Source organism: Anolis carolinensis, chromosome 4, assembly GCF_035594765.1.
Source record: "Anolis carolinensis isolate JA03-04 chromosome 4, rAnoCar3.1.pri, whole genome shotgun sequence".
NCBI classification, from domain to species: domain Eukaryota; kingdom Metazoa; phylum Chordata; class Lepidosauria; order Squamata; family Dactyloidae; genus Anolis; species Anolis carolinensis.
This window is the reverse complement of record NC_085844.1, coordinates 45967331-46111509: the sequence shown is the minus strand read 5'-3', so window position 1 is coordinate 46111509 and position 144179 is coordinate 45967331.

Genomic DNA, 144179 nt, shown 5'->3' with positions numbered 1-144179 from the left:
ACCTCCCAAGGAACGGGCGCAGCTGGCGCACAAGTCTTAGTTGTGCAAAGGCTCCCCTGGCCACCGCCGAGACCTGGGGCTCCAGGCTCAGCCTGAGTCCAGGAGAACCAGGAGAGTCCAGGAGAACCCCCAGACTGCGAACCTGTGTCTTCAGGGGGAGTGCGACCCCGTCCAACACAGGCTGTAACCCTATTCCCTGTTCAGCCTTGCGACTGACCAGGAGGACCTCTGTCTTGTCTGGATTCAGTTTCAATTTGTTCCCCCTCATCCAGTCCGACACAGCGGCGAGACACCGGTTCAGGACCTGAACAGCCTCCTTAGTGACAGGTGGAAAGGAGTGACAGAGCTGGACATCATCTGCGTACAGATGACACCGAACCCCAAAACTCCGGATGATCTCTCCCAGCGGCTTCATTTATATGTTGAACAACATGGGGGACAGTACTGAACCCTGCGGGACCCCACAAGTCAATGGTTGTGGGGCTGAGCAGGCGTCCCCCAATGACACCATCTGGGAACGCCCCTCCAGGAAGGACCGGAGCCACTGCAAAACAGTACCTCCGATTCCCAACCCGGCAAGGCGCCCCAGAAGGATACCGTGATCGACGGTATCGAAGGCCGCTGAGAGGTCCAGCAGAACCAGCAGGGACACACTCCCCCTGTCCAGTAGATCATCGACTAAGGCGACCAAGGCTGTCTCGGTACCATGCCCCGGCCTGAAACCAGATTGCGCCGGATCTAGAAAATCAGTGTCAACCAAGAATGCCTGGAGTTGTGCGGCCACCACACGTTCCACGACCTTGCCCAAAAAGGGGAGATTGGAAATAGGCCGATAGCTATCCAATTGAGTGGGGTCCAGTGATGGCTTCTTCAACAGCGGTTTGATCACAGCCAATTTAAGGCTCGCTGGAAATATGCCTTCCTGAAGGGAAGCATTCACCACCACCTTCACCCACTCGGCCAATCCCCCTCTGGCTTCTCTCACTAGCCAGGATGGGCAGGGGTCCAGGATGCATGTGGTAGCCCTCGCCTCTCCAAGCACCTTGTCCACGTCCTCAGGCTGAACCAATTGAAACGAATCCATCAAAATTGGACAAGCAGGTGCTCTTGCTACATCCTTGGAGACTGCCGTTAATATGGTGTCAAAGCCAGAATGGATCAAAGCGACTTTGTCCGCAAAGAACCAAGCAAATGCTTCACAGCAGGCTGCCGAGTTGTCAGGGATCCCATCTTGAGGGACGGGATATAACAAACCTCTGACAACTCGGAACAGCTCTGCCGGACGGTTCTTTGCAGACGCAATATTAGCTGCAAAGAAAATGTTCTTTGCAGCATCTATTGCCGCGGCATATGCCCTAAGATAGGAACACAGCCGTGTTCGGTTTGGCTCGCACGCCACACACCCTCTAGTCCCCTCTTCTTTCGCTTCATCGCTGCCAACTCCTCGGTGAACCAAGGAGATGGTTTAGCTCGGGTACTTGAGAGGGGACGTTCCGGAGCGACCGTGTCTATTGCCCTAGCCGCCTCCTTGTTCCAGAGGGCGACCAGAGCATCGACAGGGTCACCAGCCGAGGTGGCGGGAAATTCCCCAAGAGCCGTCAGGAATCTATCCGGATCCATAAGCCTCCTGGGGTGGACCATTTTGGGTCCTCCACCCCTGCGGAGGTTGGGGGGTGCAGTGATTCTAAACCTGATCAGGTGATGGTCGGTCCATGGCAAAGGAGCGATGGTGAGCTCCTCCACACCGCCACCTTCCTCCCATCCCTGGCAGAAAACCAAGTCAAGTGTGTGCCCTGCTCTGTGGGTAGGGCCAGATACTAATTGGGACAGCCCCATGGTTGCCATGGCGGCCATGAAGTCCTGAGCCGCACCGGAGGGAGTGGCCTCAGCATGGACATTGAAGTCCCCCAGCACAATGAGTCGTTGGGACTCCAAAGCTAGGCCCGAGACCACCCCAGCTAGCTCAGGCAGGGAGACTGTAGTGCAGCGGGGTGGTCGGTACACTAACAGAATCCCTAAACTGTCCCGGCTCCCTACCCTCAGATGAGCACACTCAAACAAGGTAGACTGCGGGATGGGGCACCTGGTCAGGGGGATGGACTCCTTATAGACCACTGCAACTCCTCCTCCTCCCCTCCCTCCAGATCTTGGTTGGTGCTGCACGGTATATCCTGGTGGACAAAGCTGGGTGAGGTTAACTCCCCTAGCCTCGTCCAACCAGGTCTCCGTTATGAACGCCAGGTCTGCCCGCTCATCCAGGATGAGGTCCTGGATGATTGCAGCTTTACCATTGACAGACCTGGTGTTCAGCAGCACCACCTTCAGATCGGAGGGTCCGCCAACCTGGGCACCCAACTTTACTATGTCAGGAGGCCGTTTTAGATCTACAAGCACTCTATTTCTCACCCTAGGCCGAATTAAGTTATGCCTCCCTTTCCCATATCTCCCCCTCCCCTGGATAACTTCGATGGGGGCCCCCCAGCTGCTAAATGCACACCCTCTCCCTACATGGTCTACCATAGTTGTAGACTCACTTTCACACGTGAGGATCATATTACCGCTGCTTCCTACTCCTACCTCCTTTGAAGGTTATACTGATGTTCTGATTGGAAGCAGTAGTATACTCAGCATAGGAGTTAAGATGTTAATTTCTTTACCCCAACCCTATAAGAGTGCTCCAGTGCTTCAGTGTTGTTTATATTGTTATCTATGGATGGTAATTGCACTGGCCCAATGGCCTCTAACCACTGCCCTCCCTTCCCACCCTCCTATTTGCGTCCCTGACCCTAAATTAATACTCTAGCTACTAACACACCTTGATCACTACAGATGTTGACTGTGGTTGTAACGACCTCAGTGCCAAAGTGTTATAGTGCTTAATTCAAGTCCAAAGAAGGGTCCAGCAATAGGTATTTGATGTTATCATAATAAATATTGGTGTAATATAGGTGGTAAGCGGTTTAGTTCATAAAGTGCAGTGCAGCAGTTCAGTTCTACTGGAAAGTGCTTATTGGTGCCCCTTCTATACTTAAAAGTGCATTAATGACGACAACACTGTCCCCACAAAGTGTTTGATGAACATCTGGTTTTTAAAGTGCTCAGCAGGCAGCAGCTCAATAGGACAGAAGCTATACAAAGTTCTTTCCCCTGTAGCCGAAGGTTGGATGGTCCCTTAAGTAAGCTCCACTGCCCTCTTCCTCCAAGGTGTTTCTGGAGTTTGGCAAGTTCTTTCCCCTCTGCTCTTATCCACACACTGGCGTGGAGTGGGGGAGGGAGGCTGCAGAGCTGTAGCCAAAGGCTGGATAGTCCCTTAAGTAAGCTCCACTGCCCTCTTCCTCCAAGGTGTTTCTGGAGTTTGGCAAGTTCTTTCCCCTCCGTTCTTATCCACTCACCGTTGTGGCGTGGGGGAGGGAGGCTGCAGAGCTGTAGCCAAAGGCTGGATAGTCCCTTAAGTAAGCTCCACTGCCCTCTTCCTCCAAGGTGTTTCTGGAGTTTGGCAAGTTCTTTCCCCTCCGCTCTTATCCACACACTGGCGTGGAGTAGGGGAGGGAGGCTGCAGAGCTGTAGCCAAAGGCTGGATGGTCCCTTAAGTAAGCTCCACTGCCCTCTTTCTCCAAGGTGTTTCTGGAGTTTGGCAAGTTCTTTCCCCTCCGCTCTTATCCACTCACCGTTGTGGCGTGGGGGAGGGAGGCTGTAGAGCTGTAGCCAAAGGCTGGATGGTCCCTTAAGTAAGCTCCACTGCCCTCTTCCTCCAAGGTGTTTCTGGAGTTTGGCAAGTTTTTTCCCCCCCGTTCTTATCCACTCACCGTTGTGGCGTGGGGGAGGGAGGAAACATGAGAGAATTATGGAAACAAAACTTTCTGAGAAGTGTGGGTGAGAACCTCACTTTGTTCATTATTTTGACAAAAACACATAGAAATCCAGAGATTTCTTCCAAAATAAAGCAGAAAGAACAATATTTTAAAATAAATGAATCCAGGACAAATCAAGATTGATGGCTTGCTGATGGATCCAGACAGTTAGTTCATATCTCTACAATAGTGTGGGAGTAAGGAGGGGAAAGAAGACAAATATGAAGACTCATACTGGTAAATAAGACCACACCTTTATTGAAGCAAGTTTTAGTGCTGCATATAGCATGAATCTCTACATTATTTGTCCCACCTTCCAACTCAGACCATCTCACAGTCCTTTCTACAAGTGTCTATGCCCCTTCAACCCCTGCATCTCCCAAAAAACTTTGAGATGAAAGAAATCACCCTAGAAATAGCCACAGTACATTCTTGGTAGTAGATAACATCAATGCTCCAGCAAAGGATCTAACAGAACTATCGATTCCTGGTCCGTCACTAGAAAAGCATACTCTCTGACTGTCTTGATTTGACATGGACAATCCCAAATCAATGTCATTCACTGTTTTAGCTGCTTTTAAAGTGGCATAGTTTCCTATCACTGCCCCTCCCCCTTTCAATTCCATCTACCTGACTTCAAGGTGCCATAGTAATTTACACTTACCAGTAAGATTCGGGTGCACCTACACCACAGACTGAATGCAGTTTGACACCATTTTAACTTCCATGGCTCAATGCTATGGGATCCTAGGAGCTGTAGTTTTGTGAGGCACCAGCTCCCTTTGGTAGAGAAAGCTAAAGACCTTGTAAACTCACAGCTCCTATAATTCCATAGCATGAAATCAAGGCTGTTTAAATGGTGTCAAACTGCATTTCTTCTACAGTGTAGATGCAACTTAGACAAAATCAAACTACTGTAGCCCCTCTTAGCATTTGTGTTTTCCTCATTAATAACTTTTACCATCATGACCACAGTGATGTCACTTGGCCTATGTGTCCTAGTTTTGCTCTGTGAAACATTGGAGAGTATTGAAATGCCCCGTTGCTGCTGCCACCACCAACCAGCAACTTATCTGTCCAAACGTGTCTCCCGCTATGACCCACCTCGAAGCTTAAGATCGTCAGGTGAGGCCCTGCTCGCGGTCCCATCAGCCTCACAGATGCGGCTGGTGGGGACGAGAGACAGGGCCTTTTCAGTAGTGGCTCCCCGCCTATGGAACACCCTCCCCAGTGAAGTCAGGCAAGCTCCCTCCATCCTGTCTTTCCAAAAGAGAACAAAAACGTGGTTATGGGACCAGGCATTTGAGCATGAGTAGCAGCAAAAATGAGATATGAATATATGACCTATTGGCAGACCCCACCTGGACATGGAAAGCACCTTATATGTATATTTAATGTATAATTATGTATATTTTTAATGTATATTCCTAATTTTATTGTAATTTTTAATCTTGATGGATTTTTAAATTTGATGAAAACTGTTATTTGATGTGTATGTTTATATTGTAAGCCGCCCTGAGTCCCCTGATGGGTGAGAAGGGCGGGTTAGAAGTGATATAATAAATAAATAAACCCTTGTAAGCCTTTGCTTTCCAATTTGAGGTTGAAAGTGGAAGTATCTGGATACCAATTCACTGCTGGAACTAATGGCCTATGTTCATGTTTCCATGTATACCACAGGTTGAAAACAGATCTCTGGTAAGTGGGACTCTGGGCTTTGAGTGTTTTAAAAAAATTGGTTTAGAATTTTTGTCACATCTCACAATTTAATCTAATTAGGACCCTCATTTGGATCCCTGTGCCTTCTGTGAATTGAAAGAGCCACTTGGAATGTTCAAATTGGACCCAATCTATTGGCAACTAAATTTGTCAGTTGCAATAGTAACAACAAAATATGATTTTTCATTTTCTTTGAGGTAAAGGATGCAACAACAACAACAACAACAACAACAACAACAACAACAACAACATTTTTTTATTGTAGTCCAAAGACCCTTATTGCACCATAGGTGTACTCGGTATGCAGAATAATGAGATTAACAGCACACAAATGGGTAAAAATTTCAACAGTTAAAAACTGCTTAAAAACATGTTGGCTAAAAACATAGGTAAAAGACTACAAGAAATGTCAGTGTGTCTTAGTCTGTGTCTAAAATTGGGAATTTTCTAATCCCGGTTGCCTCAGAAAGAAACTTGGCAACTGCCAAGCTCACAAGGGGAAGGTCGTCACCAAGTACTAGCTAAGTTTCTTAGTAGGAGGTTGATTATGTGTGCTTGGGCCTGATCATAGAAAGTGGATGACAGTAAAATGTGATAGATGCATTCTACTTCCTGTGTATTTTATGAGCAGATTCTTTCATTATTTGGGGTACCCAGTTCAGACGGGAGCACATTACACCTTGCTTTGGAAAAAAGGCAATGGTATTTGTCCACCATCAAGTTTGCTGCATGGAAAGGCCCAACATAGTGTATGGACAGGGCACTAGGGGAGCAGGATACATAAGAACAAGAGCACAGCTCACAAAAGGCAATGTCCCAGAGTCTCTGGTTGATTGATTTGAGAGCCATGTCAAAACTCAGATGATTTAGGAGGAATGCGGAGAGGTCGATGAATGAGTCTATCTTAGAATTGATCTTTAACCAACTGCAAATGTACTAAGCTGAGCTAAGTGATGGAGGTAAAGGATTCATTGCTGGGACCAAAAGAGCTATCATTCCTTTTTTTTTCTTCCTGTGGTGGAAGCTCCAAAAATCCATGATGGCAGTGAAAGAAGGAGTTGCTTAAGGCATGTGTTAAGGCAAATCATTTCTTGGAATTATATTGTAACTTTAGCTAAAGGTCACACACATATCAAATATTTTGATGAAGTGCTTCCTTCCCTGAGATTTCTAATTTCCAAGATTGAAATTTAGTTAGTTTCCTAACCCAGAATGGCCATGTAATGTCTAATCAGTCTTTTGAACCTTGAAGACTCCTAAAAGGGTTTGGAATGAGAATGCATTCCATTACATGAAGCTTGAAATTAGTTAGTTCACCCCACTGGCAATGAACCATGATAAATACATTAAATAAAGAGCTGGTATTATCAAGCTTATATATCTATGAGAAAACCGCTGTTAAATTTACTGATGGGAGATTGCGTGACCTGACATATTAGAACAGATGCTATTAACCTCGCCACTGGGAAGCTGTCCTGCTTTGTAGTCAAGTAGCTTATAGATCATTGCATGAAAAGTACTGATGGTGTGTTTGAAAATGGTATGACTGGCAAACTGCTGCTTTAACAGAACATTTCTTCCTTTGAATAGAAGAGCTCTCACTGTGGTCTATCAATGGAATAAATGTTTTCATTATTGCAAAAACTAATTCTACAACAAAACACAAAAATGCAGATTGCAGCTTTTCTCGATGCAGTGACAGTCTTCTTTTTCTTATGGGGCTTGAGTGGAAGCTTATAATCAGTGAAAACTAAGGGGAATTGTTTGCAAGATACATAGGACCTATCTACATTGGACAGTTTACCCTGGTGCAAATCTAATCCAGAGTAGCCTCAAATACGTGACCATTGTCCAGACAGCCCAGGACCATATCCACTCTGCTGGGACAACCTGAATCTCATATCTGTGTTGCTGCTGCCACTTTTCCTAGCCAGTCAATGAGCGAGCTCTATCCAAGCTCCTGGCAGTTGCAAGCACTATTGATGTTAGAATGGGATGCCTGTGTGAACAGCAAGAAGGAAAGTGGCAATCTCACAGGCTCTCCACAAAGAACCTTCTATTATAATCTTGTTTGCCATGAAACCATGCCTCGTAGGTATGGACACCATGCCCAGTGAGGAGTGTCTTAAAGAGCTTATCATCCCAATCTTTCTCTCTTTCTTGCATTCCACACATGTCAGGGTGACCAATGTGGCCTTTATCAACACAACTAGAGTTGGCAACCTGATACTTTAAAGCAGTGGTTCTCAACCTGGGATCCCCAGATGTTTTTGGCCTTCAACTCTCAGAAATCCTAACAACTGGTAAACTGGCTGGGATTTCTGGGAGTTGTAGACCAAAGGTATCTGGGGATCCCAGGTTGAGAACCACTGCTTTAGAGGTTCTCATGTGATCAGCAAGCTGGACTAAATTAGTCTGATCCAACTAAAATATCATCTTAAAAAATTAGTTTTTTTCTTATATTATTATGATACTTCTGTGTGAATTCAGGTGCAAATCTGCTCCACTTGAGTAATGATAACACTGCGCACAAAGCTCTCAAACTTCCGTACAAAAGCAAGACTAGTCAACTTTTTTGTTCTTTTTTCTCACACTCTAAAATGTAAGTGATGTTAATTGTTATTTCTTCCATAAAGTAGTGTCACATTTCTCATATGGGGACACAAAGGACAGCAGAAGTATAAGGATTTTTTAAGGCAGCCAACTCGTTTTGCCTTCTTCATTCAGTACGTTAAGTGTTTTCTGATCCTTTCGAATGGTATCAAAAAAGGACTGACAACAGATGTGAACGTTAAGATAAACATACCTCCTTTGTTAGTGAAATAAAACAGCAGAAAGTCCTTCCAATTTTAAAAAAATATATCTTTGCTTTACATTGATAGCATTTCAATATATTATGAGGTCACTCGCTAAGAACACTGCAAAGATAAGACAGAAAAGAAGAGCTGATCCATGTAGCAATTGGTTTTCCTTGCAGATTGAGTGATTTTATTGGTGATAACTTATTTTCCTATATGTTTGCTTCAGTGTATGGAAAACTGCCCCTCTGTACCATTTTACATTCCTAGCTTGCTGTGTCTGATATAGTAAGAAGTGAAATAATTTAGAATAGAAGTAGCCGTTTTGAGTCCCCTTTGGGGAGATAAAGCGGGGTATAAATAAATACTGTAGTAAATTAATACATAATACATATTTCATGGGTTGTTTGATTTCCACTCCCATCATGTTCCACCACTAGCTATGCCAGAGAAGGCTAATGGGATATGTAGTCTAACAACATTGGGGAAAGGCATTCATTCTCCACTCTTTAGCTAGCGTGACCTCTCAACCTTAGCTGTGATGATATACATATATAATATTTATTTAATAACTTTGCCTTCTCTCAATTTGGAACCCAAGGAAGTTTACAGTATAAAATGCAATGTATAATATATATGTTTTCAACAATGTAGAATATAGATGTTTTAAAACCACAATATTAAAAATTATTTTGAAAAGCATTTAAAATATGTTTAAAATAGAAAGAACAAAGATGAGCACACTACATTCGAAATCCTTCTGTGGAACTAATTAAAAGTCAAAGGCATGCTGAAACAAAAAGGTCTTCATCTGCTGGTCAAAAAGAGAGATGATGATAGCCAAACCTCTCATGGAAGGGAATTCCATAATTACTTTAGCTACACTACTGGTTTTTTAGATTTCATATCATTCTACTCAGTTGAAATTGCTTTTTGTTGCTGCTGTGAACCTTCAGGCCAGCTCAAGTTTTTTGTGAACATCATCAATGAGTCTCTTTTTTATTTTTAATTCTATGCACATAGACACTCACACTTACTGAAAGTGAAAGGAACTCATGGTAACTATATTTTCCATGTTCTGGTAAATCTATAACATTAACCCATTCCACTACTGTGATTTCCCCCAAATCCAAAGCCTGTGTGGATAGGGGAGAGGAGAGTTTATATTGCTGCAGAGTTCGAAGAGGCACGAATGTAGGGCTTAAGGGAGAAACGTGCCAAGAGGAAGGAGCGTCAAGCCAACCATGACCGGGACCGCCTTCCACCTGGAAACCGATGTCCTCACTGTGGTAGAACATGCGGGTCAAGAATAGGTCTCTTCAGCCACCTACGGAAACCCCCCCAAGACAACAGAGCTGGAAGACAATCCTCCTCGAACTACGAGGGATCACCTAATGTATTAATGTTTTGATGTCAGGCAAGCTACGCCTGACATAGAGAAGGGAGGGGTCCTGGAGTCAGCATATCTATACTTTTACAGGGGACCTGGACAATTGCCTTTTGTGATGGTTCATGGGCCATGTAGTCCTGTTCCTAGTGCTGTTGTGACAGATGAAGAGGAAAACTTGGGTTTTCCACCATTTCAGCCAGAAAAGGAACTATCTCAGCCAGAAATGGAGCCTTTGCACCTGCAGGAGGTTTGTATTCCAGAAGTCTGTCAAACAAGCCCTGAGCCAAAATCTCCCCCGTTTTCTCGCCATGATTTTTGTAAACAACAGAGGGGAGTCGAACAGGCGTCTCGCAGGAGTGCTAGGATAGCTGCTAAGCATTCAGCTGATTAAGCCTGCTTTCCATGGGAAACTTTAAGGAGTCATGCATCTGGACTCAGAGAATAGCTTTCGTTTCTGGTTCTCCAGAGAACTGCTCTTTGGCGGGAAAACGGGACCCTATTTAGGTGTTTTACCCACAAAGGGATCTTGCGGAGTCAATTCGTCAGCTACCGGAGTAGCGTGTGTGGACAGCTACTCCCGCTTCCAAGCCTTTGTTCCTGATTCCAAGCCTTCGTTTTCAGCCTTGTTTGCTCCACGGATCTTGCCTTGCTTTCCAGGACTCAGCCTTGCCTTGTTTCCCGGACCTTGCCAAGTAATTACCACGGATCTTGTTCTTGTTCCTCGTTTTCTTGTTGCCTTGAATCAAGCCTTGTTTTTCCAAGAATCAAGTTGCTTCCTAGCCTCGCTCTAGTTTCATGGACTAAAGGACCTTGTCATCTCCCCTCACTTTGCTTGGCAAAGTGAGTGTTTCGGTTATTGGATTACAACTTTGGACCTTAATATTTCATATTGGACATTGCTTCTTTGGACTAATTTTGCCCTTTCCTGAAAGGTCTACTTCTGGACTATTTTCTACACTTGTTTTTATTAACTTTATATATTCCTTCAATAAAGATATTAGATAGATTCTGGCCTCTGTGTATGGTTATTGGTGCTCTGCAGCCTGGGTCCTGACAGTTTGACTCCGCCACCCTAAGCACCAATTAACCTAGGCCAGAATGTCTACCGGAGCCGGACCGGGAGGCCAGCCACTCAGCTACACCATCGACAAGGAGGAAGTGGACCGCATCCGTGATAAGCTCAATGCGCAAGAGGGAGAAATAAAGGGTTTGAAGGAACGCGGAATCCGTCTCCCGGCCCTGGCGTTGCCAACCAAGTTTTCTGGAGAAGCTTCTAAGGTTCATGTTTTCCGTCACCAATGCCAGGCTTATCTAGAGGCCCGCAATGCCGAGTTTCCCCAAGAAGACATCAAAGTGGCGTGGATCTACAGCCTTTTAGACGGGCCAGCGGCCAACTGGGCGACGGCACTGTTCGACCAAGCTTCCCCACATCTAAGATCAGCGCAACACTTCTTGGATCACATTAAGGCGACTTGGGGGATCGAAGACAATTTGGAGGCAGCCGGCCATAAACTCCGGCGCCTCTCTCAGGGGGACAGACCATTGTCCCAGTACATAGCCGAGTTCCGAGTGCTGGCCCACAGCACCGGATGGAACGACATAGCCCTCAGAGGTCAATTTCGGGAGGGTCTCAACATCGAGATGTTGGAGGAAATTTCCAAGGTGGATCCCCCCCACTCTCTCGAAGCACTCATTGATCAATGTTTACGAGCTGAAGTCATGCTTGCCAACAGAAAACAATGGGTCCGAGGCCAGAGCGGTAGAGCTGGGGCGAAACCTCCCGCTCCCACCGGCGTCCAGCTGCGTCCAGTATGGAGACCCCCGCCACCAGCCCCATACCCCAGAGGGAGCGAGGAGGTGCCGATGCAGTTGGGCAATGTGCGTCCCAGATTAGATGCCGCCGAGAAGGCCCGCCGCCAACGCCTAAATCTCTGTTGGTACTGCGGAAACGGGGGCCACTTCGCCAGAGAGTGTCCAGCCAAGGGGAAGCCCGCCGCACGACTGGCGGCGGCGTCCTCCACGGAGACGAAGACGTCTGAGACGGCTGGCGCACAGCCGGCGGGGGAAGCCAGCGACCGGGCGTAGAGAGGCTCGCCAACCCGGTCAAAAAACCCACTCAAGAGCCGCCAACCGGGGTCCTATTTCTTCTAGTGGTCACCTTGTGGTCAGCAAAAAAAGGGCCCATCATGGTCCATGCCATGATAGACTCAGGAGCCACAAACAACTTCATTGATAGAGAGTATGCCGACTCTCTGGGATTACAATATCACGACTTCAAGAACGCCCGTGTGGTGCAAGCCATCGATGGCCGCCCCCTCAAGACGGGTCCAGTAAGCCAGTGGTCGGAACCCACCAGAATGTGGGTAAGGGAACATATGGAAGAGATTTCCTTCTTTGTTACCGAGGTTCCCCATTTCCCTGTGATTTTGGGAATTCCATGGCTGACACTCCACGACCCAAGCATCTCCTGGTCCAACAGAGAACTGCAGTTTGCTTCAAAATATTGCCAAAACCATTGCCTTGTAGCCAAGGTCTGCCATGCCACAGACACTGAACCCATTATCACCTTGCCCAAGAAGTACTCAGAATATTGGGATGTATTCAATGAAAAAGAAGCCGAGAGATTACCCCCACATAGACCTTATGACTGTGCCATTGACTTGGTGGAGGGGGCCCCGATCCCGCGAGGACATCTCTACTCCCTGACTGAACCGGAGCAAGAAGCTCTCAGGGAGTTCATAGAGTCAAACCTTCGCAAGGGATTCATCAGACCCTCTCAATCCCCAGCCGCTTCCCCAGTGATGTTTGTGAAAAAGAAGTCAGGGGACTTACGCTTGGTGGTGGACTATAGAGCATTGAACAATATCACTAAGCGGAACAGCTATCCCCTGCCCTTAATCTCGGACCTACTAGACCGACTTCGAGGAGCCAAGGTCTACACCAAGCTGGATCTTCGGGGGGCTTATAATCTAGTTCGCATCAGAGAAGGGGACGAGTGGAAGACCGCCTTCCAGACTAAATTCGGATTATTCGAGTCCCGAGTTATGAATTATGGTTTCTGTGGAGCTCCCGCAACGTTCCAGCATTTTGTCAATGACATCTTTCAGGATTATCTAGATCGGTTCTTGATCATCTACCTGGACGATTTTTTGGTGTTTTCTAGATCACAATCAGAACATGAGAACCACGTCAGAATGGTGTTACAACGATTGCGGGATCATGGACTTTATGCCAAGCTGGAAAAATGCACTTTTGATCTACAAGAGGTAGATTTCCTGGGGTACCGCGTCTCGCCACTAGGGCTCTCCATGGACCCGGCAAAGGTTTCAGCAGTATTGGAATGGCGGGCGCCAACCAACAAGAAAGAGGTGCAACGATTCTTGGGGTTCGCGAACTACTACCGCAAGTTCATTCCAGACTTTGCCCGCTGGTCTGATCCAATCACCAGCTGCATCCGTGGGAAACAGCCTTTCCGCTGGACAGATCAAGCAGAGAAAGGGTTCCAGCAACTAAAGAAATTATTCACGTCCCAGCCAATCCTTCAGCATCCAGATCCTGAAACCCCTTTTGTCGTGCAGGCGGACGCCTCCGATGTGGCAATTGGGGCTGTACTCCTACAACCAGTGGGAGATCATCTCCATCCTTGTGCCTTTTATTCCCGTCAATTGACCGCACCAGAGAGGAATTACACCATTTGGGAAAAGGAACTTTTGGCCATAAAGGCAGCCTTTGAAACTTGGAGACATTGGTTAGAAGGGGCCAAATTTCCCATTGAAGTCCATACTGATCATCGGAATCTAGAGCATCTAAGAACTGCCCGCAAGCTAAATCAGAGGCAACAACGCTGGGCTTTATTCTTTGAACGTTTTAACTTCCAAATTCATTGTGTAACCCCAGCCCAGACCAAGCAAGCAGATGCTCTGTCACGGAAACCGGAATACGCTGCAGGGCGCAAGGAGACCTTTGAGTCCCAGCTGCTACAGCCCGAGAACTTTGCCACGCTCACAGTGGGAAACACCAAATCCACTCCCATTGAATCAACTCCCTCTACTCCAGGGCCCCTTTGTGCTCAGGAAATCAGGGCTAGTCAGCAAGCAGATGCCTGGGCACAGGACCAACTTCGCCAAGGACTACATTTTCCCTTTTCGCTTAAGGATGGGTTACTTTGCTATAGAAATCATGTTTACATCCCCCCAGGACCGGGCAGGGAAAAAGCACTTCGTCTGTGTCATGACTGCAAGCCAGCAGGGCATTTCGGACTATTCAAAACCATGCATTTGATCCTAAGAGATTTCTGGTGGCCCAAGATCCGCAAAGATGTGGAAAAATATGTCAACACCTGCCCAGTATGCCAGCGCTCCAAGACAAGAAGGGAAAAGCCCTCAGGGCTTCTGCACCCCCTCCCTACCCCATCCCACCCTTGGGAAATAATCTCTGCGGATTTTATCACTGATCTACCACCTTCCTGTGGATTCACCACGATCCTAGTGGTGGTGGACCTTTTCACCAAGTTAGCCCATTTCATTCCTTGTGATGGCCTTCCCACGGCCAAAGAGACTGCAGATCTATTCCTCCAACATGTTTTCAGATTGCATGGATTGCCCAAGAGTTTGGTCACAGACCGTGGGTCCCAATTCACCTCTCGTTTCTGGCAAGCACTACAAAAACTATTGGGCATAGACTCTCGTTTATCTTCGGCTCATCATCCCCAAACAGATGGGCAAACTGAGCGCACCAATGCCACTTTGGAACAATACCTTCGCTGTTATGTGAACTACCAGCAGGACAATTGGGCTTCCCTGTTATCGCTGTCAGAGTTTGCCTACAACAATGGGGTCCAGGCTTCTACTAAAGAAACCCCGTTCTTTGCAAACTACGGCTTCCATCCACGTTTCTTTCCTCCTGTCATTGAAACCTCAGAAGTTCCCGCAGCAGAGGACTGGCTGCAGGAACTCACAGCGGTGCAACAACTTTTGCTCCAGCAACTGGACCAAGCCAAAGAGGACTATAAACGCCACGCTGACAAACATCGCCAGCCAGGGCCCGAAATCAAGGTAGGAGACCGGGTTCTTCTGTCCACTCGCTTTTTGCCCTCCCATCGCCCTTGCCGGAAATTAGATGCCCGTTTCATTGGCCCCTATCCAGTGGTGGCGCAACTTAACCCCGTGACTTTCAAACTCCAACTCCCGCGCTCTATGCGCATTCATCCAGTGTTTCATCGCTCCCTGCTCCTTCCGGTGGATGGTGTGCGCCCTGATGCAGACCGGCCGGCTCCCACTCCTGTTTTGGTGGATGGGGAGGAGGAGTTCGAGGTTCAGGACATTTTGGATTCTCGTTTTCACCGCCGCCGCCTTCAATATCTCATTGACTGGGTGGGTTTTGGCCCCGAGGAACGTTCTTGGGAAGACGCTTCCACAGTCCATGCCCCCGAATTAACCCGCCGCTTCCATCAGACCTATCCCGCCAAGCCGCGGCCTCGCGCCTCGGGGAGAGAGTCCCAGTTTGAGAGGGGGCTTGAGGAGGGGGATAGTGTGATGGTTCATGGGCCATGTAGTCCTGTTCCTAGTGCTGTTGTGACAGATGAAGAGGAAAACTTGGGTTTTCCACCATTTCAGCCAGAAAAGGAACTATCTCAGCCAGAAATGGAGCCTTTGCACCTGCAGGAGGTTTGTATTCCAGAAGTCTGTCAAACAAGCCCTGAGCCAAAATCTCCCCCGTTTTCTCGCCATGATTTTTGTAAACAACAGAGGGGAGTCGAACAGGCGTCTCGCAGGAGTGCTAGGATAGCTGCTAAGCATTCAGCTGATTAAGCCTGCTTTCCATGGGAAACTTTAAGGAGTCATGCATCTGGACTCAGAGAATAGCTTTCGTTTCTGGTTCTCCAGAGAACTGCTCTTTGGCGGGAAAACGGGACCCTATTTAGGTGTTTTACCCACAAAGGGATCTTGCGGAGTCAATTCGTCAGCTACCGGAGTAGCGTGTGTGGACAGCTACTCCCGCTTCCAAGCCTTTGTTCCTGATTCCAAGCCTTCGTTTTCAGCCTTGTTTGCTCCACGGATCTTGCCTTGCTTTCCAGGACTCAGCCTTGCCTTGTTTCCCGGACCTTGCCAAGTAATTACCACGGATCTTGTTCTTGTTCCTCGTTTTCTTGTTGCCTTGAATCAAGCCTTGTTTTTCCAAGAATCAAGTTGCTTCCTAGCCTCGCTCTAGTTTCATGGACTAAAGGACCTTGTCATCTCCCCTCACTTTGCTTGGCAAAGTGAGTGTTTCGGTTATTGGATTACAACTTTGGACCTTAATATTTCATATTGGACATTGCTTCTTTGGACTAATTTTGCCCTTTCCTGAAAGGTCTACTTCTGGACTATTTTCTACACTTGTTTTTATTAACTTTATATATTCCTTCAATAAAGATATTAGATAGATTCTGGCCTCTCTGTATGGTTATTGGTGCTCTGCAGCCTGGGTCCTGACACCTTTAGGATAGTGCTTTAAATAGGTTCCTATTTGCCTGGTTTGGTGTGTGTGTGTGTGGTATGGGGGGAATCTATTTTAGCGAATATAATTGGCACTCCTTTGGTGTAGGATGGAAATGCCATTGAGTATCATGCAATATGGGAGTGGGGAAAGTTCACTGTCCTTGGAGTCAGTCTCGTAAGCTTCACCTCGCCAAAAGACCATGCAGTCTAAAGGCCCTTCTACACAGCTATATAGGCCAGAATAACAAGGCGTTTAATCCACAATATGCGCTTTAGATTATCTGAGGCCACATTGTCATCTAATCCAGTTCAATGTGGATTTTATACAGCTGTGTGGAAGGGGCCTAAGAGGTGACACCCTCTGGTCAGCCCTCCAGTTTAAATGTCACCTGGGGGCAACCCAATTTTTCAGATGTGTTTTCTTTCAGAGACTTAGGTGATCTTACCCAGAGAAATTGAAGCGAGTTCTAGGGTGATACTGCCTCATCTGTGCCTGCACCATATTGTCTCTCACATTAGGATTTTTGCATATACTGTACCAGTAACTTTAAAATAAATAGATAACATTAATAAAGCTGCCCTTATTTCAATCTGTATGCTTTGTGTGATCTTGTTATTCTATCTGTTGGTCAGCAAATGGTCCATTAAAGTAAACCATTATGAAAGGGCTTTTTCTTGGACAGTCAACTTTTCGAATTCAAGCCAGCCTCTTAGGTCACCAGGCTTAAGATAACAAGCTTAATATAATTGGTTCTCATACTAGATTTTACTTGTTTGGTTCTGATATTTGAGAAATCTGAGTTACACACTGAATATAAAGTTTCACTTTTATTTACACTAATGAGGACTGGAAGAAGATAAAATAGGACAAAAACTACAGTACGGCAAGCAAGATCACACCATTTAAACAAACTACATTTTATAGGGGTTTGCAGCTCTTTTACCCTGTGAGTGACGTATGAATGCATACATGAAGCTCATGCACCCAAAGCGAGAGAAGTCCACTGAGTGACTTTGGGCAAGTCAATACTCACTCAGCCTCAGAGGAATGCAAAAACAACCCCCATTTGAGCAATATACTCTGGTTATGTGAATATTCCATATGAATGTCTGCAACATGGAAACCTCAGAGCTTTTTATGTGAAGACACAGCTCACGAAGGCAAATTAGTGCACATACTGTTGTGAATGAGTCTTGCCGGCATGGCTCTCGCTCTGCTTATGTATAACTACATACTAATAAATGTTTTAAGGAGTGCTAGTGTGTACTAATAACATTTTAAATATTTTCTGTGAACTTATTAAATTATTTTTATTTCTAATAGATTTATCCCACCTTTGCCAGCCATTGAGATCAGAGAAAGAAAGCCTGGGCTAGGTAAGATACATATCTTAGTAAACTAGGTCCACAATTTTACTTTTGGTTTTCAAAGAAAACATGTCAAAAGGAGTAACAGACATGAACCAACTCAAGTGTGGCATTCCACTTATCTCCACATTACATTTTTTGAAGTGCAATCAGTATATATTACTTCTGCCCAGCTGTCCCTCTTGACTCACTAACATCCAAATACCAAGGACTTCATCACATGGAGGTCCAGAGGTAGGGGACAGTGGGGAAAACAATGGGGCAGTGCCTAGCTTTGTCACCTTACTGTTGTGGATTATGAGTTGTCATCTCACAATGTTTCCATGATGTCCCTGGTTCTTTCAATTAGGAGACGGGTAGTCTCTGGACTTCTCAGGGCTCCCTCTCATTGTGTTGCCAGCATGGAGCCCAACGGAGCCCCACCTGAAGTAGCCCTGTATCACTTGATGGGCACTGGCTTTGACGACCTTATCACACCCACCAAATTCAGTGTCCTAGGAAGTTTCCAGCCTGTTTTGGGGATGAAGCCCCACACCAGTCATCACACAACATTGTATGACTTCAGGCGGAGGCCTCACCCCCAACCGGGGTGAAAACATTCTTGGACGCTTCACAACATGGGAGGCTTCCTGTGTTGTGCTGGCTCCAATGGAGCCAGCACAGATCTTCCTCAGAAGGGTGATGCTTCCCACATGTGATGGAGAAAGTGTTGCTGAGAGGGAGCTGTGCACATGGATTCATCTAGCCTTTGTGATAAGATCATACCTCAAAATTACCTAGTGGTCTTCAGAACTATAGTTCAACACTCAAAATCCTTTTCTCCCATACAATCCGCACTACATACTTCAGTCTTTTGGGGGGGGTCTGCTCCAACCAACCAGAACTCGACTGGCTGTTATCACCCAGATGACCTTTTCATCGCTGCCTGAAAACTGTGGATGACCAGCCAGGAGAGCTCCAACAACTAGATCAGTTGTTGGAATTTAAAAACCATCTTATGGAAATGGCTTTTAAATTTCCCCTTTACTAATGTTGTTTAAATATGTTTTATAGGATGTTATTATTGATTTTATAATTATTTGTTTTATACTATTAATTCCTTTTTTATTTTAATTGTAGTACTTATTTATTACAGTACAAGCCATTGAATATTTGCCTTTTTATGTCTGTGAGCTGCCCTGAGTCCCCATGGGGAGATGGGGCGGGATATAAATAAAGTGTTGTTGTTGTTAAAAACCTATCTCTTCTGGCAAGCCTACCCAGCCAGCTGGAAGCATGAATTCTAAACTCATGTTATGTGTTTTGGTCTCTGTCCTGTGTGATTAATATGTTTTTTTTTACAGAAATGCTTTGATCTGTATCTTTTATGGAATTGGATTTTAACGTGAGTTTGTCGAATTTTTATAGTATTTCTGTGCTTTTAACTGTGCTGTGACTTTGAGCCATGGGGAGAGGCGGGTAAGCAATAAAACTATTATTATTATTACATCACACTGGTTCCCCTACTAGAACGATCCAGGTCTAAAATTGTTCATCTCATGTTCATCCACATATCTTATGTATCAGGACTGGTAGTTCTGTAAACCAAATTCTATTTATTAGAAAATAAGTCCTAAAAAACAATGCATTTTTTCTTAAACCAATTAATCAGTATAAGGCGATCAGAAACAGGATTTTACAAATAACACATTGTGCCATTGTAACATTGCAACCCCCTTTGCTGTATTGATTTTTCGAGATGCTACAAGCTCTTTTGATCACTTTCATTTATAACAAGATTTCAGTCATTATGTTTGACAAAGGATAATCTACAATAGCTCACTTCCTGCTTATTTCAAAGTACCATAAAGCCCAATATCTCAACCATGTTTTTCAAGCTCTCTGTAAGGCAGTAATGAAAACAATTATATTCAGTCTTCTCTATTCAAAGTAGTGCAGATTGATGTGAAACTTTGCATGTTCTAACTTAGATGTTTAGTCATAAGTGAGAGGAGTATGAAGTCAATACATACATTTAACTAACTGCAATGACAAGTGAGTAGCAAATAAAGAAAAAGAAATGTCAATTTATTGAATTTTGAGAATTCTCTTGAAAAATTAGCAGCTGTCAGAAGTGAATTTTTCTTACAAACAGGTAATTATTCATAATGAGTTCCATAGAGAATTCTTTCATTGTTCCCCAGCAAGACGTTTGAAGACATCAATGATGACAGGCTGCAGTATACTTTTAAGGAAACAGAACATTGAAAGTCTTGGCTGTTTCAACTGGAATGAGTTTGATATGTATTATAACACTGTCTTCTTTTAAAAAACAATTTAATAGACAGAATTGAAATCCCTAAAGAACTGTAAAATGCTTTAATTTCTCCACATCAGCTGTCATTCAGGCAAAGCTTAATTCTAGGTCTGAATATTTTATTCTGTAAAATAACCTAAAGTACTACACATAAATAAATCTAAGTAAAATATTCAAAAGCTCTTCAGAATGGAGATGTGATTTGTCATTTCTTAATGATAGTTGAAGCCAGGAACTCATATTTCATGAGAGGACATAGTGATATATGTTCCTCCTAGAAAAAGTTTTTCTCCAAAAACAGACCTGTTTATGTGTCTCTGCTGTAGCAGTTTATGGGAAAGATAAGCAATCAAATTTCAGCAAGGATCTGCCATTTGGAAAAAAAAGTATTTCAAGAGACCTTGCTCAGACCTTCTCTTTCTAGAGACCTTGCTCAGACATTCTCTTTCATGTATTTTTCAATTCATGGATTGCTCAGTTGAGTTTTATTGTCTGACCCTTTGTTTAATTTATTTTAGTATTGACTTCTTTCATTGCTTTATGTGTTCGTTAACTTCCAAAGAGCAAAAAATGCACAACATTGCAATTTATATTTAAGGAATAACAATAGCTAGATAGCTGGATAAGAAAGATAGCTGAATTCAGTAGTATAGTCATGGATGATGTCTCTGGGGACCAGGACTCTAATCCAAAATGTGTCACAAAAATCCACTGGATGATCTTGGACAAGTCTCTCAGCCTCAGCGGAAGGCAAAGACAAATCTCCTCTGAACAAATCTGGCCAAGAAAAACCCGTTATATGTTTGTCTCTTAAGGGACATGTCACATGGGGCTAAATAGTCCAGTTTTCGTGCTTTTGGCCAGGGCTTGGCCAGGGCTTGACGAGCGCCATCAGATGATGCTTGGCAGGCCTCGCTCACATTCCTCCCGAAGTGGAGGTGAAGTGTCAGAAGGCGCTTCCTCCTCCACCACGGGGAGGAAAGTGTTTTTCGGGTAGCTGTATAAAATCCACATTGAAGTGAATTACTGTATACGGCAGTGTGGACTCAGATATTTCAGTTATGGATGATCTGCCTTGATATTCTGGGTTATATGGCTGTGTGGACATGCCTAAAATTATGGTTGAGGGATGATGGATTAATGGTTATTGTATGTCATCGGATCGTTGGAGAGAGAGCTGTATATACTGCTGTAAATATCTGTATTTCTGCAACTGAGAAGATAAAGTCTTTCTGGAAGAAAGAAAAAGCTGCAGTGTCTGCTGCTTTTTGTTTCCTGCAAGTATCCTCCAGACAAAAGAGCTTAAAATCTGCTTAGAGGCTGAGTAGAGTCCAGTGCTCTGCGTCAGGGTCAGAAACCCTGACAACACATACAGGTACTATGTGTTAGGCATGTGTGATCCCCCCCAAAAAAAGGGGGGGGGGGTTAAAACTGTTTTCAAAAGTAGGGGGCGCATGCACTTCATTTCTAAAGTCCTTTCTGAATTTTTGGGGCAAACATTTTGAAAATTTATGAAACTTCCGAATCTTCATGCATACTTTGTTAATGGTAATCACGCATGCTCAATAAGGAAGACATCACTGCCAGTGCGGAAAGTTCAGGGGCTTCTCTCTCCATCATTTTTTGAGATATCTTGATGAAACTTGCTACAATGGTAGAACACATTTACCACTGTTAGCACACCAAATTTCAGAATTTTTGACTTTTGGATTTTTGGTGAATTTTTAAAGTTTTTAAAAACAACTTTTTAAAAAAAACTACAAGAGCTAGCTCCTTAATTTTTCTATCCAATGACACAAGATAACAGGGGATCATTCCCCATAACTTTCAGAAATACTAATATATCTACTGATTTGATGGAATTTTTAAAAAGTTTTCAAAAAACTAACTGTTTAAGATGAGGGATAATTTTCTCTCTTCTCACCTGGTTGGCATGTTCTCCTGAGGCATTTTTGCAGTCTCTACCATTGGGGGCTTGGTCTTCCCAAACTACGGTTAAGATGGCCACACCCACAACACCTCCCTTATGGCAGTGCCAACAAACATGGGGCCAAAGAATGAGATTTTAAAAGCTTTTAAAAGCAGCTTTACCAAAGTTGCTTAATAGTTATAGTGAAAATTAAACTGAACTTGAGCAATATCTGAATGTTACAGAACATTTATGAAAAATGGGTTTCAAATTCTAACCCCCCCCCCCCCCCCCCCACACACACACACCTTTCCTACATGCCTCGGAACTCATCTTTGTATGTCCAAATTTAACTAATCAGATACGAGTTCCAATTTAATCTGAAATTTTGTGCAAACCTACTATGTGGCAAACCACTATACTTAGCACTTGGGTGAAAGGTCTTCTGGATGAAGATGGTGGAGGAATGTAGAGAATATTATCCCTGCATTCCTCCCACAATTTACAGTGATTACGATTATTGTAAACCACTATTTCCCCTTCCAAACATCCGTGATGTGTCATTTATGGTGTGGAACAGCAAATGAGGTTAGGAGTGGTAGCCACGAGACCAAAACTACTGGTTTCTGATGCCATTCTTATCATTGGTACCCCTTCCTCAGATTCTCTTTACAATTTAAACTCTCTGCTGACATTCAATGAAATACTTCATTTTAATTGTCTATGGACTTCATCATATCGAGCTGGAGAAAATGAGAGAAAGTGGGGAAAAGGATGGAGTTTCATGGGGTTCTGTCTTTAAAGAAGATGAAGAATTTACTCACTTCCATCACACTAAGATCACTTTCTCCAGCTTCTAACTCAGCCATCAGTTTCATTCCCATCACATGGGCAGACTCCTCCCATTTCAAGGATATCAGCACACATTTTAAAGCAGGCATCCTTTAAGGCAGCCCTGCCTTCAAACCGCCTTGATTGAAACAGAAGTACTTTTCTTAAGGTGGCACTGGGGTTGTTTGCACTCAATATCCTTGACTGAGACAGAAGCACCTTTCTTAAGGCAGCACTTTCCCAGGGTTTGTTTGCACTGAGATTTCCTCCCATTGTCCCTCCAGGATTTCAATTATTCACCCTTTTAAAAAAATCACATCAGATCATAGGAAGTGGTTTATTAACCCTTTCCTCAAGCCTCTACATTGGCGATCTGGGGAAATGGGCATTCTGACTTACTGTTTCTTTTTAAATGTAGACTTCACCTCTTATTTTTAATAGTTTCACAGTGAAAGGATGCAGGCAGCAGCAGGAGTCGGGGAGCTAGCCCTCATCTATTCATCAAGTCTTTCTTTTTAGTAGAACCTATCCTTTTACTTCAATAGAATATGTTTCCAAATAAATTGATTTATGATCAAATCTTATGGAGTATATAAATAGCATTCTGAGGAAATAAAAATGATCTGGAACTTTGTTTTTATTTTAGGAAACCCAATGTCTGGTAAGGTAGAAGATGAGTTTTCAAAGAGGAAGATTGCATTACAGAAGGATGGAACCAGTCAAGGAAGTCAAAGCCCCGAATCTGCAAGAAATGATGATGATAGCATGACTTGGAGCTCTCTCATTCATAGCATCACTATAAGTCAAAGCCAAGTTGATGAGAGTTAACAACAAATGCAGAAGATATTTGATATTTAAGAAATAGTTCTAAATTAGTTTCTAAGGGTAAATTTGTTTGTCTAAGTAAAAGAAGAAAAAACTGATGTAGAAGCATAAGTGGAATAAAGGTATCTTTAAAAACCCTCATGATTTCACTCTTGTTCATATTTTGTTGGTGATAGGATTTGCTGCTAAAGTGAATGATAATTAAATGAACTATTTATTTATCATGTCAGAAGTGAACCAAGGGTACAAGTTGTAATGTACTTGAAAACACAAAGTTTTAAAAATACTTGGCACTACACTAAATGTCCTTTGACCAGTAACTGGCCATTTGAAGTGCCTCTGGTGTTGCTATAAGAAGGTCCTCCCTTGTGCATGTGGCAGGGCTCAGATTGCATTGTAGTAGGTGGTCTGTGTTTTGCTCTTCTCCACACCCACATGTCATGGACTCCACTTTGTAGCCCCATTTCTTAAGATTGGCTCTGCATCTTGTGGTGCCAGAGCACAGTCTGTTCATTGCTTTCCAAATCGCCCAGTCTTCTGTGTATCCAGGAGGAAGTCTCCCATCCGGTCTCAGCCACTGATTGAGGTTCCGGGTTTTAGCCTGTTGTCAAGACCCAGGCTGCAGAGCACCAATAACCATACACAGAGGCCAAAATCTATCTAATATCTTTATTGAAGGAGTATATAAAGTTAATAAAAACAAGTGTAGAAAATAGTCCAGAATTAGACCTTTCAGGAAAGGTCAAAATTAGTCCAAAGAAACAATGTCCAATATGAAATATTAAGGTCCAAAGTTGTAATCCAATAACCGAAACACTCACTTTGCCAGGCAAAGTGAGGGGAGATGACAAGGTCCTTAGTCCATGAAACTTGAGCGAGGCTATGGAGTAACTTGAAACAAGGCTTGGTACAAGGCAGCAAGGAACGAGAAGCAAGGACAAGATCCGTGGAATTACTTGGCAAAATCCGGAAAACAAGGCAAGGCTGAGTCCTGGAAAAACAAGGCTACGTCCTAGGAAACAAGGCAAGATCCATGGAGGTAAACAAGGCTGAAAACGGGAACGAAGGCTTGGAAACAGGAGCGCGCTGTCCACACACAACTTACTCCCGTAGCTGACGAATTGACTCCGCAAGAACCCTTTGTGGGCAAAACACCTAAATAGGGTCTAGTTTTCCCACCAAAGAGCAGTTCTCTGGGGAACCAGAAACGAAAGCTAATCTCTGAGTCCAGATGCATGACTCCTTAAAGTTTCCCATGGAAAGCAGGCTTAATCAGCTGAATACTTAGCAGCTATCCTAGCACTCCTGCGAGACGCTGCTTGAACTCCCCTCTGTTGTTTACAAAACTCGTGGCGAGAAAACACAGGAGATTTAGGCTCAGGGCTTGTTTGACAGACTTCTGGAAGACAAATCTCTTGCAGGTGCAAGGTTCCCAAATCTGGCTGGGAAAGTTCCAAATCTGACTGAGACGGTGAAAAACCCAAGTTTTCCTCTTCATCTGGCACTACAGTGCCAGGAATGGGACTACATGGCCCATGAACCATCACACTATCCCCCTCCTCAAGCCCCCTCTCAAACTGGGACTCTCTCCCCGAGGCGCGAGGCCGCGGCTTGGCGGGATAGGTCTGATGGAAGCGGCGGGTTAGATCAGGAGCATGGACTGTGGAAGCGTCTTCCCAAGAGCGTTCCTCGGGGCCAAAACCCACCCAGTCAATGAGATATTGTAGGCGGCGGCGGTGAAAGCGAGAATCCAAAATGTCCTGAACCTCAAACTCCTCCTCCCCATCCACCCAAACAGGAGGGGGGGCCGGCCGGTCTGTATCAGGGCGCACACCATCCGCCGGAAGGAGCAGGGAGCGATGGAACACTGGATGAATGCGCATAGAGCGTGGAAGTTGGAGTTTGAAAGTCACGGGGTTAAGTTGCGCCACCACTGGATAGGGACCAATGAAACGGGCATCTAACTTCCGGCAAGGGCGATGGGAGGGCAAAAAGCGAGTGGACAGAAGAACCCGGTCTCCTACCTTGATTTCGGGGCCCGGCTGGCGATGTTTGTCCGCGTGACGTTTATAGTCCTCCTTGGCTTGGTCTAGTTGCTGGAGCAAGAGTTGTTGCACCGCTGCGAGTTCCTGCAGCCAGTCCTCTGCTGCGGGAACTTCTGAGGTTTCAATGACAGGAGGAAAGAAACGTGGATGGAAGCCGTAGTTTGCAAAGAACGGGGTTTCTTTAGTAGAAGCCTGGACCCCATTGTTGTAGGCAAACTCTGACAGCGATAACAGGGAAGCCCAATTGTCCTGCTGGTAATTCACATAACAGCGAAGGTATTGTTCCAAAGTGGCATTGGTGCGCTCAGTTTGCCCATCTGTTTGGGGATGATGGGCCGAAGATAAACGAGAGTCTATGCCCAATAGTTTTTGTAGTGCTTTCCAGAAACGAGAGGTGAATTGGGACCCACGGTCTGTGACCAAACTCTTGGGCAATCCATGCAATCTGAAAACATGTTGGAGGAATAGATCTGCAGTCTCTTTGGCCGTGGGAAGGCCTTCACAGGGAATAAAATGGGCTAACTTGGTGAAAAGGTCCACCACCACTAGGATCGTGGTGAATCCACAGGAAGGTGGTAGATCAGTTATAAAATCCGCAGAGATTATTTCCCATGGGTGGGATGGAGTAGGGAGGGGATGTAGAAGCCCTGAGGGCTTTTCCCTTCTTGTCTTGGAGCGCTGGCATACTGGGCAGGTGTTGACATATTTTTCCACATCTTTGCGGATCTTGGGCCACCAGAAATCTCTTAGGATCAAATGCATAGTTTTAAATAGCCCGAAATGCCCTGCTGGCTTGCAGTCATGACACAAACGAAGTGCCTTTTCCCTGCCCGGTCCTGGGGGGATGTAAACATGATTTCTATAGCAAAGTAGCCCATCCTTAAGCGAAAAGGGAAAATGTAGTCCTTGGCGAAGTTGGTCCTGCGCCCAGGCATCTACTTGCTGACTAGCCCTGATTTCTTGAGCACAAAGGGGCCCTGGAGTAGAGGGAGTTGATTCAATGGGAGTGGATTTGGTGTTTCCCACTGTGAGCGTGGCAAAGTTCTCGGGTTGTAGCAGCTGGGACTCAAAGGTCTCCTTGCGCCCTGCAGCGTATTCCGGTTTCCGTGACAGAGCATCTGCTTGTTTGGTCTGGGCTGGGGTTACATAATGAATTTGGAAGTTAAAACGTTCAAAGAATAAAGCCCAGCGTTGTTGTCTCTGATTTAGCTTGCGGGCAGTTCTTAGATGCTCTAGATTCCGATGATCAGTATGGACTTCAATGGGAAATTTGGCCCCTTCTAACCAATGTCTCCAAGTTTCAAAGGCTGCCTTTATGGCCAATAGTTCCTTTTCCCAAATGGTGTAGTTTCTCTCTGGTGCGGTCAATTGACGGGAATAAAAGGCACAAGGATGAAGATGATCTCCCACCGGTTGTAGGAGTACAGCCCCAATTGCCACATCGGAGGCGTCCGCCTGCACGACAAAAAGGGTTTCAGGATCTGGATGCTGAAGGATTGGCTGGGACGTGAATAATTTCTTTAGTTGCTGGAACCCTTTCTCTGCTTGATCTGTCCAGCGGAAGGGCTGTTTCCCACGGATGCAGCTGGTGATTGGGTCAGACCAGCGGGCAAAGTCTGGAATGAACTTGCGGTAGTAGTTCGCGAACCCCAAGAATCGTTGCACCTCTTTCTTGTTGGTGGGCGCCCGCCATTCCAATACTGCTGAAACCTTTGCCGGGTCCATGGAGAGCCCTAGTGGCGAGACGCGGTACCCCAGGAAATCTACCTCTTGTAGATCAAAAGCACATTTTTCCAGCTTGGCATAAAGTCCATGATCCCGCAATCGTTGTAACACCATTCTGACGTGGTTCTCATGTTCTGATTGTGATCTAGAAAACACCAAAAAATCGTCCAGGTAGATGATCAAGAACCGATCTAGATAATCCTGAAAGATGTCATTGACAAAATGCTGGAACGTTGCGGGAGCTCCACATAATCCATAATTCATAACTCGGGACTCGAATAATCCGAATTTAGTCTGGAAGGCGGTCTTCCACTCGTCCCCTTCTCTGATGCGAACTAGATTATATGCCCCCCGAAGATCCAGCTTGGTGTAGACCTTGGCTCCTCGAAGTCGGTCTAGTAGGTCCGAGATTAAGGGCAGGGGATAGCTGTTCCGCTTAGTGATATTGTTCAATGCTCTATAGTCCACCACCAAGCGTAAATCCCCTGACTTCTTTTTCACAAACATCACTGGGGAAGCGGCTGGGGATTGAGAGGGTCTGATGAATCCCTTGCGAAGGTTTGACTCTATGAACTCCCTGAGAGCTTCTTGCTCCGGTTCAGTCAGGGAGTAGAGATGTCCTCGCGGGATCGGGGCCCCCTCCACCAAGTCAATGGCACAGTCATAAGGTCTATGTGGGGGTAATCTCTCGGCCTCTTTTTCATTGAATACATCCCAATATTCTGAGTACTTCTTGGGCAAGGTGATAATGGGTTCAGTGTCTGTGGCATGACAGACCTTGGCTACAAGGCAATGGTTTTGGCAATATTTTGAAGCAAACTGCAGTTCCCTGTTGGACCAGGAGATGCTTGGGTCGTGAAGTGTCAGCCATGGAATACCCAAAATCACAGGGAAATGGGGAACCTCGGTAACAAAGAAGGAAATCTCTTCCATATGTTCCCTTATCCACATTCTGGTGGGTTCCGACCACTGGCTTACGGGGCCCGTCTTGAGGGGGCGGCCATCGATGGCTTGCACCACACGGGTGTTCTTGAAGTCATGATATTGTAATCCCAGAGAGTCGGCATACTCTCTATCAATGAAATTGTTTGTGGCTCCTGAGTCTATCATGGCATGGACCATGACGGGTCCTTTTTTTGCTGACCACAAGGTGACCACTAGAAGAAACAGGACCCCGGTTGGCGGCTCTTGAGTGGGTTTTTTGACCGGGTTGGCGAGCCTCTCTACTCCCGGTCGCTGGCTTCCCCCGCCAGCTGTGCGCCAGCCGTCTCAGACGTCTTCGTCTCCGTGGAGGACGCCGCCGCCAGACGGGCGGCGGGCTTCCCTTTGGCTGGGCACTCTCTGGCGAAGTGGCCCCCGTTTCCGCAGTACCAACAGAGATTTAGGCGTTGGCGGCGGGCCTTCTCGGCGGCGTCTAACCTGGGACGCACATTGCCCAACTGCATCGGCACCTCCTCGCTCCCTCTGGGGTATGGGGCTGGTGGTGGGGGTCTCCATGCTGGACGCGGCTGGACGCTGGTGGGAGCGGGAGGTTTCACCCCAGCTCTACCGCTCTGGCCTCGGACCCATTGTTTTCTGTTGGCCAGCATGACTTCAGCTCGTAAACATTGATCAATGAGTGCTTCAAGAGAGTGGGGGGGATCCACCTTGGAAATTTCCTCCAACATCTCGATGTTGAGACCCTCCCGGAATTGTCCTCTGAGGGCTATATCATTCCATCCGGTGCTGTGGGCCAGCACTCGGAACTCGGCTATGTACTGGGACAAGGGTCTGTCCCCCTGAGAGAGGTGCCGGAGTTTATGGCCGGCTGCCTCCAATTGTCTTCGATCCCCCAAGTCGCCTTAATGTGATCCAAGAAGTGTTGCGCTGATCTTAGATGCGGGGAAACTTGGTCGAACAGTGCCGTCGCCCAGTTGGCCGCTGGCCCGTCTAAAAGGCTGTAGATCCACGCCACTTTGATGTCTTCTTGGGGGAACTCGGCATTGCGGGCCTCTAGATAAGCCTGGCATTGGCGACGGAAAACATGAACCTTAGAAGCTTCTCCAGAAAACTTGGTTGGCAATGCCAAGGCCGGGAGACGGATTCCGCGTTCCTTCAACCCCTTTATTTCTCCCTCCTGCGCATTGAGCTTATCACGGATGCGGTCCACTTCCTCCTTGTCGATGGTGTAGCTGAGTGGCTGACCTCCCGGTCCGGCTCCGGTAGACATTCTGGCCTAGGTTAATTGGTGCTTAGGGTGGCGGAGTCAAACTGTCAAGACCCAGGCTGCAGAGCACCAATAACCATACACAGAGGCCAAAATCTATCTAATATCTTTATTGAAGGAGTATATAAAGTTAATAAAAACAAGTGTAGAAAATAGTCCAGAATTAGACCTTTCAGGAAAGGTCAAAATTAGTCCAAAGAAACAATGTCCAATATGAAATATTAAGGTCCAAAGTTGTAATCCAATAACCGAAACACTCACTTTGCCAGGCAAAGTGAGGGGAGATGACAAGGTCCTTAGTCCATGAAACTTGAGCGAGGCTATGGAGTAACTTGAAACAAGGCTTGGTACAAGGCAGCAAGGAACGAGAAGCAAGGACAAGATCCGTGGAATTACTTGGCAAAATCCGGAAAACAAGGCAAGGCTGAGTCCTGGAAAAACAAGGCTACGTCCTAGGAAACAAGGCAAGATCCGTGGAGGTAAACAAGGCTGAAAACGGGAACGAAGGCTTGGAAACAGGAGCGCGCTGTCCACACACAACTTACTCCCGTAGCTGACGAATTGACTCCGCAAGAACCCTTTGTGGGCAAAACACCTAAATAGGGTCTAGTTTTCCCACCAAAGAGCAGTTCTCTGGGGAACCAGAAACGAAAGCTAATCTCTGAGTCCAGATGCATGACTCCTTAAAGTTTCCCATGGAAAGCAGGCTTAATCAGCTGAATACTTAGCAGCTATCCTAGCACTCCTGCGAGACGCTGCTTGAACTCCCCTCTGTTGTTTACAAAACTCGTGGCGAGAAAACACAGGAGATTTAGGCTCAGGGCTTGTTTGACAGACTTCTGGAAGACAAATCTCTTGCAGGTGCAAGGTTCCCAAATCTGGCTGGGAAAGTTCCAAATCTGACTGAGACGGTGAAAAACCCAAGTTTTCCTCTTCATCTGGCACTACAGTGCCAGGAATGGGACTACATGGCCCATGACTCATCACACCTGTCACTTTTGGACCCTCACTTGCTGAGGTGCTCCTGCGAGTATCTCTGTAGATCTCAGAAAACTATTTCTTGAGTTAAGGCATTGGCGTGCTGGCTGATATCTGAACAGGGGATGTGGCAGAGCTATCAATGCCTTTGTCCTTTCATTTCTGGCTGCTACTTCCCGGCAGATGTCAGGTGGTGCAATGCTGGCTAAACAGTATAATTTCTCCAGTGATGTGGGGCGTAGACATCCTATGATAATGTGGCATGTCCCATTAAGAGCCACATCCACTGTTTTAATGTGGTGAGATGTATTCCACACTGGGTATCCGTATTCAGCAGCAGAGTAGTAAAGAGCAAGGGCAGATGTCTTCACTTTGGTTGTGATCCCCAGGTTGTGCCAGTCAGCTTTCATATGATATTATTTCTTGTGCCCACTTTTTGCTTGATAGTCAAGCAGTGCTTCTTTTAAGTCAGAGCAAGGTCCAGTGTAACTCCCAGGCTTTTGGTGTGCTGCAATGCTCCAGTGGGATTCCTTCCCAGGTAATCCTCAGAGCTCGAGATGCTTGAATGTTCTTAAAGTGAAAAGCACGTTTGTGTTTTAGATGGATTATGGATCAGCTGATTTTCCCTGTAATAAGCAGTAAGAGCACCTAAAGCTTCTGAGAGCTTCTGTTCAACTATTTCAAAGCTCCCTGTTTGAGCGGTGGTGGCATGATAGTCAGCATAGATTAAACTCTCTGCCCCTTCTGGCAGTGGCTGTTTATTTATGTAAATGTTAAACATTGATGGAGCAAGCACACTTCCCTGAGGCAGGGCATTCTTCTGTTCTCACTATCTGCTTCTCTGGCCCTGGAATTCAACAAAAATCTCCTGTTTTGTAGCAATTTCCTATGAAGTGGGTGAGGTGGTAGTCCTTTGTGATATTATAAGTTTTTCTCAGGAGAAGGCGATGATTTACAGTGCCATAAGCTGCTGACAAGCCTATGAAGACAGCTCCTGTAATCTGCTGCCTTTCAAACGCATCTTCTATATGCTGAGCAACTTGCAACATTAAATGAGCTTATATCAGTTTACAGTGACAAGAAATTATGTACTCTTTGCAATATATTTCCTGTGCTTGGGATCATGGTGGAATGGGTGTGGAGTGGTTGAAGAATATTAATGCTAACACTCAGTTGTTGCCTATTTTAAGTTCAAGTCATTGCCATTATCATTCCTTGCTGTTTCATCTTTTTATTCCCTGTTTTTTAAAGTTGTCACCAAGCCTGACAAAGAGTTTTAGAGAAATCAAATGCTTGTATTTTTGCCTTTCTCAAAAAAGGATATTGCTGTCCCCAACCCTCTTCCCATGGATAGCTGGTTTGGTTTGGTTTTATTATCTTATGCAGTTTCATTTTTTTCATAATTCTGTAAAACCCAACCAAAGGACTGCAAAATCTTTTTTAAAAAGTTTAATATCATAATAGCAAGTACACCCCAGCAGCAAATAGAAATTACTAGATTTGTAAAATGTCAGCTAATTAAATTCTCTTCAAGAAGCCAGCACCAGGAATTTCTCCTTGACAGTTTATTGCAGGGGCACCAGAGAGACAGCTGGGAAACTTTCCATTTCAGAGGGTGAACAGTTGAAATTCCCCATTCTTCCCACTGAATAAGAGTGAACACCTATGAGGAAGAAAAGTAAAGCACTGGAAGTCTGTAATGCATATCTAATACTAAATTGGTTGGAGCCCACTTCATAATGATAGCTCATTTTGCAGAAATGTAAAAGTGATAGAAATGTTCTCTCTATTTATTATCCCATGCTATGGCTTTTATGTGTAAAAGGTATACGTAATGTTGTGTATTACAGAGTAGTGCTTTAGGAAAATATACAATTAGATGAATCCTGCAAGGTAGGGAAATTTGTTTCATCAACATCTAATTCTTTCAATATGTATAGGCAAGGTACTGTAAAAAGTAATCTGAGAGACATTTCAGCTTTATAGCTTTGATTTTGGATATAGTTCCTTACACATTGAGTTTAGAATTAGAAAACAAAGTGCATGAGTTCAGCATTCCTCCTCTAAAGAAGTCTGAGAGTATTAGGGGTGAACTACTGATGCACAGATGTACAATACAATGAGAAAAGCAAGGAAATTCATAGGTACTCAAGTTTTTACTTATTATAACCTAGTATCTAAATACAGGGGTCCTTTCATAGCACTATGTTTCCAATTTAATTGTCAGAGCAACATTTATAAAATGTAACTTGATGGGGTACTAGAACTCACTGGCTGATATTCTTCAATAATCCTTACAAAAACCACAAATCCCAAGATCCCTTAAGGTGGACCCGTGAAAATTATATTGGAATTATAGTGCTATAAATAGTATTTGGGTACAGGATACCTAAAGGATCTCCTTCTCCCATACAATCTGCCCCACACATTTCGGTCTTCTGGAGGGTGTCTGCTCCAACCAGCCAGAACCCGACTGGCAACTACTACCAGGGGGACCTTTCCATTGGCCGCCCCACAACTGTGGAATGACCTCCCGGAAGAACTCCCACAATTAAATGAGCTGTCAGAATTTTAAAACCATTTAAAGACCTATATCTTCCAGCAGGCCTGCCCAGGCAGTCTTTAAACATGAATGTTAAGTATCCTTTGTTTGATTTCTGTTTTGTGTGTGTTTAGTATGTATTTTGTAGAAATACATTTTGGTGTGTAACTTTTATGGAGGTATGATTTAGGGTGTGTATTTGTAGTGTTTTTTTTGCTGTGCTTATGTATTTTAATTGTTTTGTAACCCACCTCGAGCTATGAGGAGAAAGATCTGTCTTGGGTCAGAAAGGCACTCCCTGAATTGCAGTGGACATATGAGGAAGTCCTGACTGCCCAGCAGCACCAAACAAGGTTTTTGCCACCGGATCTTTACCCTTACTGTACCCTTCCATTCTCCATGTCATGGTGGTCTCCAGTTATGATACAGGCCCTACCTACCAGCCATTGCCTGAAGTGTCATTGCCCAGAGTGACAGATCAATGAGGGAAGAGGAAGAATCACCCCTTATCTCTCCCTATCTTCCCCCAGAGGTTTATGTTTCTGAGTGCAAAGTTTACAAAAATGAGGAGTAATATTAGAGAGGTAAAGGTAAAGGTAAAGGTTTTCCCTGACGTTAAGTCCAGTCATGTCTGACTCTGGGGGTTGGTGCTCATCTCCATTTCTAAGCCGAAGAGCCGGCATTGTCCCTAGACACCTCCAAGGTCATGTGGCTGGCATTACTGCATGGAGCGCCGTTACCTTCCCGCCTTCCTGTTGATCTACTTACATTGGCATGTTTTCGAACTGCTAGGTTGGCAGAAGCTGGAGCTAACAGAAATATTAGAAAGACAAACTCTCAATTTCTCATTGACATCAAGTCTCGCATGATATTTATCCTTTATAGCCATCAGAGTTGAGATGCCAGTTTTACAAAGATAGGAGGTTGCAAGTGTTATGACCACTCTCATAACCTTTTCATATAATCTTGGGTATTCTTGTCAAACACTCATTCAAAACCCCAGCAAGGAGTTTTCTTTGCATTTTATTCTAAAAGAAGCACCTAGCCTTTAGATCAATAAGAGCCTTGGCTGGTCATGTTTAATGATCTTGGCAGTGGTGCATTTTCAAATGGATTTTTCATCCAGCTCAATGTTTTGAGATTTTCATAAAAACACATTTTAATATGTTCTTGTAGCACGACTAGGTGTTAGCTGCAAGGGAATTATGTGAAGGTTTCTTTTAGCATGTGAACAAGAGTAGGAAACATTCCAAATCATTACTTTTCAAACCATTTGCCCAGAGTTGTAGGAGTTTCTTTATTTAAAAAAACTCCTAAGCTTTATACTTCCACAGAAGTCTGATTGTTTCATATTTTGGAAGGGATTTGTTCAGAATGTTTAATTTCTCAAACATAGCTTCAAGATATGCCAGTCTCTAAAGGATATTCATGTTGCTGTAAGTTCTGACACTAGATGATTTAGCTTTGGCAAAAAGCAGAAAACTTCACGTCTTAGCTCAAAAATTCTGTTCAACAGCTTCCCTGCAGACAGATAAGAAGCCTTAGGGTCCTCATACAAAGGCTCAAAAATGCAGGACCTGTTGGGCTTTTACCTGAGGAGTCAAAATGACAAAATTATTTGGAACAAAGCAGGGTTTAATTAGACTTTAAGTAAGATCCAGGTCTTACCAGGTGTGGACCCAGTGTGGATTGGTTATGGGGACCACGGCATGTGATCCCTGGGCCCAAACTACACAGCCATCTCAATTTTTAGGGCTCCTTGCCCCGTCTCCTAGCATGTCATTTCTACGCACCAGGGGGACTGCAGAACCACCTTAATGGCAGCCTGGTAAATTTTTATGGCTTATTTAGGGGGGCTGGGGTGGCTGGGGGTGTGGAGACTTAAACGTGCACTGAAACAGGTTTTTTAAACCTGCTTTGGCACATGTTTAACTGCAGTGTGGAAGCGCCCTTGGAATGAAAAAGCTAGGCAATGTGATCTAAACTCATATCTTCATACAAAACCTTTAAAATTTGAGACTTTGATAGAAATCACATTTTTTTCACAACTGTACATAACACTTTATTCAGAGGATTGCTTAGCCCACCAAGGCCTCTTTTACACTGTTATATAATCCAGACTATCAAAGCAGATAATCCACATTATCTGCTTTGAACTAGATTATATGAATCTATACTACCATATAATCCAATTCAAGCAGATAATCTGGATTTTATATAGCAGTGTAGAAGAGGATCCCATGTATCATGCAGTGCTTCCACCTGGTTTCAGGAGCAACTGATTTTTCTTTGCTTTAGAACTCATGTGAAAAACAGGCACTGCGTGAGGTCCATCCATCCATATATCAATGTATTTCTCCCATGATATAACATTTTCTGTTGAAGTGCATTTGACAGTTGTATTTGTAAGAAAAGTCGTGCACACACAAAAACCCACCTTCTCACAGCTTGTCACCATCAATTAGAAAGCCATCTCTATCGATTTCAGTTGCTTCATCAACTTGAAACAGTCTTTTAATTTGTCTTATACATACTTCTCCTATACCTTTAACAAACTATACATGTTTTATTTTAATTTATTAAGCTTCATATGTAACAAGATCAAAATTATTTATTTATTTATTTATTAGACTTGTATACCGCTACTCCCAATTTGGCTCGGTGCGGTTTACAGAAATAGATTAAAACAATACAATTAGCTTTAAAATAACACTAAGAACAGACATAGCCCCGAGTTTTTCACCCATCGAAAGCCAATGAAATATGTATATATGATATCTTGGTATGAATGGAAGAATGAATGAGAGCTAATAAATTTGAAGACACCAGTCTGTAGACTAAGGCCTGCAAACCATTAACTACCTGCTTGCTGGAATTGTAATTATAGCCTGCTAATAAGACCTGAAATAGTTGGCCTGCCTGGTAAACTGTGATAAGAACTGTGACAGTGATAAGAGAAATGTTTACCATGGTTAAGAAGGAAGTCTGCTTATGTTTGCTAACACCAATCAAAAGGAATCAACATCTGGTCCAGGAAACTGAGGATATTCCAGGATGGAAGACATCTATTGTTCATTTACAACTTTGGGACAACATCAGCAAAATGTTGCTATATAAGTGACCTCACGACAGTCCAGAACTTGTGATAGACAGTGACACTGTTCACCTGCCATGCTCAGTGGAGATGGTGTACTTGGGAGTGGCAGATCTGTTATGGGGAAGCAGGATTCTGTTCACTTTTGGGCACCTCCCTTTCTCAGGGAAAGAGGAAGGAGTGCATTTTGAAGTCATGGTCTTTTTGGAGTTTTGAAGTTTTGGCATTTTGGCATTTTGGAACTATGTGTTGGCAGGCGGCAGTGGAAGCTGGGTCTGGCCTAAGCAGGTGCTTCTCCAAGGAGGGAGAAAGAATAGGGTAATGTTTTGGTATGCATGAAGATGGATGCATGTTGTATGTGAATGCTGAGTGAAAATCTAACCCCCCCTTTGTTTGTTAGCCAATGTAATAAGTTGTTTGTGAATCCAATGTAGTTGCATATAATCTGTATGTCTGTATGTCTAATGTCATTCTTTGTTGTTCTATAAAAATTCTGCTATACCTTTCAGACTGAAACTGCAATAAAAAGAACCTATGCTTTAAAGTTATTGAAAAGTTATTCATAACACATATTATCTGTACTAAAGCGTTTAAACATATTACCCATTGTGGACATTCTGCACCATTAATGATAATAACTTTATTTATATCCCACCCCATTTCCCAAAAGGGATACTCAAAGACAAATTATTTTTCATTTGAAAAGTATGTATCGTGGTAATTATACTTCTACATTAACTGACCAAGAACAAAAAATGCAAAGAGGAGATGCCACTGGCTGCTGGAAGTTGGAAGTGACAGACGATGGTGTAATGACTCTCATTGATGGTTGAGGAACATTAAGTGAGGAATATCAAGTAACGTCACAACAGGCCCGTAGCCAGGCTTTTGATTCGGAGGGTGCTGGGATTTTGCTTCGGGGTGTGTGTGTGTGTGTGTGTGTGTGTGTGTGTGTGTGTGTGGCTGAGTCTGGGTGGGAGAGGATCTACCCTAGCAAACTTTTTGTATCGTTATTCCAATATCCTTATGCATATGGAATATATTGAGCATGGTGATCAGATCATGATATGAATAAACATAACAGTTTAAATAATAAATGTAAGGCCTTCTCGCGGACCACTCTGAGAATTTGGGGGGGGGGGGGCTGAAGTCCCTTAACACCCCCCCCCCCCTCCGCTACATGCCTGCATCACAACTAATGATGTGACAAGGCTGCCACAACAAATGAGTTCAGTACTAGGAACCTGTTTTCATGAAGTGATCATAATTTAAATTAAAAATAAGTAAATAATACTTTAATGTGTGAAAAATGTTCTGTTCCCCTGCAGTCTAAGAATTACTGCATTATAAATAATTTTTTTTGTATAAGGTATGGAAAAACTGTTGAAGTACAAACATTTCCTTCATTTAAAAGATGTATGTCTATACAATGTTGAGTATTTTCCCCAATGCACAACTTTATTACAAAATCGGAGGATTGCAAAAACTGTTTACTGTGGTAGCCAAGTAAGTGCAAATCAATTTGGCTAATTTTAATGATTTTTTGTAAGTGATGCAAATAGCTTCACCCCCTAGACATACAATTATAATCTAAATGAATGCTGAAAATCTACAGCAAAATAATTATATAAACCCATCCTGATTCATATTGGTGTCCTTTGCTGCTCTCCCTGTAGGATAAAATTTGTCCATGCATGATGCAGAGTTATGACAGAGATGCTAATAAAGCCATGATTTTCTCATGCGGTGTACACTTGTTGAGCGTTATCCATGAGGACATCAAGCCACTTATTCGTCCACTGTTGCCCTGAATCATAGTTATTAACACTTCCGGAAGCATTTGCAGCTTGGAGTCTCCAATCAACATAATGGCAATTTTTAAAGAATCTCAATCAATATAGTCAAGGTATGACTAGATCAGAACCCTGAGTGGCTTGATTTCTTTTAATGATTCTGACTCACAAGTAATGAGCCCAAGGAGAGAATCTTGTTTCAGGCAGAAATGATTATAAGTGAAAGGGGGAATTTTTGGAGCAGACATTTCCCTTAGGCATATTTTTCTTCCACTGAGTAAGTTCTCTCTAGTAATAACAATTATGCTGCCTCATTTATTTGTAGTGTGTAACCTGCAATAGGAACTGTCAGGATCAAAACATAAATAAGTTCTCATAACTCTGGCCAATACAGTGTATGTCATCCCAGCAGCAGTAGCTGATCTTTGCTCATCTCATAGTGGGACTTGGCAGACTGATCTGATTGCTGTTGGTTAAGCAGCTCTGATGTCATACAACAATGTACTAAGAACTTATGGGAGTCATTTGGAATTGGATTCTGGTAACAATTAGCAACATTATTGTAAAATATGTAAGTACTGCCTGTTATTAGTGTTGCATGCCTTCATATTGACTCTAGTATCATCGAGATTTCTTGGCAAGATGTATTAATAGGGAATTAATCAATGCCTTTTCTCTTATAAAGCAACAAAGTGTGTTCTAAAAGTCAACAATGTATGATTTCTCTGAGGTTATCCAGTGAGTTTCTGTGCAAAACAGGGATTCAGATCCTTGTTTCTTAGGACCTCATCACATAAAGAATGGGATTTGCCACACATTATGGCGAATACGGTGGGGCACGGTGGTGGACAAGGGTACCCATTGCCCTGCATCTGCAGCCTTGCCCCTCTCCCCATCCCACAGGGGGAAGCATCCATCATCCGGCTTCTCCCCTTTGTTCTCTAGGCAGCACAGAAAGCCTCCTGCATTGCCACTGTGACAGCTTACCATGCTTTCACTTCACTTGCACCATGGAGCCGCACGGGAAGTAGATCAATGCTGTGAGATGGAAGCCAGCAGGCTCCGTGCCGCGAGTGAAGTGAAAATGTTGCACAATGGGCAATTTTGCTTGTGTGATGAGGCCCTTTGAGTCCTACTCCAGCATTCAAACCATTCCACCACAATAATTCTCCAGAAATAATACAGGAGAAGTAGATTAAGTTCTATCCTGCCTATGACCAAAAGCAGATAAAAAGTCCTTCCTCCATCCCTACTGCCTCTGCCGTGGCCTCTGAGGAAGAGAAGAAGAGGCAAGCACAGACGAAGTGAGTTTTGACTTTACATCAAAGCAAATGTCATTTCATGTAACTGACAAAAGGTTTCATATCAAAAGCCTGTATGTATGTATGTATGTATGTATGACTGTATAGATAGTGATGGAATGGGTAGTGGATGAAGTGCTAAGATGGACAAATGCACTCAACAATGAAAACTATATTAAAGAATGGAGAGAGATTGGAACAAGCAAGGTTTCTGAGGGATATTGAGGTTTCCAGTTTTCTGAACTTTTCCATGATCTTTCTCAGTTATCTCAAATACCACAGAAACAATTGTGCAATCTTGTATGACAAACAAGACCGAGCAAACACCAGCCATCACTCTGAATTGCTGAAGAATAATTGCAGTGGAGTAACACACAGTAGCATTTCAGTAGCATTGAAATAAAGCATTGGGAAATAAAAAATGAAAAAAAGCCTGTATGTGATGCTCATGCTAACAGGTTTTATAGTCTCCATAAAATACTATAAATCTGCATTGTATTGTCTCATGTGAAGGCTTCAGCGGGCTCCATCCTCGCAGCATCCTGGCAACATCCTAGGATGCTGCAAATATTACATGTGATTCTGGTGGCCCATCTGATGAGATCATTGGATCATTGGAGAACTCCTACCAATCAAAATAGACAATATTGTTCTGGATGATGAGTTGTACAAAGATGATGACTTTGTGCAAAGCAGCTTCATTTTTATAACTGGCAACTCTACTTTTGCTTTTTACAACAGCTGTCAAATTGTGCATGTCCAGTACATGTTTTATGTTGTGTTGATTAGGGAATAGATGTATAAGTTACATCAAAATTGTAAATATGACTTAATAGCAGTACAAACTCAGTTGTAAGTAACAACCACCAAATAGAAACTTTTCCAAGTGATATCCTGATTCAGTCCTCATTAGAAGGATCCGTTGTTTGCATCTTAGGAACATTGAAAACTGCTTTATAGCCAATCACACCATTGGTCAATATAGATTTTTCCTTCCAGCAGAATAGTCTTAACTGAAACTCCTTGATACTTCCAGGTGGTCTCCCATTCAAATATTAACCAGGTACAAAACTGTTTATTTTTTAAAATATATGATATAATTTTGTTCAGGGTCATGTGGTGGTGTCAGTATTATCAGAATGTTTACTCTCTGTTAATATTTGGGCAAAATAGATGCTCAAATATCTTATGAATTAAGATATGTTACGAACAATGACAAAATAATGTATATGTAATTCTGGTAACACTTAGTTTTATTTAAGTATATTTACACTACTCTTCCCTATAATTTCTCTTCCCTACTGAAGGTTGGAAGCACATAGGGAATAAGGAGTCCTCATAAAAAAGCAATAAATTCTGTATGGATAAGAATGTGGGAGGAATAAAGGAATAAAATAAAACAAAAAAGGGTACTTGAAAGGGTTTTTCGAGATGTTACTCAATTAATATTTATAAAATATTATGCAATCAAATAAGCAACTTCTCAAACACGGGAGTTCATTGAAAAGTGATATAAAATGTTATGGTTACTTTTTTTTTTTTTTTTTTTACAAAATGTAAATCCTTTAGTTCCCATGAAAAATTATCCTTATTAAATTATCATGTGCCTAGAGGAGAATTAGGAGGTATTTTAATAATATATACCACATTTCATGTAATATGAGATATCTCAGCAACACACTGACTAAATGAACTTAACTGGATTTTCTGCTTTTTTGTATGGTGTTGATTTGTTGTTAGTGAAGTGATTGTAATGAAATCCCTAGAAATAGGACTCCACTCACAAATTACCTATGAATAAATGAAAAGCATTAACTGAGTGTCAAGGCTTAATGTGATTTTACTTTTCATTTAAATTTTACAGTGATTTGTGCAAAAGTTCTGTTTTTATTTCCCTTCTGATGCATTAGAGAGAGAGAACTGATACTGAAGAGGGTAAGATTACAAAAGCAGCAGGAACATTTACATTGGCAGGACACTGAATTGGGAGTGCTTTCACTCTAGGGCAACATAGGAACTGTGGCTCTCTACAGTAAATAATATATTTGTTTAATTGTTATTGAGGCTGTTGGAATAGCTTAACTATTTAGGCATTAAATCAACATGACTGTGCAGGGGGTAGAGTACACTCATAAAAGTACTAGAAAACACATAAAACCCAACTACAGTAAATCTGATGTCAAATTATGGGATTCGGGGGGTTTGAACTGGATGGTCCTTGTGATCTCTTCGCAGATAGAATCCCTGAGCCCAAGCCAATTTCCTTCTGGGCTTCAGATGAACTCATAATAGATTTCTGTAGACTAGACATGTTATCTGCCACTTTCCATCCTTCCTCCAATTCCTACAGCATCTCAAATATATCCAGTTTTTGGGAGGGAAGTAGGAGTGGGAAAAAGTGGAGACCTGCTAATCACAATGGCAAATTCTTAGCATCCTCTGACTGGATGAGGGCAAACAAATTGAAACTTGATCCAGGCAAGACAGAGGTACTCCTGGTCAGTCGGAAGGTGGAACAGGGAATAAGGATTCAGCCTATACTCAAGTTACACTCCCACTGAAGATAGAGGTCTGCAATTTGTGGGTCCTCCTGGATTTGGTGTTAAGCTTGTTTCATGTGTGAAGACCTTCCTGGCAACCGCAGAAACCTGGATCTCCAGGTTCAAAACTGAACCCAGGAGGGCCAGGTTTCTGTGGTGGCCAGGAGGGCCTATGCAAATGTAAAACTTGTGCACCAACAGCACCCATTCCTTGAGAAACCAGATCTGGCTGCGGTGGTACATGCATTAGTTACATCCTGTCTGGATTATTGTAACATGCTCTATATAGGTCTGCCTCTGAAGAGTGCTCGGAAACTTCAGCTGCTTCAAAGAGCTGCAGCTAGGTTGCTAATTGAAACTAGCTGCAGGCAGCAGACAGCCCCCATGGCAGCAACACCACTGGCTGTCAGTTTGTTCTGGGCACAATTCGAAGTGCTGGTTATGACCTTTAAAGCCATAGACAGCTCAGGTCCAGGGCATTTGGCTGACCACATCTCCTGGTATGAACTTGCCCATGCCCTGAGATCTTTAGGAAAGCCCTTCTCTTGGTCCCATCTCTATTTCAAACTCAGTTGGTGGGAATGAGAGAGTGGGACTTCTCTCGTGGTGGCTACCCCTTAACTCTGGAGCTCCTTACTCAGGGAAGCCAGAATGGCTCCCTCCTTTTTATTCAGGCAGGCTTGTAAAGAAGAAGGTTTTGAAGATCAAGTCAGGGGCTACTATGGGTTTTTTGTTTTGAATATGCTTTTATGTTTTTTAACTGAATTTTTAATACCAATGATATTTAATTCTATTTTAATATTTGTAGATTTTAAATTGTACAGCTTTTAATGTAAGCAACTTTGAGTCTCCTTGGGAAAGAAAAAAGTGGGATATAAATAAACATAATAAACATAATAAGAATAAGAATAAGAATGATTTGAGTCTCCTTTGCGGAGAGAAAAAGAGGGGGCATAAATAAACAGCCCCATCATCATCATCATCATCATTATGAAGTGTTTGCTCTGCATTCTTCTTGACCTTTTGATTGGAGCCCCATCTACACTGACCATTTAATTGACTTTGTAGCTAGCTTCAAATTATGATGGATAGACAACAAATGTCTACAAAAGCAAGCAAATAAAGTTCTCAATGTGCAGCAGTGCTTTGTGACTTGTGTAATCACCATTTGGACATCAAGGATTTCTTATGTAATCATCTGCACAATGAAACATAGAGAAGTAGTCAATGCCTACTGAAAGTCAGGATGAGTCTTCTAAGCACTCCAGAATTCTTAGGAAAAAGCCATGTTCTTCAAGAAAATAATAATAATAATAATAATAATAATAATAATAATAATAATAATAATAATACTTTATTTGTAACCCACCCTATCTCCCCGAGGAGACTCAGGTTAGTCACCATCAAAAGTGGCAAACATTCAATACCATAATAAAACAAACAAACTACTAGCCAATTCTCCAATCTATCCTATTCTAGAGTTTGTTCATAACTATTTATATCTTCCCCATCTGTAATAATTTTCTATGACTTTTATTTATAGTGTAATCCTAAAAATAAAAAGAACAAAAATATTTGGAAATACATTTTCAATTATCATGTTTGAGCCAACTCTTGTCTACAGCTATCTTTCCCTTGCCATGCTTCTATTGCATCTTTGCTCTTCATTTTACTCTGAATTTAGGTATTGCCCTTTTAAACATTATTTGAAGCTCTCTAGTATGCCCAAGACATTCTGTGTTTTAGCTATTTTGACTTTATCCCTACAAGTATTAGATATTTTCTTGTATTCCTGTTTGACGATTTCCCCATTTTTCCAATGCATATGTATGCCTCTTCTAAACATCAGCCTCACATTTTAATGTATCTATCTTGGTTTGATAAAACATTGCCCACTTTTGTTCTTCATAGGAATTGTTTGCAATTGTGCTGCTAGCAGCATATCTTTATGAAATTTCCCTTTTGTTTGAGCATTTCTGACTATAGGATCTCATCCATCTTGGTCAAATCAGTAGTTCTGCTAGGAAATTGCTCTCTTGGTAACACTCCACTTTGTTAGTACAACAAAAGAACTTTGTGCAGCACACATATCTTGAGTTAGAATTAGAGATGTAGATCTTTAGTAATTTTCTCTTGACGGAAGCAACAAGTGTAGTTAGCACCAAATAGTTTTCAAAGTCTATTTGCAATTTGAGACACACATTTTGCATTTACATAGCATGGGAAAGGGGCAATGTAGGGCACTGCCTGATGGTTTCCAGTGCTGCCCTATGGATTCCACTGCTGTTTCTTGGCTTAAGGACCTCCATCTGATGAGGTCCCTAGTCACATAGCATGAACCACTAGAAGGCAACCCACCATTTGTGTTTCTGAGCCTGTCACATTAACTTGGTTGTCTAGTGAATTTGCCATTATGTTTTAGAATGCAACAAAGCATATTCTATCTGTTTCCAAATCCCATTCACATTCCAAAGGGGGATTTTGGTTTACAGGCCTTTGACTCTTAGTTGCTTCCTTTGGGCACGTTCTAGCTTGTCAATATCTTGCACTATGGTCAGTTTTCTAGGTGAGGTATGGCTAAAAAAAGAAAGCTGTGCCATTACCTCTTTTGTTGTATTTTGTGGTGTAATTTGGGCTTGGTCCCCATGTGAGCCACCCTGAGTCCCTTCAGGGAGATGGGGTGGAATACAAGAATAAAGTTATTATATAATTATTATTTGATCTGGACATTATACTCCTGCTGATAGATCCTAGAGTTGAATTGCCTGTTTGGCCTGCAACATCACATTGCTGACTCATGCTTAGCTTTTTGCATATTATTTTTTTCCTGCCTAAATGCAGTATGTTTTATTTATCCCTGTTGAAATTAAGTTTGTTAATTTTGGCCTAGTTTTATAATCAGTTAGGTTCATTTTGAATCCTGATTCTATCCTCTAGAACAGGGGTCCCCAAACTAAGGCCCGGGGGCCGGATGCGGCCCATCGAAGCCATTTATCCGCCCCGCACGGCACAAGGGCAGAAGGGGGTTGGGCTAAATGACCCAAGAGGTCTCTTCTTCTCTTACAACCATTATTATTATTATTATTATTATTATTATTATTATTATTATTATTATTATTATTAACATTGACGCTGGGTGGCCATCTGTCAGGGGTGCTTTGCTTGTGCTTTTGATGCCCAAAGGCAGAAGGAGATTGGACTCAATGGCCCAAAGGGTCTCTTCCAACCCTCTTTTTTATTATTGTTGTTGTTGTTGTTGTTGTTGTTGTTATTTATTGCTCGGTGGCCAACTATAGTCCGGCCCTCCAACAGTCTGAAGAATTGTGAACTGGCCCCCTGTTTTAAAAGTTTGGGGACCCCTGCTCTAGAATATTGTTATTAGAAATGAGTACTGGTTTTCTCAGAGACAGTCTGGGAGAGTCTGTGAATGGGCAAACTGCCATAGAATGAAGAAGTTGTGATATGCAAGAAGAAGACAGCAAGCTCATATACTAAACCTAATCATGGAACTGTGAATGCAGACTTATAGTGACTATACTCCATATTCTTAATTAAACCACTGTTTTACAATTGGCTGCATCTGATCATAAAAGCTGATTTCAAGGCATAAAACACACAGAGAGGGAAAATGGTTTGTTACTTCTTTGGCCATATCTTGCCTAACACCCAGCACTTCAGCTGGGGACAAACAAAATGTGTCTGTCTACATGGGGAGATATTTTTGATTAACATTGTTCTGCTGGAACATCAGAAAGTCTTGCTGTGTCTCAATAGTTTATTGTCTAAAGTGCTGAAATTTCATTAGTTCAGAGTCAAACAATTTCACCTAAAGTAGTGGGGAGAAAATGAAGTAAACATTACTTCCCATCTAATGCATTTTTGTCTGAGTGTAAGCCTTGGTGTGCCACTGCTGCTTTTTAGGCATAATTAGTTCCCTATTCAGAAATAGATTAAAAGTCATAATTGATATGCTAGCTCATGCACACTAATTTTATATGAAAGGAATTCAAGTCTGCTCTCTGTTTAACAGCACAGATATCCATTCCAGCAATACATTCAGGCTGTTAATTTTTGTTGATAGAACATGAAAAAATAAGCGGCACATAAAAAAAATAAGCTGAACAATAAATTTTGCTAAATGAATCTTTTCATTTATTCATCTGTGCAAACTCAGTGGATAGAAAGCAACATTGTCTGGTCTGTCTGGCATCATTCTAGAACAGTTAATTCTTTTGATGTGCTGTTCTATTAATAATTTATTCAGCTGTTAAGAAAAGATGGACTTATATAAAATTACACTGCCAAAAGGATACCAGAGGGATGGGATGTTGCAGCTGGCTGTTTGGTAGACAAAAGGCAAATTTTTGTACTTCAGTAATCATTTGCACATTAACACATCAAACAGCTAGCCTTTTATGATAGATGAACCTAATACATGTTGAGAAATGTGAGTGATCATAATGGATTTTCAATCAAATTGGCAAGGCAAAAGCTGAGCCACGGCCAGTCCCATGCCAGCACACCTAAAGATTCTAACAGGAAAAACAAAAAATTCTGTAGTCCTGGGAATTTTTTTTAAAGCTTTACTTGCCTGTAATTAAAAACAAGGATTTTTAATACTAATTTTTATTGATAGAAAAAAGTCATAATACAACTATAATAAAAAAAATACCCCTGTTACATCAGCTCCACTGGCTGCCAGTCTGCTATCGAGCACAATTCAAAGTGTTGGCTTTAGCTTATAAAGTTCTAAATGGTTCCGGCCCAGCTTATCTGTCTGAACGTATCTCCTCCTATGAACCATCTCAGAGATGAATATTGTCTGAGGAAGCTCTGCTCTCAGTCCTGCCTCCTTTGCAGGCACAACTGGTGGTGACGAGAGACAGGGCCTTCTCAGTGGCGGCCCTTCGGTTGTGGAACTCAGTGACATTAGATCACCCCCCTCCTTCCCTCCTGGCCTTCAGAAGGAAAGTGAAAACATGGCTTTAGGATCAAGCCTTCGGAGAATAATTGTAGTTCAATAATTGATACGAATTATGTGCAATGACTACTGGAATGGCCCAGATTATGACTGTGGATGTTTTAATAATGAATATAATGTTTCAAAATGATTTAATGTGCATTAATTTTAATTCCTAATTCAAATGTTTATTTTAACTGTATGTTGCTTTAAGGCATTGAATAGTTAGGTGCCTATATGTAAAGCCAGCTTGAGTTCCCTTTGGGGTTGAGAAAGGCGGGGTATAAATAGTGTAAATAAATAAATAAAAACAAATCTACTTTCTAACTAATACAAAGAAAGCTATACATGACAACACATAAGTATAGAAACAGGAAAAATCAAATGTATCAATATAGACACACAATTAACATCTATATATATAAAAGAGTGATGGCATCAGGGCAGTGGACAAAGCAACAAAACTACAGGCCCCCCAACCTTGAAATTTGACAACACAACCCATCACACATGCCTCAGGGTTGATACAACAAAAAGAAAAGAAAAATAAAGTCCTAATTAGAGGGAGAGCAATAATTGTTTTTATCCAATTGCTGCCAGTTTAGAGGGCTAATCTCTGCCCACTTCGTTGCCTAGCAACCAAGGGACAGCCAGGTTTCAGTTAGGGGACAGGCAAATTTAGGCCTCACTTAGGCTTCTTCCACAGATTATCTAATTTGCACTGGATTATATGGCAGTGTAGACTCAAGGCCCTTCCACACAGCTATATAACCCATTTAGAATCTTATATTATCTGCTTTGCACTGGATTATCTTGACTCCACACTACCATATAATCCACTTCAGTGGGCATTTTATACAGCTGTGAAGAAGGGGCCTCATATAATCCAGTTCTGAGCAGATAATATAAGATTATCAATATACAGTAGAGTCTCACTTATCCAACGTAAACAGGCCAGCAGGATAAGTAAATATATTGGATAATAAGAAGGGATTCAGGAAAAGCTGATTAAACATCAAATTAGGTAATCATTATACAAATTAAGCACCAAAACATCATATTATACAACAAATTTGACAGAAAAGGTAGTTCCACGCGCAGTAATGCTATGTAGTAATTACAGTAGAGTCTCACTTATCCAACACTCGCTTCTCCAACGTTCTGGATTATCCAACGCATTTTTGTAGTCAATGTTTTCAATATATCGTGATATTTTGGTGCTAAATTCATAAATACAGTAATTACTACATAGCATTACTGCGTATTGAACTACTTTTTCTTCCAAATTTGTTGTCTAACATGATGTTTTGGTGTTTCATTTGTAAAATCATATCCTAATTTGATATTTAATAGGCTTTTCCTTAACGCCTCATTATCCAAATATATTCGCTTATCCAACATTTTGCCAGCCCACTTATGTTGGATAAGTAAGACTTTACTGTACTGTATTTACAAATTTACCAGTAAAATATCACAATGAATTTAAAACACTGACTACAAAAACATTGATTATGAAAAGGCAGACTGCGTTGGATAATCCAGAACATTGTATAAGCGAATGTTGGATAAGTGAGATTCTACTTTGATATGAAATAATTTCTAGGATAGAATAATGCAGAACAATATAATCTCTAAAACCAGGACAGTAATAAAGAAATAAAGAAAGTAAATAAAGCAAGAAAATTGGAAATTCCACAAAGAAACAATCAGGGCCAGCTAACACCTCCCAAGAAAGGATTCTTCCAGAAAGGAAGCTGAGAAGGCAGTGAAGCACTATGTATTACCAAAGTCATTATTATTACTATCATTACTATCCTTACTATTATTATTATTATTATTATTATTATTATTATTATTATTGTGTTGCGGTCAACCGTGAAAATGAATACAATCTGGCTCCAAGTATTCAAAAACACTAAAATCAGAATATATAAAAATTTATGTGGTATAATAAATCAGAACAATACAATCTCTAAAATCAGAACACTAAATAAAGAACAACACTCTGAAAACGGGAATTCCACACAGGAAACAATCAGGGCCAGCTAACACCTCCCAACAAAGTATTCTCATCATCAAAGTCTGGCCAATCCTCTGTTTTCTCAGGGCCACAGACAGTAGAAGCACATAAAATATTGCAAACAACACCACTCTGAAAACAAGGCAATTCCAGACAGGAAAGAATCAGGGCCAGCTAACACCTCCCAACAAAAAAATCACTCAGGGAGGAAACAGCTAGGCTTTAAATCTGCAAGGCCATTACATCCTAATCATTTTTCCTAATTGCAGCATTCATACTTGCCTCCAACAGACAAAAAAACAAAAACAAAAAAAACAACAATCAAAAATATTGTATATTCACAACCTTTAGGAAATAATATCCCCTGATGGCACAGCATGTTAAAGCGCTGAGCTGCTGAACTTCTGGACCGAAAGGCCGCAGGTTTGAATTGGGGGAGCGGAGAGAGCCCCCACTGTTAGCCCCAGTTTCTGCCAACCCAGAAGTTCAAAAACATGTAAATGTGAGTGCATCAATAGGTACTGCTCTGGCGGGAAGGTAACGCCGCTCCATGCAGTCATCCCACATGACCTTGGAGGAGTCTACGGACAACGCCGGCTCTTTGGCTTAGAAATGGAGATGAGCACCAACCCCCAGAATCAGACATGACTGGACTTAACGTCAGGGGAAAACCTTTACCCTTTACCATAACTACCACCAATTCCTCAATACTTTATTTCCCATACCACCATACTTCGCCACAGCAACGCGTGGCCGGGCACAGCTAGTATATACTAAAACAAGACTAACAGCAAACATATAGACAAATCTACAGACCTCTCATTCTCTATCTGCTGTTTTTTTTAGTTCTAAGTAGTCCACTCACTTTAATTAATATTATATAATCACACGTATACATTTAATAACACATTACAAGCTCATAAATCCTACAAACAATGAACCCTAATGGTTGGAACATATTATTCAGTAAACTCCGAACCTCTTTAAACAGACATTCCTCCTCTGTCATCCTGATCAATATGTCCATCTCAGTTCACAAATCTTCATTAGCCTTTCTCAAAAACTCTCATTTTTAGTCTTCTATATGAATCTGCATCCAGATTGTCAATCTACTGCCAATATTCTTAAGTCCCTGTAGAGAATTCAAAAAGCACATATTTTGTGGTCAGTTTCTTACATCAGATATTTTTACAGTCAGAAACTGCAATGTAACATAGGACTGTTTAACCATCTTACACAAATTCAGACTATTATCTATCTAGCTAATTTCTATCTATTCTGACAGTGGCTGTCTAGACTTCAAAGGCAAATCTCCCCCAGGCTTAACTTGAAATACTAAAAACTGAATCTAGACCTTTAAGTATTCAAAGCATGTTTTCTACCAATCAGCAACAAATTTTCAATAATGTGTAACAGTCTGTGAAAGAACTATATTTCAGGGAATAAAATAAGACAGGCTAACAGTATAGTGTGGCAAATTATGTGAACAATAAAGTACATAAACTGAACAGATGGAGAAGAAGCAGAAGACAGCTTGACTATGTACTGGCCAGGGAGTATAACTGATGAAGTTTCCAAGCTAGGGAATGTAGGCAATCTAATAAAAATGAGAAGGAAAATATAATTTCATAATATTTTTCAAAATATCTATATTAGCAAGCAGATGCTTTAAAAACAGCCACTTCTTCACACCTTTCTTATGGCTCTCTTCATCTGTTATGCACATCACTTTCACAATCTTTTACTGACTTCTGTGTGAGGTAGTGAGCCAAAATGTATAGTAGTTTGAAAGTTAAATTAGGATTTGGAATACAGGGTTGAAATCCTGTGGGTCATGAAATCCCCTGGGTGACCTTAAACAGGTCACATTCTCTTGGCATCAGAGGAAGGCAATTGGCATCCATTCTGAACACATCTGGTCAATAAGCCCCTGTAAGCTAGAAAGGATTTAAAGGCACATGGCAATAATACATACAAGTTACTAAGGGGGAGCTTATCTATTTCTTCTATTGATAAATATACATACAATGTATAAGTTATCAAGTATTAACTAAACATTGCCTGTCTTCTCATAGAGACCTGAAGTTTAATTTCATGTTTTTTTCCAACACAAGAATGCATAAAGACTAAAGAGCCATGACATAATAATAATAATAATAATAATAATAATAATAATAATAATAATAATAATAATAATAATAATACCTTTATTTTTATACCCCGCCCCATCTCCCCGAAGGGACTCGGGGTGGCTTACATGGGGCCAGGCCCGATAAAACAAACAAATAACAGTAACAAAGCAATAAAACAATTATCCCAGTAAAAAACATCAACATCAATAAAAACAATTATTAAAATCAACAAGCAGGATACAGTGTTAAAAACAGGAGACTAATTCGTAGAACCCAGGCGAATGTAGAGTGTTACGAAATGAGAAAGGAAATCTCAAGTTGAATGGACAATAAAGTGCTGTATAAAATGGCAAGACAACAACAATGGAACTATTATGGAATGGACAGATAGATCAATCCAGCAACAACTAAACATCGAAGGCCTTTTGGAACAGCCAGGTTTTTAAGCTCTTCCGGAAGGAGAGGAGGGTAGGGGCCTGCCTGATCTCTCTAGGGAGCGAGTTCCAAAGCCGGGGGGCCACGACGGAGAAGGCCCTCTCTCTCGTCCCCACCAACCGCGACTGTGAGAGTGGTGGGAGCAAGAGAAGGGCCTCCCCCGACGAGCGAAGAGAACGTGTGGGTTCATAGAGGGAGATGCGGTCTCTAAGGTAGGTGGGTCCCAAACCGTTTAGGGCTTTGTAGGTGATAACCTGCACCTTGAATTGGGCCCGGAAAGTAAATGGCAGCCAACCTGTGGGTCCCCAAGTGTTTTGGCCCACAACTCACAGAAATCCCAGCCTTTACCAGCTGTTAGGAGTTGAAGGCCAAAACATCTGGAGACCAGTCTGATGTAATGAGATGCGGTCTAGAAAGAAGTACTAAAATGGGGTCAATGAATACAAAACAAAATCATGATAGGAATGAAAAACATATAAAAAACAATGCATTGTTGAAGGCTTTCATGGCCGAAATCACTGGATTTCTGGGAGTCTTTCAGGCAATATGGCCATGTTCCAGAAGCTTTCTCTCCTGACGTTTCGCCCACATCTGTGACAGGCATCCGCAGAGGTTGTGAGGATGCCTGCCACGTCACAAGCTATGAGGATGCCTGCCACAGATGTGGGCGAAATGTCAGGAGAGAAAGCTTCTGGAATATGGCCATACAGCCCGAAAGACTCACAGCAACCCATATCAAAACCATTCCGTCTGATATTCTGTTAGTGGCATTTACAGGCTGAATTTTTGCCTGTATTTGTGTCATTCATTCTCCTCACACAAAATTCATTCTCCTCCATCCACAAAAGAGACCATCCAGAATTCATCTTCCTCCTGTGTTTCTCATATGGCCGTTTAATAATTGGTGGAGAGTGAACAGCATCAGAAAAGGATCTGGCCAAATATATGGTAACAGAAGCATTATCCAATCCCCATAATATTTTTAGACTGGAGACACTTGCAGTCACAAATTTTATAGTGTATCTAAAGAGATCCATGTGAAGAAAACAGCAAAGGGTATACGTCTCCTGGGTCCTCTAACTGTATAGCTGCACCAAATTACCCAGCTGAAGAATTTTTATTCTGTGCTGACATCAAAAAGAAAGAAAGGTTGTCTCCCAACAACACTGCCTCTGGCTTTTTAAATGCCTGGATGGGAAAATGGCCACAGCCAGGGGAGAATGGCCATCTCTAGTCTCATTGGTGTGTTCTCCCCTCTCCATGGAACGACTCTCACTTATTCACAGTTTACATCAAAATTCATAATTATGTCTTCAAAACTTATCCTCAATGTACATGACATGAGTATATATAATAGTTATAATACAGAAAGTAAACCACAGTAAGAGACCATGTGTTGGGTATATGTATATTGATCATTCGTTATTAAATTAGGAAGCTTTTCTTAACTAAAACTTCTTGAGCAAAACCTGAGTTCACTGGAATGTTACAGAATTAAATGATATTTTGAATTGTTTTACATGGTAAGCGGAGATCATGAGAATTATTGGTATCTTAGGGGTTTCAAGTAGCAGCATCCATAGAATAATAGATATCACAGTCCACAGTAAGAGCAATGGTAATAGCAGAGGTGGAAGTTATAGAAGACTCTTCCAAACTTCCTTTGATTTTCTTTGCATTTCTTTATATTTGTAGTTCTACAGCTAATATGGCACACTGGTGATTCTTCCAGCTATCCCTTCCCATACAGCCTTGGTTCTGTATACCCATTCACCAAAATGAAGCATTTGAGAAACAGACAGCATAATAAAGCTTTTTCTGCCACCACTGATTCCCTACAGAAATATGATGAGAGCTTACCCCCAAACATAATAGGCAGTGATGCTATTGTATGGCACAGTAATATTTCAGCTTACATTGGCTACTTTAGGCCAAGGGAGATGATTAAAATGCTTTAAATGAAATGAGATACATATGATGTGTGCCATGAGGGAGCGCAGTGTGATGATTTGAATGTTGATGGACAATGACTCTGGGCCCTTCCATACAGCCCTATATCCCAGAATATCAAGGCAGAAAATCTCACATTATCTGAGTGTGGACTCAGATAACCCAGTTCAAAGCAGATATCATGGGATTTGTGGAAGGGCCCTCTGATGACCTGGATTTGAATTCTCACTTATCTGTGAAAACTCACTTGGTGACACTGTGCAAGTTGCATACTCTCAGCCCCAGAAAGCCCACAAGTTCACTGTAGGACAGGAAAGGAACTGAAGGCACACAACAACAAACAGTTATGCTGTCAACTACTAATACTGTCTATCCATGAATGCCATCTCTGTAAAACATATATTATTCATGCATACAAATACTTCAGCATCTCCAAAGCATGTTGTGAAGGCAAGATCTGAACTCTAGTCAGGACAAGCAGCTATAGGTCACATGGAATTTCTCAATGAAGTAAACTAGCAGTGTCAAAGTCTTAGATTGCAATTCTGTGTACACTGATTAAATAGTAGTTCATGCTGAATTTATAGATCTTTTTTCTGCACTGACAGATACAGTATTGTCTTGTCAGTGTATGCACAGAAGCAAACATGAGGGTTTTGGATGGAAGCACATAATTCTTTACAATTTGGAGCCAATGATTTCAGGCAGCATCACCTTTAAGTCTCTTTAAATATGATAGAACTCTACTCTTGGACAGAGGTTAAAATAAACATCTAGAGCTGCATGAAAAGGCACTGTTTCTATTTGTACTTTTCAAAGTGTGGTGGGACAAATCTTTGAGATTTTTTTTAAAGATGAAAGACATATTCAATGCATTGTTCAAATTCATTTTAGTTTTAATTAATATTCTATCATTATTGTTATGACAGCTCTGTAGGGATGAAGACAGACTTCAAACCTATAACACAGCAGGCATTAAAAAGTGCATTCATATCAGAGAGGCTGTATTACTCTTTAATTTCTATCTGAGAATTGCTTGTGTATCCTTGTTTTACATTAGCTCATTATGCATTAGTGCCAATATTACAGAGCTGTTATTTAGCTCCTGTTGCTTTTCACATTAAGCTGAAGTCTGCCCTTTATTCATTATGCAAGTGATGTTAACTCATTTCTCCTGGGTTAGTAATAATTGATGCACTCCTGTGTTTCTGTGATTATATGTACATAGAAAAACTGTAAGTGAATTGAATAAAGCAGAAATACTTAAGACAGACATGATGAATGCATGTATCCCTTTAGTGCATATGCTGTATCTCTTTAATATTGGATATACTTAAGAAAGATGTGATGAATACATTTGGGTGCATGCATCTCTTCTGGGCATACAAACTGTATCAAGACATGAAGGGATATTTGATTACTAAACGAGGACTCACCTCCAGAGTCCTCATTTAGTAATCAAATATCCCTTCATGTCTGGATCTGATCCCAGATTATCTGCTTTAATTTGGGATATATGGGTTCCCATTGCCAGATAACCTGGGATAAACAGATAATCTGGAATTAGAACCTGCGATATAGGGCAGTGTGGAAGGGGCCTAAGAGAGTACAAAAAAGAACACAAGTCCTTTTCAATCAGACTAAAGACCATATAGTCCAGTCTTCTGTCAATGCGGCACCCAATCGGTTGCCTAGAACAGGGCGTCTTAAACTTTTCCACTTGCAACCACTTTTGGGTCAAGAAATCTTTATGTGAGCCTAAGTATATAGCTATACAAAATAAGTATAAAAATCAAACATTTACTGATAACAAACCAGCATTTGCAAGGCTTGCTAAACAGGCTGATTTAAAATTTTATGACGTACAGCTGAAGTGTTTCTGCAGAGTCCATTGTAAACATTGCATAACAGGTTCATGTAAATGTCTAAAACAGCCACTAGATGATATTCAGAAAACCTTTACTGGTGCCAATTTTTGAGCTAAGAGGGCCTAATTTGGGGTTGAGATCCACAGTTGAAGAAGCAGTGGCCTAGAATAGGACATGAGTACAAATACAATTGCACATTGTTTCTCATGTTCTCCAACAATTACTACTCATACATCACGTTGCCTCTAATATTGATGTGCACACTGCTCAAGATTTTTGGAGTGCCAAAGACATCATTACTTTGGTGTTAGCAATAATGATATATGTCTGTTTATTAAATTTTTTCTTTGGTTTTCCTGAAACGCTGTATGAATGTTTGCATGATCAATATCCATATTTGGAAGGCAACAACTGCTAGTTTTTCACACAGCTCAAATAAAAACTGAGATATAAATGTTGGTAAATCCATGTAAAAATGAACTGAATGGCAATTCTTTCCCATTTCTATTGATGCCTCATCTCTTCAACTGCTGCTCACCTTAGGAAAGAACATGACCTGCATTTTAACAAATAAACAACAGTGTGTTCACTGTTCATTTTTCATCTCTTCTCCAAATGCTGGTACCTTCAACATGGCCTTTGGAACAATATTTTCCCAGATAATTCATAAGATTCACAGGCAGCCATGCCACTTCATTAGCGCTCTCTGTCTAAAGCATCTGATCAATAGGTTCCTATCCAGGTTTATACATGAATGGGGAAGGGTGGGAGAGACAGACTGTGTATCTAGTGTTGATAACACTGAAGTATCTATAAGCAAAATACTTTCTATGGGTGCTGAAGGCTGCCCAAGAACTTAGGTGGTCATTGATAGCAAAAATGAATAAGTAACTCTGCAATTACAACTATGGTGTAATTGCAGAGAGGCAAACCTTTCAGCAAATTTCATTTCTAAATGAAATCTGAAGATGACATGGTTTCTTCATTGTGTCTTTGTAGAGTTCAGCTTAACTCTAAGAACTGCACTTTAGGAAAAAACATCAACAAAAAAGTCATTGATGGCATGAAGAATTACGATAGAGAGCAAATACAGAGAAAGCTGGCTCTTAGCTTGAAGAATAGGAAAAAACCAAAAAGGGAATGTATCAAACAGTCTTCAGGCTATTTTAAAAATTCCTTATGGCAAGAGGGAAAAAGATGCTTTATTTGCATATGAAAGCAAGACAGTAAACAAAGATATTCAACTGCAACCCTCCAAAAGCTTTTGTGATAAGGAAGAATTTTCAAAGGCTGACTCCCATTATGTGGAGTATGACAGGTGCCATGACAATTAGATTTGAGTAATGGCAGATGATCCATGGTCATTTCCTTTATTTTTGTTTTTTATTTTTATTAATAATTTTGTAGTTCTGTCATATTCTAAAATAACCTAGCTAGCCAATTATCAATGGTTTATTCATATTTATTCAAAATTTTGAATAAATTCATAGTCTTATCCTGAAATTATCTGCCCTTGGAGAAGACTGCCAATTCACTTTGTTAGTTCAGACTTCGGCAGCTATGTAAGAGAGTCTCTCATTAAACTGAGTTACTCATTGAAATGGATGGCAAAAAAGATTCTATGATTAAATTATGGAATCACTTGTCAGGGATCCGTGAAGACTGTTGCCTTAAATCCCTCACTTGGCTTGCAGACAATTTTATTGTCCAGAAGGTAAAAGAGGCAATAAGGCAATCCACTATTCTGGATCTGATCCTAACCAACACTGAGGATCTGGTGAGTGGGGTGGAAGCAGGGCCGTAGCCAGAATTTTGGGGGGTGGGGGGTGGGGAAGGTTGAAGATTGGGGGGGGGGTGGAGTTGAACCCCGAACACCCCCCCCCCCAGCTACAGACCTGTCAATATCTGCTTGAGATAGTGCCTGGAGGGACTCTTACTTTTTTGCGTCTCATAAACTTAGCATGGGGATTTGGTTAACCAGTTAAAATTCATGAGTAAACCAGATTTTTTTAACCTGAAAAATTTCGAGGGGAGGGGTTTGAACCCCTAAAACACCCCCCTGGCTACAGGCCTGGATGGAAGTGATGAGTTGCTTAGTGGGAGTGACTCTGTGCTCCTAAAGTTTTGTGATACAAAGGAAGGGTGAAAGTAAGAGAAGTCAAACACACATTATAGACTTTAGGATAAGCCGACTTCAGAAAATTTAAGGAAATACTGAGCATGATTTCATGGACAGGAATACTAAAAGAGAATGGAGTTAATGATGAATGGGAGTTTCTTAAAAGTGAGATACTGAAGGCACAATTGCATACAGTACCAGCAAGGAGAAAAAATAGAAGACGTGTAAAACAACCAGAACAAATGTCCAAAGAACTTTTAACTGAGCTAAGATTTGAAAGAGACATGTACAAGAAATGAAATAGAGGGAAAATCACCAAAGAGAAATTCAAACAAATAGCCAACATAGGTAACAGAAAGGCTTGAAAGGCTAACACACAAAAGAAGCTCAAGCCTGCCAGAGAGATTAAAACAAAAAAAGGAGGTTCTTTGTCACATCAGTAGAAAAAGTAGGTAGGGCCTCTGCATGGAGAAAGTGGTGAAATGCTAACAGGGGATAGGGAAAAGGCAGAGCTGCTCAACACCTTCTTTGCTTCTGTCTTCTCCCAAAAGGAGATGGGAGTTCAACATGAGCAATACGGAGCTGATGAGGTAATAGGGGAAATGCAACCAAAAATAAGTAAAATAGTCCAGGAATACCTGGATATTCTAAATGAATTCAAGTTTCCAGGGCCAGATGAACTACATCCAAGAGTATTGAAGGAACTGAGTATTGAAGGAATGCTGTGATTACTAAAAGTCAGCATGGATTTCTCAAAAACAAGTCATGCCAGACTAAATTTATCTCTTTTTTCGATAGAGTTACAAGCTTAGTAGACGCAGGAAATGCTGTGGGTGTCTTGATTTCAGAAATATCTTGATTTCAGTAAGACCTTCGACAGGGTCTCCCATGACCTTCTTGCAAGTGAATTAGTCAAATGTGGGCTGGCAATACAATTATTACATGAATCTATATTTGGTTAAGTGACCGAACCCAAAGTGTGCTCACCATTGATTCCTCTTTATCCTGGAAAGAAGTGACTAGTGAAGCACCGTAGGGTTTGGTCCTGGGCCCAGTTCTGTTCAACATCTTTATTAAGGACTTGGATAAAGGTTTAGAGGGTGTGCTTATCAAGTTTGCATATGACACCAAATTAGGAGGGATAGCTAATACTCCAAAGGACAAGATCAGAATTCAAAATGACCTTAACAGATTAGGGAGCTGGGCCAAAACTAACAAAATGAATGTCAGCAAGGACAATGTAAGATACTATACTTAGGCAGACAAAATGAAATGCAAAAATACAGGATGAGTGATGCCTGATTCGACAACAGTCCATGTGAGAATGATCTTGGAGTCTTCGTGGTCAACAAGTTGAACATGAGCCAACAGTGTAATGCAGTAGCTAAAAAAGTCAATGGGCTGCATCAAAAGGAGCATAGTGTCTAGATTGGGGAAAGTCATGGTGTCTTTGTATTCTGCTTTGGCTACATCTCGCCTGTAATACTATGTTCAATTCTGGGCACCACAGTTCAAAAGAGATATTGACAAGCTGGAAAGTGTTCAGAGGAGAGTGACTAAAATGATCAACGGTCTGGAGACTATGCCCTATGAAGAGCATCTTAAAGCCTGCAGAAGAGAAGGTTGAGAGGAGACATGATAGACATGTATAAATATGTGAAAGGGTGTCATAAGGAAGACAGAGCAGGCTTGTTTTCTGCTGCCCTTGAAACTAGGACTAGGAGCATAATAATAATAATAATAATAATAATAATAATAATAATAATAATAATAATAATAATAATCTTTATTTATATACCGTCCTATCTCCCGGATGGGACTCAGGGCGGTTTCCAATGGGTTCAAATTACAGGAAAGGAGATTCCAACTGAACATTAGAAAGAACATCCTGACTGTACTGTTCAATAGTGGAACTCTCTGCCTCAGAGTGTGGTGGAAGCTTTTTCCTTGGAAGCTTTTAAATAGAGGCTGTATGGCCATCTGTCCAGGATACTTTGATTGTGCTTTTCCCGCATGGCAGGGGGTTGGACTAGATGGCCCATGTGGTCTCTTACAACTCTATTATTCTATGATTCTATGAAATGATTGGGTGGCTCATCAATTGTTATTTTGCATTATAACTAAATCTGAGTATTTATATTTAATTGTGGTTTACCTCTGAACAGTAATGGGGAAAGTGCATCACCTACTTACCAGAGTCCTCAGGGGCCCATAGCTGGAAGAAAGATACAGAGCTATATGTGTAGTCTCAGTTTGATTTAAAAAAAAAAAACCCTCATGCATATCCTTGTGATTTCCTTTCCTAAGCTGGTAGCCCTTATATATGCAGGTTGTTTGAGGATGAACACACTTTTAGCTCAGCAAGTTCTAGAGGACACCATTTTGAGGAAAACTCTCCAGTGGAAAGCAACCAAAACAAGAACAAATCGAATGGGATTGTGGGGAAAGTGAGGGGGGAAATATTTAAATAAAATATTTTGCAGGTGTAAAATGTTCTGTTATTTAACAGTATAAACACTTGGAATGGAAGGAGACTGTGAATGCATACAAATTGTTCTATAAATAATGACAATGAGTGGTATTGGGGTAGTGATTATGAAATTTAAGAAAAATATGATTTGGTACTTCTAACCACCCATCAGCGGTACACCAGAGTACCACAATTTCATGAATTCAACTGAATAAGTCTGATTACCCGCTATGAAATAGGCAATCATTTCAGCTATGCAAAATGAAGGAAATTATATGTAATTTTAAAAACACTCTAAGAGTTACTTCAAAGAGCTACAACATTTTGAATCGTCAAGATACATTGGTTAAGTCAAACCTATGTTGAAACAGTGGATTGTAGGAAATTAAGCAATTCACTCATAATTGAATGGATTATGTCAGTAATAAACTAAAAGGTTAGCATTTTAGCCATTGCCTTCAGTTTTCAAGGTCCGTCTTCAGGGATGGCCAGCCATCTCACATTCTTTCCCTGTTTTCTTCCTGCTTACCCCATCTTTCTTAAGGTCTTCTCTCCATTTTCACACACTTGAAAGACAGATCCCCATGGCATGGGATGGCTTCTGGTGGACATCATTTTGCCAGCATGAGGAAACAGAGGGAAAGCAGAGGAAAACTTACATGGGATGGGGTCCTAATTTAGCTCAAGAGTTCACAAGATTTCTTGGGCAGAGATGTTTTCAACAACAGACAAAAGAATAGTGATATAACCACTAACCTTCTGCAATATAGATATAAAGAATATTCACATTTTCCACCATTGCTTACAGAGGGAGGTCCTAGCACACTGAGATACCTTTATTTAAAGATCATAATGGATTATATCTTTCATTCTCATGCAAGAGTGAGCAGATAAGTGCTTCACACCTGGCTCTTCCCTCCCCATTCCAGTGGGTTTGCTGGAAAACAAAACATAATGTGTAACAAAGTCGTCCTGAGCAAGTCACACTCTTTCAGCCTCAGAAGAAGGCAAGGGCAAATCTCCTCTGAAAAAATGTTTCCAAGAAAGCTTGTGATAGGGTCACCATAAGTCAGAGTCAATAATAGCAACAACCAAGAAAATTCCCAGTATAGGCCATAATGAAATATAGCAAATGCAAAAAAGAAAAAAAAAGAAAGAAAACCCAAAACCATATCCTTTGGGGTCTATGAGACTGTGTTATGATTTGGGGAGAAGTCCAAGTTTCAAGTTTGACTATGGTCAAAAAAGAGCCATAGACTATGGTTCAAGTTCTTTCCATTCTCTTGTTGTACTTGAGGATTGCATGCACACTTTCCCTCTCCAGCACACTTTTCCTCCAGTGGCAAAGAAAGTTTCATAAAATGGAAAAAAAGGGAAGTATGCTCTTTTTCTTTCTCACAGGACCAAGCCAGCAGGGCTTTGGAAGTAGCAGTAGATAAGCCTGTTCACTCATGACCCACCTTATCTGAGATTGTATTGCAAGTTCCTTAGAATTATCTTGAGAAAAATCCATTAGATTTCATTTATTTGATTTCATCACACTTGAAAAAAAATAAGCATCCTAGAACGCTTCTGCCCAGGTTCACTCACAGAGCCCCACATTGCCCATCAAATAACGTAGGCTGACTTCTAGTGAGACAAACTTGGGTGACAGTGTGGTAGAACAGTGAGCTGCCAACACAATAGTCTGCTTGTGTTCCATTAGGAACCACAGGGCTACCATGGAATTATGCCATGTGGCGACACTTCCCCAAGTGTGATGCATCTGAATTGCCCTGCTGGTGGCCTGATTCACTGTGGAAGCTGGCGAACCACAGCATTGGACCTCAGCCATGAGATGAGGTCCTTATTGTGTCATGAATTGTTTTTGTAGGCAACCACCCAGAATGCCTTTGATTAAGGAACTAGCACACAATGAGAGATTTCCAAATACACCATTTTTAAAAGAGCAAAAGCACCTTGACTTCTCTTAGCTTTACTTTTCATTTAATTGAGAAAAGCTGACCTTCTAAAGGTTTAGTTCATAATCCAAGCTTTACCAAAACAATTCCCTTTTCTCTTGTAATTTCAGATCTACATTTCAAGACAAATATGAAACAAGCTGAAAGATAAAAAGTACAAGAGATCAAAATATTCTCCTTTAAAATGTATACTAGTGTTATTTTTGGGCATCTTTCTCTCTGTCATGTTCTTATTTATTCATAAATTCATAATTGCCTGATGCTCGTTTCCTTTTCAAAAGGTGGTGCTATAAGTAATCCTTTCCAATTGCCTTTTCAAAAAGAAGGCAAAGGTTTCTGTTCATATCAATTTCTCAGACATTAATGTCTTTTCTTCTTTTCAATCTTAACCTTATTTGATTATTAGAACTGGATTCTGTTCAAGGGATTCGTAATGATATTATTAACCTAAGTAACCTCATTCATGACTCTATTACTATGTTGGATAAGAATGTAAGCATTTGGATTTATTTTCTTTTTGATTATGGTTCTACATTCTAGTAAAGGAAAAACCTCAGATGAGATTTTTGACTACAAACTGTTAAATTGTTTCCCAATCTATTTCCTCCCAAATGCCCTCTATGTCAAGTATTATTATTTATTCAGCTTTTGTCACCTTTCTTTCAGTTCAGCAAAGATACCTACTGAAGATACTCATTTTATTTTTACATATTCTAAATGTAAAATACCAATTGTCTTGCTAAAAGGATCACTCTAAGATGTTTTGATGCCAAAGATCCCCCCTTCACATTCCCAATAGAGAAGCAACTGGATTAGTATTGAAAGGAGTTTCCACCACTGCATCAGAAGACAACAGTCTGGTTTAAAGGGCACGTAGCAGACCTCAGCTCAAACAAATATGGCATCAGCATACGTTAAAATAAAAAAAGCAATTCATGCACCTGCCTCTTGGCATGTGTGAACTGTATTGGCTAATTCTCTGTCTCCTTTTCCATTAAGGAACTTTTGCATTTATACTATAAGAATTGTGTTGGAAGAAGATGATTATGCAAGCTAGAAGAAGTTGCCATTGCCTGGATATCACCAAAATGAATGAAGAGGCTCCATGGGGCTCCATGGGCTGGTGAAAGGGGGCTGACACCAGTATTGGCCTCTCCACAATTAGGAGCCACTTCACTGTGGATAATGGTAGGGACAGAATTCTTCCCTTGTACTTCTTTGAGCAAGGAAGACTTTAGACTCCATTGTGCAAGAAAGAAGATGGACTGATTGTTCAAGGACTAAGGATGAAAGATTATGCATATTTTCCTCTAAGATGTTTTCTCTCAAAGGGATTGCCTCAGAAAAATGTCCCTCAGAAATCAGATTTTGAAGTTAAAATTATATATCCTTTACAAGGAGCAATCACAAAATGCACTCTAAATGACAAAAATTATATGCCCCAAATATGATTTTCATCACTTCAGATTAAGGATATTTATAAAAACCCACAGTTTTATGCTTTTTACTTGAATTGAGCAAAAGAAAGCCAAAGCCTGCAGTCTTTCCTTTTAAGAATCTCACATTTAACTGGCGATCTAGGAGTTTTCCAGATTTATACCATTTTTGTATAGTGTATTTCCTGACATTCATCTCGAATGCTCATAAGCTGGAATAAAGATATCATAAACAGAAAGTATTAACAAAGTTAACAACCTGTAAAATAGGAAGCACAAAACTCAGATAACCATAGCCATTTCACAGTTTCAGAATAATGACTTTTAAACACTCCCGAGTTTCAGCAGAGGTGACAACATATTTTTTATTCAACTGAACTTAAAATGGTAATGGAAACAAATGAGCCTTTACTACATCCAAGGGCAAGCAAAAATGGACACCACTCTGGAGATAGTCATTCTACAATCCTAAAATCTGACAGTAATCTGCTTGCAAAGTGAGTGCTTTTCAGGAAAATAAATATGCATACACTTCAAAATAATGACGGGTGCATGTGTATGTTGTATTATGCATCTTGAAATTACATGCAACTTGAAATCTTACTTTATTTTTCCAGTTGTCGACTCCACTACAGATATAAAAAATACATGTTCATCTTACAGAAAGCATTCAGTCAGAAGGTATTTTCAAGGGAGGTCTGTTTCTGTAAGATTTATTTATTTATTTATTTGCTTTTCTTCGGGTTTGAGGTTTTAAACTCTCACCAACTCATACACCAGAAATACCAAAACCCAGGATCTCCATAAATACTTATTTAGATTTCTTAAGTATGTGCCCCAGCCAAGAGAAAAATATAACATGCATTGCCAGGAAAAAATAATAACCTCCTTGTTTTCTAATACGTTAATTTGGATTAGATCTGCATTACAGCAAAATACAATGCTTGTAACTTTTAACACATTTATACTTTCATGGACCAGAAGTCACTTCAGCAGATACATGAAACATTATCCTTAATTGTTGGTTTATATGCTTGTTAATAGAGGGGGGTGGGGATTGTGAGTAGTGAGGTTAGAAGGAAAATAAGACTGCACTTGGAGGATACTATTTCCTTCTAATCTGTCTTTGCCCACTTCCTAGTTCTTTCTCTTGCCCTCTAACACTATGTTTGTGTGATACATGTATCTCTTATCTGATATCTGATGAAGCTTATAATAAACCTGTGCATCTCTAAAGGTAACATAAGATTTTTCACTGGCTGTTAGAGGAAATGAAATAGTAAAATACATTGAAGCAATTGTGAAGCCTGCAGTAACCTCAATGCCTGGGTTGCTCTCAGTGCAGAAAACCTGAAGCAATATATTAAAAGTTTCACAATTCTCCTTCAGTTAATCAGCTGCTCTAAGTAGTTTTCCTCCTTTACTTCATAGTCTTGGGAAATTTCCCCACAATATTCTTCTCTCTGCAAATTATGACAGATCAATGACCTCATAATATGTGCCACCGGAATCACCAAGGACTTACCCATAACCCCATACTATGGGGGGGAATCGTCCACCGCCCAGCTTCCCCCCATTGATCCCAATGCAACATGCGAAGCCTTCAGTGTTTCTGCCGCAGCGGCATACAATAATTCCTCTGCAGTTTTGCAATGGAGCCCTGCCGGAAGTAGTTCTACATCGTGGGATGGGAGCTGGTGGGCTCCATCACAAAACTGCAATCACCATATGCTGCTGAAAACAGCCCCCTCTGATGAGTTCTCACATTTATTTTTTTAATCCAGTTTTCACAAGTTCTGTGAAATTATGGATAAAGGCACTTATTTCATAGAACTCTTTTAATGACCCTAAATAAAAGCAAAAGTGTTTTTCATGTAAAAGCTTGTGACTCATTTTCATATACAGCTGCTTTTCAGAATATGTTTCCAAGGGCTTAATGTGCCAGGCCATCATCAAATTCCCGTTGTGACACATTAACAATGTTTGAACTATGAGACTTTTGAATGCATTCTTGGGGCATTTTATGTATCCAAGGGGCCATGTGCGTTTGTTGTATGAAAAATAGTACAAGGAAAACAAGCTTACCACAAATATTCAGCTTTCTGTGGATAAGTTCTGCTATTATTCATACAGGAAAATGCTAAAAGTAAATGGGCAACAAGCTATTTAAATCTTTGAGGTTATAATATATGTAGTATTTAGTTATTGAATGGTGCTTGCTTGGATACCACAGTGATAATATTCTCAGTGCTGTATCAAAGGTTTTTTAATACATTTTAGAATGAAGTCATTGTTCCTTTGTGTAGGAACTAGTGCTCTATGCTAGAATTTGCTGAAATGATTGGAAACCCATTGGGTACAATTTACTCACACTTCTCATGAACCATGCAGGAAGCAGTAGGACTACTGCTGGGTCCCCACACTTAAGACCTCTCCCCATAATAGGCTTCCAGGAAAGCCTGCCAGCTATTCATAGAAACCATTGTCAGTTATAGTTATTGATAAAGCAGGGATGGCAATGTATGTGATAAGCCCCATGTACTAATTCAAATATGTAATCAGTATATAATGGCATTTTCCTTTAGGGATGAATCTGTGGATGATAAACAGCAAGACAACACACACGGCATAGGTTAGCTTTCTCAACATGTTGCTGGTTTATAAGTCTTGGTGAGCACACTCTTAGCTATATCACCACAATAGTCACATTTGGTGAGAATATGGTGTCTTCTTGATAGCTGCTCCCAGCTGGCAAAGGCTTTTTTATTTACATCTGGCTTTGATTCTCAGTCATTTATCTGATAGGCTTTTGAATGTGGTGTTATGTTTTATTCTGTTTTTAACCATTTGCCTTTTCAATAGAATGGTCTATTTAATGTGGTATAGCATAACGGGTAAACTGCATTTTGTTTTGAAAACTACTGTAAGCTGATTTAAAATTGTGGTCCTATTTTTTTCAACACGCACGCAAGCACACACACAATTAAAAGCCAAGGTTCATTTTAAAATGGAAAGCCAATAGAGAACAAGGCAGTCTTGTTTGCCTGGTAGAAATGGAAAAGGTAAAGGAGCTAGTGTGCTCTCCTGGAAAAAAGTTTACAAAGGGTTTTTTTTCTTCGTGTCAGGAACAACCTGAGTTGCTTCTGGTGTGAGAGAATTGGTCGTCTGCAAGGACATTGCCCAGGGGACGCACAGATATTTTGATGTTTTTACCATCCCTGTGGGAGGCTTCTCTCATGTCCCCACATGGAGCTGTAGCTGATAGAGGGAGCTCATCTGGGTGGGATTCGAACCTGGCAGCCTTTAGGTCAGCAACTTAACCTTTAAGTTACAAGGCTTTAATCCTCTATGCCACTGGAGGCTCCACAAAGAAGGTGCCAAGACATGTTGGGGGGGGGGTTAACGTGGGACAAGACCACATTAAGGTGGACTGGCCCACTTTATCCTGGATCAGCTTCACACAGCATTTGGCCACCACAGAGCTGATCCAGCCCCAAACTGATCTAAACTGTCAGTGTAGATGTGTCCTTGGTTTATCTCTTTCCACTTTCCTCTTTTGTCTTAAGCTTACTTCAGTTGCTGCAAAATGAGTTCAATTTTTTTTAAGTCATTTGTACTCAATTTAAAAAAAAAAAGAGGATGGGATGGAGTCTTCTTTTTTTGAGAGGTGGGAGGAGAGTCTTTTTCAGGTTCTCCTAAATGAAGTACATAAATTCAGGGTTGCTCTGCTTAAAACAGTAGGTTTGTGCAGTTTAAAATACATTCAACACTTTAGGTATAGTTAAAACTAAATAAAAATAAACCAAAGCCATTATCTGTCCAATTGCTACATGCCCATAAAGGTATTGCACAAAAGGTTCCGCCCAAAAGTTATTATGGCGCCTGTCGCTCTTTTATTGTTCTTCATCAAAGGCCTGATACCAGAGAAAAGTTTATTTATTTATTTATTTATTACAACATTTCTACCGTGCCCTTCTCACCCGGGCGAGATGGACGTGGCAAGTGATGGACAGCGATGGAAGGCCTTCCTGTAGCAACCAGATTATTTATCGGGGCAGGTTACAGGGAGCGCACCCCCCCCCCCCCCCCCCCCGGCTAAGCCAGCTCCACTAGCTGCCGATATGCTACCGAGCCCAATTCAAAGTGCTGGTCTTGACCTATAAAGCCCTAAATGATTCTGGCCCAATCTACTTGTCCGAACGTATCTCCTCCTATGAACCAATAAGATCACTAAGATCATCTGGAGAGGCCCTGCTCTCGGTCCCACCTGCCTCACAGGCGCGGCTGGTGGGAACGAGGGACAGGGCCTTCTCGGTGGTGGCTCCCCGGCTGTGGAACGCCCTCTCTGGAGATATCTGACAGGTTCCTACCCTGCTGGGATTCAGAAGGGCCGTGAAAACATGGTTATGTGCCCAAGCTTTTGATGAGTAAATGACAAAGTTGACATGGCCTGATTTAAGGATGAAGCGTGAGGATCTCGGATGAATGAAATTAATTATATATACGTTTTTAAGGTTTTTATAATGTGTTTTAACAATGTTATTAATGGATCTGTTTATATTGTTTTGTTTTTATGATTGCATTTTGGGCATTAAATTTTGCCAATTTTTGTAAGCCGCCCTTAGTCCCCTCGAGTGAGAAGGGCGGGGTATAAATGTTGTAAATAAATAAATAAAATAAATAACAGAAGGCCTTCCTGTACCAACCGGATTATTTATCTGGTGCCTGAAATGTAGTAGTGAGGGTGCCAGTCTGATATCTTTTGGAAGGGAGTTCCAGAGCCATGGAACAGCCATCGAAAAGGCCGTCTCTCCTGTTCTCACCAACCATATTTGTGACAGTGGTGGGACCGAGAGAAGGGCCTCTCCTGTTGATCTCAGGGCTCATGCTGGATCATAGAGGGAGATGCGGCCTTTTAAATAGATTGAGCCTGAGTCATCTAGAGCTTTATAGGTTAAGACCAGCACTTTGAATTGCACTTGGAAGTTGACTGGAGTCCAGTGCAGTTGTTTTAGCAGGGAGGTAGTTCATTCCCTGTAACCAATCCCTGTAAGCAATCTGGCTGCTGACCTTTGAATAGCTGGAGCTTCTGAACACTCTTCTGTGGCAGCCCCACATAGAGTGCATTGCACTAGTCTAGATGGGATGTAACCTAGGCATGTACCACCATAGCCAGATCAGGTTTTTCAAGATATGGGCACAGCTGGCACAAAAGCTTTAACTGTGCAAAGGCCTTCCCGGTCACCGTCAACACCTGAGCCTCCAGCGTCAGTGCTGAGTCCAGTGCTGAGTTGTGGACCTGAATCTTCAGAGGGAATTTTACCCCGTCTAACACAAGCTGTAGCCTTACTACTGATCAGGAATACCTCTGTCTTGTCAGTATTCAATTTCAATTTGTTCATCCTCATCCAGTTTATCACAGCTGACAGGTACTGGTTCAGGGTCAGACAGAGTTCTTGGCTTTTGGTGGAAAGGAGTAATTAAGTTCAGTGTAGTCTGTGTACATATGGCACAGAAACCAAAAGCTCAGGATGATCTCTCCCAGTGGTTTCATGTAGATGTTAAATAACTTGAGGAACAATACTGAGCCCTGAGGGACACCACAGGATAAAGACCATGAGGTCGAACAGACGTCCCTTGGCACCACCTTCTGGACTTGGTCCTCCAGGAATGAGTGGAGCCACTGCAGGACAGTGCTTCCTAATCTCATTGCCGAAAAGCAGTACCATGTTCGATGGCATCAAAAGCCATTGAGAGGTCCAAAAGAACCAACAGGGACACACTCCCTCTGTCTAGCTCCCTGCGTAGATCACCCACCAAGGTCTAAAATGTGTTTCATCCAGGAAACTCTGGAGTTGCTAAGACACTACACATTCCAGAACCTTTCTCAGAAAGGGGATGTTTGAAACTGGCCGGTAGTTGTTCATCACAGAGGGGTTTAGAGATGTCTTTTTTAGAATTGGTTTTACTATAGCCTCCTTGAGACATGTTGGTAATATGCCTTGAGTCAATGAGGTGTTAATTACCGTCATCAACAATTCTGCCAGCACCCCCCCCCCCCCGACTTGTTTGATTAGCCACAATGGGCAATGGTCCAGGGTACATGTGGTGGCTCTTACTCAGGTAAACACACTTGAACCCTGATGACTGTGGGATTGGGCACCTTATCAAGGAAATGGAATCCTAGTAGACCACTGCTACCCCTACTCCCTGCCCCCCGGGCCTTGCCTATTGCTGTACAGGGAAACCTGGTGGACATAGCCAGGTGAGATTAACCCCACCAGCCTCATTCAGCCAGGTCTCTGTAATACAGGCCAGGTCGGCATGTTCATCCAGAATCAAGTCCCAGGTGGTTGTTGTTTTCCATTTACCCAGGCTACTTGTAGGGGGAGACAAGTTGTTGTCTCATTACTATGTGGTTTTAATGGAATTTCAACTGTTTTGAAGTAATGTTTTTAATATGTTTCTTTAATTTAATTTATTTTTTGTTTTATTGCTTTAGCTGAATTAGCTTTGATATATATTGTTACATTGAGTCCCATGCTGGAGGAAAGGCATGATAAACAAATAAATAAATCTAATTTAATTTTTGTTTGGAAATGATATCATCTCACTACATCTAGATTTGAGAAGATCTATATTAAGACACATATTGCAGTACAAAATTGATTGGAATCATACAGACACACAGACACACAAATATATGATTTATTTGTTTCATATCAATAGCATTGCATAAATAAGTATAAAAGTGATAAAATAGAGGGAACACAAGCGGCTAAATAATTTTTGACCAAAAACGGGCAACAGCGACTGCATTGTCTGTAACTTTAAAGATATGTTAAACAGAATGTTCCAGTAATTCTCTCATCTCTGACAAACTTTACTTTGGGTCTCTGCTCTGCCCATATAACAGTTTCAAAATTTCTGCAAAGTAGAAATACCTCAGTTTGTTAAACAGAGAAACACATTATGGATATTCTTCAGTTTGTTAAACAGAGAAGCATATTATGGATATTCTTCAGAAAGAAATCAATAAATAAAAAACACCTCTGCTTCAAAGGTTCATCCAAGACATTTTCTGAAATCTTTACTTTCTAAATGAAAGGCCTAGTTAATACTGTGCGGCTGGAATTACAAACAATTTCAGAAGACAGCATTCTTATTTCACTGTGCTAACTTTTTGTAATATTCTCTAAGGCTTCTCAGATTGCTTATAATAACAAATATACAGACATATTTCATTCTCGCTTCCAAGCTCTGAAGTCATTTTCTTCAAGTGAAATCCCTAAAGACTTCAGAGACAACATTTTGCTGTCTGTTAGTTCAGACAGCTTTCAAAGTGTTTTATACTTTGCCATGAGCTAAATAGATGACGCTGCAACAAATGTGATATTATACTGAAAAATTAATTTGGTAATGTTGTTGAAAAGCTTAGAATAGTTTGATCTGGTTTCATTTCTTTTTAAAAAAGAAAAAATTCAAAAGCAGCAATATTTTATCTCAGAATAACTAGTTTCTTGTGAGAATGTAATCCAGTTAGCTGATAAATGATAACAATTTGCGATCACAAAACTTCAATAAGAGGTTCTGAAGATTGTGAAAATTGCTGAAAGCAAAATCATACTTTTAATAAATTTGATGAGTTTGTCTGCTCTGTGCTTTTCAAAGTATCTTCTTCCACTGTTCCATCCTACCCTCAGCCTTCTTTTTTTCACAAAAAACAATGGCAGAAGAAGTAAAATGCACAGCATCTTTCCATTTTCCTTCTTGACAGTTATGCTAAGTCAAACTGACAGTTTTAGTTAACCCTTTGGCCTTTGGGTCTTTATCATTTGAATGCCAACTTGTAGGTTGTAAAAGTACAAATTTAAAATGCCTTGACTATACCTTTTGCAGAAAATATTTTTGAAAACCTAAGCCATGGAAAAATATCTCTTTTTATATTACTTAAAGAGTATATATGTTCATGGTAAAGGAACAAGTGACAGGTAACACCAAAGTAAAGCTAATGCTAGTTTGTAAATTTGTTTTCCATCTGGACAGGAAAACTAACACAGAGCTTGCAGGGTTACAGTTTAAAATTAATTCAGTCCTGTAAGTCATTGCAGTGTTTGAACGGTAGTACTAATCTACACTGCAGTCGAAAAGGTGACTTGTCAAGTTACTTGGTTTAGCTCTTGTCATTTTCTATTATGTTCTGCTATTGTACTTTTGTGTGTGAAAAACCTAGAAGTGTCAGAATGGCATAAAACATTTTTTTAAAAAACAAAAGTCATGGTAAAGGATTTCTAAGGGTACACTGAAACTTTTGAATTGATGCAGTTTGACATCGCTTTAACTGCCATGGCTCAATGCTGCAGATTCATAGGAGTTATAGTTTCCCAAGGTTTTTAGCTTTTTCTGCCAATGAGTGTTGGTGTCTCACCAAACTACACATTCCAACAAATCAATAGTAAAATGGAGGAGGAAGAGTGAAGAGGAAATGATCTTAAGTTAGACTTATATAGGAAGAGAGTAAGTGTGGGGAGAAATCATAATAAATACATGCTGTGCCTAAATTGGATGTTATATAGTGCAGAAATGAGAACTCTAATACTAACTATGTTCCTTGTAAATTGCCAAGCTGGAAGTTCTGCTGCAATAAGAAACACAATGTTATTTAAAACTTCAAAGTGAACTTAGTTACTTTCCTCCTAGATCAGTGGTTCTCAACCTGTGGTTCCCCAGGTGGTTTGGCCTATAACTTCCAGAAATCCCAGCCCGTTTATCAGCGGTTAGGATTTCTGGGAGTTGAAGGCCAAAACATCTGGGGACCCACAGATTGAGAACCACTATCCTAAACAGACACACAGAGGAAGTGCAATGAAATGTTGAAACATATGTTGGGTTCCAGCCAGCCAAGTCTTTTTTCAGGATACTCCATGCCACTTGCCACTTTCATCTTCCATCTATTTTTAGCCTGATTTTGGCTTATGTTTTTATTTGTTTTGTTTCTGCAAATGTAGCAGTCCTCCCATTGCCTGTGCCAATCAGACTATGCAAGGATAGAGGAAAATGAATTCAGTATTATTTATTTAATTATTTATTTACAACATTTTTACCACTCCTTTCTCACCCGAGGGGACTCAAGGTGGCTTACAAGACCCGGCACAATTCAATGCCAAACAAACATATTAATAAATATGATTTACAGTATGATGCCCATTTATTCCTTTAGCCAGCCACAGTTTCCTTGTGTACACCTTCCCTAGCACTTTAATGGGACAATAGTTCTAGTATCTACCTCTCCCCGATTGTATCTGACATTACTTGCACTTTCTTTGGCCCAATTCATTTTAGGAGCCAACCCAGGATTTTATCAAAGTATGTTTATTGTAGGTGACTTCCTTTGTTTTATGACTTGTTTTTATTGTTGATTGACTTGTTTTATTGTTGAGTTTTTACATTGTCTGTTTTGCCCCATGTAAGCCGCCCCGAGTCCCTTCGGGGAGATGGGGCAGGGTATAAAAATAAAATATAATAATAATAATAATAATAATAATAATAATAATTATTATTATTATTATTATTATTATTATTATTATTATTATTATTATTATATTATATGTGGTGCCGGTACTCATGGTCTCACCTATCTGCATCTGACAAAATGTATCCTTGCTAGGAGTTTTCAAAGTCCTCCAGGTGATTCTGTGGAACACTTCCACCAGGTTGTTACAGAGGTGCTCTGGAGGTCTTAGCAAATTGTAGAGAGAATACTTCTCTATGGCAACATCCAGCAGAAGTATTTTACATCAATAGGGTTTGCTTTTATTTCCATTATAAGTTCAGGAAAGTATCCCCCGTGGAAATGGGGATCATAATGTATTTCAAAGGAGAGAAACAATTAATTAAATAAACTCACAAACAAAGCATTCTTTTTAAGACTGAGAAAATAAGTACTGTAAGTGTGAATAGGAAGGGAAAACAAATATATTAGGTTAAGAGCATGAGAAGAGAAAGTTTACAACTAGTCCAGAACCTTGTGTGATAAGAACATCATGAAACATTTTAAAAGGAACAGGCTTAATAACAGCAAGGACCTTCAGCAGAGATCTATTCTTTATAGAAACTCATTAATGACAAAATCAAAAAGACAAGACAGATAACAATTAAATGCAACACAAAACTTTCACTAATGACTAAGGCTATGGAACAACACAGTCTAGTTTCAGGAGATCCTGGCTTTATACCATCAGATCATTAATTTTCTCATCTGTTCAACATTGTCTATAAAGCCTCAGGGTGGTCACTTACTCATTGCCCAAAATGGAGGATAAAATATAACAAGACAATTTGTATATATAATGCATATATGCACGCTAGCTATAATTACGGTGAATGTATACACACACATGTGCACATCATACATATCATCATAATTACAAAGAATGGGGTTGGCTCTATCTGATGCTTGGTTGCCATCTATTATTAGCCAGCTTCAAAACCCTTCTTCACCTTCTTTGTCTTCAAACTGGATTTGTTTTGACCACTCCACCAGTTCTAGGTTATTTTCAAAGAAGACAGGTGGTGTACTAGCAATGACTATTCCCCCAATATGCTCATGTCTGCTATCCCAATATGACTTTTTTCTATTTTTGGAAACTAGCACAGGCATTTCTTTCTGCTAAAATGCTACATAGAACCACCAAATTCACTTTCTGGTCACTTTCAGGGTTTTTATATGGTGGGAGGGGGCCCCTTGTGTTTAAAACTGGATTGCAAGGAGAAAAGTGACATTCATGTCCCACAAAGACTTCATTAAGTGCTATTGGTCATCCAGGGTGATATTCTTTTCAAAATGTGTTTTGAATTAAGGTTTGGTTCTTCAAGATCCCGAAAGGGTGTAGTCCTCAAATCTCAGAGACTGCTCACCCATGAAATGAAAGGACTATTTTCTTAAAGTCTGAACTGTCCCCTGTAAAAAAGGGCATATAGCTACCTGCCATTGCTGCTCTCTTCGTTTTTTACAGAGGTCTTTTCCTGTCCAATTGCAGCAGCAGGCTAGACCTGGGAGACGGCGAGAAGGAGTCACGGTGGTCTATAGAGATTCCATTCACCTGGCCAGGTATCACGTCCCACAATCGACCATGTTTGAAAGTGTCTGTGTAAGGGTGAGTGGCTGGGACAGAACTGGGATTCTGTTGGTGTTCCTTCCACCCCGCTGCACAACAATCTCCCTGCCTGAGTTAGCCAAAATGGTCTCAGGCCTGGTGCTGGAGTCCCAACATCTAGTAGTGCTGGGGGACTTCAACTTCCCTGTCGGGAGCGGCTCAGGACCACATGGCCACCAGGGGACTGTCCCAAATGGTTTCTGGCCCCACTCATGGTGCTGAGCACACACTAGATCTCGTCTTCTGTTTGGGGCAGGGTGATGGCTGTGGTATTGCAGAGGAGCTATCTCTTCAGTTCCTTTGTCATGGAGCAATCACCACCTGGTCAGGTTAAAACTCCCTGGGGCTCTAAACCTCTGCAAGGGTCATGGACCGATTAGGAAGGTTTGACCCAGGAGGCTTATGGATCCTGATAGATTCCTGATGGCTCTCGGGTAGGCAATTCTGTCATAGCTCTGACAGACCTATGGAACACGGAGGTGGCCAGGGTAGTTGACACAATCACTCCCGAACATTTTTCCCCACAAAGCAGAGTTGAATCAGTGCCCAGGGAGATGGTGGCAATGAAGCAAGTGAAACAGAGACTAGAGCAGCGTTGACGGCGAACTCATAGAGAATCTCACCGAACATGGTCTAGAGCTCATTTAAAAGCCTATTCCACTGCAATGAAGGTGGCAAAGAAATATTTTATTGCTGCCAACATTGCATCTGCACAGAACCATGCAAGAGAGCTTTTTTGAATGATCAGAGGACTATTAAACCCTTCTCCGCCAGTGATCCCTGTTCAATCAGCAGCTTGTTGTGAGGAGTTTGCTAGGTTCTTTACAGATAGTCACTCAGATCAGTTCCGATCTTTTGTTCCAGTGTTAATGCAGTCTCTGTGTAAGTAACTGAGGCATCAGTTTATCATGGTTCTATGAATTATTTTCAACTTATTCAATCCAAGGATGTGGATAAGATCTTGTTCTCCAGACCCTTGCCCACCCTGGCACATTAAATTGGCTCGGGGGGGGGGGGGGGAGACTGGCAGAATGGGTGAAGGTACTGGTAGATGCCCCCTGACCCAGGTCATAATGCCAATTAGTTTCAGGGAGGCAGCAGTAAGACCCTTATTAAAGAAACCAACACTTGATCCCACTCAACTGAGTAATTACCAGCCAGTTTCAAATATCCCCTTCCTGGGCAAGGTTCTAGAGAAGGTAGTGGCCTCACAACTACAAAGCTTCTTGGATGAAACTGATTATTTGGATCCATTTCAATCTAGTTTCAGGTCTGTCCATGGTACAGAGTCAACATTGATCACCTTGGTGTGGGCTCAGGGCCATTTTTTTGCCTTAGTAGGACTTTTCTTAAAGTATTAGATGAACTTTCCCCAACATGGCACCTTTCTAATATGCTAAACTACATACCTGGTCAGCATACGCATGCATACATTTTATCTGTTATTATGAGAGTTGTAAATTCCATTATCAACAACTATGGTGTTGAAACCTGGATTAAACTAAAAATGCTGCCAATGTCTAAAATTGGCAGCATCTCCTTCTCCCTCTCTCTCCCTCTCTGCTATCACACTCTTATAAAACAGCTAAATTTCACTACTAATCTAAATATTTCAGGATATATTTACAGACTGAATTTATCTTTCAAAATGTTTGTTTTTACAAATTACCATGCTTGTAACTTCTGAGCACAATCCAAGAGCCTTTCCATGTAATGAAGAAAAAGAAAGGGGCAAAAGGAAACAGGGGGAAAGGGGCTTTTAAATGATACATAATTTAGGAACTAAAAAACTTGCAACAAAAATGATTACTTTTCTCTCTCTTTCTAATCTCAGGCCTTTGCTCAAGAGGATACAGGCATTTGTTTCATCTTGCTCCCTTTTTTGCAACAGAGTAAATCAATTTTTACATCAAAGGCATGTATATATATATACACACACACACACACACACACACACACACACCTTAGGGCTCACATTCTCTTGCACACTGTGTACACCATTTTTTTGAAGTTCTACCAACTTTGTGAGAAATTGTTACGCATTGTTCCTTCATTTAATATTGCATATATTTGTTCTTTACCGCGACAGTTCATTTACCACATGAAATCGTTTTGAAAGGTTTCCTTAGTAACCAGCAAAGGAATTACTCACTGTACTATTAACTAAATGTAGAGCATCTTATGGGGTGTGTGAAATGGCTCATGTGGGAGACAATTTGTTTCTCTCTCCATGACTTTGTTGTTGTTTCCATTAACAGCACTAGGAAGTGCCTCTTGCTTCTAAAATGTATGATGTTTCTTCTTGTATTTATAGGCAATAGGATCTATAAGCTACTTAAATGGTGATTTTGGTGCTGTTGTTGGAGTTTATTGAAGATTGATTTCTAGCTGTAGACAAACCAAATCTGCTTAAAAATAAATTCACATGATTTATTAACTCATACACATTTCTAATATTCCATTTTCTAACAATCTGCTGATGTTAATCATTTGTGGCAAAGTGGTGGCTTGAAAAATAAATTGTGTTTCAGGACAAGAGAAGCAGGAAAAGAAAGATAACAAATCACTTTCCTTGCATTTATAAAGAGCTCGGTTACCTTGAACTGATGTTTACTCATCACAGACAAGTGGCATATTTATAAGGTGAAACCATCAAACGGCAGTTGGCTCTCCACACTTGCAGATTAAGCATTTGCAGATCAGATAACTGTATTTGCTGCCACTCTGGCCGTTACTCTATGCCATTTTAAGCATGGACATTGATGAGTTTGGTGTGGCTAGTAGAAAAACCAAATTAGTAGGGAAAAAGAGTGGGATGCGATGTGGGACTGAGCACACGTCCGCTCACCCACTCACACTGGTGGTAATGGTGAAGTGAATGGGATTGGAAGCAGGTTCAATGCATGTTCACTCACTCATGCCAATGGGAAAAGGCAAGGGGTTGGAAGGAAAGCACCAAAGCATATTTGCTCACTCATATGGGCAGGCAGAAAGGGGGAAGGAGATGGAAGGGAAGGGTGTGAGAAATCAAACATATTCACTCACTGACATTGAAGGAAGGAGGAAGAGGATGGATGAAAGGTGGTCATATGTACATCTCAAGGATAGGAGATGTGATGGGTGTCCTCTTTTCCCCTCCTGCACCACCATCCCATCTCTTCCCATTTCCCCATTTCCCCTGTGTGACTGGGCAAGTGAGGGAATATGCACATCCCTGGGCATAGCCACTTTGGCAGAACTTTTTATGTTATTTAAAAAAATATTGTTTGAGGGGTCTTGAAATTTTTCCACTTTTGTGGGAATCCTGCAACTCCCCCCCCCCCCAAAGCGGAGAGCCAATTAATCAAGCTCAATACCATGGATCAAGATTAAAGAACCTGTGGTCCTCTAAATGTTATTAGGTTTCAAAACTAATCAGTAAGCATAGTTAATGGCCAGGTTTTACAGGAGTTGTACAAATTGTTTTTGGATCATCTGGGATTATGTGCAGTTGCATACACTAAGGACTTCATCACATTAAGGGTGAAATTCGCTATGCTTCACGGTGAATCCAGCGGGGCCTGGCAAGGGGCATGGGGAATCTGTTGTCCTGTATCTCCCAGCTTTCCCCTCACCCCATCCCATAAAAGGAAGCTTCTGTTGCCCAGCTTTCCCCTGTTGCTGCCTATGCAACACAGGAAGCCTCCTATGTTGCCACGGTAGTGGCTTACCATGCTCCCACTTCACTCGCGGCACGGAACCCTACCGGAAGTAGATTGACGTTATTGGATGGGAGCTGGCGGGCTCTATGCTGCAAGTGAAGTAGGAGCTTTGTACAATGGGCAATTTTGTCTGTCTGATGAGGCTGAATGTCACATAGCCAACAGAACAATAGCAGCATTCCATATAGGACACTTAAACACACAAATATTCAAAGGGAAAAACAGGAGACCAAAGACATCAATTGGATCACATTTAGGGTAGCATTTTGGTAGTGACCTCAGGTTTATGCATGCTTTATTTCTCTTCCTTAGCTTTTTATTACCCAATTCATCAATGAAAATTTTCAATGTTTATTTTCAGCCTTCTTATAAATTATTTGAATAAGTGAATTACATTTTTAAAAATTGCTATTATGTTGTTAAGTGACACTTGATAGCAATATAATTTAGGTTTTATACTCCAAAGGGAATATTTAAAAACAAATCAGGTTTATAATGAGATTCTATACCTGTTTCTAATTGCTTTGCATTTAATATACTTTATACATGAAATTGGGTACAGGACTCTTCTCTTAGATTTATAAAATACTACTAAAATATACTTAATACCAATCTCTTTCTACAAGTAACCAGGAGGAATAGGATTGCATAGCATGTGAATAATAAAGAATATTACAGTAGGCTACCTTCCCAAGGATGATATGCATAACCACTCTGTGAACAAATTCACTTGCAATAAACTACTGAAACTCCCAAGGAAAAGAGAATGGTTGGACTGACAAGAAGAAGAAGAAGAAAAAAACAAATCATGAAAGTGGTGGAGTGAGAATCCAGCCAGTGGTACATACTTTCTGGACAATTGAACCATGATCTGGAGCAATTAACCCCAACATGCAAGCTAGCTACTCTGCTTACTATCTCCTATAATAACTTAAATAGATGAAACATGTTTCTTAGAAGACATAAAAGGACAGTTAAATATGTGAGGTGCCATATGCAAAGAACTGCTGTCATCACAGTTTTGTCAACTGTTTTCTGCAACACAGTGCTATGGCCAGAAAATCTCAACATTGGAACCAAACAGATCATGTTGATACTGAAACCAGAGAAGTGTTATCCTATGGACTGAAACATGAACAGCAGTAATAGACCAGAAAAACAACATGAACATAATGAAGTGTTGTGACCTAAAGACTGGGAGGAAAAGGAGGAAAGGAATGGTAAAGAATACAAGCAGACAAATATGCTTAACATACCACAGAATTTCCTCATAAAAGGTTATTTTGATGATGTGGTTGAATGTAGGTTACAGTTTTGCCTGATATAAAAGGCTAATATTATTCCCTGATTACAGAAATTAAAATGTGCTCTAGATCTTATTATGCTGGAAAAACATAGATCCATAGCCACACATTATATGGAATCTTATATGATGAGTAAGTTGGAGGTACAGTAGAGTCTCACTTATCCAATATAAGAACATTGGATATGTTGGATATTTGTGAATATGTTGGTTAATAAGGAGGGGTTAAGGAAAAGCCTATTAAACATCAAATTAGGTTATGATTTTACAAATTAAGCACCAAAACATCATGTTATACAACAAATTTGACAGAAAAAGTAGTTCAATACGCAGTAATGCTATGTAGTAATTACCGTATTTATGAACTTAGCACCAAAATATCACGATGTATTGAAAACATTGACTGCAAAAATGTGTTGGATAATCCAGAACGTTGGATAAGCGAGTGTTGGATAAGTGATACTCTACTGTACTTTTCCTCCTGATACTTGATTTGTAAAATAGATTATGCTTCTGCGGGACAATAACAGCCTAATTTTGGGATTGTAATTCTGATTTTGATGAATCCCAGATTCTAAAACAATCTGGTTGGGTACTCAGAAGACATTTTAGAACTGAATGAGGATTCCATGAAACTGAACTCAATAACAATCCAAACATTTCTGATCCACTAGGAGTCTGGATTAGGAAGGAACTATCTCATTGGGCTCTAAGAACAATTCCTAGCATTGCAACCTTTTCTTGCTTTGAGCTGGAGCATGCCAGGATAGCCAGTTTTCTTACTGTGCCAATCTGTTCCTCAAGCACTTGAAGAAACCTGAACTATGTTTAGTTTATCACAATGATTGGTGCTTGCCTCCTCCCAACATTTTAAAACATGTCCCATATGGTCCACATTTCACAGATGAAAGGCAGGAAGCTTGTGGCCAAGCAGCATAATGGTGTTGTTACTGAAACCCGCTTTCTGCCACCAGGGAGCAGTGTAGGTCAATTGCCTGGCACACCATGCTACTTTGAAAGCCAGGAAAAACATGACCAGGTTTGAAGGCAATAGCAGAAGTTTATTCATCAGATGGATGAAAGAACGATGTAATCGCCAAAAGAATTGACCCAATTCATACAAAATAATGCAGAATATTTTATAAAATTTGGTAGCTATTCAAACCTCCCATTCCCCCCCCCCCCCCCCGTTGGTCAGGAGATGTGCTTCCTAGGATTTGCCTTTTCATTGGCTGAGACTTCCTCCTGACATCACAGACCAGGACAAAAAGGACTAAACAACAGTTGGGATTGGTGGGGTGCTAAATTAAAGGTTTGTTGTTGTATCTGCCTCTGAGGGTGTGGGGCCCATTGTCCAGACTGGAAAGAATTTGTATTTAGCAGTATTGGACTTTGGAAGCTTGGAATAATCTCTACACAAAGAGTGAGGCTTTGGAAACTGGAAAGTCAATCAAGTGGATTAAAACATTCTTGATGAGTCTTGGGTTCTGGAGGTTGTTGGCAATCTCAGCGGCGAGTCCACTGGAAGAATGTGTGTTGTTTCTGAAGACAGCAACATAGTCCAAAGTCACATAAGCACTATATAATATAAGTCATCATAGTTTATAACCTTGGGTCTAATGGATCTTGGGCTGGTCTGTTGTACGGCAGGGGCTCAGTTGTAGAACAGAATGGGAACATATTAGAGCTGACAGTTTGATTATGAAAAGTTTTGCAACAATGAAGAAGTTAGGAAAAAAGGAAAAACACTCAGTGGGAAAGAACTGGGTCTGTTTTGTTAATTAAAGAAGTGTGTGTGTGTGTGTGTGTGTGTGTGTGTGTGTTTCTTGGGGTGACAGGGTTAAGGGGACGTTGTCTTTTTATTTTTATTCATCTTGAAGCTGAGAGGGTGGAGCTTGGGAAGTGAGGGAAATGTCAATCTTGAGGTTTTGGGAGTCATGGTTTAATCCTGGCTCTGGGGGATTTCCTCAGAATCACAAAAAGAAAGTTGATAACTTTAAGGTGTTAGGGCTTCCTGGATGTTCAGTTTCCCAAGCACATTTTATATCAAGTTTCCCTGAGTTCCCGGGAATATATCTATGATTGTACCCCAGTTATTATGTATATATGTGAGTCTTTTCCCCTCTCTGTTTATTAGTAAAGCATAAACTTGAATCAAGACATAAGAGAAGCCTAAAATATTTTGTCAATGCAAACCTCTGGAACGCCCTCCCCAGGGAATTTAGACAAGCCCCTACACTACAACACATTAGGAAAGAGTTAAAACTTGTTTTTTCCAGCAGGCATTTGATAATGTTTAGACAGTAACCAGAACTGATTGCCAATCACTTAGCACTTTATATCTACATGCTGTGCATTCAGCTGGGCAGTAATATTGATTTTGTGGATCTTTTAACTTCATAGAGGTGGTTTTATCCAATTTATATATCTGGTTTATGTAATGTTAGCATTGTTTTCATGTTGATGTATTTTATTTTTGTATTATGTATTTTATGTATGGCATATTTGTGTGCTATTTTGTAAGCTACCCTGAGTCCTTATGGGAGATGGTGGCAAGGTATAAATAAAGTTGTTGTTGTTGTTGTTGTTGTTGTTGTTGTTGTTGTTGTTGCTGCTGCTGCTGTTGTCGTCTTCATCATTATCGCCATTATAAGGGCTGTGGGGCCATTGTCTTTTGGGGATGGGCATTGCTTATGGCCTGGGGGGGTTAATCTTCCCAGGAATGTTTGGGGTTGGGCTGGGGCTAAGACTTAACTGAGATCTGTAAAAATATGTTATAAATGTATGTTATAAATCATAGAATCATAGAATAGTAGAGTTGGAAGAGACCTCATGGGCCATCCAGTCCAACCCCCTGCCAAGAAGCAGGATATCTCATTCAAAGCATCCCCCACAGATGGCCATCCAGCCTCTGTTTAAAAGCCTCCAAAGAAGGAGCCTCCACCACAGTCGGGGGCAGAGAGTTCCACTGCCAAACAGCCCTCACAGTGAGGAAGTTATTCCTGATGTTCAGGTAGTTCTTCCTGATGTTCAGGTAGTTCTTCCTGATGTTCAGGTGGTCTTCCTTATGTTCGGGTAGTTCTTCCTGATGTTCCTGATGTTCCTGATGTTTATGTTATAAATTTATAGTTACTATTATTAGAGGAAAGGAGATAAAATTATTGATAACAATGTGATTGAAATGACAAAAGTTCTTAATAAGGAAGAGGAAGAAGACACAAGTTAGTAGCGGTTTGCTGAAGTTTGCTTTCATCTGATCCTATAAGGAAAAGCAAGACTCTGCCCTATCCCATCCTCCCTGCTGTGTTGAGTTCAAACTACTTTTGCACTTTGAATTCAGTTTGCAGCAGTTGAGGTAAGAGAGAAAGGAGGAAAAGGAGGAAAAAGAGAAGGAGAAGGAGGAAAGAGAAAATTGGTTATTTTAAAAGCAGGAGAAATTTCTAATCAGTAATATCCCTATGAAATTGGGACAGTTGGGTAATATGGCATTCCTTTCAAACTGGGCAACTTTTACAGACCCTATGAACCTTGGAAGACTATACATCTAAACCTTAGACTTTTAACCTTGAAAACATCCACCCTACACGCTGCCAGTTATTTCACTGGGATTTCTCCATCTGCAAAGCCATATTTTTCCCAGATTTGAGAAACAGTCGCACCCAGGCCAATCCAGCATTGAAGAATTTATCCTTCCATCCCTGTGGAAAACGCTTTTCTTTCTTTCTTTCTTTCTTTCTTTCCTTCTTTCTTTCTTTCTTTCTTTCTTTCTTTCTTTCTTTCTTTCGTTAATGCGAGTGTGGGGTATGTAGGCATGAAGGTGTGAATCTCAAGATTCCTTTTCAAACAAAATATGAGGCAATTAGTAGGCATTAGGTAAGAAAGCTAATCCACAAACAGTGGCATTAATATATCATTTGGATTGACCACGTCCTACCTGAAGCATTCTTGGCCTTTTCCACAGTGTGTTTGAAAAGTCCTGGGAACTATCTTTTGATGATTCCAAGCATTAATTCAAAAACATTCTTTTGTCTTATCCAGTGTACTTGCAGTGGAAAAACAACTATTTTATAGACTTTAGTAATGTTTAAATTCAAAGGAAGTATGCTCTTCAACATTTAGAAACTGATTTCTGTGTCAATTTGATTATTATCTCAGCCTTAAGTGGCTCCTTTAATGTGAGGGAAATTCTGTTTGGAAGATGGATATGAATTTGCTGATGAGTGGAGACACTTTAGATGCTGACTTGGCCTAGTATACTTGGAGATGTTTTGTTTTGAATGTATCATTTAGAGAGCTTGATGGATTTCTCTGAGTAGATGCCACCCTAGATAATATTTGTTAGTACAAATACAGGAATGTGAGCATAAATTATTACAAACTGTATACATTAATGTAATAGCTAAATATAGGTGAGAGACATGTTGACTTAACTCAAGTCAACACTATATTGTTATGAAAATCAAGTAATAAAATGGATAAAAAATATAGTAAAGCAGAAGCATGTACCTCAATACATCACTCTGCAGCTTGACTCACTAGTCAAAGAGGTATTCTATCAGTTTGGGTGGGTAAAAACCTATATTTTAAGATTCATTACATTTTCCAGATTCATTTTAGATGTAAGTGGCAGCTTCAGTGGGCACATATAAATGGATATATTCTTTCTTGAAGCATAGCAAAAAAGGTCAGTTCATGACTAACTTAAGTCTCACTGATTTCGCAGTTCTAACTATGGCTAAATTTGGAATCAAGCAAGCAAGCACTTGTATATCATTTATGAATTCTTTATATGTCATACATTGTTTTTGATCATGACATCCTGTTCAAAAAGAATCTGGAAAAGCATGTCATAAACAAATAGACCATTCATAAATGTATCAGGAAAGACAGAATCAGTGTCTTTGTGCACTTCCCCTGCATGTTTGCCATCAGGAAACCAAAAGCAAACTGTGCCTCCTGATTTCTTGCACTGCAGGCCAGATGAGTGGCTAGGAGACACAATTAGTTTCTCACTCTAAAGCCTCCGAACACATTCATTTAATACTGAAATAGCTGAAATGTTTTTAGCAGAGATTAGGAATAATTCCCTATGATGTAGATTGTTATTGAAAACTTGGCAGTTTTATAATTCTTTATTATTCTTACAGAACTCTTAGAAAAGTATTTTTAAAAGAAACCAGACAGCTAACATTCTTGGAAAATGGAAAAGCTGTGCTTCATTTCTCCCCACAACAAGGCTCATTCATTTTTCACAAGAAATGAATGCAAATAAATGCATTCATTGGATTGCAAGATAATTTATTTTAAGATATAATGCCACAGTCCTTTGACCATATACCATTTCATTGTGGTATGTCAGAAGCAATATAATAGAACATTCGTGCTTTTCTAGCAGCACATCTTTTGTGCTCTCAGAATGAAAACATCCTCATAAAGCAAAACATACTTCTTTCATTTTATTTGCTCCAAGCTAGGAATCTCCAAAGTTACATTACTTTTCATTTTCCTGTGCTATTGTGAGGCAGCCTTCTTGAAATATATGCTTCTTTATCGCATAAAGAAGCACATTGCACAACATCACAAATGAGAATGTGAAAGCTAAACTCAAAGGGCTTTGGTCATATTTTTTAAAAAATAGTTATAAGCTGAGATGGATTTCCTACATCTAATTATTTTAAAGTGTTCAATATAGCTTGATGATAACGATTAATGTTAGCAACAAAAGAAGAAGTATTCAGAGTTTTCTAATGAAGAGCATAAAGAGAGTGGAAAAATTAGCTATTCCTGAGATAAAAGAATAATTCTTTTTTGAGAAGAATAAAGTCATAATGATTGTCAGCTTTTCCTCACAACAAATATATTGTTAAAGTGGCAATTACAAAAGATTTATAGAAAAAGCTTTGGTGAATTTATAGAATTCAGCAAAAATATTTAATCAGTTTCAAAAGCAAAAGGTAGCTATTTTCACCATAATAATGTTTTTCTTTTTAAAAAAAACATAGGGAATCTTGAGAGTTTGCAGGTTTGTGAAGTATTTACAATTCTGTGGCAGAGAATTTTAGTGCTGTACTCTAGGAATTTCTATGTATCTCTCTAAACTACAAACCTTAGAATTCCATAGAATGGAGCCATGGCAATTTAGGTGGTTTCAATCTGGTATAATTGTGCAGATACCCATCTGCTCTCTTCATCAGGCAAGATATTTTTAAATGTAGCAGTAAAGAGAGGAAAACACATGACGTAGTGTCTTTATAATGTTCTCATATAGAATGAAGAGAAAAAGATACTCATATCTTTGAATAGGTTTTGTAAAGGTGATGTGATTTTTTTGGATTTCACTTAGAATAAATAATAATAATAATAATAATAATAATAATAATAATAATAATAATACTTTATTTATACCCCGCCACCATCTCCCCAACGGGGACTCGGGGCGGCTTACATGGGGCCATGCCCAAAACAAAACAATACAATATAAACAGCATATAAAAGAACAGCACATCACAATACAATAAGCAATACAATAAATAATAATATCCATTACAAAATAAAACATTACAAAATAAAACATTTTACAAAATAAAATCCTATCTATTCTTGGATCAGTGCTTGACCCTCCACAGTGGACCCTTGGTATCTGCTGAGTTTGATTCGAGGACCCCCATGGATGTCAAAATCCACAAATGCTCAAGTCCCATGAAAAATATTGACTAGCAAACTAGTGTCTAGTATATAAAACAACAAAACCAAGATTTGCTTGGAGGGATTTTTCAAAAATATTTTCAATGAATCCTTAAATGCCGAATCCATAGATATGGAAGGCTGACTATATCTATATCTATATCATCTATAGCTACATACACACACACACACACACATAATCCTGTCATAGTTATGCAAATTCCTGTCTTTGCTCTGGGTAAAATAGGCTACCTCCTTTATCAACATAAAAGAAAGAAATACTAGACAATTAAAAAAGTGGAAGTGATCAATCTATTGCACGGATTTTTGGATTGATCTGTACTGTAGAAAAGGTTATCTGCATGAGTACCTGAGATGTTATGAGTGGCAAATTTGAGGGTGCTAAACTTAACCATGATGAACAGCTGCAGCTGGACTGTATACCCTCATTCTCCATACAGTCAACGGAAGATTGGTACCGTTCCATTATCTGGACAGAGGTCACTAGGCGGTGCTAGAGAGAGAAGGATAGTCCATTTTACAGGGAAGGAGTTGAAAGAGGAAAACCATTTCCCCCATTTTTTCTAGTTATTTCTCCTCCCCCTTCCAATCTCATAAATGAGGGTTGTTTCCATGGCAGGGACATGGGTGGGGGAATAACAGGAAAACAGGGTGAAATTGTTTTATTCCTTAAACCCATTCTCTACCCCATAAAATGGACTATCCTTGTCTCTCTATCACCCCCTCGTGGCCTCCACCCAGATAATGGAACAATACTGGAAGAGTCACTCCATAGTCTGAAGTGTCACAGCATCAATTTCAGATTTATTTACATCTTTTTTTTAACAGAAAATAAATAAAATGCTAAAGGGGTAGTAGGAGGCTATGTCAGAAGATCTACCAATTAGGAACCTCTGTTTGTTCTCACTATCCAGGTCAAAATAAGGTGTTGTTCCTTACTATCTCTGATCAGTTGGGAAATATGAGAGACAGTTGTGAACTTGCCAAGCAGAAACATCTATATCCATCCATTACGTTTTTACAGTCAACAGACCCTTCAAAGAGAGCCTTGAAGCAATTGGATCCAACACAGCAAACCAGCAATTATTGAGTATAGGCTTACACAGATTGCTAACTCAAACATAAGTCACGAAGCCAGCTGTTAGGCAGACATAAATCTGGCTCTTTTTGCATTGGTTGTTTCCAACATAAGCAACATCCCATTTATACATGCTCCTCCCAGTACATTGTTGTTGTTGTTGTTGTTGTTGTTGTTGTTGTTGTTGTTGTTATTGTTGTTGTTGTTGTTGTTGTTATGTTTATTTATACCCCACTTTTTATCTCTACAAAATAGACTTAAAGAAGCTTACAGTAAAACCAATGCAATACAATTTAAAACCTAAGAATATACAAACATTAAATTTGAAATAAATATTAAAAATAAATATTAAAACACCAGTAAGGCAACCAGAATGGCAGAAGGCTATAGTTCAGCGAGGAGTTTTGTCAGACCTCTCTTCCTGCCCTTGGGAGAAAAGATTCAATTCATAATGTTGTCCTGGAACCACAGGGTTTCAACCTTATTATATAGTTTGTTTTCCTTTCCACATTTGATTAGGTATGTCTCATTTTCAGTGATCCTTAGGAAACCTGAGGAGATGCTGAACCTGAGGCGTGGGAGACATAATTTTCTACTCAGCTTCAGGCACAAGGACAGCTTCTTTTGAATGATTTCTCACCAAATTTCTAACCTACTTATTTTAGTTTTAATATGAAAAAATGGTATAAAAAGCTGGAAGCTTTGAATATTGGATCAAAAGGAATATATGTGTTCATACTTTTTGGATCACATTTTAAAACTCTGTATATCAAGATTTTTAAAAGAGCTATAAAATAAAAAATGCAATGTTTTTAATATTAACTGAATTTTCACAGAGCCATCAGCATTAGCACTGAAAGAACAGATAACTGCTCTTCCTTTAGAAATAAATCAGAATCGAGATGGCATGCCTGGCCCTCAGCTATAATAATATTATAGTTAATAAAACAGAGCAAGAGCATACATTAAGGAAAACTAACTTTACAGTCCTTTTAATTGAAAGTGTGTCACTGATTCATGTACTCATTTTGTACTTTAAGACTTTCCCATTATATTTTCCTAGTTTATATCTTCTAGATAAATGACTCATCAACAATGGATGATGTAGTTTTTAAAAAAAAATGTTTATTGTGGGTCAGACCATTGTAATTTTATATAAAGTTTTAATAGGTAATACTTTTATGAAGAATGTTGTTCTATTCTATTCAGAAAATCAATTATGAGACCTCTTACATTCTGTCCTGATTTGGACCACTGACTTGAAAGCATAGATGCTGTGACCAAAGAAGCTTTTGTATCTCCCAGGATTACAGTAAACTCAATGTTGCTGCTAAAAGTCTATTTATCAAGAACCACCTATTTCTTGAAAATCAGTCCAGTTCTGTACTATGTCTCACCTATCTTCATATTAGAGACAGTAACTACAGCCAACACTTTTTAAGGAGGCTTAGTAATTTATTAGTATGCCATAACACTTTTCATTCAAGTAACTCTATATATTATTTTCATTTTAGTGTATTTTAATCCCTTATTCAAACACTGATTAATTGCAGGTCTGCTTACCTTTTGAAAAGCAGTTACACTATTTTTCCATAATTATACCCTGAATTTTTTACAAGTCAAAGTAATCAGCATTATGCTCTATGTACTAACCATCCAACCATTTCATATGACCATGAATGCTAAAGAATTGTTTTCAGTTCCTTTTTAGTTATTTTGTGATTGTTCTGCACTTTGTGGTAACTTTAGCAGGTTTTCTTCAGTATGGACAGTTGACTTAGGAACTTGACTTTAAGGACATCATAAGATAAAGTAAATTTAGCATCCTAGGATGCTTTTGGAGCCCCTGGTGGTGCAGCAGATTAAACCACTGAGCTGCTGAACTTGCTGATCAAAAGGTTGGTGGTTCGAATCTGTGGAGCAGGGTGAGCTCCCCCTGTTAGCCCCAGCTTCTGCCAACCTAGCAGTTCGAAAACATGTAAATGTGAGTAGATCAATAGGGACTGTTCTGGAGGGAAGGTAACAGAAGTCCATGCAGTCATGCCAGCCACCTTGGAGGTGTCTATGGACATTGCTGGCTCTTCGGCTTAGAAATGGAGATGAGCACCAACCCCCAGAATCAGACACGACTAGACTTAATGTTAGGGGAAAACCTTTACCTTTACTAGGATGCTTTTACCTTGGCTTAGGGATGAAGGCCATGCCAGCCATCACACAACATTGTGTGATTTCCAGTGGGGGGGCCCTGACCCAACCAGGGTGGAAGCCTCGTCGGAAGCTTCCCCCACAACATGGGAGGCTTCCTGTGTTGTGCTGGCTCCAATGGAGCCAGCATGGGTACTCTTCAGAATGACGACATTTCCCACATCTGATGGGGAAAGCATCACCGAGAGGGAGCTGGCTGCGGGATGAGGTCCTAACTCTTTAGAGGGAAGTATAGTTACAATATATGCATGTTGTAACTATTATGTATACAGGTTGTACAAGATTTTCATTTTCTGACTCTCTGGTATTTGATGTCCTGTAGCATCTCCACCTACAATGATTTGGAAGCAGCCAGCTGGAATATCTTCAAAGAACTACAATTATCTTTAATAGCATACTCCAAAAATTTACATGAGACAGGGATTATGCAGCATGCATGACTGATGCTGGAAATTTCCAAATTATTCCAAAAAATATAAGGAAATAGAAAACACAGTGTAGAGAAAGAGTGAAACAGCAGCAGAGGTGGGACAAAACATAATGTCCAATTTAAAAATAACAAGGATGACAGGAACATTAAAAGGACAGACAATTCAGCCTTATTACGTATGATGATTTCACAGTAACTTTTATTTAATTGAGATGTACTAACTGGTAACAGTACCAAGTTGGCCTTAGAGCGTATGGATAAATTCCATGAACATGTTCTGAGTGCGCATGCCTACAAGGAATCTTCTTACTTAGCCAATAGTGTCTTAGGCAAATTGGAGTCAATACCAACACTAACAGATAGCTTTCTAACAGAAATGTTTACTGGGCACACAACAATCAAGACATACATACTAATTGCATTGAAAAATAATAAATGCTATGATAGAGCTTCATAAATGGCAGACAGTAAAATAGACCTTCCGTCTCCATTGTGGTTTGGTTCCTGGATCCTTCATGAATACCAATATCCGTAGATGCCCAAGTCTTATTATATACAATGGCATTTTGAAATGATGTGCCTTTAAAAATTGTTAAAAATTGGAATATTTGAACCATGGATGGTTGTATCTATGGATACAAAGAGTCGACTATAATATAAAATTTTAAAAAGTACATAATTGAATGCTGTTCCTATAGGATAGGGAAATGACAAAATTAGCCAATTTGCAAGGCTGTGAAAGTTTGGAATTAAGCAGTGCAAAGCTTTATATATTGTTAAGAGGTGGGAAAGATAAGAAAAAGCAAACAGTACAAAATAAGGACTATAAATACTTTCTCTAATATTTACATGCATACACAGAGAGATACACAAACACACAAGCCAGAGAAAGGAGAAAAATTTGGGGACTTGCAATTTACAGGGAAAGGACTCCCCCAAATATACTTGTAGATTTTATTAATGTTGTCCTGATAATTAAAGCTGCATCATAGTGCCATAACTGTTAACTGTGACAAAGCCTCAAGAATGTTCTAGCACCTCAAAACTACCTATTATTTTGGGGTATGGGTTTGGGTAGGCAAGTGTCCACTTCATCAGATGCATCACCAATTATTGGCAAGTGAATAACAGTCATATCTCTCTGGTGTCTCTAGCGAGTATACTTAAGATATCAGACTTAGAGGATCATTGTGCCATGGTTGCTCCATGCAAAATATAGAGCATGATGCTTAACATGGCTATGTGGTGAATTTTTTTTCTGACAAGACTTAATTTAATTGGAAATCTTAGAATATGAGCACATGGAAATTACAAATCAGAAAAATTCAAGATGTATGCTACAAATAACAGAAACGTAACTAACTTCAGTAATTCATACTGATAAAATTGCGAACAAGATTTCTTGAGCAATCTTAAAACTAATTCATTAATGGAGTCTGGGCACCTAAATCGGGGGCTGGTCCAGAGTATTGCTGCTTTGGGCAGCAGGAACGGGGTTCAAACCAGCCAGCTGCACCGAACCTGGGTAAACCGCAATGGATGATCACCCTTGTTTTTCCCATGTGACCTGGAGACAGAAAGGGGCAAAGGGGAAGAGGCAGTCCTTTCCTTAGTTCATACAGACACCTGATGTTAGCAAACGTACCTGGTGATGTTCAGGTGGTTGATTGAGTTCTGTGGTTGCTGCTACAATAACAAAGGACAGCCTAAATGACTTCCATCCCCTTTTCCCTTAATGGGAAATGCACAAAGGAAGGAATGGCCACACTGGTCCACGTGGGCAGCTGGACCAATCCACTGACCACACCAACCCCAACATTTGGGGGAACTCCAGTGCATTCCTCAACTTCTGCTTATGCGGAGTAAAACTGGGTTGACTGGTTTTACCTTACATTATGGGCCAGGACGCTTACTGTGTGGGTGTCCAGGAGCAAATTCTGGGCTAATTCAGAATTTCTGGCCAGTATAAACAGGTCTTGAATGAAGATTAGGATAAAAAAAGTTAGATTTGTCCAGAAAGTCTGCTAAAATGGGGATAATATATAAGAGTTGTTAAGAGGGTGAAAGGATGACAGAACAGCAAATTGTTCCCATGGCAATTTTTATTTTTGCCTGGAAACTTCCAGAGAAAAGACAGTCCTAGTAAATGTTTAAAGAGCAATGGCTATTTGAGATGCTCAACTACTGCTTATTGCCTAAAGGAGAAGACATTTTAAAGTGTCCTCTCTCATTAAGTCCTTTTTCAGAGCAATGACAAAACAGTGTGATGGTGGCTATTTGATATAGGTTAGCTGAGATGTGGTCAACATTATTAGTCAGTGATTGCAGGTTCATTGCTAATCAGTTGGGAATACTGGGATGCAGTTGATGAATTATATCTTGTTGTGAACAGTTTTGCTTCAGGCATTTTCCTGACAGGTATGCTTTTAATGGGAATCAACAGCTATAATAAGCAAAAAGGCCCCTTCTTCCTTGGTTTCATTTGTACTTGTGCTTTCTTCAAGGATACAAGCTGGTATACATGAGTTTTGGACAATAATATTCCTTATAAATGCTAGCAGAGGCACAAATCTGCATGCCTTGGATGATAGGAAGAATCTGCAAACACTTGCTTTATGTGTGAGCAAATATTGAGAATCGCTCTGCTGGTCGATCGTTCCCTCCCCTCCCCTTACTCGTCATCACAATAAATGTTGGAATGGTGAATTGATCATGAAATACAGAGAATGGCTGTCAGCAGCACAGAAGAACTAGGGGCCCATCTAGACAGCCCCTTTAAGGTGGGACTTCTCACAACTAAAAGGGGGCCATCCAGATGACGTCCCAAGAAAGCATGAATTCACTACAAACCAGGAAACCCTAGTTTGTGGCAAATTAATTTGTTAGTGGGTAGTCCATAAAGTAGTCCCGCAGTTGTCCAGGCTAAATTAGAGCTGCAGCACTATTCTACTGGAGGCCGAGTAAGTTATTTTAGTTTTAAAAGGGGTTTTGTGGGCTTTTGGAGAGGGGGTTTGGGTGTCCCGGTGTTCTCTTGGAAAAATCCGGGAGCACATCTGGACATCTGCCCCAGAAAGCACATGCTTTCTGTGGTTTGTGTGGATGAGGGCCCAGGAAAATTTGCATTTTTTAAACACAAATGTTCTCGGGTTATTGGGCTGTCTGGATGCGCCCTGGGGTTCTAAATCCCAAGTTGTAGATCTTAGGCCTGGAAAGAAAACTCATTTTATTTCTTAGGGCACTTCCACACAGCCCAGAATATCAAGGCAGAAACCCCCACAATATCTGCTTTGAACTGGAATATCTGAATCCACACTGCCATATATCCCAGTTCAAAGCAGATAATGTGGGATTTTATTCATCTGTGTGGAAGGGCCTATGACACATGAGCAGACTCATTTGTTCTTTTTGAGAGGAACTAATTTTTTTACTCCTCTCAATAAAGATGTCCCAGTTAACTCTGGAAAAGTTAAGAGGATATCTATGGGCATATTTACTCCAAACAAGAAAGGACACAAAATAAAGCAAATCAAGCCAGAATATACAATCAACCTCCTCATTATATAAAGCATCATACAATTACCCGTATAAATCTATCCAATTTATTTTCCCTTCAAACAAGACATAATTTTAAAAAAGGAATTGATGCTGGAACCCACTCGTCATTTAGTCTCAATTGTCTAGCCTTATTTGAGTCTAGACTGGGTAGACAATAAAACTACTTTACCAGCTGTCTTGCTCTGTGGTTACATAGTTTAATTGATGATTATATGAATATGAAACTAAGTGATTCAAAATACTCACTTTCAATCTGATGTGAACAGTATGACCCCAGGATTTTTTTTTCTTTACAGCTCAGATCACAATTCACACTGGCAAGGACAGACTGCATCCCTCATACCTTTTGATAAATTTCTCATGGAGGCAACAGCACTGATAGCTGGAGAGGTGTCCTCGACCTCCATCTCCTTTATGGTGCTTATTAAAGATAGCATGGGACTATAAAGCTTTTGACTCTGAACGATAATGTTGAGATTTGAACTCCTCCATACAATGAGTTATTCAATTCTAGTGCTAAATGGTAACTTTGTACAATTGACACTCAGATCCCTTCTACACTGCCATATAATCAAGATTATCAAAGCAGATAATCCACACTGCCATATAACCCAGTTCAAAGCAGATCATCTGGATTTTATATGGCAATGTACTGTTGACACTTGCTCAATGTGCAACTAAATGTGCAATCAGATGTACAAATATATTCCCTGTGCATCCACGCATACATGTACAGTGGTCTTGTAAGCACAATACACAACCTTAAATTGAATGCAGGTATTTTGCATTGGGCAAAAAAATCCACATATAAGTGGATTTTCTAAGAAAAAAGAGATTGAAAGATGATTCCTTCACTTGACTTGTGGGTTTTTTCCTTCTGAAGAAATTGTGTATGTATGTATTCAGATACCAATCAGATTGCTAGCTATGGGTTTTTTTTGTGTGTGTTTTGGACACTTGGGAACCTGAAAACTACATGTTCTGTGGCTCATCATAACAGGAAGCAAAATCTGATGAGTGAGTTTTATCTGTTTTATATTGTCTCAGAAGATTTTTTTTTACAAGATCAATAGATCTTGAAGTATTGACAGTGGAAAATGTTGACACTGCATCCCAACTATGAGGAGGATGAAACATGTAGCCAATAACCAGTGGGCATCAAATTACAGAATGTGCCTGTTGTAGATGAATTCCATTATCTCTCCACAGGCCACCAGAAAAGAGTTTCTTTGAAACAAAATTGTCCACATACTAAAGATGGAAGTCTCCCTTTTTGCTGGTTTGTTTTTGCATGTAAAAATGAATATTTTCAAAATATTTCTCCCCAATACATAGAATCATAGAGTTGGAAGAGACCATATGGGTCATCTAGTCCAACGCCATGTCATGCAGGAAAAGCACAATCAAAACACCTCCAACAGATGGCCAACCAGGCTCTGTTTAAAAATCTCCAAAGAAGATTTTTCCATTGTACTCTGAAGAAGCGAGTTCCACCGTTGAAGAGCTCTCATAGTCATGAAGTTCTTTCTAATGTTCAGATGTAATCTTCTTCCTGTAATTTGAACCCATTGCAAATTTCCTGTAATTTGAACTCACTTGAGCAGATTAAGGGCAGAATTCTACTGACTACTCCCAAGTGGAGTAGATATATTGGCTCTATAGGTTAATGGTAAGTCAACATAAATGTAAATGTAAATACCAAGATTCCTGTTTCCCTTTAATTTCAAATGGCTGAGAACAAGCACCTGTGAAATGTGCTCTTTTCAGCGTCTTCAGGATTTGAATAATGGAGTGGTTCATGTATTTGCATTTTTTTTTTTACTTTCTAAACCTCTTGAGGAGTCCACGTGTACCATCATGAGAAACGGAGCCCCCGGTGGCGTAGTGGGTTAAAGCCTTGTGACTTGAAGGTTGGGTTGCTTACCTGAAGGCTGTCAGGTTCAAATCCAACCCGGGGAGAGCATGGATGAGCTCTCTCAATTAGCTCCAGCTCCATGTGGGGACATGAGAGAAGCCTCCCTCAAGGATGGTAAAAACATCATAACATCCAGGCATCCACTGAGCAACGTCCTTGCAGACGGCCAATTCTCTCACACCAGAAGCGACTCAAGTTGTTCCTGACATGAAAAAAAAATCATGAGAAACGCAACCTATCTAAATGAGTGTGTTCCTAGAGCATTTTTAAAAACTCCTGTTTCTTCTGACATCATAGACTATAGCATCACATGCAGTAGCTAATAGGCTTGTGCAATCTGGGTAAATTTGATCCTTTTCAGTGTCCCAGATTTCAGTGAGGTCCCCAATCCATTTTTTGGGAGCCTCCCAAATTAAGGAAGAAAGAAATCCATTTTTGATCTGGGAAGTCAAGACATTTGTTTCCAATCCTGCCCATTGGCAGCAATGGGGGGGGGGGGGGAGATTCCAGGTTTAAGGCAAGGGCTTAAGAAACTCCCCTTGCTGTGATCCTTTCCCTTCTGTATTTAGAGGAGACCTGGATTTAAGGCAAAGGCTTAAGAAATTATCCTTTCTGGGATCCTTTTCCTTCTAGTGGCTGCCTCTCTCTCTGCACTCCACATGTAACCGAAAGAAACCAAAAGCAGACAGGTAGGTTTCGACAACCACTGTTCTGTTGCAGTCAAAAAAATATTGACAGAGGAGCCCATGCTGTTATGGGCGTCCAAACCAATCAAACCAGCTGAAGACTTTTTTTGAAAACGGATTTGTGTACAAGCCTAGTAGCTAGTATAGCCAGTCCTCGAGTTACAAACATCTGACTTACAAACAACTCATAGGTAAGAATGGGGGTGAGACAACAGGAAGTGAGAAAAATCTACCCCTAGGAAGGGAAATTCACTCTTGAAAGGCTTGTCATGGGGAAAAGGTTTTTAACCTTTAACTTTGAATATGTTTTGATGGATTTTAAGTGTGAAAGTTTTAGTGCTGTTTGTGTTTAATTCTGTTTTAATGTTTGTATATTTTTATATATTTTAAATTATATTTTAATGATATTATGTCTTTGGGGAGATAAAGCAGATTATAAATAAACATAAATATAACAACAACAACAACAACAACAACAACAACAACAACAACAACAACAGGTGTCTCCACTGAAGCTTTATCGCCAATCCTTGTTACCACAACAAACCATTTTTTTTGGAAATCCAAAGATCACAGGGACAGAAAGTGAGGTGAAATCTTTTGAACATTAGGATAGGCAGCAAAACAAATACCATAGGAGTGTTAACCCTTCCCTTATGCTATCCAAAGCTTACATATAGATTGATAGATAGATAGATAGATAGATAGATAGATAGATAGATAGATAGATGATAGATGCAATGAAAATGTAGCTGTTCTAATTTACATACAAATTCAACTTAAAAACAAACTTACAGAACCTGTGTGGGCTGCATATAGTTTCTATGTCAGGGATTCCACAAATCATCAAACTTAGCCTTCAAAATTAGTAAACAAGTTACTGATCCCATTTTATTCCAGCACTTTTAAAATCTGGACTAAAACCTAGACTTGATTTGCTGCATCCCAAATGAAAGCTGCTAACTACAACTGAACATCAGGATTGTTGGGAAAAAATATGGCTAGTAGATTGCAATACATAATCATGGCCCCTTCTACACTGCTATATGAAATGCAGATTATCTGCTTTGAACTAGATTATATGGCACTCATATAATCCAGTTCAAAGACGATAATGTGGTTTATTTGCTTGGATAATCTGGATTATATGGCAGTGTAGAAGGGGCCTCAGTTGAGTATGCCTGATCCTAGTAGCACAGGTTTCATTTAAACAGCCACTGCTTTCCCTCTCAGCAACATCATTAAGGTTATGTTTCAAGAAACATTGATAGATATTAAAATCCTTCTCACCTGTATAGGTCCAAACTAGAAGCAAAGAGACAAAATTGAGAAATGGAGAAGATGAAGAAATGTAAGAAAAATGGCACAATTTATTTAATAACATTACTACCTAAGGTTTCAGCCTTGAACTTCTGCAATTTACAGTCCATTAGAAATCTATAGCTTCAGAAGGATACAGGTTTTAAAAGTGAAGCTGTGCTTCCCCTCAGTGGCAAAGCATAAAAATCCTTCTAATGTTCCCTAAATAGAATCAATGGAGTGGGTGAATTGTGTTTAAAGAACTACCAAGAATGAAAACATTAAATCTGTGAGAAAGAGAAACACATTTTCATCTACTTATTTATGATTGTATTATTTAGAAATATTTTATAATTGTCCTGTTTTGTAAAAAGCCAAATGCATTTCGGCCTTTCAGTAATTGTTCGGCCTTCTTTGGGTACTTTACTGGGAAAAAAAATTACAATAATAAATTACAATTTCAGAATTTAGAAAAAACATCAATGCATGGCTCTGTATATAAAATCATAGTAGTTCACACTATTTCTAATTAATATTAAAAGATACATATAATTCAACTGTCAATATCAGAAATGTCTAGAGTCTCGCCATACAACTGGATTGTTAAAGAGGTATAATGCTCTCAATTTTTAATTTATTTATACATGTCTACAAATGGTCAGAGAAAAGAGGAGGGTAGAGACTGCAGTGAAAAAAGAAGCAGATTGGGTTTCAAAATTGAAATCTTTAACACCAGAATGCCTTCGTGAATTTTTCTTCCCTTTATTATAATGTCACACTGATTCATAAATGATCTCTTGAAATATTGTCACCACAGTCTTTCTATTGTTTAAGCTGAAAAGTTTGTTCCCTTTTATTGTGTAACAGTCCAGTTATATGGAGAATTTTAGCAAATTCTAGAAAGTTCTGTTGTTGGTAGCTTGAATGTATGTATCTTTTAATATTCTTTGCATATATGGTGAACTGAATTAGCAGGAATGAGAAAGAATTGCAGAATCAGAGTAGTTAGGCAGAGGTCAAGAAAGATGTGGTGTATAGAGTCAGAGTCCAGATTGGAGGGTGTTGTATATTCCAGTCAGCAACTAACCATGGGAACAGGTAGTTGGAGTGTAGAAACTATTAAGGAGTTAATTCAATCAAGATCAGTTACAGGGTGAAGTGAAAAGCAAGAGTGTAGTTATCAGCCAGAAGTTGTTCAGGAAGTCAGAAATCCAGATAAACTCAGAGTCATAAATCATATCCAGTCCAAGTTCAGGGAAACATAAACACAGGAAAGTATAGCTAGTCACCAATTAAGAGTATCGAAAGCAACAAAATCGCCAGGAAGTAACTGGAGGATTTATAAACAGATATCTCCAGACACAGGTGCCTAATTTAGTTAGTGTCTCCTACTTAATAACCACTGGGAATTGTGCAATTCCTCTTTGCCCTTTATCAGTCAATGAATGCTGCCAAACATGTTTTTCTTTAACATCTACAGCCTCTTGCTGGGGGCCTTAGCATCTCCCCATACACATCTCAACCCATGGTTCCTCAGACTCAGGAAGACAATTATTATCAGGAGATTCAGTTTTCTGGTAATCTGCCTCTACCTTTAAACCATCTTATTTTAATTATATGTAGCAAGGATGAAAGGGGATTGAGGGTGATTTTTCTTCTTTTTTCTATGCCGTAGCCCTTCTATTAAGCAAGATGGGAAATCCATTCAAATGCCTCCTTACATAACTTTTTTTAAAAAAATCTAGTATTGTGCAGTGATGTAGCCTCAAACTACTGTTATCACAAGATTTTAGCTCACAGAATGCTTACTGATTTTCCAATCACAGGTAATAACAGAATCTGGGCAATGCATAAAATTATAGTAAATCAAAAAACCCATGTGCAATAATCTCGGGTGCAATAACTCTGTTTCTGTGATGTTATGCAGATGGATTCGAATGGATTACTGATGGAATTGTGTTCAAAGAGTCTCAGAAACTGAGTATATCCCAATGTGACAAGGTCCTAAATCTATGTTGTCTTGTCCCTCTTTCTCAAGAAGCCTTGCAAAATGAAACAACTGTGGCTGGAGACAGACCAACAACTTCACAGTTGTTTTTCGGGAAGTTGCACTGTTCCAAATAAAACTGCATGAGTATCTTGAACATGTGTAGGTTTTAAATATTGTAGTGAGTTTTCCATCATTCATGAGTAAAAAAGTAAATGTTTTGACACTATGGGAAAATGCTAATGCCTTCTCCTCGATATCTGTTGGGAAGTAGGAAAATCACACATTTCTGTCCTTAGGCTGAACATGTGCATTGTATGCAGAAGGTCACATGTTTATTTCCTAATGTGACTTGGCAAGACTGGGAAATGCTATTGTGTGCAAGTCTGAAGAGCTGGTTGGAGTCATAGAAACATAGAATTGGAAGAGACCCCAAGGGCCATCCAGTCCAACGCCTGGCCATGAAAGAACATGCAATCAAAGCACTCCAGACAGATGACTATCCAACCTCTGCTTAATAACCTTCAGAGAAGAATACGTCACCCAGCGAGGCAACATATTCCATTGCCAAATGGCTCTTGCCATCAGGACGTTCTTCCTAATGTTTAGGTGGAATCATTTTTCCTGCAATTTAAATCCATTGCTTCATTTCCTAGTCTCCAGAGCAGGAGAAAACAAGCTTGCCTCCTTCTTAATGTGCTATGCTAAAGTCAGCATAACAAGGGATAGTAATATGATTTCAGCTGCAGTTATATGTGGCTTATGATGAAGAATAATGGAATTTTAACCCAAAATCATAGTCCAAGTTGCTTGCACTCATTGTGATAGTGAAGGATTACTTGGACCAATGGTCTGACTCTGTATAAGGGAACTGGGTTTTTTTAAGACTTGAAAAAAATATCAGAAAAAATGTAGGAGGTTTTAAAAGCTACAAATAAAAACTTTCCTTAAGTTACCCCATCCCCAATTTATTAAGCATAATTCCAAACTAGCAGAGAATTTCTCAAGAACACAAGATTTCTTTTTAAAAGTTCACTTAATATCGTTAACTCTGACACCACATTGTACTGTTTGTTCATTACAGTCTATTTTTCTTACCAAGAATTGTGTAGTCTTTGTTTTATAGGATTGTAAAAGTGTGCTTTTGAGAATGAACTAAAACATTCATTTGAATGTTTTGCTGGAGAAGGTGCTAGCCAAATAATTTTCTTATGGACATCGATAGGGGGAAGATTATTTTGTATCTACAGTAGAGTCTCACTTATCCAACACTCACTTATCCAACGTTCTGGATTATCCAACGCATTTTTGTAGTCAATGTTTTCAATATATCATGATATTTTGGTGCTAAATTCGTAAATACAGTAATTACTACATAGCATTACTGTGTATTGAACTACTTTTTCTGTCAAATTTGTTGTATAACATAATGTTTTGGTGCTTAATTTGTAAAATCATAACCTAATTTAATGTTTAATAGGCTTTTCCTTAATCTCTCCTTATTATCCAACATATTCGCTTATCCAATGTTCTGCCAGCCCGGTTACGTTGGATAAGTGAGACTCTACTGTATTTACAAAAAATATTTCTAGCAAGACAGCAATGCATATATATATTGATCCTAATCCTTATAGCAGATGCTATGTTGCCATTTTAATATATTATGGCATATTTGCACTCAAATTCACTTTTTTCCCCTTGGCTAGTACTAAATGTTCTTAGATTGTTTAAATCTTCTGATGATAGAAATATTAGTAATGAAAAAAACAACTGCTTAACATACTGAGCAGTTTTTCTTTGAATCTCCAAGGAATAGAAATGCAATCGATAAAGAAAAATAATATATCCAACAGCTGCTCCAGAAGCACTAGTACACCATGTTTTAAACATTTGTTATCACGATGTTCTATTTGAGAAATGAAACACGGGGTGCTGGCAGCTGCTGAAGTACTTGATGTTACCATGAATCTCAAGAGGTAGAAAACATTTCACTCACCTAAAATCAGAAAAGTTATCAAACCTTTTGCTCAAGCTGGATGATTGCACAGTCCCACCCCACAGTTATGATACAATCATCATTCTGCTTTCACAGATTTACATCATTGTACATTTTATAGCATTGCAGATCTGTTAGTGTAAGAGGAAGAAATGGATCTATTTATTAGCTATATTTGTTTTTGTTTAAAAGTGTTGTATAATGCCTTTAAATCTTAATACATTTGGGAAAAAATACTTTTTTTAAAAAAAAGGCATTAAGCAGGGTATTATACCTTAAAAGCCTCTGATTTCAAACAAAATCCATTTAAAAACAAGTTGTAATAAAAGTATATTTTTACAGCCTGTTTAAAGGCCATTAGGGATAATTACACTGACATTAATTGGTATTCAGTGATGTTGTTTTAACAAGGCAGTTGTATGCTTCAGGTGACTGGCCCTAGTCAAATTTCTAAGAGCAACATTTTAGATCCACTGAAATTTCAAAGAGCCCAAACGGGGCACAATCAAGGCATGTGCTATCATTGCTAGATCCTGCTTCTGAAGGAACAAGAACAACCAGCATGTTGTTCTAGACACAACTGAAATCTGGGCATCCAGGCCCAGGATTGAGTCCAGGAGTACAACCAAGCAGTTAATATCAAATTTCAGGTTGAGTGTTGTTCCATGAAACACATGTGAAATCCCCAGTTGTTGATCTGTGTTTTGGCTGAGTGTCTTGTTCAGTTTAAGTTTCAATTTGTTTTCTCTCATCCAGTCCATTACTGACAACAGGCGTTGGTTCAATACTAAGATAGTTTCCTTGGAATCAGATGAAAAGCACAGATAGAGTTTGGTGTCATCAGCATATTGGAGACACGAAAGCCCCACACTCTGGGTGAATTATCTCAGTGGTTTCAGGTTTAAGACATTTCAGTAGGCATGGACACAAAATTTCCCCTACTCACGAAATGGGATGAGGTTGTTTGAGCATCTAATTTCTGTTCTTTATTTTTCATTGTAGCTAAAGACATCTTGCTGCCTAAAACAAGAGATAGGATGGTGCTCCCTCCATTGTATGTACAGATGCGAGTTGGAAGAGTTTTGTAGCACATGATTCTCCCTTGTGACAACTATTTGGTTAACAAACTCAACATTACTGTGCAGCCTAATAACCTTTATTTGCCCTTTCTTGAGTCTGAAATAACTAGTCCCATGTGAACAATAATGACTTTATAAATAGATATGGTTAGCCACACTGTTAGTATTCATACATATAACCCACTTCGGTTTTTCAGATGCTTCCAAAATATTCATGACTATTAATGGAACTTAATAAAGCACAAATAATAGCTAGGAACTTGGAAATCCAATGAGACAATTTTCTTTGATGAGTCTACTTAGCATTAATTAGATGCATAACAAGCTATCCTTTAATCTTGATAAGCACAATAAATGCTTTTGTAAAACTAGCCTGGGGCTAAAATGAACTAACCAGTGCTCAGAGAATTACTGATGTTAGCTGATCAAAGCAGCTTCTTTCTTGCTTGCTTTCCAGTAACCTTCCAAAAAGCCTTCCTCAAAAGTAATTATATCCTTCAGTGCCATGTTGTGGTTTCTCACTGGTGTTCTATTACGCAATTCCTGATTAAGATCTGAGATTAAGCAAGTTCAACACCATCCTGTTTTCTAAAACAACTATATGCACATTTTATTCAGGATAAATTCTGAATTGTAAACAGCCTTCAAAAATGTGTGGTTTTCAGACTTTCTAACAGCAGGAAGAAAATCACTGACATTACTTAGTATGTGTCTACATTGCCCAGAAACCTCTAATAGAGCTAGAATTCACTTCTGGGTGTCCACACAATATCCAGGAATTTCTAGTCCATAACATGGGCATTAAACTGTTTTATTTTATTAGGAGCCTCCAGTGGCCTAGGGGATAAAAGCCTCATGACTTGAAGGTTGGGTTGCTGACCTGAAGGCTGCCAGGTTCGAATCCCACCCTGGGAGAGCGTGAATGAGCTCCCTCTATCAGCTCCAGCTCCATGCGGGGACATGAGAGAAGCCTCCCACAAGGATTTTTTTTTTTCGTGTCAGGAGCAACCGGAGTTGCTTCTGGAGTGAGAGAATTGGCCGTCTGCAAGGACGTTGCCCAGGGGACGCCCGGATGTTTTGATGTTTTTACCATCCTTGTGGGAGGCTTCTCTCATGTCCCCGCATGGAGCTGGAGCTGATAGAGGGAGCGCATCCACACTCTCCCCAGGTGGGATTCGAACCTGGCAGCTTTCAGGTCAGCAACCCAACCTTCAAGTCACTTAGTCCACTACGCCATCTGGGGGCTCCATCCCACAAGGATGGTAAAACATCAAAACATCCGGGCGTCCCCTGGGCAACGTCCTTGCAGACGGCCAATTCTCTCACTCCAGAAGCAACTCCGGTTGCTCCTGACACACACACACAAAAAACTGTTTTATTCAGTTTTACCCTGTTAGCAGAAATTGGGGAAGGTTTCAGAGCTTTGAGAAAACTCTGGAGCACTCCACTCTTCAGGATTGGTGTGGACAACCAGACCAGTTATAATTCAAAACAGTTCACTGTTTACATGGGCCAGTGTAACCATCCCCCCTTCTCTGTTCTCCACAGCACAGGGAAAGGGGGATAGAGCTTACTTTTGATGTCCTTTGTTATCACCGAAAGGGAGAGGAACACTTTCCCGAGGTTCCATGGCCACTTTTGCTTATGTTTTTAAAAGCATCTCTGTATTTTGGTTGGCAAAAAATCCCATGGCAATGAGAGATCTGATTAGAAATCTAACTAACTATACAATAGTTAAATCAAGATCTTGATCAAAGATACATTGGAAATAAGAAAGGGTACAATTATGGTACACAACAGAAAATAGCTACTTAATGAGACTTTTGACCTCATCAGATAGGGTAAAAATAATCCACATATGCTGGTTCCTCTTCAGTTTTGCAACGGAGCCCGCCAGCTCCCATCCCACAACATACATCTTTGTCCAGTGGGGCTCCTTTCCACAAGGGAAGAGGAACTGACTTATGCTGCCATGGTGGCAACATGGGAGGCTTCCTGTGTTGCATTGGGATCAATGGCTGGAAGCCAGGTGGCAGAAGCCTGTGGAAAGAGGTAAGGGGTAAGTCAAATGGTGTGGGTCATGGGGTGATGGGCACCACCGGATTTGCCACAATCTGTGGTAATTCCAATGGCACATAGTCCTTAGACTAGGGTCTTTAAATAAATATACTGTGGTGATTGATGGAAGAACTTCATTGAATGCTCTCAGTAATTTTCTTTCACCACTATTTTGCAGTTTTGGCATACTGACTTGTCTCACAGATTTGTTCCAAGCATTAAAACTAAACAATACACTTAAAGTGTATTGCGCACTTTAAAGTATTGTATATATGTTAAAATCTTCCCTTCTCTTGTAGTCCCAATAATTATGCCAATCATATGAAGAGAGAACCACATTTTTTTACTCTATAAGTACAACTCTTAAATTATATATCTTTTAAAAATAGTATTTGCTGATGCTGATTTTAAATGTTTCAAAGTTTAGCAGTACTCTGAAATCCTTAAGATTCAAGGGAGGTAGAAAACTGAACAGTACATTTAGATTTCTCATTGCTTCAAAAGAAATCACATTTGTGCCTCCTTCCTTTGTCCCAAAGATGAAGAGAAGGGATTATTTTTCCTGCATTCATTGTTTGTTTTATTCTTCCAGTAAAGAAGCTGTAGCCCAAGGTAATTGCAGTCTAATTATTCTTTGAGAGAACACATCAATTTGCACAGTCAAGACCATTCAACTGTGATAACAACCAGCTTTTAATTATCTTCAATTAAACTGTATACACCACACCAGTTCCTAACATCAGATACAACTCCCTAGCCATCTGGTCTCAAATTCAGATAAAACAATGCATAATATACATAAAAGTAAATGATATCCCACTCTCCTGTACAGTCTCACTCACACACTTTCACTCAGAATTTCTCATATTATGATTATAATCATGTGTACAACGATTCTGCTGTTTTAAGTTGGGTTTACATACAAGTGAGAAATTGTTCTTATACAGTTTGTGTATCTCTTATCCAAAATGCTTGGAGTCAGAACCGTTTGGGATTTTGGATTTTTTTTCAGGTCATGGAGCACCTGTACTGTATTTACATAGACATAAATAATGAGATACCTTGGCGATGGTACCCACATCTAAATGTGAAATTCATTTAAGTTTCAGAGCCTTATACACATAGCCATAAGGTAATGTTATACAATACTTTTAATATTTTTGTTCACAAAATAAAATTTATGGGCATTGTGTGCATTGTACCATGAGAAACCAAAAACATCACTGTCTCGGCCACCTGCATGGATTTTGGAGTATTTTGGATTTCTTAATTCCAGGAAAAAAAATGTTATGAGGAATGACATGAATGCCTTGTCACATTAGCTCAGGCATGAGCAAATTTCAGCCCTCCAGGTGTTTTGGACTTCAATTCCCACAGTTCCTTCCGCATGTTAGGAACTGTGGGAGTTAAAGTCCAAAACATCTGGAGGGCCGAAGTTTGTCCATGCCTGCATCAGTCCCTCTTGCACTCTGCTCCAGTAGTATAAGAAACAGAATCTGAAAGCAACATTGTTACTTCACACTCCAGTGTTGATCCTCTACAAGCTGAATGCCTGAAGTTTCCATAAACTGTAATCATGTCATCAGCCTTCTTAATGTCATCTTGCTGCTTAATGCTACTGGGATGCCATGGGATACAATTGTGTAGTTGTGCTATAATGTTACAGGCTGTCCCTGTGGATATTTAGGATTGTAGCTTTACTTGCTTGAACAATTTTTGTTGTTGTTCCTGTGTGCTGTCAAGTCAGTTTTTGACTTATGGGTGCCCTATTAATAAAACCTGCTATGTAACAGAATTAAGAGCAATTAGTGGGGCTATCAAAATCCATGAATACAGCCCATAATTATTATAGTGTGCAATATTTAGGTGCATGAAGGATCAAATATTGGGCGCATCCAGACAGCCCCTTTAATGTGGGAGTTCCCACAATTAAAAGGGGGTCATCCAGATGACGTCCTAGAGAAACATGAATTCATTCACCACAAACCAGGAAAACCCTGGATAAACACGAAATTAATTATTAATGGATTTATTCTGTGCCTTCTTATTTATTTATTTATTTATTTACAGTATTTATATTCTGCCCTTCTCACCCCGAAGGGGACTCAGGGCGGATCACATTACACATATAAGGCAAACATTCAATGCCTTAACATAGAACAAAGACAAGACAAATACGGGGCTCCGAGCTGGCTTCGAACTCATGACCTCTTGGTCAGAGTGATTTGTTGCAGCTGGTTGCTCAACAGCCTGCGCCACAGCCCGGCACGGGATGAACCCACTACTTCTGCTGTCTGTACCACTCCCTCAAAAGTTCTGGGCTTTTGAGGGGGCAGTCCAGACAGTAGTCCCATGTTTTCCAGGCTGAATCAGTCTGGAAAACTGTGAGAGCACAACCCCCTTCCCAACCCCCAACCCCCCCCCCCCCCCCCACACACACACAAAACCCTAAAAAATAAAAAGGAAAGTCACTGGGAGCAATTTGGCTTCTCCTCCTATCTGGTGGAACATACCAATGACACTTTAACTGCCATGGCAACTTCCTATTAGATCCTGGAATTTGTACTTCAGATGGGCACTTATAATTCTCATCCAGAGAATTATAGTTTGGAAAAAATGAACACTTTCCTATGCACACTGCACATATCTTATTTGTAGTGCAAAAAATATATTTGAAAGAAGAATACAATATTTTAAATTAAGAACAATTTTAACTCACATAAACCTACCAGCATTTCAATGGGAAGTGTGGGCCTGCTTTCGGCTGATGAGATCTTCAAGGTAATTAGGATTGTTGTTGTGCCTTCAAATCATTTCAGATTTAGGGCAGCCCTAAATCTAAAGTTTAGGGTGGGGGCCTGGTAAACGACCTTGAAGGGCCACATCTGGCCCATGGGCCTTAGTTTGGGGATCCCTGCTCTAGAGAGAAGCTTGGAAGCATCCTGTGACTTTTAGTGATTTGTTGTGTTAGTATCTGGTTTATTTTTACTTTGCATATATTATTTATTGTATTTATTTATGTTGTAAGCCACCCCGAGTCCTTTTGGAGAGATGGGGAGGAGGTCTATAAATAAAGATGATGATGATTATTATTATTATTATTAAGTAGTAGTAATAGGGGACCAAGTCGCTTAAGCAGCCTTCATGGGCATCAGAGCAAATAGGCCCCATGCATCATATAGGCTGCCACTGTGTTCATTCACTCCCACCCAATTCATTTGGCCCATGTAGATGGGCACTAAGGTACAGGTCAAAAGGTCTTGCATAAAGGCTTCACTAATCTCAGTATTTTATTTCAATGAATGGACATAATATGACTCTACAGATATTCATGAATGGCCATTTCCATTGCTCCTCCTCATGGGCGATGTTGGTTAACACTGCTGTGACTTGCAAACAAACAACTTTGGAAGGTACCATATTTCTCTTCAATACTGAAAAATCTCACATGTCCTGGAAATCCTAGGAAGCAATCAATGTATCAAAACATATTTTAAAAGAGGAGGTGATGACAAAAATCAAATAATTAGTAGCACTGCCTGTGGCTTCCTCTGAGGCCAAGAGTGTGTGGCTGTTTCACTTCCAAGAAATCAGATCTGGCACTAAGTCATACCCTCTCAGCCTCAGAGGAACAATGAGTATTTCTCATTAATATCATTAGAAAATGCCTAACCTGAGCTATTTATTTATTTATTTTGACTCAAAAGCATTGCATAAATCAATATGAAACTGATAAAAATAGAAGGAGCACAAGTGGCTAAATATCTTTTGACCAAAAATGGACAATAGCAACCGCATTGTCTATAGCCTCAAACAATTCTTCCTCTTTGCATGAGGCTGGGGACAATCATACAGATGCGGAGGTGTCTGTTCTACTCCACAGTGGCACAAGGTGGAGGATTCTTTTAGGTAGTGCCATTTTGCCATGCTGTCTTTTGGTCTGCCCACTCCACTTCTGAGTCTGTTCAGGGACTTCCAGATTGCCCACTCTTGGAGCAATGTTGGATATATATTCTAGTTTTCAAAGAATGTGACACAGGTAGATGCATTATTGGAAAGAAGATGTATTGTCTTCACAGAAATTATACCTTTTTGTCCTGCAGTTGCAAAGTGACTAGAAGCAATCATAAATACACCTTGCCTACAAACTTAAAAATATGTACAATGAATTGTACATTGGGCCTGCCTTTTAGCCAAAAAGAAGAGAAACAAGGGACAAAATATGATGGGTGGTCGAATTAATCACTTTTTTCCTAGATCCATTTCCTCTTCTTATCTCTATTTATACATTTGTTTTGACTGTACTGATACTTTTCTATGAAGTGCTATTCTGATTAACCTGGTAGTTTTTCAATGCTTAGCTTTCAACAATTTATTCCATCATTAGGTAGATGGTGCCCTCTGGTGGCCATATTATTAACTACATTATGTCTCTCCCCCTCCCCCTTTTCACAAGTGGTTCAGCTTTGAGTTTTCAGAAAATATGTCCAAGAACACTAAATTATATTTGACTGACTACTACCTCTCTTCTCCTACAGCACATCTACTGTATCCCAACTCCAAACAGTTCCAAAGGAGGTTCCCTATACACAGCTTTTCTTGGTGTGTATGAGAATGATTTCTGGAAATCAAAAGCAGCTTATGGAGAGCATCTGAAATAGATTCACTATGGCAGTGCAATGGGAACCACCATGCAGCACTGCTGGAGATTATGTGACTGACGTATGTTGTATAAGGAGAAGTCCTTGCTTGCTCAGAGCTGATGTTAAGCTACTTGTTTATAGAACATAGAGAAAACCAAGGTTGTGAAAAGAAGAAAAATAATTACAGCTAGATTTGGGCAGATAATCTGAATGCACAGAAATAACTAGCATGTCTCCTCAAACATGTCCAACAAAACTGAACCATTAAATTTTAGTGAGACTTTCTAAATTGTCACAGACATGTATTTATTTTTCCATAGGGTAAATTCCAAAGGGTAAATTGTCACTAAGAGTACTTCTACACATGCAGTAAAACCTGGAAGTAACCAGGCTAAAAGGGGAGGTGGCTAAACAATGTTTGGGGAAAGTGCAGGTGAAATTGGGTTAACAGCTGAAAAGCACGTTTTTTAAAAATGTACTTAAAACCCGATTCCACCCCCAAAATGCACACCTTCACATGATTGTATCGTTGCAGTCATGCAAAACACTTGACTTCCTTCCTATCCCCATGTATGGACTGTTCCAGGACATGTGTTTTAAAAGCCTGAAACAGCTGATTGGGGGGGTCAAAACAGCAGTTAGAACTCTCTATAGCCATTCCTTTCTTTCTTATAATATTTAACAGAACTTGAATTACGTGTTGGGTGAAGAAAAAGAGAAGAAATCTGCTTGTGTGTACATTGGGATCTCTGCATGTCCACATATGAGGCCCAGCTCATCTCAGAGAGAATTTTTTAAAAGAAAACTTCCTCCGAATGTGCCCCGTCCCCCCTCCATCTTGATCCATTTCAAAGGAAGGTGTGAGGACAACGGGGGAGCATTTCCCAAGACTGACTGGTCTGTATGTGGACTTGCTGTCAGGTCCCAGGATTTTTTGCCCCTGCATTTTACAACCTGCATTTTGATGCTGTCTGGAAGTGCTCTGAAATACATTTGCTCTTCCATAGGGTCAAAAAGGTCCTCACATCCCAGTAGGAATGTCGCACTGTTTAAGGCATCTGTTATGGGTGAGTTCCCTACAGGAAAAGAACCAGTGCTTATAAATGTGGGATTATGGGAATACATTGTATTAGTTATTTTACTACAAATATTAAAAGTGTGTAATTCTTTTAAGACAACTGTGTATATTAGGCAGCATCCCTTTAACGACATCTATGTATATTATTATTTGAAACACAACAAGATGAGTCCACAGCAGACATTCTGCTGGCTGTTGTATTGGATCATACGTTGGACACTTCCCAAGTGATTTTCTGGGCAGGTAAAGTCTGTCGACATCACTACGCGCGGGTGTAATGAGTAGTGGATTGTCATCAGTTTTCTTGTCCAGATCTTCTAACTTTGCTTGTGTATTATTATTATTATTATTATTATTATTATTATTATTATTATTATTAATACCCCAATTTATCTCTCCCAAAGGAGACTCAAAGTAGCTTAACATAAAAGCATTAGCATACAATTTAAAATATACAAATATGCAAACATTAAAACAGAATTAAATCTAAACAGTATTTTTAAAAATTCACAGTCAAAATTCATTAAAACATATTCAAAGTTATAAACCACAGCACCCCCCTCCCCAACTAGATCTTTAAAACCTTCATTAGGCTGCCATCAGAAGGACAGCAGGGACGGGGCCATTCTGGTTTCCCTGGGCAGAGAGCTCTAGAGTTGAGGGGCAACCACTGATAAGGAAGGCCTGCTCTCTCGTTCCCACTAACTGAGCTTGGGATGGAAGTGGGACCGAGAGAAGGGCCTCTCCTGAAGATCTCAGAACCCAGCCAGGTTCGTTCAAGGGGATGCAGTTGGCCAAATAGCATAGACCTGAACTGTCTCAGGCTTTAAAGGTCATAACCATCACTTATACTCATATGTGGCTGATGTGTATAAGTTTCATTTTGGGAAGAATTATGTTCCATGAGTTTGCTACTTTCATATCTTTCTGCAATGTATGATGTTTCTTATGATATAATGCAGGTATGGACAAACTTTGGCCCTCCAGGTGTTTTGGATTTCAACTCCCAGAAATCCCAGCCAGTTTACCGGCTGTTAGGAAGTTGAAGTCTAAAACACCTGGAGGGCCAAAGTTTGACTATGCATGATATAATGTAATGTGGAAGTCAAAAACATCCCACAACTTTTCAAGACAATTCTTTTTATATGATTAAATCAGTGGTTCTCAACCCGAGGGTCCCCAGATGTTTTGGCCTTCAGCTTCCAGAAATCCTAATAGCTGTTAAACTGGCTGGGATTTTTGGGAGTTGGAGGCAAAAATACCTGGAAACCAGGGCCGTAGCCAGAAAAAATTTTTGGGAGGGGTTTTGAAAATTTCGGGGAGGGTTGAACCCCTAGCACATACCCCTCCCCGCTACAAACCTGTCAATATCTGCTTGAGATAGTGCCTGGAGGGACTCTTAATGTTTTGCATCTCATAGACTTAGCATGGGGATTTGGTTAACCAGTTAAAATTCATGAGTAAACGAGATTTTTTTTATAACTTGAAAAATTTCGGGGGGGGGGGGGTTTGAACCCCTAAAAAAAAACCTCGCTACAGGCCTGCTGGAAACCCACAGGTTGAGAACCACTGGATTAAATGAATCCTCATTATATGTCATGCTTTTAAAACACTGGCAATTCATATTTTTCTTTTTTAAAAGAATATTTACTTTCCAAACACTTTTAAATCCAATGCTGTAAACCAGTTTGTTCCCTAGTTTTGATGTTTCTAAAATCTCTTTGTACTACTAGATATGTCTATCACTTGTAATCAGGAATTAAATGTTTACTCATTTATCTTCTGCAAATAATCATGATTAAAATGGATAATGCTTCCCCAATGCTCTGTGCCAAAAAAATCTCCAAATTACTCCACAATGATTGAGCAGGATTAGAAGATTAGAAGTGGAAGTTTAGGACTAGTGAGTAGTCAACAACTGAGAAAACAGTTGGATTTAAAACTCTTTCACCCATAACTTCAAAAAGATCAAAGGGCTGGTGGGAACAACTGTGATAAAATAGTTGTTGCCAACCAAGTCTGGAACTTAATAAGGATTCTAATATATTTTTGTTTAATCTAACAGATTTAAAATAGTTCCCTCCAAAGCAGTTCATTTTTACAAATGTAACTACTCCTGAAATCTCTGTTAAATCACAGTTTAGAAGATTATCTAAAAAAAAGTCTGTCACTCAATTCAAACAGAACTTGTTAGCGAAACCTGTTTTTCTAAGGCTTGTGCATTAACAGCATGTTACTAAATTAGTTACCTTTATTTTTTTAAGTGCCTAAAAAATATAAAGGCTTAAAATTCTTCCAACTGTCCCACAGAATCTTTAAATAAAAATACAAAGACAATTAAGCAACATTTTACCCAAAAAAGTAGGAGCCCTGGGCAATGCCCTTGGAGATGGTCAATTCTCTCCCACCAGAAGTGAATTGTAGTTTCTCAAGTCACTCCTGAAACGAACCCTCTCCCGAAAAAAGTGAACATAGGTCCCTTCTATACTGCAAGATAAAATCCAGATTATCTGATTTGAACTGGATTATATGGCAGTGTAGGCTCCTATAATCCAGTTCAAAGCAGATAATATGGATTATTTGATTTGATAATCTGGATTATATGGGGCCCCAGTTATCAGTAGGTTTCAAGGACCAAGCATAAGGATTGTTGCCTTCTGCTCAGTGCATGTGTCACCAGTGTTAGATATTGCATGATTTAAAAATCAAACATTAAAAAACAAACATTTAGCCTCCTCACATTCCCCAAAAGCAAGTTTGGGTAGAAGGCAACCCACAGGCAGCATGCATCCACCAGAACTCTGAAAGTCTTGGCAGTCTTTCCATTGAAAACTTTGCTACTTTTCAAATTGCTCCAAATAAATCAAAATTACACATTGCAGCAGTTTGTTCTCCCATTTCTAGGCCCCAACATGTCCTAAATTCTTTAAAATGTATAATAATGAAAAATAAGAAAGATGTACCTGAAAGTGACGTGGTATCACTTCCAGTCTTGTCATTGTGTTGGTGTCCATTTGGTGGATGTGGGGTGAAAGAGGGCTCATGCTCCCTCTGCATCTGCCCACCCCTGTCCTAAAGCAATGTTTAGAAGGTGATGTTAACTTTCAGGCATCACTTAATGCCATAATAGAAATCATTCTTCACCATGATTAATGAAGGAAATCTTAAAAGCACACACAACACCAAATAATGTTTGACAACTATGCTACATCATGTTTCTATGGGGGTTTTCTCTTCCAGTTATAAATGAACACTGGTAGGAAGTTACCCACCATTTGAAGCAGCAGATAAATATTTTTATTTGTTAAGAAGTGGAAAGGAGAAATACTATCCTCAATACTTTCACATCTTAAATTGAGAGGATTAAATTTCCCGTGGGAATTCTCGACACCTACCTCCTCCGAAAGAAAAAAAAAAGAAATAGAAGGATGTATGGACTAATTATTTGTCTCAGCCTTAGGCTGTTGGTGGTGGCTTTTTATTGTTTGTTTTGCCCTTCAGAACTTCGGAATAATCAATTTGTACAGAATTACATGTGTTTTACTTTCTGCACAGAAAACATGTTATTGAGAGTTGGAAACATACTTACACAAAGAAAGCAGCCAATTTATTGCACACAAATCAGTACAGTATATTTGTGCCAACTACAAATATGTTTGTTGTTCAAATTATTTTCTGTGCATAAAAATCACATGGAGTTTTTATGCAAACAAATTTTCCTAGAGTTCAAATAAAACTCTCTGGCTGGAAAATATAAGGGTCCCTCTGTAAATTGCAAATCCCAGGATTCCTTAGGATTCTGTCATAGCTGTTAAAATGAAATTACAAGATTATTTTTTTCTGTCTGTTTCGACATTCATTAGTGACTCTTATATTTCCCAGCCAGAGAACTTTAGTGCTCCACTAACCTTAAAATCCTAGGATTCCACAGGATACAGCCAAAGCAACTAAAATGGAATTATAACACTATAGTGTGAAATGCCACTGGATTTTAATATTCACAAGAGATGTCATGCAGGGGTGGTGAGACCAGGGGGACTAGTGGGGGTGGCAAGTGGGGAGGCAGGCAAGAGAGTGAGCAGGCTATCGGGGGAAAGTGGGGAGGAGAGAGAGGTGAGTGGAGGGCTGGCGAGTTAATGGGGGAGTGGGAAAACAAGCTAGGAAGGCAGGTAAGCAAGTGGGCAAGCAGGTGATGGGAGTGGATGGATAAGAGCGGGGCAGGTGATTGGAAGCAGGAGGGGATGAGCAGGAACAAAGGGTGAACAGGCAGGCAAGTGGGGGGAATGGGCAGAAGAGCAAGCGAGGGTGTGCAAGTGAAATAATTTACATGAAGTAAAGAAGATATTCCTGCATGTATCCCTGGAGAGCATCTGCTAACCATGGAAATGTTGGGGCAGATAGCAAGAATAATAAAATCATTAGCCATCCCCTCCACATCTCTTCCACCAGGTCTCTTTACAGTAGTTGGTAGGGTGAAGGGAATGTAGCATCAACAGTTCAGTTTTGTCAACCACCTACACCCATCCTTCCATGATGCTTCTTAGGATTGTAGGCAATGCATTGTCAGGGATTCCTCTGACTATCAGCAGAGATTCTGCCTCCCTACAATTCAAAATCTCTTCAAAAACTGCATAATTTGTGACAACATCTGTACTTGGGAGAAAATTGATTAAAATATTACTTCTTTCCCTTATGGGCACACATAATTTAGCAGAGTGCACATACACACAAGCACGCACACACACACTGCATATATACAATACACACACACACACACAGTACTGTCTTTGATATAACAGTAGATTAACAAATCCTTTAAAAATACACCAGTAGCAATGTCAAAGTATGTGTCAAGTCATAGCTATAACTTTGTTTTATAGCAAGATACAGTCCAATACACATTTATATCCAAGTGTCTCATTTGATTCATTGTGCGATTTTGAAGGACTTTGTTTCAAGGTGGCAGGATTTTCAAATAACAGAGATCAGACAGAGGAAATTTATTTGAATCAAACATGTCCTATAATAGTTTGATGCCCTGTCCACACTAGGGAGGGGAGGACATCTGTTGCTGCATCAAATCAGTGCCGCAATTCTATATATCCACTGAGTTCATGGTAAACTTTGAAGAGCAGGCACTCATCATGTCTTTCCCCTTACTCACACACCAATAGAGTTCCAAAATCAGACCATGGTATTGTGTATTCTGAGTTCACATGTACAACTCACCACAATATGTTGATGATGAATTTTCTCCCCAACAACTACTGCAAGGAAAGCTCAAAAGTGAATGGCAAATGATGTCATCACTTTTGCTAATCATAAACACCACCACCTACCCCAACATTGTGATGAAGTTTCTCAGGACTATAAGCAATGCATTATTAGATTCAGCAACAACTCATTAATGGCCCTGGTATTTACATGAAGTAATGAGGGCTAAACAGAGCCTGTCTCTCATTAGAAGCAGTAACATAGCTGCCCTACTTGATAAAGGATTATTTGCATTCTAGTTTGTGATATTTAAGACTTAGAAAATGAAAATAGCAGATTTATAAAGCATAACATATAAACCTGAAAGCTCTTTATATTACGAAAAGTCTGAGACTAATGCCACCTTAGCTATCAATGAATTTAGACAGCATAAACAGTGAATTGACCTACAATTAACCCTAAACAGGTGTTGTATTAAAAGGAACAACTGATGCAATCAGGTAGCTGATAGAATCTGGTGATAGTCAACCATACACAGTGTGTTCCATCATCTTTAGGTAGGAGACTAATTGTTTACATAAGCAGAGACTTGGAAGCGTGTCTTCTTATTGGAAAGAATGTCCAGTAATTATATTAACCACTTGAATGCCCATGAGTCTGGACACAAATATTGAGGAATATATTTTAATGTATGGCAGATAAGAAGTTATGTTTTTATAAGGGCTGAAATGTTATATCTTCTCCATTTCTTTAGCAGGCTTCTCTATAGGTAAGCCTGCTAAAGAAATGCAGAAGAAACAAAATGTCAGTGCTTATGAAAGTGTACCTGCAGTGCTCTGTAATATAATACATGCAATGCAATGCAACTATAGCAACATATCTAAGCATTATATGTTTCTCCCTAATGGAAGTGTAAATGTTTATATATTTATGGCTACATACAATAAATTATCTGAAAGACTAACGGAATGCCTGGTCACTCTCCCATATAAATATTCTGATATTCCAATACTTAAGGATGCTTAAATAGAGTGTTGATGCCTGTCTAAATTTTACTGTTGGTGAGAAATTGGATGCCCAGGTGGTTAGAGAGTGATAAAAGTAAACTCAGTCAAACAAAATTAGTTGACAAAAGGCAAATGATTTCTATTTCTTTAGTATAAAGAGATAGGGTGGGGAACTTGCTCTAGGGAATCACTGCTTTTATGAGCAGCTCTCCAGACCAGATAGTCATCAAATGCCTGGGTCTGAGGAATTATGTTCCTGTAGCACAGGAGATCTCCAAGAATAGGCCCCACAGAGGTAAGCATTGGGAAACTAGCCAGTTCTGTGTAGGTATAATTTTTAATGGCAGTGCTGTTGTGCAAGGGGTCCTTGTGCTTGCTTCATGATGAATGCCCAGAGGTCTGAAAAGAAGCACATGTATTATGCAATATCAGCAGTGGGGACAACATGCACATGCACACCCATCCACCTCCGTAGTTGCAGCCTTTGTATATCCAAGCAAACACCTGAATCCATGAAAGAAAAGCATAATACTTGGCCATAGTCCAACTCAACTTGTTCACAGGCCTGACCAAAAGGAGTAAAAAAAAAGTGACAAATTCTCAAAATACAAAAACCAAACAAACCATTTAATTTTGATCAGTCATTTAATTCTGATAAACAAGCTACTTTGGTCCCGTATCAGGAGAAAGGCAGAATACAAAGGAAACTAGTTAATAAACTAGATTCAATGTGCATGCTGAACTGAATCATGTTAGGTTTATCAACACTAGGCAAAGGTAAAGGTTTCCCCTGGTGTTAAGTCCAGTCATGTCTGACTCTGGGGGTTGGTGCTCATCTCCATTTCTAGGCCGAAGAGCCGGCTTTGGCCATAGACACATCCAAGGTCATGTGGCCGGCATGACTGCATGGAGCACCGTTACCTTCCCACCGGAGCGGTACCTATTGATCTACTCACATTGGCATGTTTTCAAACTGCTAAGTTGGCAGAAGCTAGAGCTAACAGCAGCCGCTCCCGCCGCTCCCGGGGTTTGAAACTGGGACCTTTCGGTCTGCAAGTTCAGCAGCTCAGTGCTTTAACACACTTCACCACCGGGGCGTAGCAACACTACACGAGAGCATATGTTTTCATTTTTTAATGGATGCATGCAATGAACAGGCATTTCTCTTCCTTGCTATTCAAACTAATGTAACAGCTCAGTTGTGATTAATTTAACTCCCATTGATTTATATGTAATTTAGGCAGTGATCTGATGCACCCATGGCTGGAGACACTTCAAGTATATTGAATATATTTGGGCTTAACTACTAAGTAAACATAGATGGGGTTGCACTGTCAATCAGGACTAACTTCCTGTTGTGAAACCACCATAGAATAAAGCAACCATATGTTTTGCTAAATCAAAACCAGATCCCCCCTCCAGAACTGGCTATTTTTTATCCCACATGAGCAAATTACCATTTCAATATAGCTAATCTCTTGTGTGAGCACAAAAGTGTATTTATCTATTTACATTTAACAATGTTCTGTGCAATCTTATTAAAATGATCATTTGCCTCATATTAATGAAAATTACAAAGTAAAGTTAATGTGATATCCACTGCTGCAAAGATAGACAGGAACTGTCACATTGTTGTAAATCATGGTAATTGCTTTAATTAAAGTTAAGTTTAAGTAGCATAATTTAACGGCATGGTTTGGTGAGTATTTCCATCTGGAACCTGCATATACTAAAAGCCTATTTTTGTTGAATTCATTTGAAACCTTGGAAAGACTGTAACATTTGACTATTAAGGTTACAATTCTGGATTAGGTTCCATTAAGTTCAATATCAATAACTAGGCACAAGTTGAACTGAACTCAGTAGAACTTACTCTGAGTAAGCATAAGTTGCATGTTCTGATTGTCAATAGTTTATTCAGAGGAATTGGAAATTTCATTGGGTCAGGAAATATAAGGAATTTATTATTACCTTTAAGTAAAAGATCATTTTCTGATATAAAGTCTGAACAATTTCATTTGTATCCGGGATGTATCCTACTTCTGATTTATACAAGGTTTTAAATTTAAGTTTTTACATTTTAAACTTTAACTCAGATATATGAAATATGTGTCTTATGTACTGCTTTTCATTTAAGCACATTTACTAGTGTCTGATAAAACATGGATATTGTACAGAGGAATCTTATACATTTATGCTGGGGGAAAAATTTCTTGTTGCAGCACAGTAATCTTTTGCAACCACCAGAGGTCCTATTCCATCTTTTATAAAACATAGGTAGGTACTATAGTTTGAAAAATAAATTACCTCTAAAAAATAAACAAGTAAGCATATGCCTTTAAAATCTAATTCACAGATTTCTTATATCTTCACCAACTAAATAACATCAGTTTTATCTGACATTTAATAACATAGAAAAGAATAGCAGTGAATCCAGTGAACATCATCAATACACTAAGGACCTTATCACACACCCCTCAGGAAACACCTTTTAAGTAGGCAACTCATGTTTTAGATGATTCTATGAGGACTTGATTCATATTGGGTACATACCCACTTCCAAAATGTGGTGTCAAAAGAAATTGAAACAATATTTAGCAAGGCACGCAAATCTTGTTGACTCTTTCCCAAAAGGGTGTTCCATTGATTTCAGTATGATTCACATATGTATAGAAGTTTACAGAAGATTCTGTCCTTCTTTTAAAAAGTAGGAGCTTGTAAAGAGGAATACTTAACAAGGATTCTGCTATAATTCTCTATGAATGACCAGAAACTACATCCCTGAGGAAATACAACAGAAGAGCCAAAAAAGCAAACAAAAAGAGTATATAATTAGAATTGGATTTGTAATGGATCTTAATCCTAGGGCAAATGAATTACACTTGTCTGGGAATATATACTGCTGAAAGCTAATGCAATGCAATCACCATAGCAAACAGTGTTGCAATTTAGGAAACCTGTATTCAAATTTCAGGAGATTAGGCATGTTGGGAAGATGTTTTAGTGAAATTCCAGGCCTGAGATCCTGCACTGGTGAGTAATTATGCATGCCCACAACACATGTCTTTCCACTTTTAGTAGCTGTGAAATGGCAATAGATTGGGAGAGCAACAGATAATAATAATAATAATAATAATAATAATAATAATAATAATAATAATAATAATTTCTTGCCCCCTCTGTCCAAAGGGACTCAGAGTGGCTTACAAAAAACCCCAAAACAAATACATAAATACAGTGATTCCAAACCTGGTTCAGTGCTGTTGGAAGACCACCCTCACAATTTCCTCCTGTTCTCCTCATCACAGAGGCCAGCCATATCGCCAGAAGTGCTGGTGCTAAGATGCAATCAGATAAGGGAAGGGAGAGTGGAGGAGGTGAATTATCCTCTTTCCCCAACCTCTTCCCTCATCACTCTGGTGTCCCAGCTGCCACCACTCCAAATAATGGGTGACTGATGTAACCCAAGTTGTGTGTGAAAATGAGAATGTGAGGGGACAGTAAGGGTGACTCCCTCCCACCACTATAGCAGCCATGGTGATGGTGGTGGTAGTCTAAACCATCCAGGAGATGATTCAGCATTTGCCAAGCCAGATTGGCCCTGAAATAAGGAGTCAGTGTAGAACAGTGGTTCTCAACCTGTGGGTCCCCAGATGTTTTGGCCTTCAACTCCCAGAAATCCTAACAGCTGGTAAACTGGCTGGGATTTCTGGGAGTTGTAGGTCAAAACACCTGGGGACCCACACGTTGAGAACCACTGGCGTATAACCACCTTTGGTTCCTAAGCAATTTAGCAACTGCTGGCTAGAACACTGTTGGTTAGTCCCAACTAGAGCAGACCAATTGACTGAACTGTTGAATGGTGAGTGAACATCAATAACAGCAACAACAACAACAACAACAACAGCATCCTGCTTTTATCTCTTTAAAATACAAAGTGGCTCACAATATTAAAAATGCAATTTAAAATCTACAACACATAAATATTAAAATAGAATTAGTAAAAATCACTTAAAATGACTTAAAACACTTGAAAGCAGTTAAAATAATTAAATACTATACAGCACCCCTTTGGCTCACTTTCAACAACTTTCATCTTTAAAAGTCTGCATGAATAAAAAGGTTTTAGCCTGCTGCCAGAATGGTATCAGAGAGGGGCTATTCTGGTCTCCTTAGTCAAAGAGCCCAGTGACATCCACTAAGAAGGCCCACCAACTGCACATGTGATGGTAGAGCTACTCTAGTCAATCCCAACACCAAGATTAAAGCTGTCATTGGTTGAGCTGAACTAAATTTTAGTTTGAGACAAATTCCCATAGGAACATGGGCAGAAGAAAACATGGAAAGACTGAAAGACATGGGAAAATGATGTTGGCAAGTAAAAGCAATGGTCTATAGGAACTAGCATGGTAAACTAGTAAGAAGCTGTACCATATAAAATCAATGAAGGTCAAGGAAGATCATTCATGAGGACAGAGGTAATGGTTAGATGATGAGGTAATAAGATAATGCAAATGAATAAGTGCATTGAATACATGGTGAATCGATGTAGTTTCTAAGAAAAATTGTTCCTGTAATTGCTGGCAAGTTCTCCAGTACAAGTCTGAATGCAGAAGATAAGAGAAGCTATTTTTAGAACTTGAAATTGCCTTAGTCTCACAGATGAAACATCAGTAAATTGTGAAAGATTTCTTTACTGTCATGACACTTTCATACCTGTATGCGAAAAAATGTGATCATACATCACCACTTTCTTGGATGAACAATTTCCCATTTTTAAAGCCTTTAAAAATGCTTCTCTCTTCTAGACTTTATAGTTTTAGCACAGGTCTGACAGGGTTTAAAAACTGATTGGTGTCCAGTTCGTTCCCTTTGAACACCCAACACAGGTCTTTTGTCTTTTCCAGCATTTAATCTCTACTTTACTGGTGTACAAGTTCATGCTATTTTATTCCCTCTGGTCCTTCTTGACCATTTTTCCTTCAGACCAGACATTCTCACAGACATTCTAAGGTCAACATATTGCTCTTTCATTAACATACCAAAATAGGATATTTGCATGCAAAGATATGGTAAATGACTTGCGTCACAAACAGAAGGAAAATATTTCAAGATTTTTCTTATGAAGAAGAGGTCAATATTTGTGTGTGTTGTAAAGGAATATTGCAGTATAAAAATGACTGGTGAACTTCCTTTGCTGGCCAGCACACACAACACACACATACAACTAAATATTTTCTTCATATTAAGACGGATATATTCTCTTGCAAGGGAACATTTCGCTTCCCCAACAGGAACCCTACCTTCCAAAGAAATTTTTCCCTTGGTTTTAAAATTTCTGTCATTGCATAGAATTACTCACACCTAGAAGTCTATATTTCCTGCCCTTGGTAATTTTACCCATTCCTTTTCTATGACTGTCTAGATTTATTTATTAATGCTCAACATCATTTTCTCATGTTTTAAGTTACTCCATGGCTATAAATTTGGGATCTGAGGGAAAAATTAATACATTTTGAAATTCTTAATCAGGAGGCAATTTTGTTTCTCCTCTCAGTAGTTACACCTCTGAAAATGACAAAGGAATTTTCAAAAGCTGTCCACAATTGTACTGTACAATAACTATACCTTTTACAGTACTTCATTGGGCTGGGACAGTAAGAGGGACATGGAAAAATAGTAATGTCCCAAATACAAATGGAAGAAAGTGAACCCTGGAAATGATAACATCAAGATTTACACTTTATTTTGTGCAATGCTAGGATGCATTTGCTTGAACCAAGGCATACAGCATGTTTTCTATGTAATAAATGGCATATTTTGTGAGAACTCATAAAATTGACATTTTTATACAGAGATTTTCAAGACCCTCGAAACCTATTGGCAGTAAATATAGTAGAGGGATTGTACTTCAGTGTTGAGGCATTGGCACATTTTGATAAGCAGGGATAATGGCAAAATTTGCCACCTTCCTCAGGGCCCTTCCAGACAGGCCCTATATTCCAGGATCTCATCCAGGATTTCTGTTTATCCCAGATTATCTGGCAGTGGGGACTCATATTTAAAGCAGAAAACCTGGGATCAGATCCTGGGATATAGGGCCTGTCTGAAAGGGCCCTCAGACTTTCCCAACTGAGCTCAACTGAAATCCTTACAGCAGCTGTGAAATATGACATTGTTGTGAGCTGGCCATTTGGTAATGTAAATAGGTAGCTTAGTTTTGCCTGGACAGTTAAATCCTATTTCTTTTAGAGAGAAAAATTATTTGCTCCCAGTGGAGCTGAAAAAATGTCCTACTTCTAGTTTTTTTATATGGATTGAGACAACTGCATTTCTAATACTCCTTGGGAGCTGTGACACTGTGCATCTGTTAGAGATAAAAAATATAGATGGGGAAAATGATACATGATCAAATACCAGGAAACACATCTCTGGAAGCTCTGATAAAGAAAACCATCACTCTAAGGCTCCTTCTACACTGCCATATAAAATCCAGATTTTCTTCTTTGAACTGGATTATATGGCAGTGTAGAATCAGATAATCCAGTTCAAAGCAGATAATGTGGATTACCTGCTTTGATAATCTGAATTATATGGCAGTGTAGCAGGGGCCTTAGTGACAATCCTCATGGTTCATGGACTATTTGGCGCGCACACAAACACTCATGTGGCTCTTTTGGGAGACAATGTTGCCCTACCATGATAACTACACAAATTTGATGACTTTTCCCCCAGCAAGGAAAAAAAAATTAAATCCTTCCCATGAGAATGAAATGTGAGAAGATGAATATCTTTAGTATCTTCCCTTGAAATTTTACTACTACATCACGGTTAGTATCATAAGCCCCGGTGGCGCAATGGGTTAAACCCTTGTGCCGGCAGACTGCTGACTTGAATGTTGGGTTGCTGACCTTAAGGTTGCTGGTTTGAATCCACCCCGGGAAGAGCTCGGATGAGCTCCCTCTATCAGCTACATCTCCATACAGGGACATGAGAGAAGCCTCTTACAAGGATCGTAAAACATCAAACATTTGGGCGTCCCCTGGGCAATGTCCTTGCAGATGACCTATTCTCTCACACCCATGACTTGCAGTTTCTCAAGTTGCTCCTGACACAAAAAAAACCCTGTTTGCATCAATGGGTTTCCTTCAAGACAACTCCTAGTCCCTGGAACTCCCTGCTAGAGGGAGTTGGGCTGGATCCATCCCATTTTGCCTTTCCAACAGTAGGCAAATATAATTGCGTTCTTTCTAGCCTTTGCCAGTTGACCTTGCTTGTGGCAGCAAGGGGTTTTGATTGAATGGTTCTGTGTTTCTGCTTCATTGGTGAGTTTTTGGAATTATGTTTTAATTTTGTAATGCACTGCCTATAAAACTTTTGTATCACAGCTGTTATAATCTCTTATCACTAGTCATATTGGTTTGGGTTTTTGGAAGTTTAAGTTCAAACCATCTGGAAGGCCAAAGATTTAGAAACAATCTGCAATTTTTAACAAACCACCAGGCGGTGCAAGAATGTAATCTATTGCAATGCAGTTGTAACGTTTTGCAGAAAACACAGTTTATTAAAAGGAAAAAAAATAAAACCGATTTTCTGCTCATTCTGGATATAAACATTTAGAATTTACAAACTAAAAGATTTTTAAATGTTCATATTTGGATTTTGTTTTAGTTTGTGACTTCTTAGAAAGTGTTGAGAATCTGTGTTTAGCAAAATCAATCAGTGCTACACTTACCCAAAGTCCTTCCATCCTCAAGAATCTGCCCAGTCTTTTATGATCAGCCATGGCTCTGATCCTGGGTGATCCTCTGTAAACATTTGTAGAGCCCAGCAGTAGGTTTAGTGAAGTATCCAAATGATAATGCTCTCTGCTTTCCTTAAGAATAAGGAAATGATAATGCTCTCTGCTTTCCTTAAGAATACAGCCAGGGCTGTGGCGCAGATGGGAGAGCAAACCAGCTGCAATTAACTGCAATGAATCACTCTGACTAGGAGGTCATGAGTTCGAGGCCTGCTCGGAGCTATGTTGTTTGTCTTTGTCCTATGTTAAAAGGCATTGAATGTTTGCCTATATGTGTAACGTGATCCGCCCTGAGTCCCCTTCGGGATGATAAGGGCGGAATATAAATGCTGTAAATAAATAAATAAATAAATAAATAAATAAATAAATAAAATAATATTCCACTCTCTTTTTGTTTTCCTTCAGGTAGTACTTAAATAAACTTTTATTTCCACTCACCTTTTGCATAGAGAAGTTGAGCACTTTTGTTTGTTTATTTAATATGCCTAAGATGTAAAATATGTTTTCAAAATTCTATTGGGCTATTTTTTATTCTTTTTTTTCTTATTCCATTTTGTAATGTTACCTAACACAGTGCTTCTTAGGCTATCTGATGTGGGAACTACGGACCAATGTGCAAGGTCTTTGGATGAATGGATTTATGCATTTCATATATTTTAAGTTTTGTATACTGTCTCATGTGTTTTAATGCTTAACGTAAATGGTTTTTGATTGCTTTATGCTTTATTGGATTATATTGTTGTTTTATTGGCATTGGATTTTTGCCAGGTCTGTAAGCCGCCTTGAGTCCCTTTGGGTGAGAAAGGCAGGACAGAAATGATGCAAATAAATAAATAATTAACAAATGTACCAGAGACTGCCCGTTAGCTATAACCCTTATTTCCTCCCTCCCTCCCTTCCTTTCCTTTTTCTTATAAATTCTCATAAGGGGACATGCATCGAATTTAGATAAGGGAATATAAGGTGCACAGATTTGGATCAGTGACACTTGTGAGAGTAGACCACAAGCTGAACATAAATCAAGAATGTGATGGCTCAGTTGGGAAGGCGAAGGTAATTCTAGGTTGTATGGGTAGAAGTATAGGGCCTAGATCAAGGGAAGTAATAGTGCCACAATTCTGCTTTGGCCAGACCTCACTCAGAATACTGTGTCTAGTTCTGGGCATCACAGTTCAAGAGGGATGTTGACAAGCTGGAACTTGTCCAGAGAAGGGTGATCCAAATGTCAAAAATTTGGAAACCATGTCCTATGAGAAACTGCTTGAGGACCTGAATGTATTTAATCGTGAGATGATAAGATAAAGAGGGAAAGGATATTCAATGTTTCAATATTTGAATTTGTCATATTGAAGATGGAGCAAGTTTTTTTCTGCTACTTTTGAGTCTAAGACATGGAGCAATGGATTCAAAATATGGGGAAAGAGATTCCACTTAAACATTAGGAAGAAATGTTTGATGGTAAGAGCTGTTTGACAGTGGAATATGAGGTCTCGGAGTATGGTGGAGGCTCCATCTCTGGAGGTTTTTAAACAGAAACTGGATAGCCATTTTCAGGAGTGCTTTGATTGTGTATTCCATCTGGGAAGGGGGCTGGAATGGATGACTCTTCCAACTGTATCGTATAATTCTATGAGATTCATTACAGAAAATTGGAAGTACAGTAGTTCAATCAGTGCATAATGAAAATGTGGGAAACTACTACCACTAGACAGCTACCCAATTGGAGTAATTCAGAAATGAATTGGATAAATTCATACAGGATAGGGTCATCATTAGCTAACAGCCAAAATGGCTAAAAAATCAGCTTCTGCACCAGATATAGTATGCCCCTCTATATAAGTTGCTGCAAAGTACAAAATAGAAAATGAAGTTACACTTGAGTTCTGAGTGTATGCATCCCAACTGATTTACATGGTCACCATATAGAGAGAATGTGGGATAAGATAGGCCTTTGGTCAGATACAGCATGGCTCTTCTTATATGATATTGTGCAAGCTAGCACCTGCTCACATGTTTTTCTCTAAAAAATACAAGCCTTTCAGCTAGTATTGTGAGGATGAAGACTGAACTTTACTAGAAGAAGCAAAATTTGTTCAGAAAAAAACAAAGTCATAACAACTGCTCCTTTTTTGTTGGTCCAACTATATCAGGAAACAACAAGAAAAAGGTATAGTTGGAAAGAAGGAACAGACCACAACTAGCAAGACTGCTTCGCTTGTGATGTCCTCATGGCTTCGTGTTCAATTAATCCCAGATTTAGAAGGTATCAGATACAACTAGATTGGCAAAATGATGACCTGGTGAAGTGATGGCCCTCCATACTTATAATTAAGAAGAAGAAAAAAATCTAGCAAATGGAGCTTTCCTTTCATATCACTACCTGTTAATTAAATTATTTGAGATATTGGGAAAATGACCCACTTTGTACTGTACCCACTTCAAATCAGTTATATGCATAGATTCTGTATCCATAGATTCAACCACCTACATCTTAAAAAACACATTTTTTAAAAAATGAGCCCTTGTTTTAATTGCCAGAAAGAGTGGTCACTGTTGTACAATAACACCTCCTGTGATGTGATTCATATTCACCTTCATATGCCACACCAAACTTTTATTGTATCCTTGGTTAGATAAGTCTGGTTCAAAGAAATGGAGCCATTTGTTTACACAGAGCTGCAATAAATCTAGCACTGCTGGCACTTAAAATTGCAAAGGAAAAATACTGTTAGTCGGGTATGTAGAAATTATTTTCTATTTATATTAATGGCATGGGACCAATTTTCCCAACACAAGGTCAGCAGCACGAACCATCCCCAACTCTCCAACATTTACTTGCAAAAGGATGTATCTAACAAATTGAAATTTTCTTCTAAGAGAAGGAGTGAATAAAATGGAAATAAGTCCTACAAATAAGATCCTTCCAGTATTTTTTTTAAATGCAATAATTTATTTAAACCCATTTTTAAAAGATACTGGGTGTTTTTCCCTACACGTCTACCCACACTTCCAAACTCACTTTTTTGGACTATAGCTTTCAGAATCTCCCAGCCAGCAAATTGAAAATAATCTCTGGCTTGATATGCTATGATAACCACTGAAAAGAAGAAAACACAAATCAATATAAAAAAAACATTCTACATATGGATTGCATTTATCAGACCACACAGTGCCAATAAGCATGCTAAAGATATCTGCCTAGTTCTTCAAATAAAGCCTCTCCATGAAAATCTGTAGCGGTACAATCAATACCATTTTTTCAGCCTCAGTATCTGTTTGCTTGCTGTTTTAAAAAAATGCTTTAGAAAAAAGGAAAGAAAGAATGCTGAAATAATCCGCTCATTATAGGATCTCCGAAAAGCTGAGGATGTGAGAAACCACAATGGGAAAACTGAAAATGAGGAAGGAAATTCAATTGCTGTCATGAGGAATGTGACTATATAAAATGATGGCATGATATTCCCCCTCCATTTCACAATGCAGAAAAGACAAATGGATCGGCAGTAAAATGTAAAGGTGGAACTAGAGGGAACATTGAAGATGTAACAACTCTGTCTTTTCTTACTCTCTACAGCAAGGATGTGCAAAGGGCACCCCAAGGCTATTTTTTGCATTCCTTAATTCTTCCAAATATCTGAGATTAATTCTTTTTTATTGCAACATGCCATTTAACATTTAACTGCAACAAAACCTTTTTAAAAAATCAGAAACATTTTCCCCCTTTGATCCAACTGAGTATTTCACCCTTTTTCTTGTATATGTACAGGACCTCATTATAGGGTCCAGGGGCACCAACATTTTTCCCCTCTGCGGTCCTGACATTTTTCTTGTTAAAAGTGACCTTTTCTATGAAATGGTTCATTTTTGATCAGAAAAAAAATGCTATGAGGCTAGTGCAAAACACGGCAATCCTAGCACTCTGTTTAATTGCAAATGATCTCTGATCAATTCCAGGTGCAAGTCATCCTTGGCCTATCTATCTATCTATCTATCTATCTATCTATCTATCTATCTATCTATCATCTCCCATTGCCATGTTCTATGAAGTGACAAGGTAAGCATGTTAACATGTTTTTAATCCTTGTGTAGGTCTCATTAGCCAAAATGGGTGATTATATTGGAGATGATAGGTATAATGAAATTTCACTAGGATATAAAACAGTGAACTAAAACGGATATGCCTGGGACCATTCCAGGCATAAGGCAGAGAGATTGGATCCAAAGGCTGCTCCCAACCAATGCTAATTTGATATTTTAATATTCTCTTTGACATACACAATGTATTATTCAGCACTCTTATTTAATATTCATGCAGCTCTTGTGCAGTCTACCAAAAGTTCCTGAATACATAATCTATTGATTGTACCCATCATATGTATCTTCCACTGTATTGTTCAGTCTTACTGTTTTGAGAGAGATCTCTCTGCAACTCACAATTTATCTCAGAAGGCCTTTCTAAATTCCCATGTCTTCAATAAGCAGAAATCTCTAGGTCTTCCAGAATGATTGAAGGATGTTGACCATAAAGTCATACCAAAGGACCTAGAGATTATCACAGAGAACATGTCTAATCAAATCCATGAATAACCAAATCCGCAAAGGTAAAAAACCACAAACATGGAAGGAGTACTGTACAGACCCTTTTCTCACACTATAGCTTTTACAGGGTGGCCCTACTGAAAATCAACAGAATCCTTCACTTGGTCCCGGCTGTTCTGATAAGCAAATTAAAACCAATTCTCATATTCAATACAATCTGAACAACTCTATATCATGCCCTAATCCATACTTGCTCAACATGTTGACAGCAGCAAAAAGCACACATGTCTCAAGGATACAATGTGTCCCTTTTTGACAGCACTTTTAAACATAGTTGACCCTGATGTGACATACAGTGCACACAAGTATTTATGTGATGATTGTCATGTGTTGATGAAAGCATATCTGGAACTGAGAGGGAGATAAGATTTTGGCTACATTCTGTGCTATAAAAATGTGGTTTGTTTGTTTGTGGATTTTTTGCAGTTAACTCAGAATGAGCTAGAGAAAAGAATTTCATTTTTCTCACTTCGTGAACAAATACAGAGGTCCTGAACCTAATGTACATAAATAAATGAAGTCATGGAAGATTGCTTTTCTTCCCTACCCATTCTTAAGCTAGCTCAGCTTGTTCAGCATTACTCTGGGGAGAAGAACTGGCATCTCTTACAAGAACCATTCTGATGTGTTTATTTGTTTGTTTGTTTGTTGTTTTCTGAATTATATCTACTAACACTATAATATCAGGCAGAAAACACACACACAGGAAAATATCTGTCTCACATTTAGAAACACTCTAATTTGCTAGTTGAACTTGCTACACATGCAGAGAAGCTCTGATTGCGTACATATGAGCTCAATTGGTCTGCAGAAAGCAGATTAATTATATCTTCTAGCTCGATGTCTCTCTTTTTTTTATAGGTAAAGTGGCCACAATTGCAAATGACAACACCTATGTAATTGCAGGTTTGCTGCAGTCAGCTAGAAAGCAAGAGATAGCACAATATAAAGAGCAAATGGGACATTTAGAAGGAAGGTGTTGAACATCAATTGTTGACCTCTTAGGCATCAGTTACTCTGCAAATGGACTTCAGAATTGGAAATGACCCCAACAGGGAGAAAATAATCCAGAGAGAAATTGTAGAGAGATAGCCATCAGCATCACTATCAGTCTTCTTTAAACATGTGTTCTACATCCCACTTTATACGTGATCATAAGTGGATGGGGGAGCCAGAGACTCACATTTTTAAAGTAGATCTGGTTCAGATTTAAGGAGATGACATTTTAGGTGCAGAACTAGGGAGATAAATAATCACATTTTATCCCACAAACAATATTTTTTTTTCATGCATCTTAGTTTTGCATGTCTTTTGGGTTATTTTTCACATTTCTGGATTTTGTGAACATTTCATTTTCATTAAAAATGATTTTTTAAGGTCAGTAATTTGTACCTTATACTATATTTTTTGTACTGTACAATAATATTTTATACAAAATGCCATGTTTTTATATAAATAGGGTTTTTAAATAAAAAGTCCCCCAATGTGGAAAATGGTTTTTAAAAAGGTGCTAAATATTTTCTAACATGTTAAAATATGGCAACACATATTTTCATCAGATAATAGAACATTTGTAGTTAGTGTTTACATTTCTTGGCCAAATTTATACATTGAATGGATTTGCCAAATTGAAAATCCAGTGAAGGCAGAATTTTTAAAAAATCATTTACTCAGGGTTCTGGTCAAAGACAGAATACTACAAAGAGACAAAAACTGGAATTCCATACAAGCATAATCAGGGTTATAAATATGTTAGTCCTTATTTCCCATCAGTGTATAAGGACAGCTCACAATGCCAGATATTCAAGATAGAGCTCACATCTAAGTACCACCACTCACAAAGAGCTTTATATATGCTGATGACCTTGGCCTTACAACACAAGCGAAAGATTTTGAAACAGTTGAAAACCAACTCACGAATGCCTTGAAAGACCTCTCCAGCTACTACAAAGAGAACCACCTGAAGCCCAACCCTGCCAAGACACAAGTGTGTGCTTTCCACCTACGTAACCGTGAAGCCAACAGGAAACTGAAAGTTACTTGGGAAGGCCAAGAGCTCGAACACTGTTTCCATCCTAAATATCTTGGTGTCACCTTAGATCGAACACTAACATATAGGAAACACTGCACGAACACCAAGCACAAAGTAGCTGCACGCAACAACATCCTGCGGAATCTGACTGGCAGCTCATGGGGTGCAGACCCACAAGTAATAAGAACTTGTGGGCCTTGGCCCTGTCTTTCTCAACTGCAGAGTACGCCTGTCCTGTCTGGCACAAGTCTGCCCATGCGAAGCAGGTGGACATAGCACTGAACGAAACATGCAGAATAATCACAGGATGCCTTAAACCTACACCTGTTGATAAACTCTACAAGTTAGCTGGCATTGCCCCTCCTGACGTGCGACGGGAAGTTGCTGCTAACTGTGAGAGAAATAAGGTTGAACATTGTGAAAGCCACCCACTGCATGACTATCAGCCTCCTCCCAGTAGACTCAAATCAAGGAAGGGCTTCATGAGAACCACCACTCCTCTTGATGTTCCTCCAGCAACAGCAAGTGTGTCCCTCTGGGCAGCTAAACCTGGCAATTCTAACTGGATGGCCCCCCATGAGGGTCTTCCTCCAGGGGCAAACCAAGAATGGGCAACTTGAAAGTCCCTGAACAGACTCAGAAGTGGAGTGGGCAGATCTAAAGACAATTTGGCAAGGTGGCACTACCTGGAGGAATCCTCCACCTTGTGTGACTGTGGAGCAGAACAAACAACTCCGCATATGTATGCTTGCCCACAATGTTCTGCCTCATGCACGGAGGAGGAGTTGTTTAAAGCTACGGACAATGCGGTTGCTGTTGCCCGTTTCTGGTCTAAAACTATTTAGTTGTTTGTGATTTCCTCTATTTTTTCATCATTTTTAAATGTATTTGTTATGCAAAGCTTTTGACACGAAATAAATAAAAGTAGTATAGAGGACACTGGGATCGTAGGGTCAGATCCCAAGAGTTTGTTGATTAGCAGAGAGAATGGTATCTTCTGTAATTCCCAGAGGTTCTCTCTATCCCTCTGCTACAGTCCCTAGAAATAAACATGACTTTCCCCAATGTTGTAATGCAAAGTAATATAAAATAACTTGGCCTTGAATGAACTGTTAAGACCCATTAGCTTTAATAGCCAATAGTCCTACTCCATGTGAAGATGAAAACAACTAGCACTGGTTTGTTGATTTGCATAAATACGGTTTCCTGTGCTGAAAGTTGCCTTGGGATTGTGATTAGGGAGCCTGTCAAATTTTTGTACAAATATTTCATCCACAGAAAAGTAATTACAGTTAATAATAATAATACTATTATAAAACTTTATTTATACCCCGCCACCATCTCCCCTTGGGGACTCGGGGCGGCTCACAATGTTACAAAAGTAACAATGCAAATACATAAACAATTCACAGTTAAGACTAATCTGTGCCTTCTGAGAGTTGGATATCTCTTAGATCAGTGGTTCCCAACATTTGGTCCTCCAGGTGTTTTGGACTTCAGTTCCCAGAAATCACAGGTATTTTACCAGCTTTTAGGAATTGTGGGAGCTTAAGTCCAAAACACCTGAAGGGCCAAAGGTTAACCACTGTCTTAGGTTCCTTCTACACTGCCATATCATACAGATTATCACAGCAGATGATCCACATTATGTTTTTTCTGAATAATATGAGTCTACACTGCCATGTAATCCAGCTCAAAGCAGATAATCTTGATTTTATATGGCAGTGTAGAAGGGGCTTTAGGCTGGATCTACACTGCCCTATATTCCAGGATCCAATGCCAGATTATCTGCTTATCCCAGATTATCTGGCAATGTAGACTCATATAATTCAGTTCAAACCTGGGATCAGATCCTGGGATATAGGGCAGGGTAGATCCAGCCTTAGAATAATACAATTATAGAGTTGGAAGAGACCACTAAGGTCACCTTCCAAATCTTTAATTCTGTGATTCATGATAAATGGAAGAAAATTACAATTATTTGGAAATTAACCACCTCTGAGGATGCCTGCCATAGATGTGGGCGAAACGACAGGAGATAATACTTCTGGAACATGGCCATACAGCCCGGAAAACATACAACAACCCATTATTTGGAAAGGTTGGGAACTTGCATCTGTACAGTTGAGCTGAAGAAGGGCAGAATATTATAAATTATTATTATTATTATTATTATTATTATTATTATTATTATTATTTCCACCATTGTCATCTACATTTTTATTTCTTGGTGAGCAGGTAAATCATGGTATTCAGCTTTCTTTAAAGAGTCTGACACACATAGTAGAAGGTACTATCTTTACCTTTATAGCAGCAAACATGCAATATTTACTGAAACCGAACTTTCCTTTCCTAGTGGCAAAATGCTCTGGCATGTGTGGCTGCTTTTATGGGAGTATGTTTACGTGTATGATGAGCTTGGTTGTAGTACTTCTCCCACAGAATGGGCTGTTTCGTCGACTTCTGTTCCTGTTTCCATGGAAACAGAAAACTACACTACTAAGAAGAGCCCAGTCTACTTCGTTCTTATTTGTTTAATTGCTCCAATTTTCAAACCACTTTTTCCAGCTGCAATACACATATATTCCTAGTCCCAGGTACAAAATATATGAAACACAGTTTACTTTATTCACCAATTTGGGTGGGAAGACAGAATTGAATAGCATTTGCTGCAGAGTTTCTTAGATTAGAGAGATCTCCAGGATCAAAATACATACATTCTCTCTTTTCTCTAGAAAAAATCTACTGAGAAATGTCACATGCACAGAACTGATGCTGAAGTTTCAGATTTATCCACAGTATTAAAAAGAATGTGGATGCTCTCCATTTCTACATGCTTTGTAAATTGTGTGGATGACTGTGCACGTGTATGTGTGTGTGTGTGTGTGTGTGTGTGTGTGTGTGTGTGTGTATATATATATATATATATATATATATATATATATATATATGCGCAATGATGTCATGGACCCAAGGATGCCTTTACACTGTAGAATTCATGCAGTTTGACTGCCAGGACTAAATGCTATGGAATCATGTGTGCCATAGTCAGAGTCGTCCTTAGGTAATTTTCTGTAGTAGGCAAAGGTAATTTTGGTGCCCCCCCCAGCAGCACGGGGGCGGGGCTGTGTGGTGTGGGGGCAGGGGCAGGAGGCGCAGGGGGCGGGGCAGCATGGCACGGGGGTGTGTGGGGCCAGGCCACGTGGTCCTTCCCGCCACAGCCTGGCTGGGCTTTCCCGCCGTGCGGCCTGGCCCTGCCCCCACGTGGCCTTATCCCCATGCTGTGTGGCCCCGCCCCCGTGCCACAGGGCCCCACCCACCGCAGAAAGGCCCAGAAAGGAGGAGGAGGCGGGGGTGGCACCATCCTGCTGGGGCCTCGACAGTGCCCCCGGGACGATGGCGCCACAGGCAAAAGCCTACCTCGCCTGGCGGTTGGACCACCTCTGGCCATAGTTTTGCAAGGCTTTTAACCTTCTCTAACAAATAGTGCTGGGGCCTCACCAAACTACAGCTTCCATGGCATAGAGCCATGACAGTTACAGTGGTGTCAAACTGCAGCGTAGATGTGCCCCAAGAATTAGAGCAGTGGTTCTTAACCTGGGGTGCCCAGATATTTTTGGCCTACAACTCGCAGAAATCCCAGCCAGTTTACCAGCTGTTAGGATTTCTGGGAGTTGAAGGCCAAAAACATCTGGGAACTCCAGGTTGAAAACCACTGACTTGGAGCCCTTCCACACAGCCATATAATCCAGAATATCAAGGCAGGAAATCCCACAATATCTGCTTTATCTGAGTCCACATTGCCTTATATTCCAGTTCAAAGCCAATATTGTGGGATTTCCTGCCTTGATATTCTGGGTTATATGGCTGTGTGGAAGGGCCCCTAGAGGGCTAAAATATCAGAGCTTTTCACTAGCAGGGATAAGGCTATCACATGGCAACCTTCTAAGACTTCCTGTTCTCCTGACTTTGGCTGAAAACCTCACAGAGAAAAATGAGGCATCTGCTAGAACTAGATTGTTGTCTTTAAGTTCAAGTTCTCTTTAGTGTGAGGAACAGAAGCTCCTGGAAAATGTATTTTCTATATGTCTGACTATTGATCTATCAATGCAGTTTATTTCCCACATTTCTACTATTATGGGACTAAGATGGTTTAAAATTTTTAATTCTTGATTTTATTTTTCTTACCTCAGCCTGTGGATATCATATATTATTTATTGTTTATTCATTCAGTTGCTTACAACTCTTTGTGACCTCATGGACCAGCCCATGCCAGAGCTCCCTGTCAGCCATTGTCACTCCCAGCTCCTTCAAAGTCAAGCCAGTCACTCCAAGGATACCATCATCCATCTTGCCCTTGGTCGGCCCATCTTCCTTTTTCCTTCCTTTTTCTCCAGCATCGCTCTCTTCTGAAAATGGGCCCATTTTTAATTAATCGTACACCCCTAATAAACACTGCTGTGCCAGGTTGTTCGAAATACAGAAAATAAAGACATCATAGCATATTTGAGGAATATGCAGGATGGCATTTTCACTTGACATTTTGTGAAGAGTTTCCTAGAAGTTTAAATCGATTATGCTGTCTCTAGTCAACAGATGTCTTCCTTTTGGGTAGATTTAAACCAATGCATGTTATGGATAGAGGCTGGGAAACACGGCAAAATGTCCATAAAGCTGGCTGACCTGCCTTTAAATATTTTTTCTATTTTATGCAGATAGCTGAAGGAGATGATGAATCTGTTCTGTGACAGTAAGTCATTACAACAGTGCAAAATGTGTCTTGCTGAGTGTCAGTGACAATGAACACCATCCCAACTTCTGCTTAACTTCAACATCCCTGAACATTTACATCTTCACTGCATAACTGGATTACATCAGACTATAGATGGAAAGAATATTCCAAAATATTTGGAAAATTGTGTGAGAAGGGGTTTCTCAGGTGATGTAAAATTCTGATATAGCAAATCTTAAACAGGTAAAACGAATCTTTGCAGTTTGCAACTTTTTGAAAAACTTTGTACAAAAGAATAAAATAAGGAACAGGGTTTTTTGTGCAGAAAATAGCATAAATGTTTATGCACTGAAAAACTCCTATACAGTGCAGCATCTTCATAGGGACGTTTGATGTGGACACAAGCAATGAAACTCTTGGTGATTGTTGCAAGGCTTTGGAATGTCTTTCCATTTTTCTCCTGTCAAATAAAGACTTTTTCAGTCAGGCCATTAATTGCCTTATAATGTTTACATTTACTTTTTCTTTCTTTTTGTTATTTTTAAGTGCTCTGAAACTTTTAATTTAGTGCTTGGCTTTATAGTGATACTTGATTTGAATTGAACTCATTTGTAAACTGTACCAAGTTCTGATCTGGGAGGAAGGCAGGATAGTTTAAAAAAAATCCAAGCACTCTTCCTTAGTTAATTAGACTTCTCTTTTCCATCCAATAAGCGTATATCAGATTGGAGGACTAGGGCTGCTTCTAGGTATTATATTCCTGTTGTATTAGTGAGTACAGTAAAATTACTGTCACTCTTATAGTTCCACTACAATCTGCCTTGGAATGGCTGTTTGTCCCCAGACCCTCTCTTTTTTCAGGGTTCTAGTTGGCTTGGTATTATTTTCACACTTGAGTATTGTTATATGGAAATGAGGATGGCAGTGTGTTGCCTAAGAAACTAGGAAGCTTTTTCATTCTTTGTTTTGTATTGCTGCTAGGAGGAAATACGTGATTCTTCCCATTCTATCCCCCATCCTTCATGAGTCAGAACTTCCCAATGGCTTTATTCCTCTGCTTGCCAATCAGGATGCTTGTTTGATTCTGCAATCTGCTATTTGGGACAAGAGAATATCTCCACTGGATAAATACATACATAAGGTGTGTGACTGAAGTCACATCAATTTTCACCCTCTTCCATGCATTTGTGAAGGTTGTCCTACTTATATGAGCTTTCTATAGAAGAATAAGGTGGGCTAGACTTAGCGGGGGAAGACATATTTGTTCAGATTCTAACGAATTCAAAATCTGTTAGAATCAGGTTAGCCAGGTCAGGACTGTCACGGGCCATGTATTTGAGACCTAGAGATGTTATGATGCCATAGAGGTGAACTCTGGTGATGTTGCAAGGGTGATGAAATGGGGACAGAATGATACATTAACATTCACCACAATTGTATTAAGTATCTCATTAAAATGGAAAATTCTTGCTGGCATGCTGCACTGCTTAACAGATCCTGTTCACCCATGCTGCATATTTACAATCAAGGCACTATTGCCACAGTCATACTCTCCTGGATTCACCTTAAAATTCAAGGGAGCTCCTCCATGTGATTTGGAGTTGCAATAAATTTGTGTAGGGCTCTTTAGAATAATACAGCTAGCCCCCACCCACCCCTGATCCATGGTGCAACAGATTTAAGTGAAAACAATTCCAATATGAAAAATATTCTTATGCTCCTGACAGAAAACTGAAAGATATGGCCAGACTTTCATTGAAAGTGCCACAGACTATGAATTAGATACATTCATTTAAAATTATTAATGCAAAATTCTTTGCCATGCTTATCAAAAGGCAAAATACAACATGAGGCATGTTAAAGTACCCATAACATATTTGCAATTTGATGTTCCAATTACAGTCAAATGACATATCAGAAAAAGAGCAAAAATGAGAATAAACCTTTGGGATCATCTAAAAGCACAGCCACACCATTATACAAATTTCAAAAGCCAGTAAACCTCTTCCCACGCTAATGTGACTGATGTGAAATATCAGTGACTTTCAAGAATTGAGTTAGACAGATTTAACAACTTGGTTATCTCCGAGTTCAATAGAAGTTGTCAAACTTCTTCTATGTATGGTCACATCTAAAAGAATAGTTTTCCAAATAACGGTAGACATACCATCTACTTTAAGATGGACATAGTGGCCAGGTTCACACGTAAATGGAGAAACCATACAATATATTTCCTGGTCAAGGGTTGCAATTAGTTCAAAGTGACCCTTGGCTCAAAGCAAAAAAAAAATCATTGGTATAAGTTGAGCATCCTTTATCTGGAATTCCAAAATCCAAGATACTCCAAAAATGTAAGATGAGTGACTGTGCTTCCTGGTGATTCAGCATACACAAACATATTTTCAAGCACAAAATTATTTATAATATTGTATGCAGTTACCAAGGAGCCCCGGTGGCGAAGTGTGTCAAAGCACTGAGCTGCTGAACTTGCAGACCGAAAGGTCCCAGGTTCAAACCCCGGGAGCGGTGTGAGTGCCCGCTGTTAGCTCCAGCTTCTGCCAACCTAGCAGTTCGAAAACATGTAAATGTGAGTAGATCAATAGGTACCACTCCGGCAGGAAGGTAATGGCGCTCCATGCAGTCATGCCAACCACATGACCTTGGAGGTGTCTATGGACAATGCTGGCTCTTCGGCTTAGAAATGGAGATGAGCACCAACCTCCAGAGTCAGACATGACTGGACTTAACGTCAGGGGAAACCTTTACTACCTATGCAATGACCTCCACACTATATATAAAAGGTGTATATGAATGAATTTTATATTTAGACTTGAGTCCCGTCTTCAACACATCTCATTTTGTACATATATGCAAATAAAGGTAATCCAAAATCTGAAGACAAATGAAATCCAAAATAGTTCTGGTCCTAAGCATTTTGGATAAGAGATCCACAATCTGTATAAATTTTGTGAAATATGGACAGACAGTTTTTAAAAGTTTGTTTAACTATTTTACCTCTTTAATGATATAAACGAATGGTGCTATTCTTTTATTTGGTGATGTAGTTGAGGTAAACCAGTACATTTGTGTGTTCAACAGTGACTCTGGAGACTAGGATTTGAATCCCCGCTTGGCCATGTAAACTCACTGAGTGACTCTGGGCAAGTCACACAATCTCACTCCCAGAAAACTTTGCAATAGGGTCACATGATAGTCACCATAAGTCAGAAATGACTTGAAGGCACACAACAGCAAAATTATAGTGATGACGTTTGTTAAATGACTGTTTAGGTGAATACAATCACTCATATACTGTGTTTCACACTTCTGATAGTTGTTGGCATGCAAGACTATAGCTTTAGATGTGGGAAAAGTTTCCTACAGGTATTGTGTTTATTGTATTGCAAGGGGAAAAACATGTTTATCATGCTGTCAAAGAACTGTTATATGTTATAAAGCTTACAATGTTATGGCAAATTGTAACAATAAATATTTGAGTGGAGATAGTGGCTCTACCAGATTGCGGAAGGATTGCATTAATGACTCAACATTTCATTCCCCAGACTCTCTATTTTTCTTCAGCCACAAACCTGGCACTTACACTCTCTCATGGCTCCTGAACTTGTAACACCCCATAAATCTAGAGCACACATAGCTCAGATAGTTTCCTTTAACCCTGCTTGGTACCAAAATCAGATATATTTCAGTATGTTTATTATCTGCAATTTAGCTGTTTAATAAAAGCAGATGGCAAGATCTTGGATCACAAACATATGCCACAGCCACATAATTTTATTACATGTCTTGCCACAATTATTTCTATTTTAATTGGCTCCAGTCTCAGACTTAAAGTCTCGATATTGTCCTCCTAAACTCTGGCTGTGATTATATATACTCTATAGGTTTCCGCCATACAAAGTGAGAGGTACACTTATTCAACAGCATGGGGCTCCATTTCATTATATAGTTTCCTTTACTTGTAATAATATTTCTCACAGGTCTTGAGATTGTGTAACACTTGACCCTGAAATCCTGACAGCATTTTTCATAATTTTTTATTTCCTCACTCCTGCCGGGTTTTGTACAATGTTGTAAATGTCAAGTCTGGGCAGGGAAGGGGGCTTCTTTCATATACTCAGAACATAACTGTGATCCATGTTTGTATTTTTGTGCACTTTGATACTAATGGCAGATAATAATAATTTTTGAAAACAAAAAACATGCTGGCTTTCAGGGCATTCCTCAAATCATGCTGATCCTACGTATACTTTATGAAAAGAAAATCTAATATTTTTAGAACAGGTTGGGCAAATTACATTTCTCAACATGTTGTTGAACTGTAATTCTCATTTGTCTTCACTGTTTTTGTGCAAAATAGCGTTGACAGGATTTGTAGTTCAGACAAATCTGGAAGACTGCAAGTTGTCGCCCATAGGGGAGAATATTTTTTCCTTTACTCTAAGGCTGAGTGAATGTGACTTACCCCAGTTCACCCAATAGAACTACATGGCTGTTTGTGAATTTGGACCCTAGTCTCCTCAAGTCTTAGTCCAACACACAAACCACCATACCACACTGGCTCTCAGTGACCCATTAAATGCTACCAAATGCTACCTAATACCAACTTATGGGCATTGAATGTTTGCCCTATATGTACATAATGTGATCCGCCCTGAGTCCCCTTCAGGGTGAGAAGGGCGGAATATAAATACTGTAATTAATTAATTAATTAACTCCCAGGATATAACAAAATAAGATTACCTATGAAATATATATTGAGAAGAGTAGAAGACATTTCAGCAGACAACAGCTCTTACTAAGAAAGTATATTTGACATTAAAATATGCAAATAAAACATTTGAAGGTGTATTTTGGATGCGCATCTATTTCACACTCACTGAAATGTTTAAAGGGAACATAGCACCTTTGAGATTAATTGAGAGAAAGAAGTTGGTAGCATAAGCTTCATAGACCTAAGTCCAGTTCAACAGATGCAATCCACTGAAGGCCACACTTACAGACCAAATATATATTCTTAGTTAAAGAATATAAGACATGCATTTCTGCAATCTTTTAACACTGGCCATATCCACTTTTGTGGACATGTGCCAAAGTTTGAGATATGTTCAGTAGTATTTTCCTCAAGATTCAGTGGTAATGAATGATGGACACATTTTCCTAAGCCTTGGATCTGATTCAGAACCTCAGAGATGTTGCCAAACTGTAGAGGCTTGAAAACATGGGTATAGTGAGAGATTCTGGCAATGTTTCGAACACTGCTAAGACTGTTTCATTTCAGTTATGTATTTTTAAATCAAAATACTATCATGGAAAACAGCTAATTTTAATTTGAACAAATAAAGTTCAATGCTAATAAGATCAGGAAAAAAAAACCTTCCTTCTATCATAGAAAAGATATTACTTGAAGTCCCAGATTTTTTAACATATACCCTATGCTAAATATACTTGTTCCAAAATCAATTGAACATCTCCCCAAGTAAGTAAGTAAGCATGCATTGAACAAAAAGTCTCCATCATATATTTTATGTTGCTCTACATTTATATTTTTTGCTTTTATGAAAATCTTTGTAAAAGAAAAGTCTTGACTGTAAACCTACACTAATTTGCATGCTGAACAATTGCCAAATTAAATGTACCAAGCAGCTACTGGGCCACTGCAGTAGAGTACGGTGACACTGTCAGAGGATCTCCCAGATCTAACAAGAGTGGCACCATAGATAACACTAGTTAGTACTGCACAGAGGGAGCCATTGTAAACTTTTTTTATAACTGTCACTTTGCAAAATACCTGGATAATACAATCCAAAATAATTTTTGTGTGTGTAAGGAGCGACTTGAGAAACTCCAAATCGCTTCTGGTGAAAGAATTGGCTGTCTGCAAGGATGTTGCCCAGGGGATGCTCGGATGTTTTGATGTTTTTACCATCCTTGTGGGAGGCTTCTTTCATGTCCCCACATGGAGCTGGAGCTGATAGAGGGAGCTCATCTGTGCTTACCCCAGATTGGATTTGAACAGGCAACCTTCAGGTCAGCAACCCAACCTCAAAGTCATCAGTCCTGCCGGCACAAGGATTTTAATCCACTGCACCATCAGGGGCTCCACCAAAATAAAAAAGTGCCAGAAGATGAAACTCCCAGGTTGAAAGGTACCCCAAAAATTCCTGGGGTTCAAGCAGAGGACAACTGCAAGTAGCACTGTTAATGATGCAATTGGACTCAACCAAAAAAGATGTTCAGCTTTTGAAATGCTCAAAGATAAAAAGAAAGTCTGAAGCTGCATAACACATTTTCTAAGGAAATAGAATACAAGAAAAATGAATCAAGGGAAGCTAGAAATTATAAAACAAGAAAGGGAACACATCAATATTGTAATGCTTGGTGTGAGTAAGCTAAAGTGGACAGAGACTGAACTAAGTAAAGATGATTAAATTGAGATAGTTGTACTTTGGCCCTATCATGAGAATACATGATTTGCTAGAAAAAGATGCTTGGTAAGACAGAAGGCAGAAGGAAACAGATGGATAGACGCAACCAAGGAAGTCATACCCCTGTGCCTGCAAGTCTGTTGATGATAGGGTGACATCATAGTCCTTCATTCATGTAGTCTCCATATGTTAAAGAATGTAATAGCAGTAGCTAACTGATGCTTCCATTCCTTCCTGTGAGTAATCTCTGAGGCAACAAGGACCGAAATACATGCTCAGTCTTGAATAGAATGACTATATGAAGCACATCCAAATTTACCTGTTGTCATTCTGTGACAGCTGATTGAGATGGAGACCTGGCAGAGTACAGGTTAGACCAACTTCTATGTTTTTTAAAAAAAATAGGCTACCAGTCTAAATAATCCTAGATAACTGGGTCTACTTTTCCCAGAGCTTAGAAAACATAACTTTTGAACAGAATTCTCAGAATGCCTTGGGGGCTTTGAGAGCTACAGTACAAAAAAAGTAACTTTTCCAAACTACATTTTTCCATGATAGTCCAGATGGGTGCTACTGCTCAGATCTCACCTGCTGCTATTCACTGCTATCATAAAATTACTAATAAGAATGGCCATTTTGTACAGCACCAACTTTCAAAACTCAGAGCCAACACAGACTTTGGGAAACAGAATATTTTCATATATTGAGAGACATCTGGCCAGCCAAACAAAACGTTGGACAAGAACGAGCTGGACCCTGGATCTTGTCCAGCAACATTTTTCTCATGCCAAATATTAGCTTTGCCAGTGAGCTATTGCTTCTGCATACACACTCTGCTGTTCTAAACAGCTTCATCGTACTGAGAAAATAGTCTTATTCTACAGTGATTGCATTTCTATTTCAGTTGCATGCTTAATTATAGCTTTAAGTCTAAACATACACACACACTATCCCAGGTGTATGCAAAACACACAGAGAGATATTGTGTGTCTGTGTGTGTGTGTGCATGTGTGTGTGCTTTGCATACACCTGGGATAACAATTAAGTATACTATGTATACTATGGGATAGTAAATACTTGGATCCACAGCTGTTTCTCTAGGCAACAACGCACAGCGGGCCAACACACCCAACAACAATACAAATGCAGCCAGTGGCAGACTTGTTGTAAAACATGATGTTTTGGTGCTTAACTTGTAAAATCATAACGTAATTTGACATTTAATGGGCTTTTCCTTAATCCCTCCTTATTATCCAACATTTTTGCTTATCCAACGTTCAATTGTGTGTTTATGTTGGATACATGTGACTCTACTGTATTTCAATTTCAGTGCCATCCCCTTTTATGAACTATACTAAGTTTGAGAGTGAGAAAGTAACTAAAAAAAATAAATTATATTGTCAAATTGTAGCTTTTACACAGTGGGCAGCTTTTTTGGATATGGTAGTTACTGAGTCACAAGAGGAAATTGCTCACCGAAAGGCAAACCTATTTAGAGCTGTTTTTCTCACAAGTTAGTTGTTCTGTTTTTATCTGGAAGAAAGCTGAAATAACTCTAAATTAAGCTTGACTTCATATGCACAGTCTTGGCATTAACTCTTTTACTCATTTTTTCCTTCCTTCAGTTTCTGGATATATTCTGCCAAACCATACAGACGCTTTTGAGAAGAGATTATTGCCAACTTTATCCTAGTTTCCTTTTCAGTAAGTCCCTTTGGGTGCCATAAAGAGTCCTTTTGAGCTACTCTTTTCTTTGAACTGTGAAAAAGCAGCTCTGAAATATCAGACTTCTGGGAACTGGTGATCTGGATGTATCTTTCTATAATAAATTAAAAGTTATTATCATTCAATGACTATATGGTAGCCTTAACTAAAATTCAAATTGCCTTTAGGAATGAAAAAGTTATTGAACTAGATGATTTAATCAGAATATCTCATGAAGTATTAAGAAGAACTCAGTATGGTATAGTCGTTTGAATGCTGAAAAAGAACTCTGGAAAACCAGGGTTCACATCCTCACTCAACCATAGAAACCTACTAGGAGATCATGGGCAAATCAAACTGTCTCAGTCTACTTTATCACATGGGGCAATTGAAGCATCCCAGGACTCTTCTTCCCCAGTTGACCCATGAAGCCCCACACCATCCATCAAACGACATATGGCAACTTCTGATGGGGTTCCATGGAAGAACTAGATTGATTCTCTTACTATTTCATTGCTTTGCTTTGATATATTCTACAATAAACTGCTTGCTTGTTTTACCAACCTGGTGTACTGTTTACAGTCAAAAGGTTCCAGCTTTGGAGTGTGGCAAGACGGTCTTAACCTGCCTGCAGAAGGCCAGCAGGGATGGGGCCATCCTGGTCTCTTTTGGGAGGGAGTCTGGGATCAGGTCCCTCTCCCATGTTCCCAACAAATGCACTTGAGTGGG